Genomic DNA, 143,052 nt, shown 5'->3' with positions numbered 1-143,052 from the left:
AAGATGGTGGTCCTGGGGAGCACTTCCCCTCCTCCCAGAGCTGCCCCCCGCCAGCCTCTGGCTCTGACAGAGCTTGCAGACTCCTGAGGCACCTCCTCCCAAAGACTCCCCTGTATCTAGCAGGGTCTCCCCCTCTGCTGAGCCCCCCTGGACTACCATGGTCAGGACTTCCTGTGCTTCAGGAGGCCCTCATCTCACCCAGACACCGGAGCCCCCTTCTCTGAGGACCGACTGGCTCAGAGCTCACCCATGTCTAGTCTGGCCCAGCACATCCCTCCCCTGGGAGGTGCAGACATCGAGGGCCTCTCTGCAGGCAGCAAGGAGTCAGGGACCACCCTGCTCCCCTCGCCTCTCCCTGGGAGGCCAGGCTGCTTCTGGTCTCCATGTGCCTCTCTTCCTGAGCCTCCCACAGTCCCGGCTGAAGGACCACCTGGGGAGACAACGCGCCTTGGGAGACCCCTGCAGTGCCCTGGGCCTGGAAGCTTTTAGGCCAAACTCCCTGGGGTGAGAGGGCCAGGCTGCGGGTCACCGAGCCCTGCACTTTCACAGGCAGCCCCCCTTTTCTGGCCTGCCGAGCTCATGCCCAGTCTGTTGGGGCTTTGTCCAATTCAGAATAAAAATAAAAGACGCACAGCGCACAAACTACTGAGATGAAAGGCTTTCCCCCCTCACTGTGCGACAGGCCAGAGCGGCCGTGCACACTCAGCGGAGGGCAGGCAGGGGATCCTGCCTAGACCAGGGGGGGCCTGCGGGCGAAGGCTCAGCCTCCAGCCCCGAGTCTCTGATCCCCTGGAACCTCAGCACGGAGGGCCCACCGAGCTTTTCCACACCTTTGATTTAGGACCTTTGGAAGCTCCTAAGCACAGACTTGCCACCATAAATCAAGCCTGGGTGACTTTATGGGTGTGGGCACTTCTTCCACCATCAGTGGCCATTTTAATGAACAGTCGTGGCAGGTAGGAAGTCAGCCTTCTGGTGCCCTAAGCCAGTCTGTGCCCAGGGTGGAAGCCCAAATCGTCTTGGGGACTCCCAGACCGCTGAAACAACTTAGCTGGAGGATTCTGTGGAGAACGCCGACCTCCTGGAGGCAGCTCAGTGCTCCTCCACCACTCCTGTCCTCCATGAGCACTGGGGCGAGGAGATGCAGAGCCCAAAGGGGCAGGCAGGGATCCCGAGGATAGTGGGAAGGGCAACAGGGCGCCGCTCCCTCACCTGTCAAGCAGTCCCTGTCCGCCCCTTCCCATGAGCCAGACGTGGCAGGGCACTGTAAGCCCTGAGGGTGAGGGGAGACACCCTGACCTTGGGCACCGGAGGGAATCTTCTGGAGGAGGCCGTGGCTGGCACCGAGTGTTCCAGGATGCCCTGGGGGCTTTTGCCGCTTCCTGCTCCAGTGAGTGTGCCTGAAGCTCACCACTTCAAACTGGGCCGTCGGACTCCCGAGTTTGGGTTAGGGCTCCGAGGGGCCCCGAGACAGCCCGGCCCTGGGACAAGCGGTGCTCACGGTCCGTGCCCAGTAATTACCTAAATGTCGCTCCGGCTTTATTCTTTTCTGCTGGCTCTATACCTTACGGACTTAATGTGGCAGATGTATGTGGATCACCAACGCGGCATAGGGGAGACAAGGGGCCAGGTCTCCAGAGGGGGGCTTCCACCTTGATTTCCTGGATGCATCTACCCGCGCTAAGTCTCAGCCACAATTGGAGGCCCAAAGGTCACCGGCTGCCCTCTGAACCTTAGAGGAGGCCGGCTCTCGCCCCAGGTTGGCATTGGGGTGAATGACTCACCGCTAAGGAGAATGACGGACTTCCCGATTCTTGGGCTCTCTGGGGACTGTCCACAGGAGCTGCCGCCTAGCAGATGGCACATCTATTTTCTCCCTCTCAGAAAACAATAAAGGGAACCTTAGGGACTGGGAAGTCCTTGGGGAGGAAATTCCCTCTACCAGCGAGGTTGGCACTCCTCTACAGCATATGGCCGGGAGGGAGGGGAAGGAGGGAAGAGAACAAGCATTTATTAAGCACCTACGATATACCAGACACTGTGAGCACTTAATGGATAGGATCTTAGTCTGCTTGGGGGCACTGAGAGGTTAAATAGCATCCCCAGAGTCACCCAGCTAGAATAAGTCAGAACCTAGTCCTCCAACTCCCTATCCACTACACCACCCTGCCTTCAAAGGGGAGCTGAGGGGTCTCTTCCTCTGAACTCAGCACAATTCAAGAATCTCCGCCTCTGTTCAAACACTTCCAGGACAAATAGCTTCCTAGAATAAAAACAGCTCTTTCTATTTTCTTAATATCCCAATTGTTTAGAAATTTTACCTTCTTGTCATTTAAAAAATCTTCCTTTCATGGTTTTCTCTCTTCACATGACAGAGCCAGGAGAGGGATGACTAAGGATCGGTTCACATGGAAGGAACTGGAGGCTCTAGTTAATGCAGATTCCATATAAGCTGAGGAGGTGGGGAATTCAGCACCAGAGGAGTGACAGCTCCCTTGTACCCAACAAGAATTTACTAAGTGCTTATGATGGGTCAGGGACTTCACCTGACCCCAGAGTCACAAAGACTTGAAAACACTGAAACGTTCCTCAAGAGCCTTATGTTCTTTTATCAGAGGAGAATACATGCATCCGCCAACCAAACAGCAGGTATTCCGTAAGTCATATGCATAAGTCACTGGTACTGGTTCAAGAAATGAAAATTCAAGATACAAAATATAAAAATATAAAATATTTTTAAAAATGAGACAATCCCCTCTCTTAAAGAGTTTGTATCCAGAATTCTGTGTGTGGCTCTGGATAGCACATTTTAGGAAAGACATTGACAAACTGGAGAGCTCCAACGAATAGCAGCAAGCCCCAGATCAGACTGTACCATAATGATGGGTTTGAGACAATCGATTAAATGGATTCGACATGCAGTCTTCCAATACCCTATGGCCTATGATGTGGGAGAAAGATTAACCATGTTCCATTTGATGAGAAATGGGTGGAATCTCGGAGAGGCATATTTAGGTTTACTGTCAAAAAAAAACTCCCTGATAACTCAAGCTTTCCCCAAGTGCAGGAAGTTGCTCCTAGAGGTAATGGGTCTCCCTCATTTTAGGTCTTCAAGCAAAGTCAGGTAACATTGTTACTGGGGATAATTCTTAGGTACAGACTGGAGAAGATGGCTCTCTGGGTTCCCCCCACTCTTAAATCCTGTGATTCTGTCCAACATTTCATGATAGCACTGCTTCCCCCTCCTAAGAACTCTGTAAGCACGTCAGCATTTATTGCCCAATAAAAGTTGAATGGCTGACTCGTCCTGGGGCCAGGAGGATCAGATTCAGTCAAGGTGTCATTTGACTGCATCGTTATAAAATCTACACTTAAGATAAATATCACAGTAAAAAAAATTTGGGAACATTTTGCAGTCTGGAAAGAGGAGCAATCTGTTGGGACAATCTGTAGAGGTCAATGTTTTGGGATGGTAGCAATGGCTAATGGGATGCTTGGAAAAATGAAACCCCACTAAATAAACCTGAAATTTTGTTTAGGAGAAATGTAAAACATAATAGCAACTACAGAGATCATAGGAAGGCTGCTTAAGAGTCAGGGACTTTCACTTCCTCATTTCATACATTGGAGAAATGAGTCCCTAAGATGTTAAGTGATTTATTCAAGGTCACCCAAGTGATAAAAGGAAAAGCCAAGATGGAAAGCCAGTTCTTCAGATGCCAAAACCCAACCTCCACTAGACTACACTACAAATTATTAGGGTAATATATAGCTCAGCATAAGCAGAAAAATCGACCAGAAATCATTGCTATGCTATGAAAATGGAATCTGTAATGAAAGCTCTAAAGATATTTCACCCATATTAATTTAGAAAATAAGAAGGTCAAGAGTTTACTTTTCCTAAACCCATTTGGGGTCACCTTGACCCAAAAACATGAAGATTCCCCAAGCAGAGAGGAGGGAAGGAAAGACAAACAGAAGATGGCTGGTTGTATCTCAGTGGATGCAGAGAAAAAGAGGAAAGACATTTGTGCTGTTATTCATCAGTGATGAGTGAAGAAAATAAGAAATGGAAAAGAGAGCCCCAAATATCATGTTTTCCTGTCAACCCAGAAGAGAAGGTCAAGTGCTCATTGTCTTAAGGACCCCCTTGAAGCCCCTTCCCTACTGCTTTCCTTCTAAGTGTATAGAGACGATCTCAAACTGCCCAGCTGGGTCCTCTTGAAGACTAAACCCTGGACTTCATGAATTTTAATTCCAATGTTACTGTCAATGGATGTCGTGTCTCTTTCCTTTTTGAAGTTTCATTGATGTCTTTTGTCTTCCCTTGTAATGGAGAAAAACTTAAGTAAAAGTACCAGAGCCTATGGTTCATTTTAGTCACTATTTCCAGCATCCTTGTTAAAAAAAAAAAACCCAAATGGGGTTAGGAAGAGTCAAATGTGATTGACTGAACAGCGTTTTCATGATTCTACATGGCTTTCCAAAGCGGCTGTATCATTTTGCAGCTTCACCAACAATGTATTTGTGCACCTATCTTCCCACAACCCTCCAACATTGACGGTTTGTTGCCTTTTTCAACTTGCAGAATTTGAGATGAAGCCTCAAAATTGTTTTGATCTGTATTTCTCCTGTTGTTTAATTTTAGATCTTTGGGTTTTTTGTGGTTGTGCACACGTTGCAATTTTTCTTTGGAGAATTGTTTGTTCATATCCTTTGACCATTTAACTTTGGGGAATGACTATCTGTCCTTTAAAGTCTGTCATAACCTACTGCCCTCCCCCAACTTCCCGGTCACCCCACACCCACACCCACACTCGCTCTTTGATCCAGCGACACTGACCTCCATGCTGCTCCTTGCCCATCCTTCCCGCCCAGCACTGGCATTTTCACCGGCTGCTCCCATGCCTGGAGCTTCCTTCTCGTCTCTGCCTCCCGATTTCCCTGCCCTCTTCAAGGTTCAGCCAAGGAACCCTGATACTTGTGCCTTCCCTCAAATTCCATCTTTCTGATTTATCCTGCCTAAAGCTGTTTTACATTTCTCCCCCTGAGACTGTGAACTTGTTGGTAGCAGGAGATGTTCTTTTCTTAGCACAGTGACTGGTACACAGTAGGCACTTAAGAAATGCTTGTTGACATGAAGCCTGTCCAGTTTTATTGATCTTTCTCAAGCTTGTTCTGTGCTGCCAACACTGAGGCTCCTCAAGAGGAGACCCGAGGCTAGGGAACAATACAAAGAATCCCGATGTTATTCCTTCTGTGACCTCTGTCCCTGTGAGGTTGGGAAGGAGAAGGAGAAGGGGGGGGGGCAGATAACTGGTAATTCTGTGTTTCCATGGCCACACTGACTTCTATCTGTCGGCAGTGGTTTGTGACTCAGTTATAAAACCAAGCATCCCGTGTCCTTGTGCTTAATTAAGCCCCGGTGAATTTCCCAGTCCAGCCGGAAGTGCTGAAGGTGTGCGTCTGATCCTGCACTTCAAAGAGCATCCCCAAGGAAACAGGCGGCGCCCCCTCCTCCAGGAGCTTCTGGATCCTCTCCATTTATAGTTGACCCAATTTTATCTGTAGAAGGAAAAGGCACGCACAGGCAAGGGCACACACACACACGTGCAGACACGCACACACACATACACACATGCACACACACATGCACTCACACACACTCACTCACACACACGTGCAGACACGCACGCATACTCACACACTCACACTCACACACACACTCACTCACACATTCACACACACACTCACACACTCACACACACGCAGATGCACAGACTTTCCAACCTGTTTTTGAGTGGGTTTACTTGCTGGAACTAAAAAGACTCCGCTGCTTGGGCTGAGAGGACTGGGGCTTTGGGGCCCGGGAGAGGCTCGGATGCTTTGATCATCACTGCCCGTGCTGCACTGGAAGGAAAGCTTTCTTCCCTCAGCGGGTCATCTCACATTCATCCTTCTTAGAAAGTTACCCATCGGCTTCTCCGAAAGTCCTGGAGGCTTTTATTATTCCCCGTCTTCATTCTGATTCCGGAGTTTACAGTCGGCCCTTAATAGATGGCCGCCGGATGAATGATGGAAATAAAGATGTGGTACAAGTGGCTCGGTGTGGCCAGAGCTTGAAAGAGCCAGAAGGCCTGAGTTCAGATCCTGCCCGAGTCCCTCACCGGCTGGGCGGTCCTCTCCCTGCCTCATCCGTCTCATCTGTGAGCCAGCGTTTCCAGTGATCCAGGAGATGGCACAGAGGTCTCAGGGAGGGAGCTTGCACCTGGCTCTTGGCGAGCCCTCTGTCTGTAATTTCCCAGGAGGCGAGGGAGGGAGCCCCGCCCTCCCAGAGCGCAGCCTCAGTTTTCATCCCTGGCCTCTACCGTCCTTTCTTCCAGCTAATGACATCATCGGAGGGAGAAGCGTAATGTGTGTAAGGACAACAAACATGAGGGGCCTACTACGTGCAGGTAGTGCTCTAAGCACATATCAGGACAATAAAGAGTTTTTAAAGCACCTACTACGTGCCAGGTATTATCTCAAACCCACAACAGGACAATAAATTCCGCTTAAGCGCCTCCTGGGTGCCAGGCAGGCTGTGGAAGAAGGACGGCCCTGAGCGTCCTCCAGCCCGGGCTGAACCGGGAGACTGTTCTGGAGGCGTCCCCTTCAGGAGTCGTCAGGCCCCCAGGCTCCAAGCCCCCCCCCCCTCGTGAGATGGCCACGCCCCGCAGCAGCCGGGCCACCTCTGGCTTGGATTATTGGGCCCCCTCTCCCCCGCCTCCTGGGCTGTGCGGGGAGGGCCAAAGGGGACGGCCGAGCCAGTGCTGGGAAGGAGGAGCTGGGCGCGGACGGACCGCGGGCGGGTTGGAGGCAGCAGGGAAGGGCCGGAGCGCTGGGGGGGGTGGGGGGGGGAAAAGAATCCGGGTGGGGCAGCGCTTCCTCTGGCCTCCCGGACTGTTCCAGAGCGGAGCCGGGAGGTCGGGCCGTGGGCGCGGGGCATCCCAAGGGCGCCGGGCCTTCGAGGTCTCCGTCCGTGCTCCTGGAGGCCACGTGTTCCCCCAGTGCAGCCCCCTCCGCGGGCTCCCATGGCCCAGTACAAACGGGCCCTTTGGGCTGTGCTGACAGACCTGGCTGTGGAAGGGCTGGAGCGGGAGGGGGGTCTGGACCCACGGGGGAGGGGGGAGGGGAGTCGGCGCAGCGGGACCACGCCCTAAGCACGTGCTTCCTTCCCCCAACAGACGTGTGCACTCGCCCCCTGCAGCAGGTGGGGGCAGACCAGGGCCAAAATGGCCGCCAGGTGGGGGCGCTGCCAGGTGCTCCGTCCCTCCGCCTCTCGCCCCCCTCCCCCGGCTCAGCGCAGATATAGCCGCTGACAGGGAAATAATAACAACAATGACAACACCAATGGCTCCCCGGAATGTTCTGGGCTGAGCTCGGGGCTCTCGGGGACGTCACCAGGCCTCCGGCCCAGGGCCTCCTCTCGCTGACCGGTAAAGCCCCGACACCTTTCCCTGATGGGAGCCCCCCCCCCCAATTCCGTCGGAAGGTCGGGAGCCGGGGCGCCCTCTGCCGGAGAGGAGGCCCCACCTTTAACGGGTGGCGGATCGGCCAAAGGCCGGGCTGGCGAAGTCGGGCCCCCAGGGTCTCTCCTTTGCCTTTTACAGGGACTTTGCAGGGACCCCCCCCCAGTTCCCACTCAGAACGCAGAAGGCGCCTCCACACCCTGGATTCCACGGCGGGGAGCGGCAGAAAGGCGGGGCTCGGGCGCTCAGCCGGGTGGAATTAGGAGATGTCCCCGAAAGGCGGCAGGCTGGGAGGGACGGAGGAGCGGCCCCCACAGAACATTCTAGGCGCACGGACAATCAGGCTCTCCAGCGCGAGGCCCCGGGGCCGGGGCAGGCCCGCCTCGGGCTCTCCCGGAGCTGGGTCGGCGCCCGCTGAGGGGGGGCTCAGACCACTGGGCAAAGGCGCCCGGGGCCGGGGCTTCTCCGAATCTCCCCGGAGGTTCTTGGGGCTCCCCGGGCCGGCCCCGACACCTAAGGGCCCCTTCAGGGTCCTCTCCACGAGCCCCCGCCCCGTTCCGGGAACCGGAAGAACGTCCCACCGACCTCCTCGCTGGACTGCAGAGACTGAGGCTCCCGCCGGGGATTCACCCGCTTCTGTCTTACTCGGTGCCGGTGGAGAGTCAGGCATCTATTAAGTGCCTATTGTGTGCCGAGCCTTGTCAAGGGGGGCTAAGAAGCGAAGACGTCCCGCTGGGGAGGAGCTCCCGGCCAATGGGGAGGAGAGATCGCAGACAGCCGCGCAAACAAGCGCTGGACCACGTGGGGGGGGGCGCACAGGGAGCTGAGCTCGAGGAGAACGCGGGAGCTGGGGGGGCGGCCTGAGGCCCTTCCGGCTCCGCAGGGACTCCCGGCGCTTGGCCCCGGGTGGGAAGGGGAAGAGCCGCTTCCGCCTGGGCAGAGTTCCCCGGAGATTGGGTTAGCTTGGGGCAAACACGAGCTAGGCCTCGGCTCAGCCTGGGATAGGGTGGGGAGGGGGTGGGGCAAGTAGGGGCCGTCCTCCCCAGCATCAACTGGGGGGGGGGGGGCGGAAACTCTGCCCAGCGTGGAGAAGCCTCTCCCATCCCCCCCCCCTCCGTCCCCAAAGGCTGGCTCCAAAGGTCCAAAGTCTCCGTTTTCATAAAGCCTCAACGCCGGCCTTCCCGCCGTCCCCTGCGAGCTCATCCGGGATAGCGCTCATTATTACACTTCCACCTGCGGAAGCCCGTGCTCCCACCCGGAGTAAACAGGCAAGGAGCTCGCCACCCTCTCCCCAGGCCCGGCCGGCCAAGCCCATCCTTCCAGGGGGCCAACTAACTGACCCTCCAGGGGGCCGGCACTCCATCCCCGCGAGGGGCTGCCAGAATCCTTCCCACGCCCTCTGGGGGTGAGCTCACATGACCTCCCTGACCCTCGGAATCACATTAGCCCAAAGTAGGGGGCGGAACTGCCGCCATCTTCCCCACACTGAGCACCGCAATTCTTTTTCTTCCAGCCTCCAAACTCGCCTTTCCCCTTCCCCGTGACTTTGTGTTTGGAGTGAAATTCTTGCATCAGCATTTCCGAATCTGCTCAAATTAAATAAGAATGGACAGAAACTCCTGCGCGTCTGCGGAGGCAATGAGAATTTGTGCAGAGCCACCTACTGTGCGCCAGGCCGGCAGAAGCAGGCTGCGTCACATCACCAAGCCTTGATTTAAAAGAATTTTTGTAGAGAGGCCGTGGGAATGGAGGGTGGATCCCCACGGAGCACGGCACTCTTTTTGTTGTGGTTTGCTGGAATTTTATTTTCTTTCTCATTTTTTAAAACTTTTTGATCTGATTTTTCTTGTGCAGCAAAATAATTGCATCAATATGTGTGTCTATTTGGAATTTAACATACTTTTGCCATGTTTAACCTATATTGGACTACATGCCATCGGGGATGGGGGTGGGAAGAAGGGGGAAGTTGGAACACAAGGTTTTTCAAGGATCAATGTTGAAAAAATTATCCCTGCATATGTTTTGAAAATAAAAATTTCAATAAATAAACAAATAATTTTTAAAATTGTTTTGACATGCAGGAAGTAAATAAACATATATTAAGTGCCTACTGTGTGCCAGACACTGCATGTTAATCTTTTAAATTATAGTTCTTGATTTTAAAAAAAGTTTCATTTTTCTTATTAGAAAAAAAAAAAAAAAGGAGAAAAGAAGAACCTGGAAGTGGGCAGGGAGCAACAGAAACAGATTTATTTGGGGAGTGAATAAGCAAAAGATAAATGAAAGTAATCAAGTTCAGTCAGAGCAGCCAGGACAGAAGTCGTGGGTCCTGGCAATTCCATGAGAGCCTGAATAAAGCCTCAGTGCCGGGAGCAGAGCCCGCTGAAGGAGAAGGAAAGCTGGGCCTGGAAAGCCATCAGCCAGCCTGAAGACGCCTTCTTCCGCAAGGTAACAGAAAGGAAGTTGTCATTTGAAAAGAAAGAGGAAGTTCGCCAGGATCACCTCCCAAAGCATTTTTCAGAAGAAGTTTCAAGTGAATGAATCTTTGTACTCTTCCACTGGCCTCCTGCCTCGCAGGGTGCTCATTCACCGCGGTGTCCCAGCTTTGGAGAAAAACCCACAAAAGGCCAACAGAGTCCGCCAGCCTGAACCCCCTGCTTCCTCCTCTACTCCACCAAGAATCCCCCCTGCCCTTCCTCGGCCACATCCAGCAAGGAGATGACTCTGTGGGTCACAATCTCCATTTCTCCCCAACTCTTCTGCCTAGGCTTTAAAGCCAACATCTCATCCTCTTTGGGACAATCCCTACTCCTGGCATCTATGGCCCCTTCTCAGGGTCAGGTCTTTAAATGTGTAAAATAGATGCGATTGCATTTACAAACGTGGTCATCCAAATACATAAAAAGTTCCCAGCGTCCAGCTTATGAAGCCAAAGTTTGAGGAAATGAAAGTTTCAATGTTTGAGGAAAATCAATAGCTTTATTAGGCAAATGAAGGGGACTTTATGGACTCCTCATCAGGGAAGGCTTTGGGGCTGCTTTGTTTCCCGGGGAATATTGCCATTCATAGTTCCTGAACTGGTGCTTCTTGGGCTGACCCGTTAAGCATAATATAACTATATCTACTTACTCTCATTTCTTTGAGAGGATTCTCCATGGACAGTAAGAGGCATTTCACAAGCCCTGGCTCTTCTTGGGAAGATGGAATAAACTTGGGATGATGCAGCTCAAACTGCCATGGGGAAGAATTCAATCCTTGTTTCATCAAAGCCAGAGACCTGGTTAGAAGGGCTGCTCCTCTACGCTCAAAAAGCTATCAGACCATGCAAACCCTGTGACCCAGCAGTGCCTCTCCTGGGCTTGTGTCTCAAAGGGATCTTAAAGGAGGGAAAGGGACCCAAAAATGTTTGTGGCAGCCCTGTTTTAGGTGTCCAGAAACTGGAAACTGAGCAGATGCCCATCGGTTGGAGAATGGCTGAATAAATTGTGGTCTATGAATGCTATGGAATATTATTGTTCTGTAAGAAACAACCAGCAGGAGGATGTCAGAGAGGCCTGAGGGAAGGGAGCAAAACCAAGAGATCATCATACACAGCAACAAGATCAATGTGATGGACGTGGCCCTTTTCAACAATGAGATGATTCAAACCAGCCCCACTTATTCAGTGATGGAGAGCACATCTACACCCAGAGAGAGGCCGTGGGAACCGAGTCTGGACCACAACACAGCATTCTCACTCTCTGTTGTTATTTGCTGGCATTTTGTTTTCCTTCTCAGGTTTTTTTTTTTCTTTCTAAATCTGATTTTTCTTGTGCAGCAAGATAACTGTATAAATACATATAGATATATTGGATTTAACATATTTTAACACATTGGACTACTGCCATCTAGAGGAGGGGGTGGGAGGAAGGAGGGGATAATTTAGAACAGAAGGCTTTGCAAGGGTCAATGTTGAAAAATTACCCATGCATATGATTTGTAAATAAAAAGCTTTAATTTTTAAAAAAGGGCTGTTCCTAACACGGACCATATGTCCCTAAGAGGTCAATGACAGAAAACAATGTCAGGCAGAAAGTAAAATCTTCATGACTGTGTTATCATAAAGCTGAAGTAGGTGCTCATTGACCCAAAAAGAGCTGGCAATGGATGATCTATGCCTGTGGTGGATAATTATTGCAGCATAAGAAGGGGAGGACAGAAAGTGGAGACAAGAGCCCCATTACAATATGCTCTACCAGCATAGCCTCATAATGGGCCATTTAGTCTTGGTCATGGCAGGTGGTGAGGACATATTCCATCCTTCCCTCAGCTACACACAAATACTTAATAAATGCTTTCCCTTGACTGGATGTGGCAGGTGGCACATAGGGCATCCCCAAAATCTTAACGTAGAGTTAAGCTTTCATATTAATATTATTAAGATTTAAAGTAGTTTAATATTTGAGCCTCAATAGCTTAACCCGGCACTGAGATTTGGGGGATGCTCGATCTAGCGTCTCGGGAGGGCATGTGCTGGAGCCAGCCCTAAACCCCTCAGTGGGGCTGACTGGGAATTTCAGCCTGAGCATTTGCCCCACAGACATCAGCAAAAACACTGTTTCCAGTCTTGATTTATCGTTTTGTTGAAGGTCTCTACTTAAGAAAGTGATGGGGGACTATGGGGAATGGCTGAACGAGTTGTGGGACATGGAGGTAATGGAATATCATTGTTCTATAAAAAATGATGAACAAGCTGATTACAGAAAGGCCTGGAAAGATTTACAGGAGCTGATGCTGAAACAAGAGAACCAGGAATACATTATACACAAGAATGTGCGATGATCAATGAGGAAAGACTCGGTTCTGCTCAGTGGTTCAGAGACCCAAAGCAATCCCAATAGACTTTGGACAGAAAGCACCATCGGCATCCAGAAAGAGAGCCAAGGGGACTGAATATAAATCAGCCAGTGCCAGGTTCACTTCTTTCTTCTGTTTTTTAAAATCTCTCCCATTGTTTTTTCCCTTTTGCTCCGATTTTTCTCTCCCAACATGATTCATGAGGCAATGTGTATTATAAATAAATGAATTTGTTACAATAAAAAAGAAAACGACGGGGGAAATGAAATGAATGCAGGTTAAACTCAAATGTGGGTAGCGAGTAGGGCTGCTTATTAAACCTTTACCAGCACAACCCGTGTGTTGCTGGGTCAGTTGGCTTTGCATAAATGCTTTTTTTCCTGAGTTACAAAGCATGTACTATTAGAAGAGTTAAAGGGAAGCAATCGGTATAAAAATAAAATGTGTTACTAAAACTGAAAATATTTAAAAGAATCTTCTGTTCCCTTTTCAGCAGTTCATCTGGGGGGAAAAATCTGAGGGCGCAAGTGGACCCCAAGCACAGCACTCATCCCAATTGTGATCCAGAGCTGAGTCATGACCTAGGACTGCTGGAAAGGCGGGTGCAGGGTCAGAGAAGCCCTTCTCCAAGGGCCAGACTCCCCTGCGCCCAAAGGAGGAAGCGACGTCTGAGCTCCGGATCCAAGGGCCCAAAGGGGAGCATGGAGGGTCCCAACCCCGAGTGAGGAGAAATCAGAAAGAGACAGAGACAGAGAAACAGAGAGAGACAGAGGGAGAGAAAGAGACAGAGACAGAGAGACAGAGACAGAAAAAGAGAAAGAGAGAAAGACAGAGAGAGACAGAGACACAAGAGAAAGTGAGAGACAGACAGAAAAAGAGAAAGAGAGAAAGACAGAGACAGAGAGACACAAGAGAAAGTGACAGAGAGACAGAGACAGAAAAAGAGAAAGAGAGAAAGACAGAGAGAGACAGAGAGACACAAGAGAAAGTGAGAGACAGACAGAAAAAGAGAAAGAGAGAAAGACAGAGACAGAGAGACACAAGAGAAAGTGACAGAGAGACAGAGACAGAGACAAAGAGAGACAGAGACAGAAAAGAGAAAGAAAGACAGAGAGAGACAGAGAGACACAAGAGAAAGTGACAGAGAGACAGAGACAGAGACAGACAGAGAAACAGAGACAGACAGAGGGAGAGAAAGAGACAGAGACAGAGAGACAAAGAGAGACAGAGACAGAAAAGAGAAAGACAGAGAGAGACAGAGAGACACAAGAGAAAGTCAGAGACAGAGACAGACAGAGAAACAGAGACAGAGGGAGAGAAAGAGACAGAGACACAAAGAGAGACAGAGACAGAAAAAGAGACAGAGAAAGACAGAGACAGAGAGACAAAGAGAGACAGAGACAGAAAAAAGAAAGAGAGAGACAGAGAGACACAAGAGAAAGTGACAGAGACAGAGACAGAGAGACAGAGACAGAGAAACAGAGAGAGACAGAGGGAGAGAAAGAGACAGAGACAGAGAGACAAAGAGACAGAGACAGAAAAAGAGAAAGAAAGAGACACAAGAGAAAGTGACAGAGAGACAGAGACAGAGAGACAAAGAGAGACAGAGAGACAGAGACAGACAGAGAAACAGAGACAGACAGAGGGAGAGAAAGAGACAGAGACACAAAGAGAGACAGAGACACAAAGAGAGAGACAAAAAGAGAAAGAGACAGAGAAAGAGAGAGAGACAGAGAGACACAAGAGAAAGTGACAGAGACAGAGAGACAAAGGGAGACAGAGAGACAGAGACAGAGAAACAGAGAGAGAGAGGAGAGACAGAGAAAGAGAGACAGAGACAGAGAGACAGAGAGAGAGACAGAGAGAGAGACAGAGAGAGAGACATAGAGACACAAGAGAAAGTGACAGAGACAGAGACAGAGAGACAGAGACAGAGAAACAGAAAGAGACAGAGGGAGAGAAAGAGACAGAGACAGAGAGACAAAGAGACAGAGACAGAAAAAGAGAAAGAAAGAGACACAAGAGAAAGTGACAGAGAGACAGAGACAGAGAGACAAAGAGAGACAGAGAGACAGAGACAGACAGAGAAACAGAGACAGACAGAGGGAGAGAGAGAGACAGAGACACAAAGAGAGACAGAGACAGAAAAAGAGACAGAGAAAGACAGAGACAGAGAGACACAAGAGAAAGTGACAGAGAGACAGACAGAGACAGAGAAACAGAGAGAGACAGAGGGAGAGAAAGAGACAGAGACACAAGGAGAGAGACAAAAAGAGAAAGAGACAGAGAAAGAGACAGAGACAGAGAGACACAAGAGAAAGTGACAGAGAGACAGAGAGACAAAGGGAGACAGAGAGACAGAGACAGAGAAACAGAGAGAGAGAGGAGAGACAGAGAAAGAGAGACAGAGAGAGACAGAGACAGAGAGAGAGAGACAGACAGAGAGACAGAGAGACAGAGAGACAGAGAGAGACAGAGAGAGAGAGACAGAGAGAGAAAGACATAGAGACACAAGAGAAAGTGACAGAGAGACCTAGACAGATAAGAAGACCGAGGTATCTGCAGATCCTGAGTATTGGGTCTGACCAAGATTGTGCATCAAAGAGTATTCTAGCCCCAGGGATGGCAAGAGGGCCAGCTGTATACCAGAGCAGGAAGCACGAGGCTAGAACTCGTCCCAGAGCGAAGTATGGGGAATGCTAAGTATTTAGGATTACAAATACAGCTAGAACTTGGTGAATGCGAATAATCACTCTTGTGAAGTGCTTGCATATTTGAGTTTACAGAATTTGAAATTATAATTATATGTAAACGATGTAGTAAATTCCAGTGAATCTATTCACTGAATTTTCTCTATTGCCAGTGTTTAAACGAAGTGATCTCTTTATTAACATAACAGCAAAAACTAAGGGGAAAAATATTTCGAATCCAAGTTATTACAAAGTAATCGAATTTTTGTACAAAACATAATTTTAAAATTAAAAAAGCCACCGAATATCACACTTTAAAATGAATGCACACTGTGTAATACAATTTAAAATATTTAAGCAATTTAAGCTGAACTCTCTTCTCTTTCTTTAAATCTTCATATATTCAGAGGCAGGTGCAAAGAGCTTTATCCACATCTAAGAATTTGCATATTCTTATTCTCACATAATTAACTAGTATAGTTAGATGACCCAGGGCATTATTTAATTCAATCATTCTATAACTGGGATATTGTTGCCCTTATAACATTTTTCAACACTTTGGCTAATGAATATAAATTGAGTTAAAGTAACTTGCACGTCAGCCTTTGAGAACTGCTTTAATCACTCACACTTTCTTGTTTGACAGCCCCAGAAGCGAAGTTGACCTATGATTAAAGCCTCTTGGAGCTCAGGGATCTCAAGGCTGATAAATAAATCTCAGTTTGAATTTAAAACCTTTTCTTGGTTACCTCTCAATAAACTAGTTAGGTGATCTTTAGCCGCTTTTTCTTTCTTAGAAATCTGAATTCTGGAAGGTATTCTTTTTCAGAAGCCCAAATATACTGATCAGAATATCTTCTTTCATTATTTTCTTCACAATATCGGGACTCTTGGCTGACATGTTCTCATCTGCATCAGTCGCTGCTCCCGCAATTTTAACAGTAGGCCATTGAATGCAATTTTTAGAGCCATAAAACCAATGGGTTTGATTCTCCTTAAGGGTGGGGCTCTCTTTTACCTTTCTTTGTATCTCTGGCTCTTAGCATGGTGCCTGGCACATAGTAGGTATTTAATAAATATTTATTGACTTATTGATTGCAATTTCCCTTTTGCCCCATTTTTCTTTCATTGCCTTAAATAAATGTGAGGCAGAAGCCTTCACAGAAGAAGACTTCTGGCTGTTCTGTATTCTTTGCTGATGGTGGTCCTCTGCCCCCATAGTTTAAGGAAGCCCCATTTCTGTCACTGCTGCTATTTTAGCTGTTTGCAAACCACCTCGAGCCGCTGCCCGTCTGCTTTATCTTGAATTTTAGCTGCCATTTTTATAATATTCAGATGCGCCCCAACACCCGGCCCTCTTTTAGAGTCCCACACTCCTGCCTTCCGGTTACAACCCACTTTTGTGCTAATATAATAACAAGCTTTTTTTGCTGGCAGCATTTCCGCAGACTTTCTTAAGGAACCTTGAGAAAACATAGCCCCATTATTGGTTACTCAGTAGGGAGGAGCACCTACACCCGAACAGGGCGATCCAGCAGCTTGGTGAAAACCCTCACCGGCTCTCACGGTGGACTGGATTTTGGCTTGCATTAAACGTGACCAGGAGTCATTTTGTTTCACACGAAGTAGAATTTTATTTTATTCATACTCTCATTAATCACGACCTAAAATACAAGCAAGTGAAACAGTCCCTGCCTTATGAATCTTACATTCAAACGAGGAAGGTTTTACATATATGTATGATGTATATAGGTAGTAACTATTTATACACATACATACTTACATGTACATACATCCGTAGTATACATGGTGTATATGTGTCTGTCGGTGTGTACGCACATATGGATGGGAGCTAGAAAGACGGGTACTATAAGCTGCAGTTTTATTTGGAGTGAGTGAGCAGGAAGGTGGCGGGATCTGGGGAGGGTGTGAGGGCTCCCTTAATGAAGCTCAGGTGGCTCCAGGGTGGAGGGCAAGGCTGGGAGCTGGGCTCTGGCACCTGAGCAGGCAGCACCCGCTCCAGCTCTTCTGTGGGGAGGGGACTCAGGAGCTTCTTCCAGGAGGTTCACAGGTTATACTTCAGGGAGCCCTTTGGGAGGTGTAGACGTTCTGGAATTCATTCCAGGAGGGCACCTTTCCAGGGGGCTGTGGCTGGGCCGTCTCTTTTCAGCAGTGACGTGCAGCTCTGAGAAGGGCGGGAAGGGGAGGGTTCAGAACGAGCTCCTTGGGTGGGAGGGCCGCTCGTCCGCCTTGATGTCCACCTCGATGTCCACCTCATTCACCCAGCTGTGGCCCAAGGAGGTGCAGAGGTCACACTTGGGAGACATTATCCTCGGGTTGAGCAGGGGTTTCAAACTCTGAGTGAGTGAAGCCTTTCCCCAGCAGAAGAGAACAATGGGCCCTGAAGGCCTGAAGCAGGTGTTGTGAAGGGCTTAGAGCTCGGTCAGCCATGGAAGACGCCAAGGTCATCCACTGCATCCTGACCATGCTGCTCTTGCTCCTGTCCCTGCAGTTGGAAGACCCTGGAAGAGAGAGGGAGGGAGACCAGAGACTTGGTGTAATTCTGCCTCCTTAAGTTCAGCTTATGCAGAAATCAGGAGACTGCACCTGTACCGTTTCCCAGCCCGGCAGTGACCAGCTGTGGCCAGACAGCAGGGGACATGCACCGCCCCACAAGCAGCCCCCTGGTGTCTGAGCAGCCTTTTAGGATCACGCTCTTCACTCCAGGTAGGAGGAAGGAGCTAGAACAGGGTCTGACGCGGCAGACGGGGATCTGGTGGGACTCTGCCGGAGCACACGTTGGTCTGATGGGTCACAGTCAGAGCCCACACTACGACGTCCTCTCTGAGCATGAAGGACACAACCAAGGGCTGTGAGCGCTGGACTTGGGGAGCCACGGGAGCCACGCTTTGTGATGGTGGGGCCGGAGGAGGCTTCGAGAGAACCCTGGACAGCGCGGAGATCAGTCATGACTTCGAGGAATCAATCCAGGTTATCCACTAGAAAGTCAAATACTTTGGTCACAAAATAAGAAGATGGAAATCAGTGGAAAAGACCCTGATGCTGGGAAAGTCTGAAGACAGAGGGAACAGAGCATCTCTGACCGTGGTATTTTTGCTGCCTTGGTGGTTTGGGAGAACCAGCCACGGAGACCCAGAATCCAGCCACGAGATTGGGCCCAGATTAAGATGACAGGAAAAGATAATGATGAGTGTTGGAGAGGATGTGGGTAAACTGAGGCACTTATGCATAGTGGAATTGTGACTACATCCAGCCATTCTGGAGAGCAGTCTGGAACTATGCCCAAAAAGTTATCAAACTGTGCATACCCTTTGACCCAGCAGTGTTGCTACTGGGCTTATATCTCAAGGAAATACTAAAGAAGGAAAAAGGACCTGTATATGCCAGAATGTTTGTGGCAGCTCTTTCTGTTGTAGCTAGAAGCTGGAAGATGAATGGATGCCCATCCATTGGAGAATGGTGGGGTAAATTATGGTATATGAAGGTTATAGAATATTATTGCTCTGTAAGAAATGACCAACAGAATGATTTCAGAAAGGCCTGGAGAGACTTACATCAACTGATGCTGAGTGAAACGAGCAGAACCAGAAGGTCGTTGTACACGGCAACAACAAGACTATGGATGATCAGTTCTGACGGATGTAACTCTCTCCAACAATGAGATGAACCAAATCAGTTCCATTTGTTCATTGATGAAGAGAGACATTTACACCCAGAGAGGACCGTGGGAGCTGAGTGTGGACCACAACCACAACATAGCATTCTCACTCTCTGTTATTGTACTTGCATTTTGTTTTCTTTCACATTTTTCCTTCCTTCTTGATCTGATTTTTCTTGTGCCGAAAGATAACTGTATAAATATGTGTACATATATTGGATTTAACATATATTTTAATATATTTAACATGTATGGGACTACCTGCCATCTAGGGGAGGGAAGGGAGGAAGGAGGGGATAATTTAGAACGGAAGGCTTTGCAAGGGTCAATGCTGAAAAATTACCCATGTTTTATAAATAAAAGGCTTTAATAAATTAAAAAAAGAAAGATTGGGCTAAGAGACATCAGTGTCCCCAGAGGCATGTGAAAGGCACGGAGGATCAAGCAAGAGACTCCACCAGTCTCTCAGGACACAATATTGTCCAAGATGGAAGGTGAAGGAAGAATGATTTTCATTTATTTGTCTGAAAAGACCAGAAGAATGGCCACATCCAGCAGCTCTTTGTCAAGAGCCCTCCAAGCCCCTTGGCAGAAAGCCCAGATAAACCCCGTCAGAGAACAGAAGGTAAGCTGGCTTTAACTGGACTGCCAAGCTGCTGCGTAGGGATGGACTGGAGTGATTAATATGCATTATTTAAAAGTTAATCGGGCAGAGATTGTTTTGGTTTTGGCTCAGTTATCTGCAGCATCTGTGTCTTGCCCAGCGCAGTGCTAGTATGTAGGCCCTCAATAAATTCCTGTTATTTGATTGATAGAGTAGCAGCTTAATAAATGCATGCTATTTGATTGATTAGAATAGGAGCTCAATAATTGCACATTTGATTGATAAAGTAGGAGCTCAATAAATGCATGCTGCTTGTTTGAGAGTAGGAGCTCAATAAATGCATGCTGCTTGCTTAATTAATAGGATAAGGGGGTGGTTAGTCCTGGCTCCTTGGACCAATGACGTCATGGGGTGACGCCTTTGACTTCTCGGTGACGGGGACTTAGTGGGAAAGAGCTGGACGAAGTCTTTGGGGATGACTCAGGAGGCCGTGGGGGACCTTGCAGCCTTTGCTGTCTAACGGAGCTCTTAGGAGCGTGTACACTTGTATACCTGAGAAGTAAATGTTCCTAAAGGTCATGTGACTGAATGGTTAAATGCAACTGGGGTGCGGGGAAGCCCCTAAAATCAAGAGAACATGATTGATGGGAGCTGGAGCCAATGACAGAGGCCGAGCCCTCTCACGGGACCGAAGACCCTTTGGGGGGAGGGATGAATTCTAACCTGGCCCCCCGTGGTGGGCGAGGGTACAAAGCAGCAGTGACACGTGGGGAAAGCCCGGGCTCCGCGGATTGTTGAGGACTGAGACTTTTCCCGTTGGCTGGCCCTGGGGGAGGGGGCCGGGCGGGAGCTGGGCGTGGGGCTTTCCTCAGAAGGCGGTTCCGCGGGTTTCTCCGTGGGCCCTCCCGGGCGCTGCTTTGACACTTGCACGTTCTCTCGCTTGGCCCCTGTGAGCGCGGAGCTCGGTCTGAAGAGACGGAGAAGCCGCGGCAGAGAAGCGGGCGGGGGAGCAGGGGCCCGAGGCCGCTTTCTCCATGGAGGGGCTTTTGTGGTTCAAAGTGGGGCGGGACCGGCGGGGCTCGGGCTGAAAACTGAAAGGGACAGTTGGGGGGGTTTACTCTCGACGAGTCTCCATTCGCGGGGAGACCCCGGGGCAGCGGCTGGCCCGTGCTGCACCCCTCCCCCTCCGCTTAGTAAATGTTTATTAACTAAATAGTGTGAAAAGCGCGTGGATTTTTGAATAAGGGCAAAGCAACTCTACTTGCTGCCATTTCTGTGCACGAATGGGGGGGCGGGGGGTTGGTTGGCTGAATAATCACGTGCCCATCCCCCACCCCGCCTTGAGTCCAAGCGTGGAGGCAGAACTTGGGGGGATCCCTCTGAGAGGATGAAGAGAGGACGGATCACGAGGCGAGACTGGAGGCTGCGGCCGCTCGGCCCAGGGGCGAGAACTCAGGCTGCCGCAGAGCTCGGCCCCCCCCCCCCCCCCCCCCCCGCTGCGGAGTCTGGTGTGGACGCGTCCAGTGTGGGCCCGTGTCCTCACACCGCCCTCCCCCCACGTACTCCCTGTCCCACGGCCATTGTGTGGCCCTGGCCGCCCGCGCCCCCGAGACCCTCCCCGGCGAGGGAGGGGTCACCCCCCCCTCCCCCCCGTGATTCCCTGAAGATAACGCTAGTCATCGTGCTCGTGTAGTCCCTGCAGGCCCCGGCCCGGGAAGCCCCGCCCTCTGGGGGGTCCTCCCCTCCCCCGCCGGGTGTAAGCTGCCTGCGGGCGGGGGCTCGTGAACCGGCTCCCGAGGGGGAGAGCTCGCCCCTGACGGAATAAAGGGAAGCGCCAGGAGAAGGGCGGCCCAAGGAGCGGCGGGGGGCGGGCGGGAGGAAGAGCGAGCGAGCGACTGCACGAGGGGAGAACGCGCGGGAAGCCGCCGAGGGCAGCGCCTCTCTCCCCGCATCCAGCTTCCGGCTCGCAGCGGGGGTTCCAGACGCGCGCGCGGTCACTCACGTGCTAGCCGGCTCCCCGGGGCCCGGGGGCGGGGTGCCGTGAGGAGGGGGGCCGCGCGGAGCCAGTCTTCTTAGCCCCGCCCCGCGGCCCGTCTCGCGACGTCGGCTATTGGGCGGGGCGCGTCACGTGACTCGGGCCGTTGGCTCAGCTCTTTCGCGCCCGGGGTTAGGCAGAAGCCGGAGCGAGGCTGGCGGGCGGGCGGGGTGGGAAGTGGGGCGAGCGTTGCCTGGCGCGCGCCCTCGGAGGTGGCCCCGAGACGGGGCGGACTGGGTTCTGCTGAGGGGGGAGGGGAAGGACAAGATCTGGGGCTGCCGGACCGGGGCTCCCCGGACCGGGCTTTAAAGAATTAAAGGGATGCGGGGTGGGGGGCATCCATAAGCTGCCCGCCCCCGTGGCCCCGGAGTCTCCGAGCGTGAAGGCCCAACCTGCCTCGGGCCGCTCGGGGTCTGCCGTTGGGGGGGAGGGGCAGCGGGGCTTTCGTGCCTGGGGGGCTCCTCTCTGGTCCCACTGGCCTGGGGGCCGAGGGGCGCTCCCCGTCTGGCTCGGACCGTGCCCTTGGTCTGCCCCCACGAGACGCCTGAGGGCAGCGAGGGCGGGCAGGGGGTGGGGCAGGGGGAGAAATGGGCGGAGGGGGCCCCCATCCTCAAAGGAAGAATCCCTTCTCTAGGCTCCAAGTCTTTGCTTCTCGCCCCCTCCCAAGCTGGCTGGAAAAGAAGCCCCCCAAAGTGCTCGTGGCCCCCTCCCTGTCCAGTTCCTTGGCCGAGGCCGCTCAGGGGCATCAAGCCCTAAGGCGCTCCTCGTGCTCCCCCACTTCTGTCCTAATTTTCTCTCCTTTTTTCTGTCACTTTGGGACGGGCGGTCGGTTCTTCCTTTTCTGCCCCGAGTACCCGAGATAAAAGGGCCAGCCTGAGTCCTGGGCAGGGGAGGAGGGGGAGGAAGGAGGTGTAAGGGGGCGGGGAGAGGGAGGAAGAAAACGGCCGGGGTGGGGGGTGGGTCAGACGGTGCCAGGAGGACTCTTGGTTGAGCAGGCTTGTGCTAGCGCCCCCCCCCCCTCCCCGCTTTCTGCTTTCTTTGGGAGTTCGTTGGAAGAAAAACTCCCAGGAATCATTTCTGAGGCTTTGGACAAAGTGCGTGGAGCGCTGCCTTCCCACCTTGTCTTTTGCTGCTTTGGACCTTGGGGGCCGCCTTTCTGAGCCTGGGCTTTGTTGTCTGTCTAACTTGTCTGTGTAACTAAAGAGGTTGGGCGAGGTGATCTCAGAGTTCCTTTCTGCTCTAAATCTATGATCCTATGAAGGCTGGGAATATTTGGAAAGAAAAATTGACACTTCTTGGGTGACTGGGGTGACCCGTAGCAGTCCTGATCTTTGTTTAGCCTTTAAAGGATTTTACTGTGAACTTTTCATAGAAGCTCCTCATCTGGATAGATCCTGAGGCATTCAAATTCCCCACATCTCTATCCTTCCAAATGATTAGAAGGGATTATAGAAGTTCTTTACTTAACTCTTAATTCCACCGCCCCCCAAAAAAAAACCAACAGCCCAACAGCTCGAAGTACCTGTGGCTACGCTAGAAATAAGCTCTTTCAACTGAACTCTTACTTTTCCTTTCTTAAATGGAAAAACTCACCACTTTCTGTAGCTCTTCTTATTTCTCCCTTTGATCTCTGGAAGATAATGTTTGCACAGTAGATTATCCTTCTTATTACTGCACACAAACTCTTACAGCTCCTCAGTTATCACTTTACTATAAGGAAGTGACTTTTTTCCTCTACTCTGGGAGAAACAGACTCTGGTTGCTGGAGTTCATGCTAAACTCCCTTGGACTCATCGGCTATGTTGCTGCTGAACTCACTTTTTCTCCTGGAATACTAGATACCTTATTCTTTGTTAACTTTTTACTAGGAAATTTTGGGCCTTGGGGGAGAAATTCACAACAATGAGATATCAGAGGCTCCAGAAAGAGCAGCTCTGATTCAGCGTTTTTGGGCTAGTCCAACCTGAAGTTAGCAAGAACTATGGTTCAATACAGCTTAGAAGTGGGAGAGAAACGTAGTAGGTCTTGGGGGCTAAGTTAGGTCACGGGTGGGCTTAACCGTTCCATGTAATTGTATTCTTTGTGGGTGTCAAAAAACAGACCTTATATTGCAAGTAGCTGAGTAGAGGTTCGAGACCTAACTGTGCAGGGAGAGGGCCCAAGGGAGCGGTGGATGAAGGCCGCCAGCTCCAGTACTGGAACCTCGATGCTGTCAGAAGTGGCTGGCTCTCAGTTCCAGGGACACGCTTTTTGGGTGTTACCACTGCCCTCCTGCCTCTTCAGGGTCCTCTCCTTTGTGTTTTAGTCTCATTAGTGAAGAGAAATTACATTAAACGTTTGTATACTTGGATTTCAAAATCTAGAATGTTGGAGTTGTCTCTCAATGGCCTCCTTGTACTTTTTGCTTCATGCTGCTGAGCAGCGCTATGGTCTAGTGGGCAGAGCACAGTACTTGGAAGCAGGAAGACCTAAGGTGGAATGCAGTTGATTTAAGCCTCTTTTTCCTTGACTGTGAAATGAGGACAATAACACCAAACTCACAGGGTTGTTGAGAAAATGAGATAATAAATGTCAAATACTTGCCAAATTTTAAAACGCCCGGTGTTCGCTATTAGTTAGGATGAGGGTAGGATATTCTTTGATAAAAGTCCCACAAGATCATTGCTATAAAACCAGGAGTCATTTTAACCATTAAGAAAAATAGTCTTAGAGGGAGGGAGGGGAAAATTTGGAAAAATGAATACAAGGGATAATGTTTAAAAAAATAAAAATTTTATAATTATACAATTAATAAAAAAAGAAAAATAGTATTTAAGTCAAATTGATGTATTTCCGTATTATATTGGTCATCACTTGGAAAAATCCACTTGATATTCTTCCCTGTTGACAGGAATCTTTCTTCCCTGTTGACAGGAATCTTTTCAAAATGGACTCCGGCCATGATGTAAATGGCCAGGACAGGGGAGAGGTGTGGTCCAGTGTCTCAAGAGGCAGCAAGACTGTTTCTAAGAGAGTTATTATGAGTGTGCAAGAGTCCTTGCTCTGTTCAGATTTTTACAGGGACTTTAGACTCACTCTGTATTAGGACTTTAACGTTTTGCCCTTACCTGGTGCAACTCAGTTTCTCTCTCTCACGGCAGACCGAGGTTATAGAGGTTTGGTTTTTTGGTGCATCCTTTCTTTGTACGCCACCGTTGGTATGTTGGGCGCCCCCGGTTTTTAAGCATGTCAGAGAAGACCTCTTAATTGGGCTGAGCTGTTGTTTCTAACTCAAGCCTTCCCACCGGGACCAAGGCAGCCATTTATTCAATTGATGACTCCTCCGCTTTCTTGTTGCTCTTTATCTATTGAACTAAAGACCAGAAATGAAATTCGAGCCTCATTTCCTATACTTATGTCACAGCAATGCCAATTGGTAAGGTCTCAGCTGAGCCCAAGAAAGAAAATAGGGTTAAGTTGGGAGCAGAGCAGGGGATGGAGAGAAAACCAGAATTGATTAATCAAGATTGATAACAAAACCTACAGGATTTGCCCATGTCAGATCCCTGATGGTTGTTGCTATTGGAGGTATCATTGTTGTACTTGGGAAAGTATAGTTTGAGGATGGCAAATTCAGCCTTGTGGATGTGATCCCTTGCTTTCTCCATCTTGGAAACCTCCCTAAGTAAAAGCAGGGCCGCTGCAGCCCTCTAGGCTGCCTGGGAGATGAGCAAGACTATCGGGGAACCATTTGACCTAGTTGTCCTTGCGATTGGTGAATGGCCAGATTCCAAGGCCCAAGGGAGGCAAGCAGCCTGTCCTAGTGAATCGGCCTTTGGAGGACCTGGGTTTTAAGCAGGACTTTTTGTCTTTGTGACTTTGGCCATGTTACTTAAGCTCCTGAAAGCCTTTAGTTCAGGCCACGATAATTGGTCATCCTGCTGCCTTGCCAAGTTATTTGGAGTCAAGACTGCCAAGGTGCCTCGGAAAATGGCCAGAATGCCATTTGGTGCCCAACCAATCCCTGTTGATCTCCTCTTTCTAATTCCCGGGCTCTAATTTTCACTTATATCTACTAGTATAAAATCATTCTCTTCACGCTGTCATTCTTCATAAAGTGTCTTGTGGAGTTTTAAAGGTCAATGCACCTTTTCTTAGCCCTTAGTGACAGGCAAGCCGTTAGCTAGCCTTAGGGTGGCTCATGACTTCGGGACTCCTTTGATCCCGGGGAGCTCTTGCTTCTTGCTGCCAGAAAAAATCTCTTTCTTCCCCCCCCCCCCCATCAGCACCTTGGCTTGGCTCTGCCCATGGGGCTGTGCCAGGCCCGGCTGTATTCGCTTCCAAACCAAGATCTCCGACTGACTTTCTTTAGAAAAGTCTTTTCTCCCTGCTCTCGGTTCCCACAATCCAAAGGCCCCCTTCTTCTGGAAAGCAAAGGCTCCCCGGCCTTTCCCCAAAGCACTCTTGGTGCTCTGCTCTTTCTTTGCAAGGGTGACGGTTTCTCTTTGTCTCCCTCCTTGTGGGGCACTTGGCTCCTTTCCCAGGGGCAGGTCTCTGCTCACCTGAAGTAGCAGGTGCCGAAGGCATTGGTTGGGAGGCCCCTGTGTTTTGGGTGGTCGAGGGATCGGTGTCAAACTAGGGGAATGCAAAGCAAATGCAGGGGCGCCCGCTCCCCGGGCTCCCTCCCCATGGCTTTCTGGAGGATGAGTCATTGAAACCGGGTCTCTGGAGAGGGAAGGTCGGAGGACTCTGGGATGTCGAACTCCTCCCTTAACCGGTGCTCCCCACAGAGGCAGCAGCTCGGGCGGTTCCGGGGCTGCTTGCCCTGTGGGCGCCGTCCTGCTTCTGCAGCTCCCCGAGTGGGTGTGTCACTGGCCTGGACACCTCCAGAGGCAGCTTTGGGCCGGGACGCCCCGAGTCCAGGCTGCTGGGCCTCAGCGGCTCCCCTCTTGAACGCAGGCTCTCTTGTCGTTGCTGTCTCTCCAGTTGTCTTCAAAAATTTTTCTCATGGGGTGTCTCTGGCGCTCCCGGGGCATTGTGGGATAACTGGGTAGGCGCCCCGGAGACCCCTGGGCAGGGTGGGTGCTTCCTTCAGCACTTTCAGAAAGCCAGAGCCCCTTGGGGTCAGCCCCCACCTTTTCCCTGAAATTCTAGTTGGTTTTCATGAATGCAGGTGGGAGGTTAGAGAAACATAGCTTCTCCTTTCCTTTGATCTTTCTGGGCTCCTTGGGAGGACCCTCCTCTGACTTGTGGCCACTCCCTCGTTGGGGACACCTCCCTGCTCTGTGGTTCAGGATGCCTCACTTTTTTTGGCGTCTGGGAAAGAATTGTTGGTCAAACGTCCCCGGGCATCTCTCCCTGGGGGGGGGGGCGGATCCTTGTCTGGGCCTCTTCTTCACCCCAGGCAGACGCGGAGGGGGATTGTTTTCTTCACCAGGTGAGGCCTTTGGGCCCTGTGCCCTCACCTGCGCCAGCCGCCTCTCCCCTGTCGTGACCACGCTCTTTTAAAGCCATGGGACCGACCAACGCTTGCAATAAAAGTTTTTTCACTTTCCACTCTGTCTCCATTTTCTTTCACTGCCTTAAATAAACTTGAAGCCTTTGTCTCCCTGGCTGCCGAGCTCGCTGTGGGGATCGTCAGCCCCCACGGCTGAAGGAGGTGGGGAGGGGGGGAAGGCTTTTCTTGCTTGTAGTTGTTTGCAAACCGCAACGAGCTGCTGCAACTGCTCAGTCCCCTCCCTTTGCCTGGGCGTTTTATAATATTCCAGACTGTGGAGCCCAGCAGCGGGGTCCCTCGAGTTTTCTAATATTCCAGACTGTGGAGCCCAGCTTTGGGGTCCCTCGAGTTTTCTAACATTCCAGACTGTGGAGCCCAGCAGCGGGGTCCCTCGAGTTTTCTAATATTCCAGACTGTGGAGCCCAGCAGCGGGGTCCCTCGAGTTTTCTAACATTCCAGACTGTGGAGCCCAGCAGCGGGGTCCCTCGAGTTTTATAATATTCCAGACTGTGGAGCCCAGCAGCGGGGTCCCTCGAGTTTTCTAACATTCCAGACTGTGGAGCCCAGCAGCGGGGTCCCTCGAGTTTTCTAACATTCCAGACTGTGGAGCCCAGCAGCGGGGTCCCTCGAGTTTTCTAACATTCCAGACTGTGGAGCCCAGCAGCGGGGTCCCTCGAGTTTTCTAACATTCCAGACTGTGGAGCCCAGCAGCGGGGTCCCTCGGGTTTTCTAATATTCCAGACTGTGGAGCCCAGCAGCGGGGTCCCTCGAGTTTTCTAACATTCCAGACTGTGGAGCCCAGCAGCGGGGTCCCTCGAGTTTTCTAATATTCCAGACTGTGGAGCCCAGCAGCGGGGTCCCTCGAGTTTTCTAACATTCCAGACTGTGGAGCCCAGCAGCGGGGTCCCTCGAGTTTTCTAACATTCCAGACTGTGGAGCCCAGCAGCGGGGTCCCTCGAGTTTTCTAATATTCCAGACTGTGGAGCCCAGCTTTGGGGTCCCTCGAGTTTTCTAACATTCCAGACTGTGGAGCCCAGCAGCGGGGTCCCTCGAGTTTTCTAATATTCCAGACTGTGGAGCCCAGCAGCGGGGTCCCTCGAGTTTTCTAACATTCCAGACTGTGGAGCCCAGCAGCGGGGTCCCTCGAGTTTTCTAACATTCCACACTGTGGAGCCCAGCAGCGGGGTCCCTCGAGTTTTCTAACATTCCAGACTGTGGAGCCCAGCTTTGGGGTCCGGGTCCCTCAGAAGTTTTCTAGCATCCTTTGGGGTCCCTCTGAGTTCCTCCGTGGCCCTCCTGCCCTCACTCTTGCATCAGGTTTTTGTTCTGATGTGATGGGGAGCGTCTCGTGGGCGCCGGCAGTGTTTCCATCTGAAGCCTTCTTCCTTTTGACTACGGTAAACAAGGAGCACATAGTGGATACTGGGCGTGCAGGAGCACGCCAGACACAGTAGCACCACATGGGACGGCGCCAGCGCCGCAGGCTTCGGCTTGGGGGGGCAGGAGTTGGATTTGGGCCCGCGTGAAACCTGGCCTGGTTTTCCTTAATTCACACTAAAAGCAAATCATTCAAACTTGAGCCGTTGCAGCCTTGCCATTTTAGAGTCAATGAATTCCCTCTCTCTGAGTTACTCTCTCCTGTTTTCCTGATGAAACAGGCGTCCGGTCTGGTGACTGATGATAGAGTGCTGTCCCTTCTCCCAAGTCTCATGGGGGTGTCCGGCCAGTGGCTCGGGGAGGGAGCTGGTTCTTGGGCCCGATGACCCCCTCCCTCTCTGCAGCCCTTTCCTCCAAGCACCTCTGTGGACCGGGAGCCCCCCAGGGCTCGGGTCTGTGCTCTCCTCCCTCCATATGCTCATCGGCTTGTCCGGGGCTACTCGGCTCTGGGTGTCCAGCGTATCTGGCCCTTAGGCCCCCGTGGCCTCCGGCTGCCTTTCAGACAGCCCGTCCCTCTCTTCTGAAATGCCCTTTTGTTGCTGCCGAGAGCGCCTCAGTTGTCCCAGTCACCGGACTCAGACTCGGCCTCTGCTGCCTCCGTCTTGCCCCTTGCCAGGGTGGACTCCCTGCCTCAGCATCAGTGACCAAAGGGCAGTTCTATCTGACCCTGACCCCCCCCACAAGGTCCAGGGGCTCCCTGTCTGGGGGGAACCTTTCTCCAGCTTTCCAGGAGCCCTTCACCACCCCGCCTTGTCGAGCTGTCCCATTCCTGATTTCTTCCTGGCTCCATGGAGACTCTGCTCAGATCCAGCCTTTCCATGGCCTCCTCTCCGAGGTCTGTTGACCACTGACCCTTTGTGGGTCTTATGTGGGCCTGGGGAGCTTACAGGTCATCCTTCAACATGGGAGGGGGCTCCCTATGGACGGAGGGTATTTGGGACCGTTTGGTCGACCCTGTTCTGTGGCCCTGGTGCTCATCCCAACCGCATGGCCCATTTCTGCCTCTGTGACCATATTTGGGGTTTTCTTGGCAAAAATGCTGGAGTTGTTTGCAATTTCCTCCTCGGGTTAGTTTTACAAATAAACAAACTGAGGCAAACGGGGTGAAGGTCACACAGCTAGTAAGTGTCTCGGGTCACATTTGGATTTGGGTCTTTCTATGCTAGGCCAGATTCTAACCACTGCACCACCTGGCTGCCTCCGTGGCACACAGTAAGCACTTAATAAATGCTGGTTGACTGTTCTCTGTTCCTTAATAGCCTCTAAATGTGGTGTCTTTCTATTGAAAGAGGGGTGGTTTCTCAGTTAAGTCTTCATCAGCTAAAGAAAAGGACTTTGGGGTCCAGGGGCAGCCCAGCACCGCTCTCCCTCTGGCCCCAGAGCCTCGTTTTCCGAGTTTTTAGCGGCCGTTGGTTTGGCTGCAGCAGATGAACGAGCACCAACCTAAAAGGGCGGCCCGATGGTGTGAAAAATGAGAGTAACAACAGCGCAGGCCTCCCGGTGTGGGAGAACTCGGCAGCCCCGCCCCTGCGCTGATGGAACGCAGGCCGTTCCAGACCCACCCGACAACCCCAGGGCCGCTTCCTTCAGAATTCCATCACTGGGGGAGCAGCTCCCAGCCCGTAGTGCTCATCGGTTCTTCCCCAAAGGCCTCCCTTCCCTCTGCGTTTTGTCTCTGGCTGCCCGGGCTGCTCTTAATCTGCACTTAAACTTCTTTGAAAGCACAGAGCACAAAAAGGCTTCCATCTGTAATCAAACCTCATTTCACATGAAAGTCTAAATCACAGCGTGGTAATTGGGGGAATATATATAGAAGAATTGCATATATTTAGCATTGGATTACTTCCTGTCTGGGAAAGGGGGCGGAAGAGAGGGAGAAACATTCGGAACACAGAGGTTTTGCAGGGGCCAATGTTGAAAGCTGTGCATATTTTGAAAATAAAAAGCTTAAAAAAAAAAGTTTATACATGGTTACTTCCCAGACTTATCTACTGTGCATCCTTGTAAACTTCCAAAAAGGTTAAACTGACAGGTTTTTCCTTTCTGGTGTCATCATGGCTAACCTTCATCCTTTTAATTCCCACCTCCATTTGAAACTAAGGAAAAAAAAAAAACACTTGGAACCAAAGAGCAGAACCGAATACAGCACATGGTACCTTAGCCAAAAGCCTCCCAGGACGGGGGAGTCTCCTGGAGATGGGCTTTGTCGCTGTGTTGATCAGAGAGAAGGCTTCCCTGGGATTTTTCCTTCAGTGTTGCCGTCTTTGTCTAAATTGTTCCATCAGTTCTGCTGATTTCACTGGCAGTTCACCCCAGGATTCTCTGAAATCATCATTTTGGTTATTTCTTCCAGCACAGTAACATCCCACGCCATACACATACCGCAATTTGTTCAAGCCTTCTCCAGTTGTCAAAGAAGAATTTAGGATGTCCATCCCGAGACCATTAGGCTTGTCCCCTGGTTAGCTGTTGGGCTGGTCCCCTGGTTAGCTGTTGGGCTGGTCCCCTGGTTAGCTGTTGGGCTGGTCCCCTGGTTAGCTGTTGGGCTGGTCCCCTGGTTAGCTGTTGGGCTGGTCCCCTGGTTAGCTGTTGGGCTGGTCCCCTGGTTAGCTGTTGGGCTGGTCCCCTGGTTAGTTGTTGGGCTGGTCCCCTGGTTAGCTGTTGGGCTGGTCCCCTGGTTAGCTGTTGGGCTGGTCCCCTGGTTAGCTGTTGGGCTGGTCCCCTGGTTAGCTGTTGGGCTGGTCCCCTGGTTAGCTGTTGGGCTGGTCCCCTGGTTAGCTGTTGGGCTGGTCCCCTGGTTAGCTGTTGGGCTGGTCCCCTGGTTAGCTGTTGGGCTGGTCCCCTGGTTAGCTGTTGGGCTGGTCCCCTGGTTAGCTGTTGGGCTGGTCCCCTGGTTAGCTGTTGGGCTGGTCCCCTGGTTAGTTGTTGGGCTGGTCCCCTGGTTAGCTGTTGGGCTGGTCCCCTGGTTAGTTGTTGGGCTGGTCCCCTGGTTAGCTGTTGGGCTGGTCCCCTGGTTAGTTGTTGGGCTGGTCCCCTGGTTAGTTGTTGGGCTGGTCCCCAGCTCTTTTCAGGATCAGGATTTGCCAGTGATTCTTTCATTTCTGGGATTTTGCTGCTTCTTACCTCTCTACCCTGTCTGTTTCTGCTTGTTTCCCTGTTGGTTTGGTGTTTTTCTACACAATGTGTGTGTCTTTGTTTTCTGTTGGTGGTCAAACCTTTTCAATGTTTTTATTTACGCACCCCACCTCTTTTTCTTATCGTATTATTAAAACCCTTAGTCCAGAACCAAACAAGCTTAGAATATTTTTTCATTTGACTACCTTTGGACTTTGAAGACCTGAACATTCTGAAGGGACCCATTTCTTTTCCCTCTATTACAATGTTAGCACCTCATCATCAGACATCTTTCAAACATCTTTCAGTTGTTAACTAAATGGACTTTTCTAAGTGGTTCCCTCTTTCCCCTGGATGCTTGTGTTTGCATATAAAAGTACTACTCTTAATTCTGGACTTTTCATCATAAATGCCAGAAACTTTTTATTCAGGTAAAAAGCTACTGAACATTGCAGAGCAAGTTCTTAGTTGTAAGCTGTCGTTGAATATCCCAAGATCTCTAGGTCATAGGAAAATCAGTGAGGTCTTGTATGACCTGACTGTTCCTTTGGCACATAAACTGTTGTTTTTCTTTTCCTTCTAATCTTTCCTACCTGAATTTAGTCTTCTGAGCAGTTTTCATATATGATTTCTTGAAATGAGATGTTCAGGTCTTTTGTTATTTATGTTTTTCAGGGTCTTTAATGATTATTAAATTCTCTCTGTGACCTGTTTCAGATTTAAGTTTTCTGTTTTATCAATCATTTGATTTTGTTCTACTATTTCTTACTGTTTCTCATTTTCAGGGAATTGATTTCATGGTAAAGTTTAAGACTTTTTGAAATGATTGATTCTTCCAAAATATTCTTCTAGGCTTTTTATCTCATTAAAAACTCTTTTGTATCATTTCTCCTAGGTATTCACATAGTCCTTGTGGAAAGCCCCCCTCCCTTTTTTTTTTCTTTTTGAGTCTGTTTTTAGTTGTTGAGGAATTTCTCAATGGGGGGGGGGAGTCTCTAGATTTGTAATTTTCATAGTAGTCCATGCTTTCTTTGTCAGCTTTCCAACTTTAATTTCTGAATCAGGGCGATATAAAAGAATCTGGGCTTTTGAATATGGGTAATAAGCTGTCGTTGGTCCCTTGGCATACCAAGCCCCTTTAGGTCCCACAGTTACCACCCCCTGGGTCTTTGAGGTTGGGGTTTTACTCTCTCTCATCTCGGGCAGTTTAGTAGCTTCACAGCCCTGGGCCTCCTCTCTGGGCTTTTTTCGAATCCCTTTAGTGCTGAGCCTTCTCTCTGGATTATCTCTGTATCTCCCAGTGGTCAGTGGGGGAATTTGCATGTAAGCCCTAGACTGTGAGCTCCTTAAGAGCAGGAACTTTTCTCTTTTCTTGCCTTTGGGTCATCAGCTCTTGCCTTGACCGTCCCCTTCACATCCCGGGTCCCCTGGCAGGCGCTGCCCGTTGTTTGCAGCTGTTTCTGGGACTGCTGCGGTTCCCACCCTGGCGATTTCCTGGTTCCATGCTGGCAGGAAACCCTGCACTGCCAGCTCCCTTTGCTGTTGCCTTTGGGCTTCTGGCTGAGCCCAGGTCGGGAGGGAGGGCTGTAATTTCTTAGTGTTTTCTGTACCATTGGGCTGGTGAGAAATTGTGAGCTTTGGTAGACTGGCCAGTGAGGTGGGAGCCCCCTGAGGGCAGCCTTTTTGGTGGGAAGACTTGGTTTTCTGTGCATCCTTTAGAAAATGCTTCAATGATCCTCTTTCTTTCTTTTGGTTTCTTTCTCAGAAGGCACCAACCTGTCTGTCCACTATTATTTTGTACTGGTTTTTAGGAAGTCCAAAAGGCAGAGCTGCCTGTTTCTGATGCTTTGCCTTTGTAAGGTCCCGACCATTCTTTGGAGCCATTTTGTCACTTGTTAAATTGTCCAGTCTTTTTTCCTGCTTGGTAGGGAGTGATAGTCCATCTTTCTGGCCATCATGTGTGCTCCGTGACTTCTAAGGCTCCTGATCAGGACTCATGACCGCTTTCATGATGTTGATAATGGCCTTGAATGTTGTATAGCTGTTTACTTCTATCAAAGCTTTTATGAGCTGAGACCACTGCTGCACAAGAAGCTCCTTTCAGCTATTTCTTCCCCAGCACAGACTGCTTATGAGTTTCTGAATCTGTTTTCTTAAACCCTAAGCTGTGAGAGGCCACAGGCTCCCGTGGCTCTCCCCCAGACCAGCTCTTTAGCAAATAGGACAAGCCTGTGGCCTCCGCCCTGGTAGTTTGTATTTAGGCCCTGGAAATGGGGGGCGGTGGCTAGCGAGGTGTTTGGGCCAGGGGGTCTTCCTGCCGAGGCCCTCAGAGTCTCTGGCTCCAGCCACGTAGTAAGCCGCGACAGCTTGGCCCTGGGGTCTCTTTGGGTTCCTGGTTGGTTTGCCTCTGAGTACTGGTTGAAATAGCTGGTTGCTACTGGGTTATAGATCATGTTCTTACAATAGCCTTTCGGACTCAAAAAGGCAATATCTGAAGCTCCCGCAGCTTGGGGGGGCTTATACTCTTCAAATATGTAGCACAAGTTGGTCCCATCAGGCCCCAGCCCATGCTTGTTACATGTCTGCTGCCGCCTTGGGCCGTGCGAGGGTCTCAGGCCCAGGTGTGCGAGGGCCTCGGGCCCAGGTGTGCGAGGGTCTCGGGCCCAGGTGTGGGAGGGCCTCGGGCCCAGGTGTGCGAGGGTCTCGGGCCCAGGTGTGCAGAGCCTTCCCGGCCACAGGGTGGAGCGCACCGGGCAGCTCCGAGCGCTGATCCTGTGCGGGGTCTGGGATGGTCCAGAACAGGACCAAGCTTTGCCATTGTTTCAACAGTAAGGTTTCTTTCAGGGGCCTCCCCAGGGTTGTCGCCTTGTTGCTTATGTCGCTTTTCATATTCCTTCACCATGAAGCGTTCTCATTGCAGATGACGCCGGGACAACTGTTTGGTCCAACAAGATTCGTCTACTTTAGGGATAGCCCTTGGGGTCAAGTCTCAGATTCTCACGTGCATTTGCATTTGATTTCAAACTACTTCCCTGGATATTTCAGCCTTCATACTTTTCATGGGGGAACGATGGAGGTGGCCCCGGCCCCGGGGCACACCTTGTCCTTCCCGGCAGAGGGTCTGAGTTGGACTCGGGGGGCTCTGCATCCGCCTCTGTCAAGAAGCAGCCAGCCTGGCCCGGTCAGGGCCCGCCTTTGTACTGCTTGTCTACACTTACAATTTAGCTCGGAGCTTGTGGTCTGAGCTCGGCGGTGAGGGGAGGGAGGGGTATCTCCCTGCATCAGGCTTTCCGTTGGCGGGTGCAGCAGGTTTTTGTTGACCATCACTCTCTTGGTACTGACCTGTCACCAAGGCTTTGCACACGTCTGAGGAAGGGTTTTCCGGGCTCGGCCTCAGGCCCCCTGAGCAGAGTGCTGCGGAGGGGCCGCGGCCCACCCGGCTTTCCAAGGCCCGCTCTCATTTCTCGCCCCGGCAGTTGGGGAATGGTTTGGAAGCGTTAAGCTCCGCTGCCATCTCTTTGTCCTTTGTCTTTTGGTTCTTTCTGATCGTGTACGTTTGAGCAGGGAGAGCCCCAGCAGTCTGAGCCCCCCAGTCCTCAAACTCTTCCTTCTGCTCTTCTGTTCATGGACACAGCCAGCTAAGGAAAGCTGCTATCTTCTCTGGATTAGTGCTCACTCCTTCAGAAGTCCCCGACAGCCGCGGCCTCTCCGTCGGCTCCGGCTCGCTCACTCTTGACTCTTATTTTCCGTATTTTTCCAAAGACTGGAGATCACCCGTGTACAGCGAAGCTTCCACGTAGCTCTTGTCCCTAAGTCCGAGGGGCGGGTGCTCGGGGCTGGGAAGAGCCCGGCTGGCCTTGTCTTCTCCCATCCAGCTCCTGTGGTCCCCGCCGCACCCCCCAGGCTGAGAATGACTGACTTCCGAGCGAGCGGCTCAAGGCACCCCGAATTCCGGGGATCCCGTGGGCGGATGGATGTTCCTGGTTTTTTATTTTCATGTCTCTACTCTGAGTGACGTACAGGCCGTCAGGCGTGTGATGAGAAGTTCTTTCACATTGTTGGGGGCTTTCCCGTCTCCATGACGGCCCGCCGGAAGGTGTGGGGGCGGCCGGGGAGGCTCCCGGAGCATCTGCCACGGGCCCCTCTCCTTGCCCTTGTGATCCCTGGGGATGTGCCGGGGAGGCAGAGGCCGGGGCCTTCTGTGGACCCCTTTCTCCCCTTTGTTGTCTGCATCTACACTGGAGGAATGGTCCAGGGGTCGGCGCCAGCCCTGGAGGACGCACAGAAATGGCCATCTTGGTGTCTGGGCCCGTCCCCGTACGAGGAATACACCCTCTTTAGCAGGCTTCAGACTAGATTTGGGCGATACTTATCCCTCGGACCCTGGTCCTAAATCCCTTTTCCCTAGTGTTTCTCATAGAACACAATGGTCATTTGGGATCCACTGTCCAGTACAGCAAGTCATTTCCCACCGTCAGTCTTGTCCCAAGGCCCGAGATCAGGCAGGACTGACCCCGCCCGGCTGCCGCTGAGGTTCAGGGCCCGAGGCCGGGGGGCTGATGGTGCACTTGGCCCCGCCTCCATTGCCCCCACCCTGCGTCGTTCTCTCGGGCAGGAGCCCCTTCCCGCCCGGCCGGGCTCCCAGCCCCCTCCCCGGAGCGGCCGGGTCTCTTGTCTCCTCAGACTTGGTTTGTGTTTTTAATGGATTCTTTCCCTTGAGTCTGAGCCGCCAAAAATGGCCCCACGGGCAGGGAACTTCCCAAGGCGGCCTCCCCTCTTAGAAAGCTGCTCCGTCCAGCCCAAGCCCAGGCTTGGCAGCCACGACCGGCCCCCCCTCTGCTGCCAGGCTGCCCCGAGGACCTTCCGATGGGCGGAGACTGGCACAGGCGCCCCGAGGGCCACCCTTGTCGGGTAACTGGGCTTTGAGAAGTGCTTGCCACCGTGGGGCACCTTCTGGTGCTGCTAGAACTTCTGTGCCCTAGGCACGGCTGACCCTTCCAGGGCACCGCCCGAATCGCCATCTGTCCATTCCATTAAATGGTCGGCCGCTCGTGCACAGGGACGGTCACTTCTCGTCGTCCCTTTATTCCTTCGTTGCCGGGCCAGTCTCTGACCCAGGCAGGCCGGTTCCCCTCGGGAGCAGACTGGGCGAAGGGTTCTGACTTTTGTGCCCCCTCGTTTCTGACGTGGGCCCTGGGGGGTCCGTGTCAGGCGGTGGGCTGCTTCCAAAGCTTCGGGCTGCACCTGGCCTTGCTCCTTGGGTCGGAACCTTCTGACAAGGAGCCAAGCCCCAGACCGGTAGCTCGGGCGGCCGTGCCCGGCCATCCAGGGGCGCGCGGTGGGGATTCTGCCTCTGAGCGCTTGGCGGCCGCCGTCCTCCGGTTCTGACATAGGTGTAATATGCACAGCTGATCCATTTTCTTTGGGTCTGTTGTAAAAAAGGGAAGGGAGGAGCGATGGGACTCGGAGAAGAAGGAGCGAGAATCCTCGACGAGCAGGGCGGACCCCAGCCATTCCCGGGCCTGGCCAGAGCCGGGGGAGACGGGCTCCTGAGGGCCCGGGCAGAGGCCTGCAGACTCACTCTGGGGCCTCCAGGCCCAACCGCCTGATTCTTGATCAGTGTGAGTTTTTTTTCCTGCCTCAGTGTCAAGAGCTCTTTGCCCACATTGCCGAAAGGTAGCGCCGCGAGACGTGAAGCTGGCTTTCGTTTTTCTTTAATGCTGGCGGTGGGAGACGGAGCATTTCCCTGAGGGAAGTGACTTCTCGTGAGCACGTGGGGGGGGGCAGTTGGGGCGCAGAGCGGACCACTGGGATCTCTGCGTTCTCACCCACGCAGCCCATCAAGAGGCCCGTGTTCCAGGGCAGCGGCACTTAGTCTGGGCCACCTCTGGTTTGGAGGCGATGGGGGCCCGAGGAGACTAGCGCACTTGGCCATCTAAGTGGGGGAAATGGCCCCCCAAAAGGGAGCAGTGTGGCTATAAAAGGACAGGCCAGCTTAGAGGGATGTAGGGATCCCATCGGAGGGGAGGGGAGCCCCAGGGACGACTGCGCCCCTCAGGCAGACCCTCTGCGGCCCGTGGGCCCCTCGAAGAAGCACATGCTAGACAGCTCCTGTAGGGGGAAAAGGCCCGCTTATGATCTACAGCCCTGTTTTCCGACCTTTCCCCCGAGGCTGGAGAATCTTCCTGCTGCCGTTTAGGGGAACAGCCCCACTCGGGAGCCTTATTACCTAGGGGCCGCGCTGGGCTTCCCACGGTCTGGCCCGGCCTGTTTCAGAGTCTTGGAGAGGCTCTGCCCTAAAACTGGGCTCGTGGTTGGCGTCAGATCAGCGACTTCATAGAAAGGAGTTAGTTAAAAATATAAATACTGAGAAAGAAAAGAGCTGGTTCTCAAGGTCAAGGAGTCCCCGCTCAGCGGGTGCCGGAGCCCAGAGCTCCACCTGGACTGAAATGGGGGGGGCTTTTCCTTTAAACCGAGAGCTCAGCTCAGGCCTTAGAACTAGAACGGTGGCTCCCCGACCTTCCCATCGGCGCAGGGTCAAGCTGCTTCCTGTTTAACCAGGGGCTCCCTCGGGGCCCTCAGTGAGGAAGCCCCGGTCCAGGTGTGAGACTCCCCACTTCTAGTTATTTGGCAGCTCAGAATCCCAAGAGATGCAGCCTGCTGACTGATGGGCTCCCCTAAATCATTCACCCCCCACCCCCGCGCAGAGATTTGTCATGTAATAAAGGTACTTTATTGATAATAGCTTATATTTATATAGTACCTACTTTATGCTGAGGACTCGGCTAATGAATATGATTCCATTTTATCCTCATAGCAAATGTCACCCACGGTTACTAAGGGTGAGAGTCATGGGCACAGGAGAGTTGATTTACATCCTGGCTTGACTATCTTCCCTCTTAGAAATGGGTTCAGAGGGAGCTTGGGGACTGAAAACGGGGGCTCAGCAAGCCGGACAGGCCCTCCCAGGCGTAAGGAGAGAGGAGGACGAGCCGGGGCGTCTTTGAGCAGGGGCTGTGGGTCAGCACAGATCTAGAAGGGGCGGGAGGGGGGGTTGTTGCTCCACATCCCAAGCTACGTCTGCTGTTTGGAGTAGCCTCATTATCCCTTTTTGGGTGAGGAAACCGAGGCAGACAGACTAAGGCGAGCTCAAGCCGAACGTGAACTTTGTTCTTCCACACGGGGGGCTCTGTCCCACCTCGCTGTACTTAGGTATAGTGGCCCGAAGCCAGGGCCCCTTATTCCCCAAGCCCTGAAGCTCATTTATCTCGCTATAACTGTATGTGTATATGCTCAGTAGGAGGATATACCTTTATAGCAGGGCTTCCTGAACGTTTTTGCCTTTGTGATCCCTTTTTGCCCGAGAAATTTTTACTCGGCCCTGTGTGTAGATGTATATAAAATAAAGTATACAAATTAAAAAGTTATTGATAATAAATGACTAAGAAATGTATTTTAAAACCATTTTTGGTATACATATAGTTGAACCATTTGAGGATTCTGGGAAGATATAGGTTATAAATTTCAAACAAATAGAACAAATTTGTAACTCAGAGTGAAAATAGACTGGGGGGAAATCAAGATTTGGGGCAGGACAAGGGGTGCTCCTAATACAACCTGAGAAGGTCCAAAGAAACACTGCAGGGTGAGCTGGGTGGGGCTGGAGCCTCAGCTGGAACCAGAGACTTTCACCTCCTTTGTGGCATCGGGGTCTGAGTAGGGGAGGACAGAGGGAAGCAGCACACTGGGAGGGCAGAAGCAGCGGGCGGGGGCACGGCTGTCCGAGGGCACTCGCAGGAGCAGGGAGCTCTTGGTTGGGGTTCCTGGTCAGAGGGGGAGCCGAAGGGAAGCCAGAAGCACCCTTTCCTCTCCCCTCCCCATCATTAGAGATGCTTGCACTAATAGCTTATGTTTTTTAAAAAATGAATCAGCAAAGAAGAAACCTTCCCACACACACCATAGAAATATACTATGGAAACAGGGAAGACCAGAGTTCATCTTTACAGGACTTGGAAGCAAGAAAAGCTTCTGTCCCAAAGAGTAACATGAAATGCCCCCCTGGCCAGAGAGAATTTATAGAAGAACTCAGAACTTAAACATCAAATGTAAGATCTTGAGGAAAAACTAAAAATCTAATTAAAAACCATCCAAGAAAAGCAAGATGATGATGAAAAAAAATTAACCAACTAGAAAAGGAGATGCTGAGTCTCATGAAAATAACCTTGAAAATTAGAATTGAGCAAAGGGGAAACTAGTGAAGTTATGAGAGACCAAGAAATAACAAAACATTATAAAGAATGAAAAAATAGAATAGCATATGAAATATCTGATAAGAAAAATGACAGATCTGGGGAACAGTTCAAGAAGAGAAAATATAAGAGTAATTGGACTGCTTGAAAGTTGTGATCAAAAAAATAGAACCTTGACACAATAATCCAAGAAGATTGTCCTGGAGTGATAGAACATGAGGGAGAAGTAGAATTAGAAAAAAATCCACTGATCACCACCTCAGAGAGACCGTCTCTTTGTGGAAAACACATAGGAACATTATTGCCGTAGCAACAGTCACAATAAAAGACCACAGGTCCTGAAATCATATTTAACAATCAAAAGAATTAGGCCTGCAGTCAAAAATATCATAGCTAGCAAAATACTGAAGGAGAAAAATGAACACCTGTCAGATTGGCTAGAATGATAGGAAAGATAATGAGGAAAGATAATGAGGGGATGTGGGAAAACTGGGACACTAATACATTGCTGGTGGAGTTGTGAAAGAATCCAGCCATTCTGGAGAGCAATCTGGAATTATGCCCAAAAAGTTATCAAACTGTGCATACCCTTTGACCCAGCAGTGCTTCTACAGGGCTTATATCCCAAGGAAATACTAAAGAAGGGAAAGGGACCTGTATGTGCCAGAATGTTTGTGGCAGCCCTTGTTGTAGTGGCCAGAAACTGGAAACTACATGGATGCCCATCAGCTGGAGAATGGCTGAATAAATTGTGGTATATGAAGGTTATGGAATATTATTGTTCTGTAAGAAATGACCAGCAAGAGGATAAATACAGAGAGGCCTGGAGAGACTTACATCAACTGATGCTGAGGGAAATGAGCAGGACCAGGAGATCGTTGTACACTTCAACAACAATACTGTATGAAGATGTATTCTGATGGACGTGGCCTCTTCAACAATGAGAGGAACCAAATCAGTTCCAACAGAGCAGTGATGAACGGAACCAGCTACACCCAGCGAAAGAAGTCTGGGAGATGACTATGAACCACGCCATAGAATTCCTAATCCCTCTGTTTTTGTCCGCCTGCATTTTGGATTTCCTTCACAGGCTAATTGTACACTAAGTCTGATTCTTTTTATACAGCAAAATAACTATTTGGACATGTATACATATATTGTATTTAATTTATACTTTAACATATTTAACATGTATTGGACTACCTGCCATCTTGGGGGGGGGCGGAGGGGAAAAATTGGAACAAAAGGTTTTGCAATTTTCAATCCTGGAAAATCCCCATTTATATATCTTGTAAATAAAAAGCTATAATAAAAAAGTAAAAATAAATAAAAAATCGAATCTTTGGGAAGATTGTTTCCAATGATAAAATCATGCCTACTTGTAAACATTTCTGAAGAACCGTTTTCTACCCTATTCTTTTATATGTTTATTTCTTTTAGTAAAACTTTCAGTTTTATCTTTTGGAATATATTACAATTTCCCTTGAAAAAGCATATTAAAATTGAGTTTTTAAAAAATATTTGACAAAATAATGCTGTTCTGAAAGCCATAATTCATTATGAAAAAAATAAAAGTGGGGTTTTTGCTCAGTTGAAAAAACAATTTCTTCTTTCAATTTCAATAATCTGTTTAAACTTCCCTCTCTTAAGAGTAATCTTATATTTGCATGTAATAAGCTTTTTGTAATTGGCATTCATGTCTTTGCAAAAGTTTGAAAACAAATGTCCTGTTAAGGGCATAGCTTTTAATGAAGTTAATTTTGGGTAGTATTGAGGAGCACAAAACCTAACTGTGGTGATTTATTTTTGGCTTTGAGTGCCTCCCCATGGATCGTGCAGTGAGTAAAAGTGATATGTTCTTTGCCAACAGCTTTAATTTTTGCTACAGATCCAATATGCTAGCCTATCGTTGCTTTAGCACCATCTGTACAGATTGGAGTCTGTACATAATTTTTCCACCATAAACCTTTCGTCTGTGAAAAATTCATCTACTTTAAGATATATATCTTCTTCTCTTATCTGTTCTTCCAAAGGGAGAAACAATTCCTCAAGTATGCTTCCTTTATACATTTATCTTACATAAAGTAACCACTATGCCATGTTTGAAATATCGGTTGTTTCCTCTCACTGAATTGCAAATTGTGAGCCGCCCTTCACCTTGGGAATAAGCTGCTGGAATTAGTCATTCCTCTTTTCAGAAATTCTTTTGGAAACAGTATTATTTGATAAAGGACTTTTACAAATTTCATCCCCATACTTTTCCCTATTTCTGACATTTTAATAGCAGCAGATGTAATATAAGATCTTCTCTGGCATAGGGCTCTTTAGTTTTTGCAATTAAACATGTTTTATTAGATGTAAGCAAGTATTTTTTCATTGATAGTAACAACTTTCCCAACCCATTGTTTTTCTTTATTCGAAGATTTTAAAAGTCGTTCAAAATGATTCCTCTGTTTATTGCAGTACACTGCATACTTGGTAATAAGAGGTCATTGTAGTTTGGCTGGTTTTCTACTCCCTACAGCCAAAACTTCATTACAGATTAAGTGGAGATTTTTTTTTCACACCATCATTATTGCTGGAAATAAATCCAGATTGCAAAAATGATTTGATAGTTTCTTTTTCTTGTCAATTTAGGTATAACGCAAGCGAGTAGCAAAAGCTCATTATCATCAGTATTTTTACCTCTTCTGTTTAAATTTAGCCACTCATCCTTAGCCAAAAAAAATATTTTTGTCTTAAAATATACATAAATATTGTGATCTCTCAAATAAATACTAGCTTTAGTTTATGAAATTACATTTGTTTGTGCTTAATTTAAAAAACAGACATTCCCATTTATATACAGCAATGATAATAGAAAAATACTATTAAGGGATTTTGTCTTTACTTGCTGCAACTAAGCACTTGTTTGTGTATAAGAAGCAGTTATTGCAATCAAACATTCTAAACAATCTGATCCAAAAATATGTTAATTTGATACTTACATGATGAGGAGACATGATAGGAAAATATTAAAAGTCTTTATTTTCTATAATCAAATTATTGTTTCCCTAAGAGCAAAAAATTGCAGATGTCCAGTAAAAATGCTGGAATTTATAACACAAGTTTCATATGTGAGCGGAGGCATTTCTAGCAGCGTTTGCTGCCTGGCAGGACAGCAAGGCCGCATGGGCCCCCTTGGACTTACGGTGCATTTGGCTTGGACCAAAAACCCTTCCCTGCTGGCACATTTCACAAGCCCCCCAGCAGCTGCGGGCCCATCGTGGGGCTCTCACGGACACGGTTCTAGCAGCTCGGGCCCTCCCCAGCACTAGCTAAGTAGGCAGCCCGGCCTAGCCAGAGCAGCCAGGACCTGGCCTGTGGCGGGGCCCCCCAAATGCAGCTCCAGAGCTGCTGACGACCCTGAGAAGAAGGAGGAGGCGAAGGCGGCAGCTTTTCCGTGAAGCGTTTTTGTCATAGGCCGCCCTTGTCCGGTAACTCATCCTTGGGAAATCTCACTGTCGTGGAAGATGGACACTAAGCGAGCCTGTGGTGGGTAACACGCCAGGCCTGGAGTCAGGAAGATGCAGCCCCGAGACCCGGGCAAGCCCCTTAGCCCAGGGAAAGGGAAGGGCAGACTCGGGCAGCGTCTTTGCCAGGGCCACCGAGTCGGATGTCCTGGACCAGCTCATGGCTTCCTGTTAATTGGAGCTTCCATTTCAAGAAGGGCGAAAGAAGGGAGAGCTCCTCGTTTTCTCTTCCCCACACTCATTTCAAGGGTCTGACTTGTCCACCCTCAGCCCCCTTGCAGCTTTTTTGTGGGTCTTCTCCCCTAAATAAGAAGGCCTGGAGGGCAAGAACCATATTTTTCTTTCTTTCTTTTTTTTTTTTTTTCACATTTGTATCTCTAGCATTTAGTACATAGTAGTAAGTGCTTGATAAATATTTTTATTGAGTTCCTGAGTGGGGGAAGGACAGGAAAGTGTAAGAGATTTAAAAGTTTTGAAAGAGCAGCTGAGGAAAATGAGGAGGCTGATGAATCATTCATGGTGGTAGAAAACTGGCTTTGGAAACAGAATTAAACATTTACTTTAGTATGAAGGCTTTGGTCTACTCTGAAAGAGAAACCTTAGTGATTTCTTTTGAAAGCTCTTAAATCTGAACGTGTCATCGCAGGAAACTTATTCTAAGGTCAAAGTCTGGGGAAGAATTCTGGTTTAAGTCAAGATAGAGTCAGAGAAGGAAGATTTTAAGTTCCAGTGAACAACTATCTCTTGAATCTCTTTTTGTTTTTATAATCATGTAAAATATATTTTTACCTTAACAATTTTACAAAAAGGGAAAGAAAGTGAAAAAATGTGCTTTAAACTGCACTGAGTTCATCGCTCCTCTATGATCATTTTTTTCATCTTTAATCCTCTGGAATCATTTTAGATCATTTTCTCCATCAGAATAACTTTGGCTTTGACAGTTGGTCTTAGCTACTCTATTGCGGAGCATGTACAATGTTCACTTTAGTTTGCATCAATTCATTTAAGTCTTAACCGAAAGCAACCTGCTTGTCCTTTCTTACAGCACAAAATTACAGTTCTATCCCACAGCTTGTTCAGTCATTCCTGAATTAATGGGCATCCCCTCAATCCATTTTTTTTTTGCTACCACAAAAAAAGCTGCTATAAATATATTTGCATGTGTGAATTCTTTTAATTTTCTTTGACCTTTCTGCACAACATATATTGTATCTAGGATATACTATAACACATTTAACATGTATGGGACTGCCTGCCATTTTGGGGAGGGGGTGGAGGGAAGGAGGGGAAAATTTGGAACAGAAGTGAGTGCAAGGGATAATGTAAAAAATTACCCAGGCATATGTACTGTCAAAAAAAAAGTTATATTTATAAAATTAATTTAAAAATGTAATTTTTTTTCTTTTACCTCTTTGGGAGATACTTAGTAGGGCTATTGCTGCCTCAAAGGGTATGCAGAGTTTATAATTCTTTGGGCACAATTCCAGATTGTTTTTCACAACGGCTGGATCAGTTCCCAGCTTCACCAGTGTAGTGTCCCTCATTTCCCATATTCCTTCCAGCATGCATCATTCTACTTTTCTGTCATGTCAGCCAAACTGATGGTACTTCAGAGTTATCTTAATTTGCATTTCTTTACTAGTGATTTAAAGTATTTTTATGACTATGGATAACTTTGATTCTTCTTCTGAAAACTGCCTGTTTGTATCTTTTGACCACTTTATCAATTGGGAAATGGTTCTTATTTTTTATAAAATTAGCTCAGTTTCTTGTATATTTAAGAAAAACTTTCTGTAAAAATGTTTACCCGGTTCTCTGCTTGCCTTCCAGTTATGGCTACCTTGGTTTTGGTTTTGTTGTTATATTAATTTCATATAATAAAATTTGTTAATTTTGTTTCCCATGACCCTCTCTGTCATAAATTCTTCCTTTCACATAGGCTAATTTCCCCCATCTTTCCTTAATTTGCTTATAATAATCAGCCTTTATGCCTAAATCATAAACGTATTTTGAGTTTATCTTAGAAAAAGGTGTGAGATATACGACCTAGTTTCTGCCAAACTACTTTCCATTTTTTGCCAGAATTTGTTGTTCAGAGTTAGTCCTTGTCCCCGAGTCGGATCTTTGGTTTTACAAGACAATAGATTACTATGGAAACGTAGATTACTATGGTTGTTTCCTACTGTGCCTGGTGCCCTTACTCTGTCCACTGATCAGTCACTGCATTTCTTAGCCAGTATATTGTTTTGATATGACTTTATAGAATAGTTTGAGATGTGGATATTTCTAGGCGACTTCCTTTGATTGAAAAGCTTTTATTATTATTATTATTATTCCTTTATATTTTTGACTTTTTGAGGCTTTGGATGAATTTTGTTATTAATTCTTCTAGCTCTATAAATAACTGGTCATGTATTGGTGTGGCACTGAATAAGTAAATTATTTTAGTAGAATTGTCATTTTTATGGTATTGACTCGGCCTACTCGGGAGTAATTCTGTATTTAGATCATTCTTCTTTGTGCAAACAATGTCATTGTGTTTATAATGTTGCCATGTATGACTTGACGGGTAAATTGCCATGTATTTTATGTTGTCTGCAGGGATTTAAAATAGAATTTCTCTCTCCATCTCTCTCTGATTTCGCTGCTAATGTTTGTTGTTGAGTCACATCCGAGTCTTCGTGATTTCATTTGGACCTGTAGCGATTTTCCATTAACTTCTCCAGCTCATTTTAAAGATAAAGAACTGAAGTAAACAGAGTTAGGGGACTTGCTCAGTGTCATAGCCACGAAGTGTCTGGGGCAGGATTTGAATTCATGAAGACGAGTTTTCCTGACTCGGCCCCACAATCTGGCCGCTGAACACAACTGCTCTCCAAAAAGGTTGGATCCTTTATTGTAACGGCTGCCGTCTCTCAGTGGTAATCCTTCTCTGGGAGGAGGTTTCTTTTCTGTGAATCCTTTCCTCTGGGAGCAGGTTTCTTGGGAAGCTTCTGGAGCCTCCAGCCAGAGCGAAGGTAGAATCTCGAATCCTCTTCTTCCTGAATCCTGGCTCTGAATCTCCTCGAGCTTCCCTGAAGTTCCCTCGGGAAGTCTTGTCCTTCCTTAATCCAGACTGCTCTCCAGGCTCAATGTTGCCTCTTTTTATCCTCCCAGAGAATGGGCTTGTGGGTACTCCCAGGGGCTTGTGGGAATTACTTACAACCAATGAACTTGCTGCTTTTAAAGGTGTGAATTCTGAGCTAGAGAATTGTTAACTACCAATTTAGCACTCAGTAAGAACCTAACACTTTTACTACTCTAACAATGCGTTAGTGCCGAGTTTTCCCACTTTCCCTCTCCATTATCATTTTCTATTCTTGTCTCCCTAGCCCTTCTGATAGGCGGTAACCTCAGAATTGTTTTAGTTTGCATTTAATCAACAATGATTTAGAGCACAAATTCTAATTGTTTAAGGGATTATTTTCTTCACTGAGGTTTTGTAAATTTTTTGCCATTTGGCCAATTTTGTAAGTTTTTCTTTTCTTCTTTTACTAAACTGTTAATTCTCTTCCCCCCCAAAAAAAAATAAAATTGGGTGTCAGTCTCATTTCTTTTCCCATTTTTTCCTCTATCGCTCTTGTTTTATTTACATATATTTGCTTTTTCTTTATCCCTCCCAGGATTCTTTTCGGGGCTTGTGCCCAGTTCTCACTTGACTTTTTTTCTCTTTGACACTTTGCTTGTAGCTATTTTCTCATAATTTTGTTTTCTGAATTTGTTTCTTGATCTTCTTCATCATCATAACAGACTTTTATAAAAGGTCAGCTTCTTGTTGTTTGCTCCTGTTTCCACTGCTGATTTTGATCTTAATGTGAAAGTTGGACTCTGATTCACTGAGGAGACGTGGGACAAGGGACAAGTAAGGGTGCGAAGTAGTGGGGGCTGTCCCCCAGCATGAGGCTTTTGCACTGTTGTGGGGGTCTGTCTGTTCTCTGGCTCCCAAGGGTGTGATTCAGGGAGACGTGGTCACTGCTCTTCTGGACCATGCTGGGTCCTTAGTCCGGCTGTGGCTCCTGACCTGGGCCCGAGGGGTGGGCAGTCCAGCTGTAGGGCAGCGGACCCCTGGAGCCTCTGGGACCAGGTTTCTCTGGGGGTGGTGAGAGCTCCTGCTGCTGTTGGGGGCCTCCAGCCCAGCGTTGCCGCCCTGTCCCTCTGGTGGTCCTGGGCTGGAACAATGCCCCAACCCACCTCACTGTTGGCTGGGAGCTCTAGAATTGGTGAGACACTATTTTAGTTCTTAGGAGAGCTCAAGTTTCCTCCCTTGGCTCCCGGAGGAAGGAGGCCCGAGGGTGGTTCTGGGGGCACAGTATGGAAAGCTTTGCCTGAGCAAACGTCACCACAAAGGGGCATTGTGAGTTTGGGCCGTGAAACGGGCCATCAGAGGCAGCACCCGGCTTCGGGGGAGCGCCCCGACTTCCTGTTTCATGGACCTGCCAGTCTCATCTATGACCCAGAGGAGCTCTGAAACACGAAAGACTGATGGTCTGTCTCCTCAGCTCACGTTGGCCCAACCCCCACAGCAGGACCCCTGCTGCCCCCTCCCCAGAGGTGTTGGGACTAGGGGGACAGAGTGAACTCTAAAGCGGTGGTTAGTTTTGTGGGTAATTTGTCTGGGGGAGAGGGGTTCGGGGTGTCCCTGGGAGCGAGAGCTCGGTTTTAGAAAAGCATCTGGCAGGATTCTGGGAGGGCAGCGGGGGAGCTGGTGAATTCGAGGCTCTCCCCATTTCCCCCATAAACAGAACAAACTTGAGCCTCTGGGCCAACATCAACTAGTGAAAAATCTGGGAGACTCGGGGCAGAACAGGGGCCGCTGGATACCGCCCGAGAAGATCGGAAGACCGGCTCGGCCGGGATGAACCTGTCTGCAGTGCAGAAACCCCGGGCTCGCTCCACAGAAACACCCAGTGGGGGCCGGGGCGAGCGGGGGGTGGCTGGAGCCTGGGTCCGGACCACAGGCCTTCACCTCCTGCACTGTTTGTGGAGTCGGGCACCGAGTCCGGGGGGACCCAGGGAACCCAGGGTGATCAGGAACGCCAGGTCCGGCTGTGCTGCTGAGAGGCGATCCGGGGGAATTGCACAGGACCCATCAGCAGCCACAGTAAAAGACGGCAGGTCCTGGAATCCCATCTACCGACAAAAGGACGAGGCCTGTGGCCAAAAATGGATCCAGCAAAATTATCTAAAATTGGATGAGAAAAAATGGACACGCAACACACTTGCGGATTTTCAGGCCTTTCCATCAACCAAACCTGAACTTAATAGATCATCAAAGATCCATTTTAAGGCACTCAACATGGATACGTTTTTTTTTATCATGGGAAATGAATAGTATGTAAGACTGACGTCAACAGTGGGGCAGCTCAAAAGTTAAGGTAAAAATCGTAATCGTATAAATGAGGTGCAGAGGAAGAACGGAGACAGGCATTGGAGGGGGAGAGGAGGGCTCATAGTTCTCACTTCACACAACGTCTGTACTATGAGGGGTACAGCATCCTCCGAAATCTGTAGAGAAATAAGGGGGGTGGGAGGGCGGGGAAGCAAAGGGTGAGGGAAGAAGAGAGGGATCCATGGGTGGGGGAAGATCAAGTAATAGCAGGACAAGTTAGGAGCAGAATTAAAGCAAAGGGTCAGCAGGGATAAGAAAGATGTATGTGTGTATATCTGCATGTATATAAATCTGTCCTTACTAAAGCTTGCTTGGCAGTGGGGAAGGATGAAAGGGGGAAAAAGAATGAAGTAAAAAAAATCAGTATAAATGACTAGAGAATAGTTTTCAGATGGAGAAATTAAAGCCCTCTATGCTCTGTCATTGATTAAAGAAACACAAATTAAAAACTCTTGAGTTACCACCTTATGAAAAATGATAAATGTTGGTGGGAATGTGGGAAATGGGGACACTGATGCATTGTTGGTGGAATTGTGAACTGATCCAACCGTTCTGGAGAGCAATCTGGAACTCTGCCCAAAGGGCTGTCCAAGTGCGCACCCTTTGACGCAGCAGTGCTTCTACTGGGCCTGTATCCCAAAGGAAGGAGAGAGAAAAGGACCCATGTGGTGCAACAATATTTGTGGCCGCTCCTTTTGTGGTGGCAAAGAACTGGGAAAATGAATGGCTGCCCCATCAAAAGGGCCGAGTAAGTGATGGTATAGGAAAGGAATGAAATGCTATTGTTCTATACGAAATGGACAGGCTGACTGTAGATTTACATGCGCTGATGCCGAGTGATTCGAGCAGAGCCAGGAAAACACGGAACACAGCAACAGCAAGAGGACAAACTGTAATAGTCCTGGCTCTTCTCAGCAGTTCAGATCTAAAGCAATCCAAAATGCCGTCCACATCCAGAGAGAACTATGGAGGCTGAATCCAGACCGACTCCTCCCTGACCCCCCTTTTTGTTCCTTTTCCTTGCTCATGATTTTTTACTTTTCTCTCCCAATATGGCTCATGGGAATATGTAAAAAATTAATGTATAATCCAACAAAAAATCAAGAAAACAAAGAAATGAAATTGACTAACTCTCAGCATATTCAGTCTCCCAGGATGTTTGTAAACAAGGAGAAAGATGTAGATCTTCTTCCTAATGAAATGCTATGCGTCAAAATTGGAACCGGCTCAATCAGATAAGTGCTTTGTATGAGGAACTCAAAATTTGTCAACCGCTATGACTCATGCATCTTAGTCAAGCAGAAGATTTATCCATGTGAGAAAGATAAATAACATTAAGATTCGCAGTCAGGAGAGGATGCATTCATATACTGATGGAAGCTCAGGATGTGCCTTCCAGGACCAAGCTCCAGGAAGACAGGGCAAGACATTCCCACCGGACCTGGCTTTCTAGTGTTGAGAGAGATTTTATTCCCTTTGATACAGAAGTCTCAAATAAGAAAAGTGAACAAGGGAACCCCTCTCTAAGAGAGGAAAAAAGGGAAGTCTTTAAGCAGAGTGAATGAATGTATTAAACACTTAATACTGCTGGGGATAACAAAAGCACAGCCTCTGTTCTCAAGGGCTCACTCTCCATTTGATAGAGAAAATAGAAATAATAAAGCCCTGCAGCTGGATAGCAAGGTCCAGGGTCTGCAGCAGTGAGGCCCTTGTTAAGTCCTGAGGATTTGAGAAGCAGGAGCAGATGGTCCTCCTGGGGCTGGTCACTCTACACTTATCAGTTCATACAAGTTAAGAGGATTTTTTTGGACTGGTCTCTAACCTGGAAATGGCCAGTTAGAGACAGAAGTATCCGGAATCAGGGGAGGAGCTTAATTCATTTCAGAGAGAGGGATATGGCTTCCACTTTTTTGAAGGTCTGAGGAAGAGCTCCTTTTCCTGCCCTGAAAGCAGAAGTTCTATACAGAGATCCCAAGGAGGAAGGTGGATTACCACAGTCATTTCTTAGACTATGAGTGGTTTCCCACAATTTTGGAACAATCTAGGTGATTGTTCTGGTGATTGTTTCAAGTCATGTTGGGGGTTGTTCCTTGTGATAAGAAACCAAAGAGAGAGGGGAGGAATCATTTTCTGCATCTTTTAAAGCCTCCCCAGAGATTTTATTTATTGAAGGATTTCCACAAACCTTTGGTTCCCTTTGTGACATATAAAAATCTCTTCCCCTCAATCCTTTGTGTGAGTGATGTAGAAGACCCTTACCCAAAATGACTACTCAGAGATCACTCAGAAAGCAGAAAGGTTGTTTATTAAACCTTCGAAGGATGAACCATCCCATCACAAGATGAGAAAGAAAGCTCGTGGTAGGAGGCTAAAGAAGTAGTAAAGATACACGGCTTTTATACAAGAGATTACATCACAAATAGAGCATTGAGAAGGGGGGGAGGGGGGAGGCATCTAATTGATTGTTGCTATCCTGAGAGATTGAAATGGAAGGTTTCTGTTTCCCCAAAATCACCTGATTTCTAGGAAACAGAAAATCAGGCCTTCAGGCTTTTAGATAATTAAACAGACAGTGGTCAAGCTAATAGACTAAATATTGATAAATGTCAAATACTGATAAATGTCATCAGCTCAGATTAAGTAAATGTGGTTATAGCTGGCCAAGGCTCAAGTAAATATGGGCCTGCACATATTATACAGGTCATAGGGGATACACATAATGAAAATAAAATGCAGAAAAAGAATTCATTCATTCCTGTAAGTTCTTCACTTTATCTCTCTCCCACACATTTGTGACTTCTTTAAAGTGTTAGCCTGATAGCTTCATAAATACAGGCTTTTGCAAACTTGGCATTTAAATCTATAATTAGTCTGTTTACTAATTTGTTTTAATTTAGTTCAAGTTTAGCTGAAGAAAGTATGAGATTAAAAATGTCTGATTAGACCTGTGTGACCGTTAAGTCTGACTGATGAAACCATAATACTTAGTATATATTTTATTTCTGTTTTAAATTCTTAAATATTTTTACTTCTTCCCTATCTTCTCCCTCTCTTAGAGAATGAGCAATCAGATATGTTATACATGTGCAATCGTGTAAAACATTTCCATGTTAGTCATTTTGTACAAGATTTGAATAAAAGAAAAAAGAAAATGAAAAATAGTATATTTCAGGGTATATTCAATCAACATTGCTTTTTCTGGAAATGGATATTATACTTCATCATGAGCACTTTGGGATTGTCTTGCAGCTAAGTCATTTACAATTCTTTGTGGAAATACTGCTGTTACATGTAAAACCTTTCTTTGGTTGGTTCCCTGAGCCTCATGTAAGTATTTCCAGGTTTTTCTGAAACCACCCTACTTGTCATTTCTCTTAGCACAGTAGTTGACAATCATACACCACAACTTATTCAGCTGTTCTCCAATTGGACATCCCTTTGATTTCCAATTCTTAGCCACCAAAAAAAGAGCTGTTATAAACATTTTGTATGGTTAACTCCTTTTCTTTTTTTTGGGGGGGGTATCTTTGGAATATAGATTTCGCAGTGGTATTACTGGATCAAAGGTATGCAGTTTTTATAGCTCTTGGTGCATAGTCCCACATTGCTCTCCAGAATGATTGGGTCAGTTCACGATCCCACCAATAATGCATTAGTTTTCCTACATAATCTCCAAATTCAGTGCTTTCCCTTTTTTGTCATATTAGCCTGTCTGATAGGTGGTTGAGGTGATACCTCAGTTGATTCAATTTATTTCATACCTCAGAGTTGATTCAATCTACTTGCCTGATTATTAGTGAATTTAGAGCATTTTTTCTTTTTAAAAATTCATTTTTAAGGATATTTATTTTTTCTAAATACATGCAAAAATAGTTTTCAACATTTACCTAAACAAAACCTTGTGTTCCAAATTTTTGTCCCTCTCCTCCTTCCCTCCCTAAGAGAGCAAGCAATCTGATATAGATTAAATATGTGCACTTCTAAACATTTCCATATTTGTCATGCTGAACAAGGAAAAAATCAGATCAAAAGAGAAAAAAAAACATGAGAAAAGGGGGAAAAAAGCAAGAAAGTATAACAAAAAGATGAAAATACTATGCTTTGGTCCACATTCGGTTTTCACAGTTCTCTCTCTGGATGTGAATGGTACTTTTCATCACAAGTCTATTGGAATTACCTGAATCACCTCATTGTTGAAAACAGTCACCTTCCATCCTAGTGGAATATTACATAATCTTGTAACTGTGTATAATGTTCTCTTGGTTCTGCAACTTATTCAACCATTCCCGATTGAGGCAGTTCTGTTCTCCAGTTTTTTGACACTACAAAAAGTCAGCTACATTTTTGCACACGTGAGTCCTTTTCTCTCTTTTATGATCTCTCTGGATCGCAAGTGTGCACCGTTTTATGCCCTTTGGACGAAGTTCTAAATTAGAGCATTTTTCCCCCATCACTATAGATGGCTTTGATTTCTTTGTCTGAAAACTGCCCGTTCATATCTTTTGAACATTTGTCAATGGGAGAATGACTTGTATTTTTATAATTTTTTCTCAGTTCTTTATATATTCGAGAAATGAGGTCTTTATCAGATAATGGTTGCAAAAAATTCCCCCCAGATTTCTGCTTTCTTTATCATTTTGTTTGCATTGTTTTTATTTGTGCAAAATATCACCTTTTAAATTTATCATCAAAAGTATTTTATATTATTATATTCTCAATATCTTCTTGAGTCCTAAATTCTTCCCTTAAATATAAATCTGACAGGTGAACTATTCCATGCTGTCTTAATTTGCTTGTGATTATCACCCTTTATGTGTAAGTCATGTGCCCATTTTGACCTTTTATCTTAATATAAGGTGTGAGATATAGGTTTATACCTAGTTTCTGCCATACTGTTTTTCACTTTTTCCAGCAGTTTTTGTCAAATAATGAAATTTTGTTTCAAAGGCTTGAATCTCTTTATCATTTGCTAGTTTATTATGGTCATTTACTCTAATTTGTGCCTAATTTATTCCCTTGATCACCACTTTTTTCTTAAGCAGTACCAGATTGTTTTGATATTTACCACTTTATAATCTAATTTGAAATCTGCTATGACTAGACTACTTTGTTTCAAAAATTTTTCCCATTTATTCCTTTGATATCCTTAAGTTTTTGTTCTTCCAGATGAGTTTTATTATTTTTCTTAGCACCATAAAATGATTTTTTATCCTTTGATTAGGTAGAATTGTAATTTTTATTTGGTTCAGTGCACCCATAATCAATATTTTTTTCCAGTTATGTAGATCTGGCATTGTGTGAAAAGCTTTGTATTTGTGTTCATATAGTACCTAAGTTTGCCTTGGCAGGTAGACTAAGTATTTTACATTATTTAATTATTTTAAATGAAATTTCTCTATCTCTTGCTGTTGGACTTTGTTGACAATATATAGAAATGCTGATGGTGTATGTGGCTTTATTGTGTATTATGCAACTTTGCTGAAAATTTTAATTTTTTCAAAGAATGCCATCATATCCGCAAAGAGTGGCGTTTTTTGCTTCTATATTCATTAGTGCTTTTTAATAGAAATGGGTGCTGCATTTTTCAAAGACTTTTTCTGCAGCTATTGAGATAATGAGAATTTGTTTTATTGATATGATTATGCTGAAAATGTTCTTAATACTGAACCCACCCTTAATTCCTGGTATAAATCCCATCCAGGCGTGGCATGTAATCCTTGTAATATATTACTGTGATCCCTTTGCTGGTATTTTCTTTAAAAATTTTACCTCGGTTTTCATTAGGGAAATTGATCTAAAATTTTCCTTCTCTTTTTTGGCTCTTGGTTTGAGTATCAGCACCATATCTGGGTCATAAAAGGAATTTGGTAGGATTGTTTATGTTATGTTGGGATTAACTGTTCGTTAAGAAATGTGCCATCCGTTTCATTTAAATTGTTCAACTTTATTGGTAAAATTAGGCAAAATATTTTCTCTTCATTGGTGGCGAGTCTGCCCTTGTCATTTTTTTACTTTTAAAAATCAAATTAACCAGTTGTCTCTTTTTATTTTTTAGTTGTAAAACCAGCTTCTAGTTTTATTTGTTCAACTGTTTTCTTGCTTTCCATTTGATTAATATTTTGATTTTCAGGATTTGCTGTTTTTCCAATAAGAAATTTCATTTTTTTTCTTTTTAAAAATTTGTGTTTTTTTTTTTTTTTTTTTTTTTTTGCTGCCTCGTGGAATCATTATTCCATCATTGTTCAGATGTCATTTTTAAGGAGTTATTTTGCTCAGTAAATTTTTGTTCTTCCTTTTCCATTTGGCCAGTTCTATTTTTTGGAAGTTATTTTCCTTATTAAACTTTGTGTTGGTTATTTCCCAAGCTACTGACTCTTTTTTCATGATTCTCTTGCATGACTCATTTCTTTCCCATTTAGTTCAAATGGATTCGTTCCGGCAGCAGGTGCGGGGCCCAAACCGAGCGTCGGGCCGGCGCATCAGCCAGGTTTGGGGGCGAGGCTTGGGTGGGGGAAGGCCCGGGCCTCCAGCGGCGGCGGACGGCTTCCTGCGGGGGGGTGGGGGGTGGGGGGGACCAGGACAGTTTGCTTGTTGAAAAATCGGTATCACGTCTGACCCAAAAGTGAGACCCCCCCAAAAGGGGCGTCTGGTGACGTCCCCCCCAGTCTGGACCGAAGCGGCCCGCGGGGAGTCCCGGGTCCGGGAGGCTGAAGCCGGGCTCACGTCGGGGCCCACGAGGCTGCGGGAGGCGGCCCGGCGGCGCGGGGGCTCAGGAACTCGCTGTCCGCAGCTTCCCCTTTCTCCCAGGCCGCTGGGCTTGGCCTCCGGCCAGGACTGGCGCCCAGGGAGGGAGCCCTCGGCCGCGCGGCTGCGAAATGAGGGACTGCGAGTAGGGGAGGGTCCCACCGGCCCGGAGCCCGCGCTGCGTCCGCCCGTACCGGCAGCCAGGGTGAGTGCGGGGGAGGGGGGCGGGAATCACCCGGCGCCGCTCGGGAAGGCTCCCACGGGGGCTCGGAGCCAGGGCTCAGAAGGGGAAGCTTCGAGGCCGGCCGCCTCCCAGTCACGTCTGAGGAATAAAGGGCGGAGGGGCCACCCGCGTCCGGGAAGTCCTCTCCCCCTTGTTGGGGTTGGAAAGGATGTGTGAGTGTGTGAGTGTGTGACTCTGTGTGTGTGTGTGAGTGAGTGTGTGTGTGTATGAGTGTGTGTGTCTGTGACTGTGTGTGTGAATGTGTGTTTGTGTGTGTGTGTGTCTGTGACTCTGTGTGTATGAGTGTATGTGTGTGTGAGTGTGTTGTGTGTCTGTGTGTGTGTATGAGTGTGTGTTTGTGTGTGTGTGTATGAGTGTGTGTGTGTGAGTGTGTCTGTGACTGTGTGTGTGTGTGTGTCTGTGACTGTGTGTGTATGAGTGTGTGTGTGAGTGTGTGTGTATGAGTGTCTGTGTGTGTATGAGTGTCTGTGTGTGTATGAGTGTGTTGTGTGTCTGTGTGTGTGTGTGTGTGTATGAGTGAGTGTGTCTGTGACTGTGTGTGTGTGTGTATGAGTGAGTGTGTCTGTGACTGTGTGTGTGTGTGTGTGTGTGTGTATGAGTGAGTGTGTGTGAGTGTCTGTGACTCTGTGTGTGTGTGTGTATGAGTGAGTGTCTGTGACTGTGTGTGTGTTGTGTGTGAGTGTGTGTATGAGTGAGTGTGTGTGAGTGTGTGTATGAGTGAGTGTGTGTGAGTGTGTCTGTGACTGTGTGTGTGTGTGTGTGTGTGTGTGAGAGTGAGCGTGTGTGTGTTTGTGTGTAGAGGCAAGTTTATATTCCAGGGCAGACTTGCTAAAAATTGGGCTTCTCCAGAGGTTTGATGGACTGGAGGTAGCGGGTTCCCCCTAATCAAACTGTTAACGATTACCCCTTACTTGGGACTGTTGTTGACAATTATTCTAAGCTGCTTAAAAAAATTTTTTTTTTATTAAAAAGTCTGCCTTTGCCCCCTTATCCTCTCCTTATCCTCCCAATTCCAAATTAAGGGAAGAAAAGCAGCACTTCTTTTAACAAATATGCATCATTAAGAAAATTTCCTGAAGTGACCACAGCTCGGCTCGGCTCTCAGCCCCTGTTCTCCTTCCTTCCCGTTCTCTGTCTCTGTCTGTCTGTCTCTCTTGGGCAACTCTCTGCGCTTTCTGTCTGTCTCTGTCTCTTTCTCTCTCGCTTGCCTCCCCCTCTCCACGTGGACAGCAAGTTTTATCATCAATCCTCTGGAATTCTGGGTGGCCATTGTCCTAATCAGAAATTCTGAACTCTTTCACGATTTCTTGTTTTTATATTGTTGTCAAAACAGTTCTCTTGCTTCTGCTCATTTAATCCTGCCTCGGTTCATTGAAGTCTCAGGTTTTGTCTCAAAGCCGGCCTCACTCATCATTTCTTTCTTTTTTTTTTTTTAATTAATTTTATAATTATACTTTTTTTTGACAGTACATATGCATGAGTAATTTTTTTTAATAATATTATCCCTTGTATTCATTTTTCCAAATTATCCCCTCCCTCTCTCTACTCCCTCCCCCCGATGACAGGCAATCCCATACATTTTACATGTGTTACAGTATAACCTAGATACAATATATGTGTGTAAATACCATTTTCTTGTTGCACGTTAAGTATTAGATTCCGAAGGTATAAGTACCTGGGTAGATAGACAGTAGTGCTAACAATTTACATTCGCTTCCCAGTGTTCCTTCTCTGGGTGTAGTTGTTTCTGTCCATCATTGATCAGCTGGAAGTGAGTTGGATCTTCTTTATGTTGAAGATTTCCACTTCCATCAGAATACATCCTCATACAGTATTGTTGTTGAAGTGTACAGTGATCTTCTGGTTCTGCTCATTTCACTCAACATCAGTTGATTTAAGTCTCTCCAGGCCTCTCTGTATTCCTCCTGCTGGTCATTTCTTACAGAACAATAATATTCCATAACCTTCATATACCACAATTTATCCAACCATTCTCCGATTAATGGACATCCATTCATCTTCCAGTTTCTAGCTACTACAAAAAGAGCTGCCACATTTTGGCACATACAGGTCCCTTCCCCCTCCTCTATATTTCTTTGGGATATAAGCCCAGGAGTAGCACTGCTGGGTCAAAGGGGATGCACAGTTTGATAACTTTTTGGGCCTAGTTCCAGATTGCTCTCCAGAATGGCTGGATTCTTTCACAACTCCACCAACAATGTATCAGTGTCCCAGTTTTCCCACATCCCCTCCAACATTCATCATTATTTGTTCCTGACATCTTAGCCAATCTGACAGGTGTGTAGTGGTATCTCAGAGTTGTCTTAATTTGCATCTCTCTGATCAGTAGTGATTTGGAACACTCTTTCATATGAGTGGATATAGTTTCAATTTCATCATCTGAAAATTGTCTGTTCATATTCTTTGACCATTTATCAATTGGAGAATGGTTTGATTTCTTATAAATTAGGATCAATTCTCTATATATTTTGGAAATGAGGCCTTTATCAGAACCTTTAACTGTAAAAATATTTTCCCAACTTGTTACTTCCCTTCTAATCTTGTTTGCATTCGTATTGTTTGTACAGAAACTTTTTAGTTTGATGTAATCAAACTCTTCTATTTTGTGATCAATAATGATCTCTAGTTTTCCTCTGGACATAAATTCCTTCCTCCTTCACAGGTCTGAGAGGTAGACTATTCTCTGTTCCTCTAATCTATTTATGATCTCATTCTTTATGCCTAAATCATGGACCCATTTTGATCTTATCTTGGTATATGGTGTTAAGTGTGGATCCATATTGAATTTCTGCCATCTCACTCATTTCTTAATAGCAACAGTTTTGCGTCATAGTTGTAACCCACAACTTGTTCCGCCATTCCCCAACTAATGAGCCTTTCCCTGGTTTGCATTTCTTTGCTACCTCAGGAATATCTGCTATAAACATTTTTAAATCCACAGTTTGTCTTGCTGGGGCCTAATCTCCCGTAACCTACCCTCTCTCTAATTTCTCCTTTCCCTTCCTGTTTACTTATTGAGTGAAATGTATTTCTGTACACAGTTCTGGGGGGTGGGGACGTGTATTCTTTCCTTTGATCCAATCACATGATTCATGTGTTACCCACTTCTTCCACCTTCCTCCTTCTTTATATAAAACTTGTACTTGCTTGGGGAAGATAATTTTCCTCATGCTTCTCCCTTCCCCCATCCCTCACCAAATGTATTCTTTTCCTCCCTTTCCTTCTTTCAAGATCATAATAATGTCCTAATAACAACAAAGAGACATTAGAGTAAAAACAGTTCATCCCCATTTATTTCCTTATGACCATAAACTCGCATTTACCTGCTTATGGCTCTGGGATCCTTCACTTCCCTGAGCCTCAGTTTGCTCATCTGTCAAATGGGTTTCTTTTCATCAGCCAACACTTTGCTTTGCAGCTGTTAATTACCTCATGGCCCCAAGTCACTGCTGACTAATTTATGAATTTCTGCTTAGAGGAGTAAGTCTAAGTGATCCTGGATCAAGCTGGTGTTATGGTTGTCTGCTAAGCTCTGGGGGAGAGGTCTTTTCCCGAGCAGTATAAAATTGTACTGAGTGTGATTATTTTCATCCTTTTTGCTTTCTCTGGGTTTATCATTTTCTTTGAAATGTACCCACACAGAACTTGGAAATTTGCCAAGTGCAGGGTCTTTTACCTTCTTCTACAAAAGGACTTCCCCTTGTTCCATTAGAATATGTTTGTAAACGGAAAATGATAAATGTTGAAATGGATGTGGGAAAACTGGAACACTAATACACTGTTGGTGGAGTTGTGAACTGATCCAACCATTTTGGAGACCAATCTGGAACGATGCCCAAAGGCTATCAGACTGTGTGCACTCTTTGGTCCAGCAAACGGTACTGCTAGGTCTATCTCAGAGATTAAAGCAAAAAGAGGGGGAAAGCCTTAGTTGTACAAAGATATTTATAGCAGTTTTTTTTTTTTTGGTGGTAGCTCAAAATTGGACATTGAGGGGATGCCCATCATTCGGGAAACCGTTAAGTTGTGGCCATGATTGTAATGGGAAATTATTGTGCTATAAAAATTGACAAACACGATGATTTCAGAAAAACCTTGGAAAGACAAACAGATGCAAAGTGAAATAAGCAGAACCAGGAGCACGTTGTACTTAGCAGAATTGTTCCATGAAGAAGTATGGATGGTTTAGCTATTCTCAGCAATACAGCAATCCAAAACAGTCCCAAAGGGACCATAATGAAAAATGCTATTCACCTCCAGAAAAAGAACTTGTATCTAAATACAGGCTAAAGCATGCTAATTTTCACTTTTTTCTTTCATTCTTTGTTGTTGTTATTATCTGAGTTTTTTGGCACAAAATCATGATATGGAGATGTTATACATGATTGCACATGTGGTTACCAGACAGGGGAGTGCAGGGAGGGAGGGTGGGAAAGAGTTTGGAACTCAAAACTTAAAAAAAATTATCTTAAAAATTGTTTTTATACGTAATTAAGGGAAAGTAAAACATTTTTAAAAGTTAATGTTCCTTAAAAATAAATGCATTAAAAAAAAAAGAATATGTTTGCTGCACAGAGAAATTGTTTCATTCTGTTTTTATATACTATGCTTGTCCATTTTATCTATTCTGTCTTATTTTTACTGGGCAGAATGTACATTTTGGCCTCAATTTCATTTCTTCTTTGAGGTCCTTAGAGCAGCGTGTTGTGGTTTCAGGTTCACGCATCTTCAGTCCTCTGCCTTATCAAGGATTAAATCTCATTGTTTTTTTTTTAATTTAAAAAAATTTATTTAAAAAAATTAAGAAAAAAGGAAAAACAGAAAAGGAATAAAAACAAAACAAAACAAAACAAAACAAAACCTTGTAATGTGCCCAGCAGAATAACAGGGAAAATTCAAAATATATGACACTAAATTACCAGGTCGAGTGTCCACCTTTTCTTTACTTCCTTGTAAATTGCTCATTTGCTCTCTACCACTCAGCTTTTTACTTTATTCTTTTTCTCCCCCTTTTATCTTCAAGCAGACTATAGTTAAGAAGGATGTGCGCGCGTGCGCGCGCGCACACACACAAAACACACACACACACACACACACACACACACACACACACACACACTCACTCTTCCTATCCCTGCTGACTCTGCTTTAATTCTGCTCCTTAGTTGCCTTCCTTGCTTCTTCCCTCCCCTCTTATTTCTCTATACATTTTGGAGGCTGCTGTACCCCTCATGGGATATACGTAGTGCTGCCCATTCAATCCATTCTCAAAGTGAGGTTTTAAGAAGTACCAGCCCTCCCCCTCCAAAGCTTTTCCTGCACTTCGTTTATATAACATAATTACGATTTTTACCTTTACTCTGCCCCAATCCTTCTTTTGAGCTGCCCTATTGTTGATGTCAGTCTTAAATATATGATATTCATTTACCATGTTAACAAAAACAAAAATCAATTTGTCCCTGTTAAGTTCCTTGAAACTGAGCTTTGATACTGGCTCTTATATGTTACATGTTCTGTGAAGTTTGGGTTGGGTTTATGCAAAGTCCTGAAAATCTGCAAGTTTACTCAAAGTCCATTTTTTCTCATTCAGTGTTACAGATAATTTTGCTAGATATGATATTTTTTTTTGGCCATCGGCCTAATTCTTTTGACTGTCAGTAAATGAGTCCAGTCGTGCCGCCCTGTGCTATTCCAATTGTAGCTCCAGAATAGTTGAGTTTTTTCTTGTTTCTGCAGAACTTTCTCTTTGCTCTGAGGGTTTTGAAATTTGGCAGTAATGTCCCTAGGTATTTTCTACAGAGGGTCTCTGAGGGGGTGAAAGGTGGACTTTGTCTATTTCTACTTTCCCTCATGGTCCAGGACAATTTTCTTGGATTATTACGTCAAGGTCCTTGTCAGTCAGCCCTTTCAGGCAGTCCAGTTGTTCTGTTCCCGAACTGGCCTCCAGTCTGTTGCTTTTCTCCTCAGGCGCTTCCCCCTGTTTTATTTCGTTCTTTGGGATGATGTTATTTCTCAGTCTCTCTCACCTTCGCGGGCTTTCCTTTGCCCAGTTCTGATTTTGAAAACATTATTCCCCCTGTGAGGCCCCGTATGTTCTTTTCCAGTAGAGCTGGCTATTTTTTTCATAAGCGTCTTGTTTTTCTTAGATGGGTTTTACATTTATTTATCTTTAGTTTTTCTTCAGTGTCTCTTGGTTCATTTTTAAGTCTTTTTCTGAGTCTTCCGCGAGTTATCTCTGGATAAGGAGCCCCCTCGCTGTTCTCTTTGGGGTAGAGGCTTTTTTTAACTCACAAAGTGCCTCAGAAGGTGCGCCCTGGGCTTCCCTGTTCCCATAGTAAGTCTCTATAGCGGGTCCTTTTCCACCATTTTAGCGAGCGCTATTAGTGTAAACGGGTGGGGGATGGTGCCTCTGGCTCTCCCCTTTCTCCGGGCACCCCCAACCAGGAACCCCAGCTCCTGCAAGTGCCCTGGGCCGGAGGCGCCTCCCCCCCATGCTGGCCCCCTCCCCCGGGGCCGGGCCTCGGGCACAGGCGGCCTGGGCGGGTTCCCTCAGCCTGCCCGTGTCTGGGAGGCGCGTGTCTGTGCTGGGGCTCGCCGCCCCGCCCCCCCGCCCCCCCGCCCCCCCCCATGCTGGCCCCCTCCCCCGGGGCCGGGCCTCGGGCACAGGCGGCCTGGGCCGGTTCCCTCAGCTTGCCGGTGTCTGGGAGGCACCGGTCTGCGCTGGGGCTCGCCGCCCCGCCCCCCCCACCGGGGCCCCGGGAGGTCTCCCGTAGCACAGTTAATAAGGCCGGGCCCCCTGCAGACCTTCTCCGTCTGGTTCCGCCCAAGTCCTGGATCTAGAGGTCGGTTATCTCCGCCCCGGCGCGAACTTGTTCCATCCGTGGGAAATCTTGGCCGTCTTCCAGACCCCCCTTGGCGCCTCCTCTGTTCTGCTCCTTCGTCTTCCCAAGTAAAGGCTTCTAGAGGCGCAGGGACCGAGGCCCGTTCACTTGCACTTGGATTCTCAGGATTTAGTAGTGCCCGGCACACAGTAGGTGCTTAATAAGTGCCCCGGAGTGAGCGCCCTCTCCGGACCGTCGCCTGCCCTTCTCCACACCCGCGCGCCGCCCTGGGCAGGTGTTGGGCCCGGGCTAAGCGCCGCCCCCTCCGCTCTGGAAACGCCGCCCGGGAGGGCCTGGGAGGCGGCTGCTGGGCTCCGCCGCGGCCCGCCCACGGTCGTGGAAGGAGCACTGGGGAGCGCGCGGGGGAGGAAGCCCGCCGGGTCCTTTCTGCCCTGGGAGGCTCCCGGGAGGCCGTCTGCGGAGTGTGACGTAAGTGACACTTAACCAGAGTGACAGCTGTCACTGTCAATCACTCAGCTCTGCGGGCCTGGACCACAAGGGCCAAGGGCGCCGGGCTTGGAGCAGTGAGCTCCCCCACGTTCTGAGCAGGGCAGTAGACGCCGAGGGGCACTGGGCGGACCTGGACGGCCGTGGGGCTGCTTACCGCCGGGACTGGCCAGACGAGGGGGAAAGGGAGGGACCGCAGCAGCGGGTGTCAGCAGCAGCCCGGAAAGTTACGGGGCGGCCTTCGGGCTTTTAATTTCTCCAAATGCAGGCCAAGGTCGTTTTCCACATTCACCCCCAAAAGCTTGTGCTCCAGAGTTTTCTCCCTCCTTCCCTCCCCTTCCCCTAGACAGCAGCCAATCTAATACAGATTAAACACCTGCAGTTTTCCCAAACGTGTTTGCACAAGAAAAGTCAGATCAAAAGGGGAAATTGGTTTTGTTGGTAAAAAAAACTTTTCAATTTAATATAATCAAAATGATCCATTTCGCACTTCCTAAAGTCCTCCAGTTCTTCGGCCACAAATTGCTCCCATTTCCATGGGCCCGAGAGGCGGACTAGCCCCTGTCTCTAATTTGCTTATCCTTCCTTCCTCTGTCTGGATCATGGGCTGAGTTTGGCTGCACTCTGGTCTGTCCCTTAGGTGTGGGCAGCGTCCACCCGCTGCCTTCCTGACGCAGCCAAATGGAGAGTTCTCACCCCAGAGCTGGAGCCTGGGCTTACAAACACGGAGAACCCAACCTCCTCCACTGAGGGGCGCCCTCTCTCAGCCAGCACCAACGGTGTGATGACTGAGGGGTGCCCTCTCTCAGCCAGCACCAATGGTGTGATGACTGGCACATTTTAATATAGTTACTTAGGTCTGGCACAGCTAGGCCGCCTTCCTTTGCTTTCTTTTTCTTTAATTCCCTTGAAATTTCTGACCTTTTGTTCTTCCAGATGCATTTTGTTATTTTTCTAGCTCCATAAAGTAATTTTGGCAGGTAGACTCCCCAAATATTTTATATTATCTACAGTTATTTTAAATGGATTTCTGTCTATCTCTTGCTGCTGGTAACATAGAAATGCCAGTGATTTATTTATGTGGGTTTATTTCATATCCACAACTCTGCTAAACTAATTAATTATTTCTAGGAGTTTTTGAGTTGATTCTCTAGGATTTTTTAGCATATCATCTGCAAAGAGTGACACTTTTGTTTCCTCGTTACTTGTTCTAATTTCTTCAATTTCTTTTTCTTTTCTTGTTGCTAAAGCTAACATCTCTAGTACAATTGAATAGTGATGGTGATGAGAGACTATCCCTGCTTCACCCCTGATCTTACTGGCAGGGTTTCTAGTTTATTCTCATTACATATAATGCTTGCTGATGGTTTTAGACAGATGCTCTTTATCACTTGAGGAAAACTAATATTTATTCCTATGCTCTCTAGTGGTTTTTTAATAGGAATGGATGGTGTATTTTGTCAAATGTTTTTTCTGCATCTGTTGATATAATCATACGATTTCTCTTAGTTTGCTTTTGATATGGTCAGTTGTGCTGCTCATTTTCCTTATATTGAACCAATCCTGCATTCCTGGGATAAATCCTACTTGGTCATAGTGTACTATGCTGGTGATGAGTTGCCGTAATCATTTTGCTAATGTTTTATTTACATTTTTTTTGCATCAGAATTCATTGAAGAAATTGGTCTATACATTTCTTTTTCTGGTTCTTCTTGGTTTAGGTAACAGCACCATATCTGTGTCATAAAAGGAATTTGATAGGACCCCTTTCCTTATTTTTCCAATAGTTTATATAATATTGATTCCAATATTTTAAAATTTTGGTAGAATTCAGTTGTAATTCATATAAGATATGTAGATACTTTCTTAGAGAATTCATTAAAACAAGACTATTTAAGCAACTTATTTCCTCATCTGTTAGTCTGGGCAATTTATACTTTTATGAGTATTCATCCATTTTATTTAGATTTTCAATGTTATTGGCATAAGATTGAGAAAATTATCTCCTAATTATTGCTCTAATTTCCTCTTCATTGCTGAAAAGTTCACCTTTTTTCATTTTTGATACTAGAAATTTGATCTTATTTCCTTTTTATAATCAAAGTTTTATCTATTTTATTGTTTTGTTTTTTTCATAAAACTGAAAGCTCTTACTTTTCAATTTTATTAATGTCCCTTTATTTTCAGAATTTCAAATTTGGTATTTAATCGAGGGCTTTTAGTTTGTTATTTTTCTAGGTTTTTTTTTTTCTTAGCATTGATTTTTCTCTTTTTATTCAAGTAAGTATCAAGAGATATGAATTTTCCCCAAGAACTGCTTTGGTTGTATTCCATAAATTTTGGCATGTTGTCATTCTCTTGTATGAAGTTATCAATTGTGTCTATAATTTGTTGTTTCATCCACTTATTATTATTATTATATTATTTAGTTTCCAGTGAATTTCTTTTTCTTCAGTTAGCTTTTTTTACCTCCTTTTGTGTTTGGCCAATTGTACTTTTATTTTTTCATATTTTATTTATTTTTTAAAGTAATTTTATAAATATAACTTTTTTTTCACAGTACATATGCATAGGTAATTTTTTACAACATTATCCCTTGCACTCACATCTATTCCGAATTTTCCCTCCTTCCCTCCACCCCCTCCCTAGATGGCAGGCAGTCTCATACATGTTAAATGTGTTATAATATATCCTAGATACAATACATGTGTGCAGAACCGAATTTCTTGTTGCACAGAAAGAATTGGATTCAGAAGGTAAAAATAACCTGGGAAGAAAAACAAAAGTGCAAACAGTTTGCACTCATTTCCCAATGTTCCTTCTCTGGGTGTAGCTGAATCTGTCCATCACCAATTGTATTTCTAAAGGAGTTGTTTTGTTCAGTATATTTTCCCCCCATTTGGCCAATTCTATTTTTAAAAGAGTCACTCTCTTTTTCCATTTCACCAAATCTATTTTTCAAGTTGTTTTTTGTTTCCATTTCACCAAATTTATTTTTTGAAAAGTTGTTTTCTTCTGAGTGGCTGCCCATCAGTTGGGGAATGGCTGAATAAATAATGGCATATGGATGTTATGGAATATTATTGTTCCATTTTTCTTCTTTCTCTCTTTTAAGATTCTTTTTGAACTCTTCTAAGAGCCTTTTGAGCTGGGGACCATTCTTACCCCCTTTTGAGGCTCTTGGAAATCATTTTTGCCTTTGGTGACCTCTTCTGCATTTGTGTTCCAATCTTCCTTGCCTCCATAGTAGCTTTTTTTAGCCAGAGCTCTTTTTGCCTTTTTTGCTCATTTTTAAAAGTTGATCTCTGCTCCTCAGACACGGGGGAGATGGTCCTGAGCTCTTTTTTCAGGGAGATGGGGGCCTCTCACTGACTGTGCTGAGCTGGGGCTGATGGGGTTTTGGGTGGTCCTGGCCATGTCCCTGCGGTTTTGCTGGGGTTGCCTGAGATGTCTCATAGCTGGCCTGAACAAGGACATGACCCAACCCTGCCTCCTGCTTTGGAGAAGCAGCCTCCTGCCCTGCCTTAGTTCCACCTCCAGGAGCTTCCTGGAAGCAGGTGAGGAGAGGTAGCCAAAAAAACATTTTTGCCCTTGGGAAAGCTGTAATGTAAGGGTCAGAGTGGAGGAAAAAATAGGGCAGAAATTAGGGCATAAGTGTCAATTGGAGCACATGTGTGCTCAGCCTGGACTGGATGAACCCCCCCAGTGGTAGATGAGGCCCCAAAAATTCACCAGGTGACCCCAACTGCCATGACTTCCCCAAACACTTGGAGCTCGTCCTCAAGGGACAATCCTGGATTCAGTAGGATTTCCATGAACTTGTGGCCTCCATCCTATGGGGAGACATCCGAGAAGAGCTAAGGTGGCGATATCCTCCAGGGGCCACTGGAAGGTACCTTGGGGGCTGTGCAGACCAGTCCACACCTTTTCAAGAGAACCCATGGAGATCTCCCTGATGGCCTGTGCATTGTCCAAGCACTGACCTGGCCAAATTCAAGGACCTTGACCTTGAGGAATTTACAAAGGATGTAACAGGACACAGATCCCTGCCCCAAAAGGAGCAAATCGGCCCCAGAAGGTTGGTCCTCATGGTACGGTGGAGGAAAGGCTGGCTTTGAAGCCCTTTCCTTCCATGGCTCCCAGCTCCTCATTTGTAAATAAGGCGGGGTGAATGAGATGACCCCTTAGATTGGGCCAGAGGGTCGGGATGAGGTCAGGAGCCAGCAGGTTTTCTGAAGAAGGGGATTTTACAGCAAGGGCTAAAGGGTATCTGGGGGGCTTACTGTCAGTGGGAAGGTATCCAGGAGGTTGGAAACTGGAAGTTTCTCTGGCAAGTAGGCCCTCTGGTTTGGAGAAAAGAGCAAGGTGAGGGGGAACAGATAAAAGGTGGAAAGGGAAACTGAGGCCAGAAAACAAAGTGTCTCAACTGCCATGTCAGGGAGTTTGTGATTTGCCCAAAGAAAGCCTTCATTACAGCTGCTGGGACTGACTGAGACTTATTGGCCAATTAATCAACAAGTATGTATTAAGCGCCTAGTAAGTAAACTCAACAGATCAAAATCCTCAACCTATGCTGAGTGATCCTGAGCCCATCCCTGGAGCTCTGAGCCTCCCCTGCAGAAAAAGGGAGAGGAGTTCCCCACAATTGTGCTGAGCTTCCAGGAAACATCATCTGCTGCTCCAGCAAGCTTAGAAGTCTGGGATTGACTTCCTGGACAGGCCCGGGGCAGCTAACCTATGTCCTAAAGGAAGAGCCAAACACATTTATGGAGAGGGGGTGTGCAGGGCGGGTTTTTTTAGCCCCCACCCAGCCATGGTCTGACAGCTTATCTCCCGATCCAAAAGGCTCTTCCACTTGGTCTGAATCTCTTTGTTAAGTACTTCCTCTGAAGGTGAGAGGAAGAGGAAGGGAAGGAGGAGGTGTTAACAGAAATTTTGATTCAGTCTCCCTTAAAAGGTGTCTGTTTATCACATCAAGACATTTGTGGTTGGGGCTAGAAAAAGGAACTTTACTTTTAAATCCAGATGCTGTGAGATAAGGAATTGAGCCACTGAAGAACGTGTTCAAAATGTTTGAAAATTATTGAATGTCTAATTGGGCAGTTAGGTGGATAGAATGGCAGACCTAGAGGCAGGAATTCTGCTCTTCCTGAGTTCACATCCAGTCTTAGACTAACTGTGTGATCCTGCATAAGTCACTTACCCGTTTCCCTCAGTTTCCTCAGTTGTAAAATAAGCTGGAATGGCAAACTACTCCAACATCTTTGCCAAGAAAAGCCCAAATGGGGTCATGAAAATTTGGACACAACTAAACAACAATATTTGGGTCTGTTTTTCTAATGATAGAATTGCAATGCTTTCTATCATTTTTTCAAATTACTGGCATTTTGGATACAGTGATTTCCCAAAATTCACCAGAAATTAAATGGTTTGCAGTTTGTTCTTTTTCTAATCTTTATTTATTAAAAAAAAATTTTTTTTGGTCATTCATTCTCAAAGAAGATCAATGACATTGGGCAGGAAGGGCTAAGAAATAATAACGTACACAGAATGTGATATTTAAAACATGAAACAAAACAGGCCAGTCAGATGACAGTGCAATTGGTGCATTTCCAATTCATTTGATCACTTTTGCTGTTCCCTGCCGATCGCATTCAAGACTAATCAATAATTTTGATCCAGATGTGCCTTTAAAAAAAAACCCTAATTTTTCAAATTCTGAACATGTTGCCATAATGTCTAATATTTAGTGTCTTTTGTATTAAGGCCTGATTTCCTTACATAATTCCATACTGCAGATATATTTATGCCTTTTCTTGGGTTGGCTTGTAACTGGAGACTAGACCGGCCCCTGGGAGGGACCTAAGAGGCCTGTCACCATCCCCCATCCTGAGTTGAGCCTTCCCCCCTTCTCTTGGCTGCCTCTTGGGTCCCGGCTCCGACTCCCATGGAGCTCTTGGTTACCACCCCTCCTTTAGACAAACTGCTTCCCAGCTATTCGTCTGCTAACTTGAATTTATAAAATTCTTCATCAGAGACCCTCTGAGCTCCCCAGAATAACAACGCTGGCTAACATTTATGTTAGGTAGCCCTTGCTATGGGTCAGGCTCTGTACCAGTATCATTTGATGCTCACAACACCTGGGAGGCAGAGGCCATTATTGTTCCCACTTTACAGATTAAAAAACTGAGTCAGACAGGTTAAGTGACTTGACCAGGGTCACATAGCTAGTAATTGTTTGAGGCTGGATTTGAACTCAAGCTTTCTGTCTCTAGGTCCATACACTGTGGTACCCCTTTGCTGCTCCTGTCTATATCTATGCTTATTAAATTTCATCTTGCTAGATTTTTTCCTTATGTTCCAGTTCATAAAGGCCCTTTTGGGGATCTGCAGATGCCAGTGTACATTACTGCTTTTTTCCCCCATCATAATTTGGGTCAGTTTCAGTTCAATTCAGCATGCATTAAGTACCAGCTCTGTGCCAGGCCCTGAGAGTACGAGGACAAACAGTCCTGCCCTCATGGAGCTTCCATTTGGTTGGGGTAGACAGCAGTTATCCGGAGGAGGGAGAGCACATGCAGGTTTGTCCAGTTGAATGGACAGCAGCCGCTGGGCAGGAGCAAGCTTGCCTTTACCCCGAGGTCCTTTGCTCTTGGTGTGGTAGGTGCCTATCTGGGGAAAACCACTTTTAATTGAAACGTTTTCATTGGCAAGCATTTCTTCTCTCCCTCTCCCTCCCCGGGTCCTTATATTGAAGCAGTCTAGGCCACTTGGGGAGCGTTCAATGTTAGCAACAGTTTCTCATGCAGTAGGAGCACGTTATCCTTTCCCCAAATTTCTGTCCGTTCCTTTGACCCCGGAGGCCAACCAGGGTTGTGTCGGCTTGTGTTGGGTGGGTTATTCATGATCTTCCCCCTCTCCTCTTCCCCAGGGTAGAGATCCTGCAGTTACCTCATGGCATAGGCTCTTCGTCAGCCTGGTTTGGTTTCTCTCCGCTAGGAGCTTAGCTTAGCAGTATCTTCCAGGTGTTCTCGAAGGGAGATGTTTGCTTCTTTGATGAGTGAGTGGTGGTGCATCCGACAGAGCTGGGCCTGGGAGCAGGAAGACCTGACTTCAGATTTGGCCTCAGACACTTTCTAGCGAGCGGTGTGACCCTTGAGCAGCTTAACCCCTTTCTGCCTCAGTTTCTCCAGCTGTAAAATGGATATTATAAAAGCGTCTTCCAGGATTGTTATGAGGATGAACAAAATATTTGTAAAATGTTTAGCAGGGTACCCACTAAATATGTATTCCCTTCCCCCTTCTCCCTCCCTGGGTCTTTGTTGATTGACCCATGATTAGCAAACCGAGGCGGAGAACCTTGGAAGAGATGAGGGGAGGGTTAGCAGACAGTGCATCAGCACAGATGAGCAGCCTCCTGAACCAGTTCTCTCCAGTCTCCCCCCGTCTTGGCAGGAACCTGTTGGGGGCTGCTTGTGGAGATGGGTACCTTTGCCCTGCTGCTGCTGGCTGGAGCTGGAGGTGTTTGTGGGAGATTGTCTATCAGAAGGGGAGAGTAGAAAAGATGGAGCGCTGAGGCTGCCTTTCTCCCCAGAGGGAAACAAGCTAGGAGAGTCTTTGGTCTCAGGAGCCCCCCCGAGGGTTCCCTTCTTCTCTTGTGTCGAAACATGCCTTTGGAGAGAGCCTGGAACACTGAGATCTTGGAAGGAAGGATGTCCTTTTTTGGAGGAGGACAAGGAACCTCCCAATCTTAACGACCTCTTCTGCTTGATTAGAAAACACAAGATGTTTGAGGGGAAAGACAGGTTCCTTTTTGTGTCTGCATCCTTCACACCTAGGTGCGTGCCTGGTATACAGCAGGTGTTTAATGAATGCTTGGTGATTGACTGGCTGAAGGATCTCAGCTAGTGATGGGGAAAGGATGCGAGAGATGGTTAAGCAAGTGCATAATAACTGCGTGGCGGGCAGAAGGGATTTTTGCTAAATAAACCGGAGACGACAGATGGGGGCTTGATTGTGGAGGCCTGGAAGGCCAGGCTAAAGGTCCTTACGACCTTCCCAAAGACACGCATTTGGGCAGAGGAGATTCTGTTCAGGTAAGGGATCTCCAATATTTGAATGGCAATCCCACGGAATGTAATGTCCCTGACAATTTAGTGGTGGGGAATGAGTCATTGAGGACTGACCATATCTTCAGAGGAGGAAAGGGGGCACGAGGGCCGTCTCCGGCCAGCAGAGTGCCGACCACCTGAGCAGGCTGCCACCTCCCCTAGTCCCATGCTTATGGTGGTACTGCCACCCTTGTGTGGTGGTACGATGGTAGGGGAGAATACCCTGGGACCACTGGCACACCAGCAGCAGGGGCCCGGACCAGCTGCCCTCCCCTTCCCAGGGCGCATTCAGAGCGGGCCCTCCCTCTGCCCGCCCTTCTCCTCCAGTCCCCTTTAGCCAGGAACCATCATCCCCGTGCCTGCTGACTACCTTCCTGTCCAAGAGTCTGGCTCCTCAAAGTCCCAGCCTGAGAAAGACTTTCTTCCAGAGAGGACGGTGGTGCAGGAGGGAGCCGGGCTCGGCTCTTGGCCCTGATATTCCCTCCGTGACCGGGGCACCGCCCCCCGGCCTTTCCAAGCCTCCGTTTCCTCATCGGAAGCTGCCTGGGTCCATGCTTCTATTTCCTCACTTTCAGGGGGAGGTGAGACTCACAGGAAGCCAAGTATAGGAAGGCTCTTTTCAAGGATGGACTGTCCTGTCACTCCCCTGAATACAGGGACAGTATCTTCCCCATCAGAAAAAACCCTGAACCCCACGGAGGGGGAGGAGCGGACGGACTCCACGTTCTCCCACCCCTCCTTTTGGATGTGTGAAGGCTGAGACCCCGGAGAAGGGCCTTGGTGGTCAAGCAGGAAGTGCCGGAAGCAGGTGACTGGAAGCCCGGGGCACCCTTGACAGAACTAGAAAAGTTCAAAGGCTTTGGGGAAGGGGGAGCTCGTTCTGCAGCCACTAGTCCGAAATGGGCCCCACAGTTGCAGACGTCCAGCCGACCCTGGGGGGGTGAGGAGCCGAGCTCGGTCCCGAGTTCTCCCCCGCCCCGGATCTGGGGCCCTTGACAGAGTGGGTGCTTTCTCTCCCCCAGGTGGTCCGGAACATGACGGCCCAGAACAGCTCCCAGCCCAGCCTCTGCGACCCCTTCTGGGCCCGGCCCTTGGCCGGCCTTTACGGCGCCGTGTTCGTCGGGGGAGTGGCCGGCGTCCTCTGCGTCCTGTCCGCGCTGGCCAAGATGAACTCGCGCTCGGTGACCACGGCGGCCGTCATCAACCTGGTGCTGGTGCACGGGCTCTTCCTGCTCACCGTGCCCTTCCGCCTGGTCTACCTGGTGCGGCACAAGTGGTACTTCGGGCTGCCCTTCTGCAAGCTGGCCAGCGCCATGCTGCACCTGCACATGTACCTCACCTTCGTGCTCTACGCGGGCGTCCTGCTCGCCAGGTACCTGGTCTTCTTCGGCTTCCGGGACAAGGTGGAGTTCTACCGCAAGCTGCACGCCGCGGCGGCCAGCGCCGCGCTCTGGGCGCTCGTGCTGCTGGCCGTGGTCCCGCCGCTGCTCACCCAGTACGGCTCCCTCGGCGACTACGACCGCTCCCGCTGCTTCGAGTTCCAGGGGGAGCTGCGGGCCGCCTGGGTGCGGGCCGTCAACTACGCGGCGGCCGTGGCCGTCCTGGCGGCGGGCCTCGGGCTCCTGGCGGTCCAGGGCGTGGTGCTGGCGGCCACGGGCAGGAGGCTGCCCCGCGCGCGCCTGGCGCACCAGGAGTTCTGGGCGCAGCTGAAGAGCCTGGTCTTCGTGGGCGTCATCTTCGTCTGCTTCCTGCCCTACCAGTGCTTCCGGCTGTACTACCTCGGGGCGCCGGCGGCCCCCGACCCGTGCGGCCCGGCCGCGCTCTACAACGAGATCCTCCTGGGCGTCACCGCCCTCAGCTGCCTCGACCTGCTGCTCTTCGGCCTCTGGGGCAGCCGCTGGTTCAAGAGCAGCGTCCGGGAGCTCCCGAGCTGTCTCTCCCGCTGAGAGTCCGCCCTGGGGGGAGGGGAAGAGGGTGGGCCCTGGGGGGAGGGTCGGTGGGAAGGGCTGGTGGGGGTGGGGGAGGGCGGGCTCACATGGGGGGTGAGAACGTGCAGAACCTGGTCAGGAGACCTGGGGCTCTGGACTCGCCCTCCGCCCTCTGGGAAATATCACTTGGGGCCCCGCTCTGGAGGGTCATGGAGAGGGTCCCAGGACCCAAGTCCAAGCACGTGGCCAAGTAGTACGCGTGCCCGCCCGCCCTTGGGGGTGCGATTGTGCATCTGGGAGAGCCGGTGGAAGGCTCTGCCCGGCGCCCAGTAGGTGCTACATAAATTCTGGCTGTTTCGTTGCTGTGGAAGTTTGTTTTGAGAACAAGGAGAATCAGGTCGAAGGTCTTTCGCTTTTTAAGATGACAATAAATGGAACATAGAGCGTATCTTGTCTGCCTTTTCATTCTGGACATGGGGCGCAGTGACGGTGGCCTCCTCAGAGAGGTTCTAGAACAATGGCACGCCAGCAGGGTGACCTCTAACCCCAGCGGTCTCCATCTTTGGGACTAGATTCAGGAGCACCTGAATTCAAATCCTGCTCGAGCTCCTCTTCCTTAGCTGGGTCACTGGACAAGTCCCTCAGCCCCCCCTCCACCCGTGAAATCAGGAGGACAGCGGCTCCTTCGTCCCTGGCCCCCAGCGGCTCCTTCTCCCCGGCCCCCGGGTGGCTGCCAGAGAGGGGGAGGATGACAGGCCGTAACTGCCACTGCGGGTCGCCGTGACCGTCGGGGTCACGTTCTCTTCCTGGGTGGGCGGGGCTGTTCACTCAAGTCCCAGGGCCAGGCCTGAGACCAAAAGGAGCCCAACGTTCCCGGATTGATTGATGGGGACCAAGTGTGGGGAGAGGCGACGAGGGGCGGAGCCGAGATCCCGGCTTCCTCACTCCTAGTTCTGCAGAAAGGGGGGAGGGAGGGAGGTGTGCAGGTGGTGTGGACGGCAGGATGTGTGGGAGCGGGTGTGCACGTGTTTAAGAACCTCAGGGCCCCCTAGCTCGGCTCCTCCCAGGAAGGAACAGGAAAAGGAGCATCTGCAAGCAGGCCGGGATTACAGCAAGAAGCCCGCTCCCCAGCCCCCGCCCGTCCGAACCTCCGCCCCTCTTTTGAAATCCCCGGCGGTGGTTGTGTGTTCTCCTCTGGCCCCGGGAGGTCTAGGGGAGCTTCGGCCCGAGGCGGCCGGAGCGGGCTCCTCCCCAGCTCCTCCTCCCCCACGGAGGCAGCCTGGGGCCATGAGCCGGGAGGGGGGCGCGAATCCTGTCCGAGTTCCATCAGGTGGCCCTGAACCCCGGCCACTCCCAGCTGTACTGGCAGAGAGGCGGTCGGGCAGCATTTATTGACATCTGCTGCGTGCCAGGCCCCGGACAGAGACAGACCCGGGCCTCTAATGGGGGCTCCAGTCGCGACACCTCCAGACCAGCCAGTCCGGGACATCTTGGTACTCGTCCCGAGCGGGGATCGGGGACCCTGAGCTCTGGCGGCCAAAGTGAGGGCGGTGGCCCCCAGCCTCCCCAGCCAGGCCAGCTCGCTGGCAGGGCCTGCTCCTCTGGAGGACGAAGGACAAGCTACAGCTTCAGTCCTCGTCCTGGCCTTTCTCCTCCCCGCGGGAAACAAAGGCTTCGCGGCTCTGCCTCCTGGGGGCCGTTTGTCAGTGCGCCAGACCCTTGGAGGGCAACTGCGCCCCGGGTGCCTAGAGATGTAACCGGGGCGTTTCCTGCCTGCGGCTCCCCACTACATCCAAAGGCGGAAGTCAGAGACCGGCACTCTCCCGTCAGAGGCACGAGGGCACTTCCGGTGTGCTCTCACTCTGGGAGAGGAAAAAGGCGCCAAGTGTAGCAATGAATTCTGGGAATTGTTGGAGGGAGAGACAGAGATAGACTCACAGAGACAGAGCGAAAGACACACAGAGACAGAGAGACAGAGATAGAGAGACAGAGACAGGAAAAAAGAGAAAGAAACCGAGGCAGAGACAGAGAGACAGAGACAGGAAAAAAGAGAGAGATAGAAAGAAACCGAGGCAGAGACAGAGAGACAGAAACAGACAGACAGAAAAAGACAGAAAGGGGGGGCATAGACGTAGGGAAACGCAGAGGGGGAGGAGCAGAGGATTCTCCTGCTTTGACAGACAAGACCAGGGTGAGCGAGCAGGAGCTCGGACTTGGGCCTCTGGGACAGGGAGGGAGCTGACCGGGGCCCTGCCTGCAGATGGATTCTGGGTGACCGCGCAGACAGTAGCTTTACATAGGGATCTCCCCCCATTTCCTTGCAGCTTCCTGTGGCTTCCCTGTAAGAGCACCGTCTCTAGTCACTGCCGGGGAGGAGGCCTGCAGCTTCACCAGGCAGGACCCCACAGCCGGGAGTCCTCCTCCCCAGGGGCTGGGACAGAACTTTTATTCGTGACTTTCTCGGTGTGGAGGACAGCAGGGGGAGGAGCCGGGAATCAGGAGTAGACGGGGGGGGGGGGGGGGGCGGGGAGAAGGGGGGGGGGGCTAAACCCACGGATTCGGCCGCTCTGAGGGCGGGCTCCCAGGGAAGCTTGTAACAACCCGCACCCCCATTCCTCACCCAAGTTTCAAACTCCGCCCCCCAAAACCTCACCAGACAGTGACACCTGCTGGTGACGCTCGAAATAGCTTCCAAAGACCCCGGAGCAGTGAGACTTCCATCCCGGCCCACCCACATCAGGTAGCAGCATCCCCTCCCTCCCTGATCTCAGCCCGCAGCTTCCACCAGCATCCCTCTACACAACGAACCCAGAACCGAAGCCCCGTGTCACCGGGATCCCATTCTCCCCCTCCTCAGGGTTCACTGTGAGTTCACGGCCCCTCCCCCGCCTCCGCGTTCTCCAAATCCCCTCCACCTCTAGGCGGCGAGCCCCTCCCCCACGCGCCTCCCGGCAGAGCAGCGGGGGGACTGACCAGAAGGGCCACACGTTCGGCCCAAGCCGGACCCAAATGTAATAGGAAAGTGTTTGACAAAAGAAATAACAACGCCACAAAATATTCCGTGCCTGAGTCTTCAGGATCCCATTTGGAGTTTTCTTGGCAGATTTTGGGTCTGCCACCTTCTCCAGCCCATTTTACAGACGAGGAAACTGAGGCAGACAGGGTGCACGGGCCTGCCCGGGGTCACCCAGCTAAGAAGTGTCCCAGGCCAATTTGGAGCGCGTCTGCCCGGTGCCAGGCCTGGCCCTCTGCCCTCTGGCAACCAGCCGCCCTCACCATCCAACAGAAAGGATGGGAATTTGTGGTTTTCTGAGTCAGTATGTGGCTCCCAGAGCCGTCGTCTGCCGCCATCGTCGGACGTTTAAAACTCGGCATAGAACTCATCTCTTCCTCCACCGTCCCCCCACTTCCCACAGGCTCTCCACTTGGGGTCACCCTCCTCCTCCCCTCCCCCCCACACCCAATCTTTTCCTCGGGCCACCCCTTCTCCGCGCCCGCCCTCGCCCGGGGCAGATGTCCCCTCCCGCCCGGCTGCTGCCACGGACACGGGGCCTCCGCCTGTCTCTGGGGCTCCCTAGCCCCCCCTTCAGCATCAAAGTGATTTCCCTTTAGTGTGGTCTGGCCACGTTCCCCTCCACACTCCCCAGCAGCGAGCGAGGTTTGGCGTTCAGAGCCGCTGCTCCCCTGTCTCCCGCACCCCCCATGACGTCTACCCCGCCACCTTCTTGTCTTGCGCCCAATTGCTTCCCGAGAGCCCTGGAGCCTCCAGCAAGGAGTGGGCGCTGCCTGCCGAGCCCTGGCGGAGGGGCAAGCCCCCACCCGTGTCCCCGAGACAGGGGCCCTTCGGCTGACACGGACTACGGGCCTGGGCTGGGGCTTAAGTCCCCTGCGCCGTGGGGCTGAGGGGAGGCGCGGGAGCCGGCTCCCAGGCCCGCTTGTCCCTGCTGCATGACCCAGCAGAGGCCTGGCCAAGGGCTCTGCAGAGGGTGGGAGGGCTCCCTGACGCTGCAGCTCTGGGGCAGGGCCTGGGGAGTCTGCCTCTCCGGCCTTCCTCGGCCTCCTCTTGGGCACAGGCCCCGCCCGACCAGCTGCCGCCCCCCCCCCCCCCATCACCGCCTTCTGCCCTGGGCTGCCTGAGGCTTTGGGGACTTGGAGGGGAGGGGCTCCCAGAGCCGCCAGAGGGACGTCTCTGCGCCGCAGAAAGGGGTGATGGCGCTACAGTCTGCCTGGGACAGCGGGGCCCGCCCTCCGGTGCAGGAGAAGGGACGCTCCCCTGGGAGGGCAGCCTTAGGACACCTCGGGAGAGTTGGGTTGATTGCTCTGCCCCCTGGCGGGGGACCAGGGGCCAACACGTCTGGCGGGGACACAGCAAGAGGACCGGTAGATGGCTGATGAAAAGCAGAGGATTCAGAGCCAGGCTTTTGCTCCAGGTCGGGCGGTTTAGTGGGTGCTTGGCTTTCCCTGCCCCACCGCAGTCTGCTTTCCTCGAGCCACGGGCCGGCGTCCAGCCGGTGGCGCCCCCTCCCCCCCAGACAGCCAGGGTCGGCAGGGTGGCCCAGAGCCACCGCGGCAGGCCCTGAGGGCAGGGCCGGGAGCTCCGAGACCAGTTGTTCCCGTGAGCCGCGTTACTGTTCTCGGGGATGAGCCGAGGCCACAGGAAGAGGGAAATCAGAGCTTCCGGGCAGGAGGCTGCCATCCCACTGTCCATGGTCCTGGCCACGCCTTAGGTTCTCTGCTCCACGCTGGACGCCGCCATTGGGAGGGGCCTGACCGAGGCGGGGAGTCAGGAGGGGCTCCTAAAGGAAAAACCCAGTTTACCCTGGAGAGGAGACTCCAGGCCTGGGGAGGACTGCCACGTACAAAGGGGGTGAGCTTCCTCTCCTTGGGCCCAGAGGGGGGAGGGGGGACGCTCAAGGAGGAGCTCCCAGGAGCAGACTTTGACCGGTGGTCGGGGGAAACTTCCTGACAAGGAGGCCGTCCCTGACTGATGCCTCAGTGCGTTGGCTTCCCTCTTTGGGGGTCCGCCCATGGCTGGCCCCCTGTCAAACCTGAAACATTCTCACCAGGCCTTCTTGTTCATGTGCAAGGTAATGGACGGCTTCTGGGATGGTCGTGGTCATCTATGTCTCTGGTCAGGGACCCATGGCCATGAGCCAAAGGTCACCAGATCTCCATGGCCGGAGTGCTCATTTACCGGCACATCAGCCCACTGGAGAAACGAAAAGGTGTCCTGATGGATCACGGACTGGACAGGACCCCCACGGCGAGGTCGTTCAGTCCTGACGTTTACAGGTGAGGAAACAGCAGGAAGGGAAGCCATGGGCCAAGATGGGGCCCGGAAGCCCTGGAACCCAAGCCTTCTCCCTCCAGATTCGGAGCTCTTCCCCTGTGGCAAGGCTGCCTCCCTAGAGGAAGGGGAGAAGGGTGGGAGATGGAAGAGGGGACTCCCAAGTCCCTGACTTTGTTCTTGCTTTGAGTCCTGGCTGTGTCTCCATTTGCAAGTGGCCAAACAATTAGTGTGCTTTTGAGAACTTGGTTTTTTCCCTTTGCCATTCCTGGCGAGAGTGGGCTGTACCCCTCGGGAGCCCCCACCATGGCAACCCCTGTGACAGGTGGGGCAGACAGCAGACAGCATTCCCTGCTGGGCTGCAGACTTTGCTTTTCCCCTGTTAAAAATGTCATTTTCTTTTTTGAGGGCTAAATGAAATGCGATTAACTAAATGACTCTTGGAGCCATTTCTGCAGGGAATGTGAAAGGTAATCATTTTCCTACTCCGCTCCTAGGGAGCGCCACATCACTTTGATAGAGTGTGATCTCCCACGTGGAACAAGTAAATTATAGTCAGAAATCCCTGGCAGGTAATTGTATGGCTTCAGCTTCTGAATTGGGGGAAATGCTTCCCCCATATGCTGAGAGATGTTTTTCCCTGATAAGAATTGAAGCTGGAACCAGACGGGGGTGTGTGGGAGAGTGGTGAGGGGCAGGGAAGGAGTGAATACCGTGCTGCTCCCTCCCTCCTTCCACCCCAGCTCTTATAACGGGTCTTAGGCAAGAGAAAAACCTGAAGAAGTCTGAATACAGATCAAAGCACACTATTTTCCCTTTTTGTATTTTTTTTCTTTTGGTCTGTTTCTTCTTTCATAATATGACTGATATGGAAATGTATTTTCCATGATTGCACATATATAACCCATGCCATCTTAGGGAGGGAGGAGGTGAAGGAGGGAAGAAGGGAGAAAATTTGAAACTTTAAATTAAAAAAAAATGCTTTAAATTGTCTTTATATAACTGGGAAAATACTCTTTTAAAACTCTTTCCTTGGAGAAAGGGACAGCCCCACCATTGACCTTCAGATTGGCCGTGTGGGGGATGTCAAAGGTGAGAGATAATTGCCATAACTCTTGGGGAAGAAGTGAGTTTGGATGTCACTTGACTTGGCTTCTGAACAAGGTCTTTATCTCTTCCCTTCTCATCAGTCTCAGGCCTCTTGTCTTTACTCCCACTCTTGTTATGGACTTTGTATCCCAAAGACCAGCGGTTTGGGATTCTTTCTCTTGGTCCTGTTTCCCTTCCAGTGAAAAAAGAAAAAGAGACTTGGTTTTGCTTGACTTTTCCTTCCTTCCTTGCTGTCTGGGACTTTCCTCAACTCTCCTCCTATCCTCTTCTCACCCCCTACAGCTGATTGCCCGGTGGTCCCCACAGAGCTAAGGGCAGGGGTCAGTTTATCCATTTCAGTCTTCACTTAAGGAATCACTCTTGGCTCTACATACAAGTCATTTTTGTGGTCGGTTATGTTAGTACTGAAAAAGGAATTTTTCTTGGGAGCCTGTGAAATTAATATCTCCATTTATATTGAGTCTAAAGGTCCTCGTTGAAACAAAGGAGTTCTTCTATAGTTCCTGTAACCTACTTCTTCTCATTTTCACCCTCTTTACTCCCCTCTCAAAATGATGCCTTTAGTTGGTGGGGTTTCAATGCCAGGCTTCCTGATGGCCAGCATATATCTTTCCTCTGATGGATCAGGGGCTTGGTGGGAGATGACGATAGATAAGGAAGAGGGTTTATTCAAAATTCTTCTTTTGTATGCCCAAAGGGCAAGCAAACTGTGCAACCCTATGATCCAGAGACTGGATCTGTGTCCCAGAGACCATAAAGGAGGGGAAGGGACCCACATGTGCAAAAATGTTTGTAGCAGCTCTTTGCGTGGTGGCAAAGAACTGGGAACTGAATGGATGCCCCATCAGATGGCCAAGTAAGTGATGGTTTATGAAAGTAATGGATTATTATTGTTTTATAAAAAATGATGAACAGGCTGATTGTAGAAAAGCCCATAAAGATTTACATGGACTGATGCTGAGTGATTCAAGTGGAACCAGGAAAACGGAGGAACATGGGGACAGCGAGATTAGGTGATGATCAGCTGTGATAAACGTAGTTCTCAGCTTCCAGTAATCCAAGACAATCCCAATAGACTTGGGATGGGAAATGCGCCAGCATCCAGAGACTGAACATGGTGGGATGGGGAGGTGGTAAAGGCCAGGATGTCCAACTGGAGGAGGGCTTAAATGGATGGGGCAGTAGGTGTGTGGACAAGGACTGACGAGGTCAGCCTCCTACTGGGATTGTCCACAAACCCTGGAGCCTGAGGACCAGGCCGCAGACTATATCACGAGCCAGGAGCTGAAATCTTTGGAAAAGTCTGCAGATGCCGTGGAAGTCAGGACTTACTGGGAGAAGGCGACCATAGCTTGATTTCATAGATTTTAGTAGGAAATGCAGTAGAAGGTTACAGACAAAGAATCGGTATGGAAGTATGTGATGAAGCTAGGGGTCTGCAAGATCTGCAGGACACTCCGTGCTTTATTTATCATAGTATCCTCTGGTTCCCCAGTTTTAATCATATTACACAACCCAGATGAGAAGGCTGCTTCTGCTTTAGATTGATTTAGTATGAGAAAGTAGAGGAGAAATATCCTTGGGGAGTCATGGATAGCAGAAGCTCTCATTTCCCCCTCCTTACAATCTCTAGAAACATTGGCTCTCCATCCAGAGATGGATTCATTTTCAGACAGGTGACTAGACCCCTCTAGAACAAGAACTAAATTCTTGTTCCTTTCAGTTTCCAGCCCTTTGGCAGAATGCAGATGAGTGCTCCGCCCTTGGCCCAGGAGGTGCCCCATTGATAGCCATCACAAGAGGCTCTCACCAATCTTAGATGCCACATAGAAATGGGGAGACTGCTTTTGTAGAGTTTCAGAAAGAAACACTTTTCTTTTCTCCCAGGAAATCAAGCTCAATTTTCCTAAGTAATTTAAGGGATGCTACCCCACTTCCTCCAATGTTCACATCTATGTCCTTCTTTCAGCCCCTGTCATGAACAAAACATCCAGGTACTCTGGAGCTCAGGTTTTAACGTGTGGCCGCCTTGGCAATTTCTGAGATTCCTTGTTGATGCAATTTTGAATTTTGATGAAAATATTTCTGGTAAGTTACAATCCAGACTTGTCTTTTTTGGCCCCCTGTCAGCTCTTTCCATCTGCAGGCTTGCACTTGTTTCCAAACCTTGGCAAAAAATCTCATCTAATTTCCTGAAATCTGAAGAATTTCTTTTCCCCCCTCTTTGGATTTTTCTGGGAGACCACTGATAATCAATGGCTTTATCTAGTTTGGAAACCTTTGTCAAGTTCTTGATTATCCTTCCAGTTGTGGCTGTTTTATTTTGCATGGGTCTTTCTGTTCGTTTTACGACTTTATTTTCCATCAGAATGATTTTAATCCTCAGTGAATCCAAGGTTTTATTCATCTTCACTTGGAGTTAGCAGTCCGGGGGGGGGGGCAGATCTTGGGTCTGTGCCTCACCTCGTGTATCACTTGGAGCTAATTGGCCCTACTCTGCTTCATTTTTCTTATTCTTGAAATCAGGGCATCGAGCTCAGTGACCCCAAATGGATCTTCCAACTCTATAATCTTAGGACAGGAGCTCTTGAACCTAAGAAAACCTAGGACATTTCAGAGAGGTCATGAACTTGGTTGTATAGAGAATGCATCTTCAGGGTAAATGTTGGAAACTATGCATGTATTTGGAAACATAAAAAGCTATTATTTTTTTAAGTCTCAAAAGAAAAAAAGCATCTTCAAATTGTACATTTGTGTCGGGTGCTTGCTGTCTTGGGGAGGGGAAGGAGAGGGAGAGGAAGAAAAATTTGGAACCCAAGGTTCTGCAAAGATGAATGTTGAAAACTCTATTTGCATGTCTTTGGAAAAATAAAAAGCTATTTTTAAAAAAGAACAAAAAATCATCTTCACTTTCTTTCATCTCTAACTGAAATTTAACACTTCCTTCCAGGATTTCCAAACATTGAGGACTCCCTGGGGTGCCAGACTGCCACCAAAAGGGTCCGGGACCTGAGAAGTGACAAAGCTCCCGTGGGCACCTGAGGCCTCTGGGCCTCTGGGAGGAGCATAGGTGTGGGGGGGTAGGGGGTATGAGGGTGGGGGGTGCATCTTTGCAACAGAAGAGGCCCTTGGATGCTCCTCCCTCGGAAGCAGAGGAGTCCCGTTCTAGGAGCCCAGGCAAGGCATCTCCCAGTAGGCCGACAGCTTCGGGGCAGCCAGGAGATGGGAGCTTTAGCTAATACCTTTTATAAACTGGAAACCGGACTTAAGAAAGTCCAAACAGGAAGGAAGGCCTGGAAAAGGGGAAGCATCCCGAGCCTTCCCGGTCAGAGAGGTGAGACCAGGGGAAGAAGCCACCCCAGTGGGAGCCCTGCGCCCTGGCCTGAGCCCTGCTGACCTCCTGAGGGCCTCCATCCTCACCCCCGGCCTCTCCCCGCTTCGGAGACTTCCATTTGGTTTCCTGTCAGAGCCCATTCCAGAAGGGGCCAGCTGTGCAAACCCCGCTTGGAGATCGCTTCTCGGAGAGAAGATACTGGAGGGAAGGGTGGCGGGAGGAGGCTGAGACCGAAGCTAGCGTTTAGTGGAGATGTAGTGTGGGGGTCAGGTGCAAAGCCGGGCCGGGGTGAGGGGATAGATGGGCCACCCCCAGACCTCACCCCGCCATGCAAGTCGCCCCTTCCTGACACCCACAAGCCCCCCTTCTTCCTGACACACGAGACCCTTTCCTTCCTTACACTTCCACAGCTTCCCCTTGGGTTTAATACCGCTCAAAACACACATGTCTTGCCCCTTTACTCACACAGATGCATATAGTGTTCCCTTTCATGCACTGATGCACACACAGGCCCCCTTACACACCTGACCCCCATGCTCACACATGGACATAGTGCTCCCCCTCATACTCACACACGTACTCAAGTATACATACTAGGACACACGCATGCCCCTTACACACCTCCACACACGTGCTCACACTCACATACGTACTCACCCCTTACACTCACAAACACACGTGCCCCCTCACACACACATCCAGCCACATACACATGCTCCCCTTATGCACACACACACACACACACACACACACACACACACACACACACCCCATGGAAAAGAAACTACTGGAGGAGGCAAAAAAGCAGTCAAGAGTTTGTAGTAGCTTCTCCATGGCCCAGGGGATAACCCCTCACTTTTCAGTCCTACCTTCCCCCACTGCCATAAATATTTTGTACACGTAGGTCCTTTTCCTATTTTTTTTTTGTAATCTCTTTGGAATACAGACCTTGTAGTAGTATTTGCTAAGGTCAAAGAGGTTTACACACTTTTATAGCCCTTTGGGCATAGTTCCAAATTGCTCTCCAGAGTGGTTGAATCAGTATTCAATTTACAATGGTCCATTAGTGTTTTAATTTTCCCATATTCCTCCCAACATGTCATCTTTTTCTGTTATATAAGCCTAACAGGTATGAGGTAACAGCTCAGAATTCTTTAAATTTGCATTTCTCTCATCAATAAGATTTAAAATATTTTTAATATGACTGTAAAAAACTGATTTTGTCTGAAAAACTGCCTGTTCGTATTGTTTGACCATTTATCCACTGAGAAATGGTTCTTATCTCTATAAATTTGACTTGGTTTTCTTCGTGATTGAGAAAGGAAGTCTTTATTACCCACTGTAGAACTTTTTTTTTTTTTTTTTTCTTACAGTGATGATTACCAACTTTTTTTCCCCACAGTAACGATTACCAATGATTGTCCTTCCATTCTGGGTTCCCCCTGTTTATCACACTCTCTCTTCTTTTACTTTGTCCATCCTCAGAAGGATTTTGCTTCTGACCCCAAACTTACCTCCCTTATATCAGTTACACTCCACCCCTTCTTTGATGCTTTTTTCCTCCTGTTTTCCTGTATGGTAATATTGATTTCTGTAGCCAACTAAGTATGTATGTTATTCTTTCTTTGAGCCAATTCTGAAGAGAACAAGGTTCATGTGTACCCCTCCCAGCTTCCCCCATTTCCTTCCAACATTATAAAATCTTTCAGGCTTCTTTTGTGTCGGATAATTTATCCCATTATACCTTTTTCTCCTTCTCCCAGTGAACTTTTTTTATTCCTTAATTTTATTTTATTTTATTTTTTTGATAATCATACCATCAAATTCAACTCACACTTCTGCTTTCTGTCTATGTATATTTTTCTAATTTCCCTAACAATTAGACAGTTTTTAGGGCTTATAAATGTCATTTTTCCATGGAGAAATGTCAACAATTAACCTTATCAAGTTCCTTATGGTTTTCTTTTTTACCTTTCTATGCCTCTTTTCATCTTGCATCTGAATTTTCTATTCAGCTCTGTTCTTTTAATTAGGAATGCTTAAATGTCCTCTTTTTCATTGAATATACATTTTTCTCCCTGCAAGATTATACTCAGTTTTGCTGGTTAGGTGATTATTGGTTTTAATCCTAGTTCCTTTAACCTGTGGATTATCATATTCTAAGCCCTCTTATACTTTAATGTAGAAACTGCTGAATCTTATATTACCCTGAATGACCACAGTGTTTGAATTGTTTGTGGGTGCTTGCAGTATTCTTTCCTGGGAGCTCTGGAATTTGGTACACTATTCCTGGAACTTTTCATTTTGGGGTCTTTTTCAGGAGGTCACTGATGGATTCTTTTAATTCCCATTTTACCCTCTGGTTTCAAGTTTCCTTGAAAAAAAAATTAAATCTAGGCTTTTTTTTATCATGACTTTTAGGTAGTCCAATTTTCAGAATTGTCTCTCCTGGATCTATTTTTCAGGTCCGTTGTTTTTCTTCATGAGATATTTAAGATTTTCTTCTATGTTTCATTCTTTTGTTTTGTTTGTTTCTTGATGTATCAAAGTTGTTAGCTTCCGCTTGTCCAATTCTAACTTTTAAGAAATTTTTAGTGAGCTTTTGTACTTTCCATTTGGCCAATTTTACTCTATAGGGAATTCTTTTCTTTGGTGAATTTTTGTGCTCCTTTTTCTTATTTGGCCAATTGTGATTTTCAAGGCATTTGTCTCTTAATTGGATTTTTGTGCCCTTTTTACCATTGAGTCTATTTTGTTTTCTTCAGAATTTTTGTGCCTGATTTACTAAGCTGAAGACGCCTTTTTTTGCTTGTACCAAATTCATTTCTCTTCACAATTTTTCTTCTCTCTTACTTGATTTTAAAAATCCCTTTTGAACTCTCCCATGGCCTAAGAGCAATTCATATTTTTCTTTGAGGCTTTGGATATAAGCATTTTGACTTAGTTGTCATTTTCAGAATATATATTTTGATCTTGTCACCATAGTAACCTTTTTAAGCTTTTTATTTAAAAAAATTATGCATAGTTTTCAACATTTACCTTGCAAAACCTTGTTCCAAATTTTTTCTCCCTCCTTTCTCCCACCTCCTTCCTTAAAAAGCAAATAACCCAACATGTGTTAAACATATGCAATTCTTTCATACACATTTCCACAATTATCATGCTGCACAAGAAAAATCAGATCAAAAAGGAAAAAAATGAGAAAAAAAAACTCAGTTTCCAGTTCCTCCTCACTACAAGAAAGGCTGCTATAAGCTCTTTTGTGGTAGCAAAGAATTGGAAAATGAGTAGATGCCCATCAATTGGGGTATATAAATGTTATGGAATATGAACAAGCTGATTTTACAAAGGCATGGAAAGATTTACATGAACTGATGCTGAACCAAACAAACAGAACCATGAATACATTGTACACAATAATGACAAGAATGTGAGATGATCAACTCTAAGGAGATTCCTCCTTGACCTTGGTCCTGCGGGGGCTGCAACCACAGGCCTGAAGATAGCCAGGAAAATGGGGTGGCCACCATCAATTACTGCGTGATTGGCATCCTCTTGGCCATGGTCTCGGCGCTCTCCCCGCTTCAGCTGCTACTGCTTGGACCCCACGCTCTCGCACCCCAGGAGCTTTGGGCTCACGGCAGCCGCCTCTTCTTCCCACTGGTGATCGGAATTATCTGGGACCAGAACCGGAGCTGATTCTGTACGGTGAGATCTGTGGGGAGCTCCCAGCCATCCTAAGTAGTAAAACTACTTCCTAGTAGTAGGTTCCTAAACCCTTTTAAACAATGTTCTGATTCTTTTTGCCCCTCTTTGATGCCCCAGATCAATAGTCCTGCTCCTAGCCCAGCCCACTCACCAGCATCCCAGGCCCTTTCCAGTGGTTCCACTTCAGGAAATTATCAGGGATTTTGTCAATGGAAATGTTATTGGAGAAGAGACAAGCTGCCTCTTATCACAAAGCATTCCGTGGGGGGGTTGGGGGTTGGGGGTGGGGTGAGAAGAGAATTGTATAACTGTATAAATGTTGGATTCAGCATATTTTAATATGTATACCATATATTGGATTATTTGCCATCTAGGGGAAGGGGGTGGGAGGAGGGAGAATAATATCTGAAATACAAGGCTATGCAAGGATCAGTGTTGAAAAATTATCCATCCATATGTTTTGAAAATAAAAAGCTTTAATAAAACAAAACAAAGTGTTGCTAAAACATTTTGGAGTATATGGGGGACTTTTATCGGAAAAAGCTTCCTTTGGGCACAAACTTAGTAATGGATCTCTGCTTCAAAGAGTGCAGACATTTTAGACACTTTATTCACAATATTCTAGATCCCAGAATGGTTGTCTTATTTCACACTTCCACCAACAATGCATTAGTGTGCAATCATTCCACCACCCCTTCAACACTGTTGACATTTTTTTCCTTTTTTTGCCAATGTGAAAGGTAGGAGGCAAAACCCCAGGTGATGGTAATTTGCATTTTTTATTAGTGATTTGGAGCATTTTTTTTTCATGTGGTTGTGAATATTTTTTGATTTTTCTTTTGAGAACTGTTTAAATCCTTTGACTCTTTTATGCATTGGGAAATGGCTATTAGTAATACATATGCATATAGTGTATATACACACACATATGTACTCACATTTATTTATCTAGCTATTTGTTGTTTATATATCTCAGATATCTAAGCTTCCTTCTTCCACTATATCTGTGGATATGTATAAATCTGTGATTTATCCTTTGCTACAGGAAATACCGACCACCTTTTGCAGTTCTGTTTGCTGAGACTGACAGGCTAATTCTTGTCATATCTTGAATATCCTACCACCTTTTTCTACCCCTTCTCCCATGACATGACATTACTCCCTTCACTGACCAATCCAAAAGCAGCTCTAGATTAATTTTGGCAAAAGTTGATTTGTGAGGTGATTATTTGCTGTTCAGTAGGCTGTCTCCCATAGAAGTAATGGGATTAGTAGTGCTTTCCTTCTCAGCCTTGGGTACTAATAATTTTATATTAGTCATTTCAAATACCTTTGGGGAAAGAAAAGGAAGGAAGGAAGGAAGGAAGGAAGGAAGGAAGGAAGGAAGGAAGGAAGGAAGGAAGGAAGGAAGGAAGGAAGGAAGGAAGGAAGGAAGGAAGGAAGGAAGGAAGGAAGGAAGGAAAGAAGGAAGGAAGGAAGGAAGGAAGGAAGGAAGGAAGGAAGGAAGGAAGGAAGGAAGGAAGGAAGGAAGGAAGGAAGGAAGGGGAAGGGAAAGGAAGGAGGGAGGGAGGGAGGAAGGAAGGAAGGAAGGCAGTATCTGGGGCTAATGGAGGGATGGGGAGGGATTGGAGGAGGCCTAAGGGTGGTTCAGTTGTGGAAGGCCCATTTGAGGAAGGACAAGGATGAGTGTCGAGCAGGGCAGCCGGCATGGAGAGGGGCTCAGGGTCCACACCCCAGGGTGTTGGTTGCTACTGGGGATACAAGAGCAAGGAATGAACCAGGTCCAATTGCAAGGAATTACCATTTCCATTTTTCTGGCAATTCTTTTCCATGTTGCAGGGAATGGCGTGGCCCTGAGGTCCCTCGCAGCTCTGAGAGCCGCACTCTGGGCCTCCTGTCCACATCTTCACCTCTGTCCGACTGTGTGCCCAGTGCCCCTCACCCTTGGGCACTGCAGAAGCCCAAGTGTATTAAGGTACTCGGTGACTCCATGTTGGCGGCATAATGGGGCATCTGGCTCACCGCAGCGGGGAGGTAACCCGCCTTCTACAGCGCCAGCAGGGCCCAACGCCTGGGTGACCCCTGCCAGCCCCCTGGGTCTGGGGGAGCGGGGACTGTGCACACGGCCTCGCACTTCGGTCCCTTTGCTGCACCAGCGGCGCTGGGCTGTGCTTCTTACACTGGCCGGTGAATGGACGTGCTTTTGAAACTAAATGGACGTTAGGCAGCAGACGTCACTGGCGTGAGTGTTTGTTTCGCACCTGGGAGCCCAGGTGATGCGCACGTGGCCCAATTTCCGCGAGGGAGGGCCGGGCGAGGGCTCGGGCCCCTTCTCCTCCACTGGCTCGGTGTAGACCAGACACAAGGGGGGAAACGGTGACTGATGCTGGCAGGAAGGGGAGAGAAAACTGGGCCCATCTCGGCCCACGATCTCCCCTCGTGAGTTCCGGGGGATCCGCTCGTGGCCAGGCGCAGGATGGGCAGTGAGGGGCGTTTTCTTTCCCTAACCTAAAGGTCAGGCAGACCGGAAGGAGTCCAAGCTGAGCGGGATCCCCGCCGCTGAAGAGACGGGCTGGCACAAAGGGCCTGGGCTGGCCCGAACCAGAGCAAGTCTGTGGCGAGGGGGCACGGGGCCGCCCGGCAGCTGCAGTACGGGAAAGGACCGGTAGGTGACAGCGCTGGGCAGAGAACCGGCCCTCGTCATCCCGATGGATTCTCGCAGCCCGAAGGAGATGGAGCAAAGTAAGGAGCCGGAGCCAAAGAAGACGGAGCCGCGTTCTATGCGCCGGCAGTCAGCACTCCCGCCATCACCAGCCCCCCGTAGAAGCTCCCCCAGCAGCAGCAGCCCCCCCAGCAGCAACCCTCCCAGCAGCAGCCCCCCCCAGCAGCAACCCCCCCAGCAGCAGCCCCCCCAGCAGCCCTCCAAGTAGCAGCCCCCCCAGCAGCAACCCCCCCAGCAGCAGCCCCCCCAACAGCAGCCCCCCCAGCAGCAGCCCCCCCAGCAGCCCTCCAAGTAGCAGCCCCCCCAGCAGCAGCCCCCCCAGCAGCAGCCCCCCCAGCAGCCCTCCAAGTAGCAGCCCCCCCAGCAGCAGCCCCCCCAGCAGCCTTCCAAGTAGCAACCCCCCCAGCAGCAGCCCCCCCAGCAGCAGCCCCCCCAGCAGCCCTCCAAGTAGCAGCCCCCCTAGCTGGTTTCCACTGCCTGGGCAACCTGGCATTTAGGAGCGAATCAGGGCCCGGATCCTCCCGAAGGGAGAGATGCTGGAATCCTCTAACTCGAAGCCGGGGAACTTGAATAAAAAGCATCCCATTAAAGAGATGAGCCGAGAACGTTTAGAAAGAGAACCGTAGAGCCTGCGGACGGATAAGTGTTTCCTTCAGACTAATCCTTTCCTTTTTAAGGAAGGAGCCTGGCCTTTCAGGGGGGTTCTGTGTGCGCAGGGAGCCTGGGACTGGGGCAAACCCGCGATCAGTTCTCCCACGTCATCCCTGGGGACTGGTCCGGTGGATGGGTCCAGGACTACTTGAGTTACTAGCCCCAAAAGTAGTCCGGAAGGGGTGGATAGTACTTCTCTAGCGAAGTGCCCCGGCCATCTGCTGCTTAACGTTATTGATCACTACAGGCTGATTTCAGAGAGGCCCAGAGAGACTTAACAGTGAAGCGAGTAGAACCGGGAGAACCTTGTACACGGCAACAAGAAGTTTGTGTGATCATCAGTTCTGCTAAACGGAGCCCTTTTTAACCATGAGGTGATTCAGGCCAATTTTAATAGACTTGTGATGGAGAGAGCCATCTGCATCCAGGGAGAGGACTATGGGGACTGAGTGGGAATTACAACAGAGCAGTTTCACCTTTTTCTTGTTTGCTTTTTGTTTTCTTTCTCACTTTTCGCCCTTTTTGATCTTATTTTTCTTGTGCGGCAGATAAATGTGGAAATATGTTTCGAAGAATTGCACATATTTAACATATATTGAATTACCTGCTGTCTAGGAGAGGGGGTGGGTGGAGGAAGGGAAGGAGAAAAATTTGGAACACAAGGTTTTGCAAGGATGGATGTTGAAAGCTATCTTTGCATAGATTTTGAAAATAAAAAATTATTATTAAAAAAAGTATTGATCAACAACTTAGATGAAAGCCTAAACGTCAAAACTTCTTAAATTGCAGGAAGACAGGACTGTCAGGATGGGCTGCCATGTTCTGTGAAAAAAGAGTCAAGATCCAAAAAATATATGGACAGGTTAGAATGTTGGTCCACAACCAATAAGGCAAATTTAACAAGATGAGTCTAAAGTCCTATATCTGAATCCAAAAAGTCAAATTTCAAAGTGCAAGATCAAGACTACTCTAAAGAATTTGTGATGAAAAATGCTTTCCAAATCCAGAGAAAGAACTGATTATGTCTGAATCCAGATTGAAGCATATCTTCTTGCCTTCCTTTTTTATACTTTATTTTTCTTGAGGATTTTTTGGGGGGATTTTATGTTTTTAAAGTCAAAGTTCAAAGTGCAAGATCAAGACTACTCTAAAGAATTTGTGATGAAAAATGCTTTCCAAATCCAGAGAAAGAACTGATTATGTCTGAATCCAGATTGAAGCATATCTTCTTTCCTTCCTTTTTTATATACTTTATTTTTCTTGAGGATTTTTTGGGGGGATTTTATGTTTTCTTTCACAATATGACTCTTATGGAAATAATTTGTATTATTTCACATGTGGTTTCTTAATAGGGACTATGGGGTGCCTTCTCAGGGTAATTCATTATTATGGAAATTTGAAGGAGTATATATAGACCAAGGACATGAACATGAAGAGATAATATCTAAAAGTTGATGAATTAAGAGACGAAAGAGGAATGTACTGGGAGAAAGGGAATGGTATAAATCATCTTCCTTAAAAAAGTCTAGAAAAAACTTTATTCGGTGGAAGAGGAGAAGAGAGGGTGAGTGAGTGAATCTCAAAGAAGAAATATGTTATTTCCTTACTTATTCCATATGGGAATAGAAATCAATCTTACCTTGCAGGAAAATAGAGGAATGGGATTCAGGAAGGAGGAGAGTGATAAAAGAGAGAGCATATTGGGGAAGGGAGTAGTCAGTAGCAAAACACTTTTGAGGATGGACAGGGTGAAAGGCTACAGAAAATAGAATAAATGGTAATAATAAATACAATTAATAATAAATATAAAAAAAGCATTTTGAAGCAAGTTTATCTGATAAGGCTTTATCTCTCAAACATAGAGGAACCTGAGTCATATTTATAAAAAAAAAAAAAAAAGAGCCCTGATCCATACCCAAAGGTTTATAAATTCATGCATATTCTTTGACCTAACAATACCACTACTAGGCATGAATCTCAAAAGAGATTTTTTAAAGTAAAAAAAGACATATATGTTCAAAAATATTTTAGCAGCTTTCTTCTCAGAGGAAAAAAATAGAAACAGAGGGGATGCCCATCAATTAAGGAATGGCTAAATAAATTGTGATATGTGATTATTATAGAATATTATTCTTCTATGGGAAATGATGAGCAGGATGCTTTCAGAAAAAGAATCTGGAAATCCCTCCATGTATTCAAGAAAAGTAAAATATACACAAAGGAATAACAATGGAATGACAGCTGTAAATGGCTTGGCTATTCTCAGCAATAATCATCCAAGACTACTCTGGAGGACCTATCATGAAAAATCCTATCCATGCCCAGAGAAGGAACTGGTTGTACCTGAATACATATTGATACAGTCTCCATCTTTGTTTCTTTGTTTCTGTCTCTGTTTTTTTGAAGGTTTTTTTTTTTTAAATCAGAGTGGGAGATGTATGTTTTTCCCAATATGGCTATTATGGAAATGTTTTGCATAACTTCACATGTGGTTTCTTAGTGGGGATTAGGAATGAGGATAAGGAAGAAAATCTGAACCTCAAAAGTTTTTTTTTAATTGTAAAAAGAATTGTTTTAATATAATGGGAAACATTAAATAAATAAATTTTAATTAAGTTAAAATATAGACAAATGTAAGAAACTCGTTTTTAATATAACTGGAGGAAAATAAAACATTAAACTAAACAGTAAAAAAAATACGGAATCAGGGAGATGTATCTCGTAAACAAAGAGTTGATTTGAAATAGCTCTGGTGACTCTCGTGGACTCCAGGATCTGTGTTGGATTAATTGCACAAAATGAGAACCACAAAAGTGAGTCTGCCTTAGGCTGCACTCTGAGAAATACAGTATTAATCTCAGGAGGTAACCATTCTTCTGTCATGATTGGACCTAGTTGAAATGCAGTGACCAGTCCTGGGTGACATGGTTTGATGACATGAGGGGGGCAAGTTGCAAAGCATGCCGAAGAATAGTCCAGGATGCTGAAAGATCCTCACACAATGTGGAAGTTGAGTTGAGTAACTGGGAGAAGATGTACAGCACACTGTATTAGATATCTCCCAGGACTTGGAAAGATGTCATATTGTAGAAAAGGATTAGATGTGGTCTGCTTGGCCCCAGAGAGTTTCCCTCTGTACCGTGCTGTTGTCTCCAGAAGCTCTCTGGGAGGAGATCTGCTGTGTCAACTCAAATCTCTCGGACAGATTCTTCTTCCTGTAGAGAGCTGACTTCCCTTTCTGCAGAGAGCAGCCTCAAGTCTCGTCCAGACAAAACTCTTTCCTCCAGAGCTGCCCTCTTTTATCCTCCCAGAGAAAGGGCATGGGATAATCCAAGGGCTTCTGGGAAAAATTACTTCAACCAATGAACTTGCCCCTCCTAAGCATGCAAGCTCTTCCCCAGGAATTCACAAGTAAAACTCCCAATAAAGGCCGGAACTAGAGAATTGTCAAGTACCAACTTAGCACTTAATAAGAACCTAATATCTCATCATCTCATTAGCACTTAGTAAGAACCTAACTTCCCTCCAATTTTTTTATTTCCAATTTCTCTCGTCTAGGGCTTGCTTTACATATATTTGCATGTCTCCCCCATTATAATGATTGTAAGCTCTGGGAAGACAGGGACTGTCTTTTGCCTCCCCAGAGCTTAGCATAATGCCTGGAATGAAGTAGGCACTTAGGTTTATTGAATGAAAAAATTAAAACTAGGCACTGGGAAGTGGCAGAGAGACAGGCCCATATTTGAGGTACACAAAAACTTCATTGACACTCAGGGCTACATACAAATGAAATGAAGGGTCCCCATCATTGTAGATCTTAGAGGAAAGACTGGCTGACCACTGGAGGGGAACGAGAGAGAGATTTGGATTCTCGTTTAGGTTCAGCTGCTAGAAATGTGGTCTTAGTTTACTGCCAACTCTTAAATTCTGTGAATAATTCTGTGAATCTTAGGTTGTAAGTTAAGAGCAGCTGGAGTCTTTAAAATATCTAAAACCCACCAGTGTGGGATTTGGGAAAGAGGAAAGGAGTAATTGTGGGCCTGAAGCTGAGATGAGATCATGTAAGTTTGATTTTAATAAATTAGAATTCTTTCCATTTTTGACTCTGAGGTTATTTCTGGGATAATTGAATAAAGGTGCTGGATTGGGAATCAGAGGATCTGGTTCAAGTTCAGGGGCATTTTAAACTTTTATTCTAGGAACTTATCACTGACAACTCCCCCAGGATCAACTATTTGTCTTAGTTGTCACTATAGACACCTTAGAGAAATTGACAAAATGTCTTTTTATGGCATTTTATCCTGTAGATGCTCAGCAGAAATCTGTTTGATAAATGAATATGGCGCTTTCAGTCGAGACCATCTTTGTAGTCACAACTGGGGCCAGGTGGGAATTCCCATGATGCTTCATGTTGCTTGTAGATGTGAAATAAAACAAACTCTACCAATTGTGAAGTTTTTCTCTCCCAGGGGAACTTGCAGACTGAGGGACATCTTTCTTTCTGGTGTTCTCCTATAGTGAGAAGCAGTGTGGCTGCTTGTGGTCTGTCATTGGATATGGCCTCACCCTGGGAGCAGAACCAGATTGGGGGGTGGGGAGAGCAGGCTGGACCGCTTTTGAGAAATCAAGAGCTTTTTTCCAAATTGTGTCACGAGTCACCACGAGGTCAGAAAGACCGAAATCGATCTCCAGAAGGGCAGGAGGATGTGTGGTGGGTGTGAGCAACTCTAATGTGGTTCAGATGAGCAATGATAGCGGGGAAATTCTGTAAAGAACATCAGCAAATGTTCTGAGTCAAGAAGAAGGACGAGTCCTGGATCCAAAGCTGCATTAGGATCCTTCTAACCCCAAGGGGATGTGAGGAAGGTCCAGTGCATGGGAGGCAGGAGATCTTATAAGACAGACATGGACAAGAGACAGAGTGGACGAGCCCCATCTGCATTGTGGGTCAGAACACTAGCCTGATGAATCCCCAAGCCCTGAATGTTTGCAGCAAAATGCACTTAGGAAGTCTGGACTTGGATTATGGTTATCTGTGTTCCTGGCTAACCCCAAAAGTCTATGGGTCAAGGGCCATTTACTTTTTTTCTTTGCATTGTGGTGTCCAGTGAAGCCCAAAGAAGGGGCTGTGTAACCTTGATATCTTCCTCTTCCAATGGGCTCCATTGTTGGAAAGCCCCTCATGCCTTGCGTTGGTAGAGAAGCACTCTTCATGGAGAGCAGTTGCTCATTATCTCCTCACAATGACCAGAAACTGAGGGCTCTCTCCTCTTAACTTCCCATCCCAATTCCCGCCCATAGAAAGATTGGACTTGGGGGCCCAGATGAGTGACCTGCCACGAGCCCAGGGCCTGCTCAGCTTGCCAGCTCGACCAAGCTGAGCTCCTCCTCTATGATTGTCCATCCTGCAGATGCCCGTCAGGGAGAGACTGTTCCACAATCCTGCCACCCCTAAGAATCTGAAGATTTCTGCTCTGGGCGGAGAAGAGCTGCTCTCACAGAAGGTCCAGCTGAGAAGTTGAGTCAGAAAAAAGTCAAGAGTTAGAAAAGGAGTGGCTTTCTTAGGAAGAAAAATGAATTCTGAAGGTGGAGCTCTGTCAGGTCTCAGGAGGGATACTGAGGAAAAGGAGCAAGGCTTCAATGGGAAACCCTGAGGTCTGAGGTCTGGAGCAGGAAAGCAGGGACCTTGGAGACCAACTGGACACTGGGATGAGCCAGAAGCTCCTCCTCCTCCTCCTTAAGGGGCCTTCTCCCTGTCCCTTCCACTGACATCTATTTTGTGAGAATCCCATTGTTTTCATGGGGTCTCCCTCACCACAGTGTGAGCTTGTGTTGTTTTGAGTTTTTCTCTTCAGGGTATCCTCACGACTTAAGCTCTGTGCCCACATGATCAATAATCATTTATTAAATGCCGATTATTTGTCAGGAACTAAACATGAAGAAAAAGCAGCCTTGAAGAGCTCACAAGCTAATGGGGGACACAGGCTGCAAACAATTTGGTGCGCAGGACCACTGGGTAATGATCAATAAAGGTACTAGAATTAGAAGGAATTATGGAAGACTTTTTTTTTCTGGAGACTTGAGGGAAGATGGGGAAGTCAAGAGGTGGAGATGAGAAAAGAGCATCCCTGCATGGGGGACTAAAAGCCAGAGAAAACGCCTGCAGCTGAGATGGAGGGTCTTGTGGGCACTCACCAAGTCCTTGTTGAAGCTGGGTAGAGACTTGGGCAAGCCCTTAACTTTCCTTCTTTGTACATGGAATCAACAGGAAATTTGGGAGATCTCTCTGAATTGGTACAGAAAAGAGTGGGTAGTACCAGGAAAACAAGTTATACAATGACAACATTATACAGAAAAATAACTTTGAAAGACTTGAGGATTCTGGTGAATTCAATGATTAACCAAGATTCCTGAGGACCAAAGCTGAAGCAGGCTTCTGAGAGAGAGGGGTTGCCCCCCCAAATGCTCAAAGAGACACCAGAACAAAAAAAGGCATTTGCCTTTGATTCATTATATTAATTTGTTATGAGGATTTTCTTTCTTTTTTTTTGTGCTCCATCATGGGAGGAAATGAGTAGGAGATAAAATAAATTTTTGTCATCTGGAAAAAAGAAAGTAATATGTTGAATTTGTTATTTGATCTTTAAATAGCAAGTTTACTTAATAAAGTCTCATTCTTTCATGTACATTACTTTTTTTCTATTTTACATGTGGAAATATTTTCCATTTTTGCATTTGTCAAATCAGAACAATTAAATAAAAAATTTTAAATATGAGAAAAATGCTCATCAAATTGAAAACAAAGAATTGTGGATGTGCTGAAGTAGACAAATGGAGGTTTGCTCTTTCTTCCTGTGAAGATTTCATAGCCCACAAAACCCAAGGCGGTTTATTTCCCTACTTACCTACCTAGTTACTTAATGACTTACTTGCATTTGCGCTCCAGCATCTGAGGGGTTTATTTCTGGTTCATCTGTCTTCATAGCTTTTACTTATTTCAAATTAAAGTTTCTTAACATTTTCACTCAACATCGGAGCCCCCCTCAGGAGACGCCGACTTGTCCAAGGAGAGAAGCTTTTCCACTGCTGCTGACCAGCAAAAGCTCCTTGCCTTGGCTCCCTGAGGGACTTCACAATGGAGGTGATTTGAGTCTCTTGCATGAGGTAAGCCATGAAGGAAGGTTACTGAGAAGCACGAGGGCCAAAAAGTTCTGGATGGCATCCGGGCTCGCAGATTCTGAGCACTTTACAAAGTCAAGCAGTAAATAAGCTGTTATTAAGTGCCTACTATGTGCTGTGTGCAAAAACAAACCCTGCCCTTGTGGAGCTTACATTCTAAGGAGATCATCAATAGGCAAATGATCCTGGATATTCAGATGGGAGGTAGTACCACCTGTGGGACACTGAGAAAGGCATCCTGCAGGAGGTGGGATGTAAGAGATTTGTGAAGGAAATCAAGGACTGATTCATGATCTTTGGAAAAAGATTTAGAAAAACCTTTGGCATTGGGAGATGAAGGGGGATGGGAGGTGAGATTTATTAAGGGAAGCAGTGCATGAAGAAACATTTGTTCAAAGCTTTTCTGTGAAAAATCTGAGAGCAGATTGAAGTGTGCTATTTTTCATTTTATTTTTTCATGATTTTTAAAAAATTGTTTTCTTCTATAACATGACTAATATGGAAATACATTTTGTTTAATTGCACATATATAATCTATATTAAATTGCTTACTGTCTGGGGGAGGATGGAGAGAAGAATTTGCAACTCAAAATTTTAAAAAAAGAGAGAAATTTAAGGTTTTTGCATGTAACAGAAAAAATAAGGAATTATTCATAAAAAAAAAAAACAACAGAAAACAAAAAACAAAACCCTTCTCTGTGCCTAACATTGGGATACAAAAGAAAGCCAAGAATGGAACCTGCCTTCATAGAGCTTACACCCTACTAGGGGTGATCACAAGCAAACAAACACGTACAAACAAGCTCTTTACAGGAAACATAGGAAATTGATAAGAGAGGGAAGGTGCTAGAATTAAGTTTGGAAAGGCTTCCTATACAAGGTAAATTTTTATCTGTGACTGAAAGAAAGCCGGGAAGGTGTGATCAGGAAGGAATAGTGGGGGGGAGGGAGGGATAGTCAGAAAAACTCTCCAGAGCAGAGAGATGACAGGTATCCCTTGTGGGATGTCAAAGGGACCAGCATCACTGCCCGGGAAGGTATGAGCCAGTAAGGTAGGAGAAGAATGGAAAAGGTAGTGGGGACTTTATGAAGAGCTTTGAATGCTAAACACAGGATTGTGTATTTGATCCTAGAGGTGATTGGGAGTCACCAGAGTTAACTGAGTAAGGGTATGACACTGTAAAAGTTAAGTGATAATGGAGAAAGGAAAAAGGACCCTTCCCCACTTTCTACCTCCTGAGAGAACTGACTCAACTCTGTTCTATGGTATGTCCTGAGGGCCATAATTTTCATTTTTAATTTTTTAAAAACATTTATTATTTTAAAAATAGATAGACCTTTTAGCAACATTGAAATATGATGAGACAATTTGGCCATTTCATGGAATTTACAATCAGCACATTGTACTCATTGTCATTTTCTCTGCCTTGTGAATTTTATAGCAATTTGGATATGGAAGAGACCTTAGAAATCACTGAATCCAAGCCCTTTATTTCATAGATGAAAGCACATGAAAAGTAAATGACAATATTGGGACTTGGTGGGGAGACTAGAGAGAGGATGCTTTCTCCTAGACATTTGAAGGAATTGCTTAACATACGTTAGTGAATTATTAAGTATCACTTTGTAGAATTTATTTTAAAGAAAAATAAGAATTAAGTTCTGTAAAAATTTTAGAGGTAGATTTAACTTAGATCGCTTTTCCCCTGAAGAGTGATAGAGGTGTTATTTGAATGTAATGAAGGAAGGCAGCTAGTTTGTATGTTATCACAGAAGGAAGGGGGAAAACTGGTATTCAGTTAGTAATTTAAATTTATCTGAATCTTAAATAGCTCTTCTTATTAACCCTTTCTCAATCATGAAAAGTGAAAATCTTATTTAAATCAAAGAGCAACTTTAAAATGAGTAAAATTTAATTAAGGAATGAGAAGAAGGAGGCGACCAGGAATAGGAACATCTTTGGGGAAGCTGAAGTAGAATTTTCAAAGCTTTAAATTACAAATTAATTATTTAGGTCAACTTGAAGTAAAGTCATCAAAGAAAATCAAAGAAACCATGCATTTATAAGCTCATAGTAACATCAACGATAGCAGTCTTACAATTAATCGAAATTGTGTAAAATTCTGTGCTAAAATGCAAAGGAGAAATAAAATGAGTGAAGATTAATTTTATAGTTAATTTAGGATATGATTAGGAAGCATAGTACCCTGCCTCAAAGACCATCCATTCCATTTCCCTTTAGAATCTGGTGAACTATAAGCAAGCCTTCACCCTATCTTTTCCCTGGGTGTGTGTGGGGGGGATGAAACTGAAAAGGCTCAAGGAAAGAAACGCTGGGACTAGGTTAGGGACACAAAAAGGAATTGACTTGATTCTTTGGGTGATTTTTGAAAAAAATTAAAAATTTATGGAAAAGTGAAAATGCTTCTATCGATCTTTGTTAACTCTGGGCTCTGAATTTTAATGAGTAGGTGTTTAATAGCCCTGGGACAATGATGGGTTTTGATCTTGTGATGATAAATCCAGATTTGATTTCATTGAGAGTTTTCCTGTAATTAAAGTATAATGTAGTGAAATGTCTTCTTCTATGCAAAAGAAAAAACGCAGGAAAATCTGAGTTACACTCTAGTCTCAGAAATTGATTGACTGTGTGATCTTTTTAAAATTTTCCCTAGAAAGAACACATTTTTTTTTTTTTTGTAAATAGTACTTTTTTTTTTTTGTTATGGAATATTATTGTTCTGTAAGAAATGACCAGCAGGATGAATACAGAGAGGTTTGGAGAGACTTACATCAATTGATGCTGAGTGAAATGAATAGAACCAGAAGATCTCTGTACACTTCAATGCTGTATGAGGACGTATTCTGATGGAAGTGGAAATCTTCAACATAAAGAAGATCCAACTCACTTCCAGTTGATCAATGATGGACAGAAACAACTACACCCAGAGAAGGAACACTGGGAAGCGAATGTAAACTGTTAGCACTACTGTCTATCTACCCAGGTTACTTATACCTTCGGAATCTAATACTTAACGTGCAACAAGAAAACTGGATTTACACACATATATTGTATCTAGTTATACTGTAACACATGTAAAATGTATGGGATTGCCTGTCATCAGGGGAGGGAGTAGAAGGAGGGAGGGGAAATTTTGGAAAAATGAATACAAGGAATAATGTTATTAAAAAATCACTCATGCAAAATAAATCAATAAAAATAGTAATTTTTCTAATTATATGTAAATACAGTCTTCAAAATTCATTTTTATAAGACTTTGAGTTTCAAGGTTTTGTCCCTCCCATATTTCTTTCCCAATATGACAAGCCATCTGATATAGATTATACATGTACAATTTGATCGTGTTGTAAAAGAAGAAACTAACCTGGATTATAAGTAAGTTATCTCTGTTTACTTCAGCTTCCTGGTCTATAAAGAGGAAAATAATAATGGAACGTACGTTTCTGGGTTGCTGTGAGGAGCAAAATGATACAATGTTTGTGAAGTGTTTGACCTAGTATCTAGCATACGGTAAGCACCATATAAATGTTGGCACTTGCTATTATTTCTATAACTGGATGGAATTGGTCTGTACATAATAACTATATTTCAGGTTTAAGATGTGATTAATATAAATTACCAAAGGTGGTGAAACAAATGATTTTTTGGGATAGGATAATTTGGCACTCTGATAACTTGGCTGAATTGATATCATTTGATTGGTGTAATAAGTTTTATTTCATGTTTTAAATACATGGTATTGTGTATATTATTATTGTTTCTAATTTTTTTCTTACATGGTGAAATATGAGAAACCATTGTATCAGAAATACTGATTAGAAAAATAACTTCTTTTTTAATCTGGAAGCTGTTATAGTATGATTTGAGCAGTTAAAATGTGATAAAATAGATATTAAAAACTTGAAAATTTAATATTTTATTCTAAAATATAATGATTTCATGTTTGGGGAGGAAAGCAGTATAAAGCCTTTAAGATATTTTTCTTGTGAGGTCCTTTGAGAATCTATATTTAGGGTCAGAAGACCTTATCAGTCCTACTTACTGACTACATCACGTACTGCAAAAGAGAAAATACTGAAGTTGAGAACTTACCGCCAAGAAAACATAATCCTGTCTTCCCTATTCCTTCTCAAAGGGAGTGAAAAGATTCACAAATTTACTATAATAAAGAGTAAGTTTTTATCTTTTTTGGCTTTCACTTATAAAAATGATGAAAATGTGTATGGTAGTTTAAAGTTGTAACTTCAATACATTAATATTAGGTAATTGTCAGATATTTATGGCATGTCTGAAACCCTTGAATATAGTTAGTGTCAATTTAGAAAGAAAGAATAAATAGATTTGTGATGCAAAGTGCCATTTGTATACACAGGGAAGACTATGGAGACTAAATATGGATCATAGCATAGTATTTTCATCTTTTTTGTTGTTGTTTGCTTGCTTTTTTTCCTTTCTCTTTTTTCCCCCTTTTTGATCTATTTTTTTCTAGTGCAGCATTAACAGATATGGAAATGAGTTTAGAAGAATTGGATATGTTAAACCTCTACTGGATTACTTGCTGTTTTAGGAAGGGAAAGAGGGAGAAAAATTTAAGAACACGATGTTTTGCAAAAGTGAATGTTGAAAACTATCTTTGCATGTATTTGGAAAAATAAAATACTACTAAAAAAGAGAGATAAAGGATAAAAGAAATTAACCATTAGAGAAACCTGAGAAAATAATAATATCAAAGCACTAAGTTATGATTAGTAAAATGTTACTATTTGAGGTAAAAATTCTTGGGATTATAATATGTTTTGAGTTTGGGTTACACTGCCAGTTGTCTGAATTGTCATCACCAACAATAAAAAATGGTACGTGCTATAATTTGAGAACCGCTACAGATGGGTATCTGTCTCTGAGAAAAGTTAAGGAAATGGCCTTAGCAAAGATAAGATCCTCTCAGCTTAGTTTTTCAATTTTGCTGCTGTTGTTTGCCCTTTGTTCTCAGAGTACCATGACATCGGGGAAGTGACTCCATGACATACAAGTGAATTGGATCTGAGTGAGAGAACGCTGTACAAAGTCACCAACTTCCCTTTCCCTTCCAGAATGGTCTGGGTCCAGGAGAAAGATCCAGGTCAAGACAATCGGAGGTGGCCCTGGATGCAGTCAGAGACCTTGACTTTTTTAAGTTAAAGGCTTTCCCATTTCTCACTTTGATTGAGGCAATTCCCATTTAGTGATTAGGGCTAAGTGAAAAAAAAAAAAAAGAAGAAGAAGCAGCAGCAGCAGCAAAGAAGGGCCTCTTTTATCTAGTTAAAAAAATTCATCTGAAAGGGGAAGATCCCTTTGAACAGGCCATTTCTCAAGCTGGCTAATCCTTTCTTTTAATACCCTGTGAATAATATGGAGCTCTTCTACTTGATTGACTGTAAGATATATATTGTACTTAGAATCAAATAGAATTAATTTATCTAACATACCCTTTGATAGCATATGTTAGGTCAGCTGTGCCCTTGAAGGGACAAGCCTTGACAGTGTTATATCTCTTCCTTTTTTCTCTTCATCTTAAAATTCTATGATCAGAGCAGGTGAGCAGTAGTTTTTTCAGCATAATATTAAATCTTTTCTTTGATAGATGACTTTCTACAAGACTATATGAACAATTTTACAATTTTCTTCTATATTAAATTATAATTATCCTCTAAGGGGAGGATTAGACAAAATAATAAGTAAAAGATATAATTTAAAGTTTTTCTAATTAAATGGAATAGTAAAATTTGAGAAAGCAACAGAATTGGACTGTTTTCTTTAAAAACTATCTACATATGCATATGATTGACATTCAAATGTATCAAATATCGAAATTCAGGCTTTGATTAGATTTTAGTAAGGAGGTCTCAAAATTGGATTAAAGATGTCACATATAAAATTGCATTAATAATGGCAAAGAGTGAAATGATTTTCCCATTTTAATGTATCTGATAATTTTAAAGAAAAAGAGTTCATTTTACATATTAGCACTTAAAAAAAGATTCTTATATCAGGTAAAGGGTTTCAATAGAGACAAAAAGAAGTGATATGTCTTTTGAAAAGCATGTATTTGGATCAATTTTCCCATTTTCAAAGAAATATGACGGTCAACAATTTCAGTTCAGTTTATTAAAAAAAATCTCTGACCTTTCAGATTTGGAAAACCAAATTTAAGAGATCATACTAAGTTATAGTAAGTCTTGTTACTGACAACTTCTAACAGAATTATCAGTGACTCTGAACCAAAGAAGAAAAACCTTTTTCACAGATACCCTAAGGATGAGACCAATTCCATAATGTCTAAGAGAAGCTGTTTTCACGGACCAGTCATGAGACATTCAGGACTCCAGACAAAATGGGAATGGGTTACTAGATGGAGCCTTGATATTTAAAATTGATGATCTTCGAGGTATTTCTGTGGCTTTGTGTTTCATGGTGTTTGTTTGTTGGAGATTTTTTTGGTAAATCTCCCCTCTCAAAATTAGTCCATTAGGAGACGTCTAAGTAGTTTGTAGAGGTGCGTAGCCTGACTTAGTTTACCTGTACAGTCTATTTAACAAGGTTTGCTTATCTTTATTATTGTTTTTAGACTCTGTGTTAGCTGCTGTATGTGAGAAGATGCTTTCCAGTAGTCTTTTCTTAGTATATAATGTCGATGGTGAGAAGGAGCACATTAAAAACCTTCTAAATTTGGCTTATGGATAAGTGATATATGGAGGAGTGAGCTGGTGTTTTCCCAGAAATCAAAGGCAGAATTAAGGGAATTGAATAAACCATATTGACTCTTATTCCTTCAGTTATTAGATTTCAATAATCATTTCTATGTTGAAGAAGAGATCACTAGGCCACATAATTCATTATTTACTTTTCAATCTAGAATATTATTTTCCTATATTAGATATTGTATACATGATATAATTTTAATAACAATTACATGGGGAAGGGGTAGCTTGACATGGCCCTGAATCAGGAAACCAGGTTCAACTGCAGGAATTTCCTTATCAGTACGTCTCTATATTGATGAAATCAGAGTTTGGGGCTAGAAAAAGAAGTAGAAAAAACAATCAATGTAATTTAAATAGTATTTTAAAAATATGAACTATTCACCAACAGTGAGACTAAACAAATTATGTGGGAGTAGGAGGTTGACTTAGAAATGCAGTTAAAAATTCCATTCCGATATCCAAAAGACAGGCCCATTTCATACTCAGAAAAAAAATAATCTTTGAAGAATCCATTGTCTGTATTATTAATCTTTGATCCCATCAAATATTTTAGAAAATTAGGAACTGCCTGCAACCAAATTTGTCCTAGGATTATTTAATTTAAAACTTGTATACACTTTCCCCCCCAAAAAAACTGGATACTTAATATTATTATTATTATTATTATTATAGATTTTTATTTACAAGATATATGCATAGGTAATTTTTCAACAATGACCCTTTGCAAAAACTTCTGTTTCAACTTTTCCCCTGCTTCCCTCCACTTCCTCCCCTAGATGGCAGGTAGTCCCATACATGTTAAATATGTTCAAGTATATGTTAAATACAAGATATGTATACATATTTCTACAGTTATCTTGTTGCACAAAAAAGACCAGATTTAGAAAGAAGGTAAAAATAACCTGAGAAGAAAAAACAAAAATGCAAGCAAACAGTAACAGAAAGATTGGAAATGTTATGTTGTGGTCCATACCCAATTCCTGGTATTCTCTCTCTGGGTGTAGCTGGTTCTGTTCATTACAGATCAATTGGAACTGATTTGGATCCTCTCATTGTTGAAGAGAGCTACTTTCATCAGAATTGATCCTCATATAGTACTGTTGTTGAATTGTATAATGATCTCCTGGTTCTGCTCATTTCACTCAGCATCAGTTCATGCAAGTCTCTCCAGGCCTTTCTGAAATCATCCTGCTTGTCATTTCTTACAGAACATTAATATTCCATAATATTCATATACCACAACTTATTCAGCTATTCTCCAATTGATGAGCATCCATTCATTTTCCAGTTTCTAGCCACTACAAAAAGGGCTGCCACAAACATTTTTGCACACATGGGTCCCTTTCCCTCCTTTAAGATCTCTTTGGGATATAAGCCTAATAGTAACACTGCTGGATCAAAGGGTATGCAAAGTTTGATAACTTTTTGAGCATAGTTCCAAATTGCTCTCCAGAATGGCTGGATCCATTCACAACTCCACTAACAATGAATCAGTGTCCTAGTTTTCCCAATCCCTTCCAACATTCATCATTATCTTTTCTTGTCATCCTAGCCAATTTGACAAGTGTGTAGTGGTATCTCAGAATTATCTTAATTTGCATTTCTCTGATCAACAATGATTTGGAGCACCTTTCACATGACTAAAAATAGTTTCAATCTCTTCATCTGAAAATTGTCCGTTCATATCCTTTGACTAGTTATCAATTGGAGAATGGCTTGATTTCTTATAAATTCTCCATATATTTTGGAAATGAGGCCTTTATCAGAACTTTTATCTGTAAAAATGTTTTCACAGTTTGTTGCTTCCCTTCTAATCCTGTCCTCACTAGTTTTATTTGTATAAAAGCTTTTTAATTTAATTTAATTGAAAATTTCTATTTTGTGATCAGTAATGATCTCTAGTTCTTCTTTGGTCACAAATTCCTTCTTTCTCCACAGGTCTGAAAGGTATCCTATGTTCTTCTAATTTACTTATAATCTCATTCTCTATACCTAAATCTTAAACCCATTTTGACCTTATCTTGGTGCATGGTGTTAAGTGTGGGTCAATGCCTAGTTTCTGCCATACTAATTTCCAATTTTCCCAGCAGTTTTTGTCAAATAGTGAATTCTTGTCCCCAAAGCTGGGTTCTTTGGCTTTGTCAAACACTAGCTTATTAAAATTATTGACTATTTTATCCTGTGAACCTAACCTATTCCTGATCAACTAGTCTATTTCTTAGCCAATACTGAATGGTTTTGGTGACTGCTGCTTTATAATAATAATATTTAGACCAGGTACAGCTAGGCCAACTTCATTTGATTTTTTTTCATTAGTTCCCTTGAAATTCTTGACCTTTTGTTCTTCCAGATGAATTTTGTTATTTTTTTCTAGGTCATTAAAATAGTTTTTTGAGAGTCTGATTGGTGTAGCACTAAATAAATAGATTAGTTTAGGGAGTATTGCCATCTTTATTATATTCGCTTGGCCTCTTCAAGCTCACTTAATTTTTCCCCATTTGGTTAGATCTGACTTTAATTGTGTGGAAAGTGTTTTGTAATTTTGCTCATATAGTTTCTGACTTTCCTTTGGTAGATCGATTCCCAAATATTTGATACTATCGACAGTTATATTAAATAGAATTTTCCTTTGTATCTCTTGCTGTTGGATTTTGTTGGTGATATATAAGAATGCGGATGATTTATGTGGATTTATTTTTTATCCTGCAACTTTGCTAAAGTTATGGATTTTTTCTGATAGCTTTTTAGTAGAATCTCTGGGTTTTCTAATTATACCATCATATCATTTGCAAAGAGCGATAATTTAGTTTCCTCATTACCTAATCCAGTTCCTTGAATCTCTTTCTCGGCTCTTATTGCCGAGGCTAGCGTTTCTAATACGATATTGAATAGTAATGCTGATAGTGGGCAACTTTGTTTCACTCCTGATCTTACTGGGAATGGTTCCAGTTGGATACTTAAGATTTTAAAACACTTCTTTTGGTATTCCCTTAGGAGAAAACATGGAGGTAACCCTCCAGCAAAACTTCTCCAACGGAAGCTCGGCTATTTGCAACGAGCACTGCAGGAAGGTGCTGGCCACACTCTACGGTGTGGTCCTGTTCGGGGGCACGGCCAGCTCCGTTATGATGGCCCACGTGTTGTCCTGCAGGAGTTCCCGGTCCGCCATCACCATCATCGTCTCCAACCTCACTGCGCTGCACGCCATCTTCCTGGCCAGCCTCCCCTTCCGCCTCAGCTACTACTTTCTGAGGCAGTGGAAGTTCGGGTGGTTCGCTTGCCGGCTCGTCAGCAGCGCGGTCCATTTCCACATGTACCTCAGCTTTCTCTTCTACGTGGCCATCGTGGCCATTCGCCTGCTCCCTCACTTCCAGAGGCTCCCCCCGCGGGAGGCGCAGAAGTGCCGGGCCGTGGCCCTGAGCGTCTCCATCTGGCTGCTGGGAACGCTTCTCTTCGCCCTGGTTTTCTGCTTCCACTACGGCGCCCACACGGATGCCTCCCACGGTCACTGTTTTGAGTTCCACCAAGAACTCGGCCTCCCGTCGGTGGCCGCCATCAATTACTGCGCGATCGGCGTCCTCTTGGCCACGGTCTCGGCGCTGTCCGCGCTTCAGCTGCTGGTGCTCAGACGCCTGAGCGGAGCGCTCGGACCCCGCGCTCGCACACCAGGAGCTCCGGGCGCACGGGAGCAGCCTCTTCTTCCTGCTGGTGATCATCGTCTGTTTCCTGCCGCATCACGTCTTTCGGGCTTTTTTCATTCACAATTATTCCCGGGACCAGAACCCGGAGCTGATTCTGTACGGTGAGATCTGCAAGGCGCTCACGGCCGTCTGCAGCCTGGACATGCTGTGCTTCCTGGGGAGCCTGGCCCACTGAGCGCTCATAGGACCGACCTGCATTTTTTATTTCTTGGGAGCTTTTTTGGAGAGAAGTTCTAGGTTGAGAAATCTCTTCCCCCTCCCCCCTCCCCTAGCAGCAGTCTCTGTTCCCACTTCCATCTTCATGGAGCAGACCCAGGTGATTGCTATCATTTGCTCAGCCATTGAAGGATGGTGGAAGACATGCTGAAGTCCCAGGGTACCAAAAAGAGCAAAAATAGTGCCCACCGTTCAAGCCAAGTAAGAAACGGGGCACACATGGCTTAGGAAGGAGAAGATTTAGAAGGAAATCTCAGCCGCTGTTCAGGGACCGACAGAGAGGAGACACGACAAATCCAAGACTGACCCTTGCCATAATCCCCTCCTGCTGAGCTTTGGCCGGTTTCCTTCAGAATGCTCGGATGGGTCTGGGCCTCCTAGTTTGGAAGCCCTTCTGGGTGACTCTCATCCAGGCCCTTCCATGGGTTCACCCCAAGAGGCCCATCCGATGTGCAGGAGGCCTTCCTTACTTCCTCATGACACCAGGAGAATAACAGTCCTTGACTGTCATCCATCTGACGCTCTTGGCACAAGAACAGTCCATCACTGGGGAACTTAGAAGATAAAACGATTTCCTAACAGACTTTGTTCTTAATCCTCCTGCTTGATGTTCTTTCCTTTTCCTCTTCTCTCCAAACACACTTCCTCTCTCCTGGTTTTCCTCCTCCCTCTCTGACCACTCTTTGTCTCCTTTGCTGAAAACCCCTTCCATCGTCCTCTGACCACGGATGTCCCTTGGGGCTCTGCAAATTCCAGCTAAAATCTCATCTGAGAAACTTGGGTTTTCTTCTAAATGATGTCTCTATTTTGCCAAGGTTTGGGTTTCCTCAGAATTTCCTTCTATCTCCAACCCTCATAGAAGGGCATGGAGTGGGGTTGAATTTCTGTACAGACTAAACAAGAATGCAGTTATTTAATGTCATTTTCCTTTAGAGAAGATACAAAGGAGATGAAGAGGAAATACATGAGATAGGAATTATGTTTGTAGCATAAAGGGGTGGCCCTACTCTCCATTCCTTAGTCTGATTGTGGATGGTGGGAAAAGACTTCAGGGTCTCAGAATGGTAGAACAGACAATGTTCCCATACAAAAACACTCAGCTGGGCCCGGGAAGTGCCAAGAAGACTGGATGGCAAGAGTTAAGATTTCAGACCTAATTAGCAGCAAAAGCATGCTTCTGCTAGGAAGGTTTAATGTTGTTAATGTTCATTTCCTATTCATGACAATAAAGAACCTGAAGGACTGACATATTATGTTCTGGTTTTCTAACCTTAAGGTTTGTTCATTTCTATTCTACTTTAATAAAATGCCCTCTAATCTCAAAAAAAGTAAAGTAAAATCTCATTTGAGAAAAGACTTTCTAATCCCTTGTTTTTGTTAGTGTCTTATTTAATTTCTTGTTTCTATCTTGTTTGAACACAGTAAGTTTACATATTGTCTCCCCCATTAGAATATAAGGTCATTGAGAACCCTTTTCTCTTCCCTTTGTATCCCCAGCACTTAACACAGTGCCTGGCTCTTAGTAGGCACTTAATAAATGTTTGTTGACTTCACCTGACCATCCCCCCACTCCCCAGAATAACCTTGTTTCTTGTTTGTGACTCATAGCAGTATTGACTTTGTGGGGGGAGCTTTCTCTCCTCAAGGTTTGACTTTCTATATTAGTCACCAATTGTAATTTTAAAGGGAGGAATTTATGGCCAAAAAAGAACTAGAGAGCATTATGAAATACAGAATCGACAGCTTTGATTATATTAAGTTTTTGGACAAAAAAGCTCAACAGAAACAAGATTAAAAGAGGAAGTGCAAACATGAGAAAACATTTATAGGCAATGTTTCTAATAAAGGCCTCATTTCTAAATATATAAAGAACTGTGTCAAACTTATATGAATACAAGTCATTCCCTAATAAGTGGTCAAAGGATATGAATAGACAATTTTCAGATGATGAAATAAAGCCAGCTATAGTCATATGAAAAAATACTCTAAACCACTCTTGATCAGAGAAATGCAAATTAGAACACCTCTGAGATCCCACCTCACACTTCTCAAATTGGCTAAGATGAAAGGAAAAGATAATGATAAATGTTGGAGGGGATGTAGAAAAACTGGGATGCTAATGCATTGTTAGTGGAGTTGTGAACTGATCCAACCATTCTGGAGAGCCATTTGAAATTATGCCCAGGACATAGTTTGATCCAGCAATATTTCTACTGGGCTTATATGCCAAAGAGATCTTAAAGGAGGGAAAGAGACCCACATGTGCAAAAGTGTTGTGGCAGCCCTCTTTGTAGTGTCAAAGAATTGGAAAATGAATAGATTCCCATCAATTGGAGAATGGTTGAATAAGTTGTGTCATATGAAAGTAAGGAAATATTATTGTCCTATTATAAATGATGAAAAGGCTGATTTTAGAAAAGCCCCATAAAGATTTACATGACTTGATGCTGAGCGAAACAAGCAGAATCAGGAATACATTGGAGATAAACACAGCGAGAATGTGCAATAATCAACTAGGAAAGACTTGGTGGTTCTTAGTGATTCGGTGATCGAAGACAATCCCAAGAAACGTTCAATAGAAAACACCAAAAACTAAAACAAAATTGTAACTTTAGTCTTCAGCTTCTTTCCTTATTTTCTGGCAGATTTTCCCATCAGGAGATAGGAGCTGTGAAGCTTTAACCTTCTTTTGAGCTTCCCTAAGGCACCATCCCAGGTTAGGAAGAACCAAACATTCTGCTCTCAAGTTTGTGCTGCCATGAGAGAGACAGGAGAAAGCAATATTTCTCTCTTACTACGGTGATTCCCAACAGAACACTGGAAACTACTTCTGTTACTTCAGTGGCATTTGTAAAAATCCTAAGCTTTGTCTTACTTGGGGCAGCTAGTGGTCTAGTGGATAGAGTACCGGGTCTGGAGTTAGGAGTTCAGCCAGCTATAGTCAGATGAAAAAATAATCTAAACCACTCTTGATCAGAGAAATGTAAATTAGTTCAAATAACTCTGAGTTACCCAGCCTGTGCATCAGAATAGGACAGAGCTTCTTGCCTGAGCTCAAACCTGACCAGACATTTACTGGCTGTGTGACTCTGGACAAGTCACCCAGTTTCCTCATTTGCAAAATGATCTGGGGAAGGAAGAGGCAAACCACTCCAGTATCTTTGTCAAGAAAACTCCAAAGGGAGTCACAGACAAGACTAAAAATGATACGATAACAAAAATATCTTACTTTCATTTCAAGACAGAAGTTGCATATGAAGCCAGCAATTGCCATGTTTCTCAGAGGAATAAAATGGATTAATTAACTTTAAAATAATTTCTAACAAGCTAATTTGGCGCTGTCTGGCTTCCCTTACTGAATTTTGCAACTGGCTCAATAATAGGTTGGAGGCCTTCCGAGCTTCGAGCTTTTCTGATTCTTAGTTTCTTATCCTTTCATAGGTACACTGTTGGGCTTGGGATTCATTTTGCAGTGGATGGTGTTTAACAACCTTTTCCTCTCTTAAGCATCTTTCACCTTTTAGCCTCAGCCCTGAGTTCTGGCTTGTCTTGGACAATTGGAGCGGGCAGATGAGTCTCTAATTACTGGGTCACAAGGGGTTTGGTTTTTCTGTTCAAGAGGAAGCCACAGACTGACTTCCTGTCTGCCTGAGAAACACAGAACAAAACCATCTCACTATGTTCTTGGGTGCCTCGGCTGTGCCCTGGGGACCTTGCTGTTGTAACTTCCCAGAATCTCTGGAAGGATCTGGGGCACAGTGTGGTGAGAGGTCACTCTCTCTATGGTTCACGTCTGCTCCCCATTTCCTCCCCCGACTCAGCAGCTTTTGGGGCAGCTAGGCAGGAAGCCCCAAGAAGGAAGCCAGCAGCGTTCTTGGCAAGCTTTAAGAGGCCTCTGAATCCAGTCCCTCTTGCTGGGTCTCAGACATGATGCTTGGCTTCTGACTCATCTCCTAAGTTTGGTTTCTTGGGAGCCTTAATGAGGCACCAGTGACTGGGAGGTAGGAGAGAAAGTAGGATCAAGAGGGATGGAAAACCTTCAAGAATTCAATCCTGAAGACACAAATAGAAACAACTTTGTTGAGGGGAAGGAGGGAGTTTGCTAAAGAGAGGGCTGCGGGGATGTGGCTGCACAGGGATCTCTCCGCCTGACTTAGATTTTAAAAAGCTGTGCATAGCCCGTGGCCCCGAGGCAAAGTTAAGAGTGGGAGAGTGTAATGTTTTTGACAGTTTTCTGGAGGTCTTGGAGCAGCCTTCCTTTTAATGAGGGAAAGGAAAGGGGGAACCCCATTTCTCGGCGCATAGATAATCCCATGAGGTGCAGTGTCCCATGTAAAATGAATTTACAGGCCCGAAAACCTAGATTGATAAATAAATAAAAGGTTTATTGTAGAAATTTGGAAGTAAAGTTAAGTTAGAAAGATGCTAGGGCCAAAGGTGGCAGCTGGGCAGGCAGGAACCCCTACATAGCTGGAAGGATACCATGTGTTGGCTGGGAGGGCTCCTGCCAAGAGGGCATTCCGGCTCACCTCTTTTATACCCAAAAGATGATGGGCGGTACCCGTAAGTTCTTGGTGGGCTTTTCAGTTAGCTCAGATCAGGTGAGGGCTGGGGGAAGCTGAGCTGAGGGTGGGGGCTGGGCCCGGGTATTCAAAGGGTGCCTTTGACCAGGATTTGTGAATCAAGGTCAGCCTGGGTCGGGCAATTAGAAAGGAATCTCAGCCCCCATCAGTTCCCCCCTTAAACAGTTGAGACTTAAATTCATTTAAGAAAAAAAGGAAAATATGGAACAGTGTCCTTCATTTAAGGAAAGGTTGAAGATTTTCTCCAAAGATCTTCAGAGTAGCGGGGTCCCCTTGTCTTGTTCCCCCCTCAAACCATCACCTCCAGATGCATGTGGGAAAAGGGGCATCGATCTCCTCTTTAACTGCTTCGAGCTGACAAGGGTCGAAGAGATTTGGGGTTCCATGCCAGGAGGTGAGGCGTGAGGAGTGGGGGATTGCAGCAGGGCATCGAGGAGGTGTCCCGGTCAGTTGTCCCCAGTCAATGTTCTCCAGGCTGAAAGGCCAGCTGAGAATCCAAAGTGTGAAGCCTAGAGATCTCAGGGACATATTAAAAGTGGGGTGTCATCCAGGATGGAGATGGTGACATTCAGGAGAATGGGGCCTTTGGCAAGAAATGCATCAGGTCCCTTCTGTGGGCCACTTGTCTGATGGCCCATCTAATTGTCAAAGAGAAATAGGAGAAAATGCTGAGAAAAGATTATTTGTAGCCTAGCTCTTTCACCCTTAATTTCCAGGAAAGCTAATTTCTCCTGGGGTTGGGATTAACGGGTGTGACTCTTCTGAGTCTTCAGGGGAGGCAAGAGGCCTTGATACCTAGTAGATTTAATGAACCACTGCTCTTTTGTGAGGCAGGGTCTAGTGATGGGTATATCCCCAGTTGACAGAGCTGCAGTTTAAGAATAAATAAGAATGCAGGTTAAGCTCTTGGAAATGTTGGAAAAACTTCTGTTTTTCTTGAAGAGAGTTAGTTATTCAATAAGCAAAGATCCTGAATCTTTTCCTTCCTAGTTTCTCCACTCTTTATGGAGGAGGGGTGAAAAGTATCAGCATAGCCTACCCAGCTTACCAGCCCCTGGGGTGTTTGGGCTGTCCTGAGATAAAAGGGAAACAGGGCCAGACTTCAAATTCCTACCAGGGGGCAGGACGCTGGGGGGGCCAGGTGAATCCTGACTTAAGGGAGCTTTTGAAAAGATATTTAATGGAGCTACTGATGAGTGATTTAAGGAAACTCTGGAAGAGTCACTTAAGGAAGCTCCTGAGAAATGACTTCATGAAGTTCTTAAAGAGTGACTTAATGGAGCTTTTGAAGTGAGTTAATGGAGCTCTTAAAAGTGACTTAAAGGAGCTCCTGAAGAGAGACTTAAGGGAGCTCCTGAGAAGTGACTTAAGGGAGTTCTTGAAGAGTGACTTAAGGGAGCTTTTGAGAAGTGATTTAAGGGAACTCCTGAAGAGTGATTTAATGGAGCTTTTGAAGTGACTTAATGGAGCTCTTGAAAAGTGACTTAAAGGAGCTCCTGAAGAGAGACTTAAGGGAGCTCCTGAAGAGAGACTTAAGGGAGCTCCTGAGAAGTGACTTAAGGGAGCTTTCAAAAAGTGACATAAGGGAGTTCCTGAAGAGTGACTTAATTGAGCTCCTGAGAAGTGACTTAAGGGAGCTCTGGAAGAGTGAGTTAAGGGAGCTCCTGAGAAGTGACTTCTTAGAGTTCTTGAAGAGGGATTTAATGGAGCTTTTGAAGTGAGTTAATGGAGCTCTTGGAGTGACTTAAGGGAGCTCCTGAGAAGTGACTTCATGGAGTTCTTAAAGAGTGACTTAATGGAGCTTTTGAAGTGAGTTAATGGAGCTCTTGAAGAGTGACTTAAGGGAGCTCCTGAAGAGAGAGTTAAGGGGGCTCTGGAAGAGTGAGTTAAGGGAGCTCCTGAAGAGAGACTTAAGGGAACTCTGGAAGGGTGACTTAAGGGAGCTTCTGAGCAGTGATTTAAGGGAGCCCCAGAAGGGTGACTATGGGAGCTTTTGAAGATTTAAGGAAGGTCCTGAAGAGAGACTTAAGGATTAGGGTTAGGGTTAGGGTTGGAGCCCCTCAAGAGATGAGAGCCTGTACCCTCACAGGGGCCTTTCTACTTGAATGGAAGCCAATGCTAGGAGTTCCTTTTGCCTCTAACATTCCAAAGCAGAAAGAATGAAAGGAATTCTATAGCCTCCAGAAGGAAAAGTGAATTTTCTGTAACTTTGCTGGGGCTAGAACATCTCAGCATGGCAATCTCTCAGGGCACAGAGCCCGGGGTCTCCAAGGTAGAGAATGTTGAAATCAGATTTGTTGTGAGCCCATTTGCTTTTTTTTTATGTCTTTGTTATGCCATCTATTTTTATTTCACTGCTTTAGAAAATTTTTATTTTGATTTTTAAAATATTTTTAAAATTTTATTCATCTGAACCTAAGAAATGACAACAAATTATATTTCAATATGTGCAAAGAACAGAAAATGAAGATTAGATATGAAACGATGAATCTCTCATATATAGTTTCTTTAAAATATATACATAGATATATAATTAACTAAAATATTCATTTCTTCTTTGTTTTTGTCTTTTCTTCAACTTCCTGTTTTCTTCTATGCATTTTGAAAATTGCTTCAATGAAATTCTTTGCTTTTTTCTTTTTAACACCATCATTGCTATCATCTTCCTGCAAATACACATATAGCTGTACATATATGTATGCACACATATATATTTCATTTTTCAGTCATGTCCAATTCTTTGTGACTCCATTTGGGGTTTTCTTGGTAAAGGTACTGGAATGGTTTGTCATTTCATTCTCCTGTGTGTCTCCATATTTACGTAGGAGGAACTGAGGCAAATTGATGCTGTGGACAGAGTTCAAATCCCCCATTAGACACTTATTATCTGTGTTGTTGGGACAAGTCACTTAATCCCTATTTGTCAATTGATGGATACTGTTGGGTTCTTACTAAGTGCTGAGTCGGTACTTAACAATTCTCTAGTTCACACCTTTGGTTCCCGCCTTTTAGGAGAGTTTACCCCCTTTGAATTTCTGAGGAGGAGTTTACATAGGAAAAGGAGTTTACACAACTTTTAAAAGGAGCAAGTTCATTGGTTGAAGTAATTTTCCCACAAGCCCTTGAGTTCTCACACGCCCATTCTCTGGGAGGATAAAAGAAGACAACATTGAGCAAGGAGTGAGTCTACGCTCTCTAGAGGAAGAAGAGTCTAGTCTGGGATTGAGTTGGGACAGTAGATCTCCTCCCCGAGAGCGATGGGCAGTTTCTGGAGACGCCAGAATATTAGAGGATACTACCTTATTTCCCAGGTTTTTGTTACCACAAAAAAAAAAAAGACAGCATGTTTTGTAGATAATGGGCATCTCCCTCTTTTTTGCCCCCTTACATTATCTGGCTAATAGTGATGTTATTGGAGCCCATTTGCTTTTAAGGCCAGAAAATAAATCCTGCTTTTTGTGATGTAATGAAGGAGACTCCCCCCACCCCCCACCCCAGAATCCGAGGGTCAGCAAAGCCTCTGGTCCCTGCTGGATTTTAAGACACAGAATTATCAGGCATGGCCTCAGTGCAGACTTTCCCATCTGTGGGACCCGGCATGTTCTTATCTGTAAAATAGAGATAATGGCCCCTGAGGCCTCTGAGGAGAACGGATGGAATGTGGTGCATGGAGGGCTCTGCAGACGAAGCTCCGAGGCCAGTGGTCGGACTTTGTAATGATGCCCTTGGTGCCATCAGCTCCCCACAGAGCCTGGCACTCCTAAAGTCCTTCCAGGGGATGACGAACACTTCCCAGGCGTCCTCACTTCGGACACAGCAACAGGCAGGGATGACCGTGCCCTTTGAGGGGGGAAGGTCAGAATGTGCTGCCCCCTCACAGACTCAGCCCTGAGGTAAAGGGGCCCTGTATGGGCTGATGGAGCTCTAACCCCCAAAGATGGAGGGGGACAGTCCGTCCATGATGACCCAGGTCTCAGGAGAGCCCCATGGTCACCACTGCCCCCTGGTGGCAGCTCACACTCACTGCCATTGGATGCAAGAATCCAGCCAGAGAGCCACAGGCAGCTGTAGTGTACCATTCCCCTTGGTGAAGAGTTCCTTTTGGGGAAATCTTTAAAAGTCCCGTTTACCCTCATTTGCCATGTGAAGGTTCCAGATGCTCTCTCAGCAAATGCTGAGGGCAGATTTTCAGGGCTGTGGAGTTCCGGGCTAGCTCCTCTGAAGGGCTCAGAATCAGCCCTAGTCCTTGCCCCGCGTTGTGGGCCCCGCGTTGTGGGCCCCGCGTTGTGGGCGCCGCGTTGTAGCGTCCGGTCGTCGCTCAGTTGTAACCCTTCTCTGAGAGGAGGTTTCTTTTGTAAAATCCTTTCCTCTGTGAGCCGGTTTCTTGGGAGGCTTCTGGAGCCTTCCCCTCCCAAAGTGTGGGACTGCTGGACTTGCCAATCCACAGGACGTCTTCTCTGTGACTCAATCCAGACTGCCGTCCCAACTCAATGTCCCAGTCCAGACTGCTCTTCAGACTCAGTGCTGCCTCTTTTTATCCCCCCAGAGAATGGGCTTGTGGGAAATACCTACAACCAATGAATTTGCTTGTTTGAACTAAAGGTGTGAACTCTGAGCCAGAGAATTGTTAAGTACCAACTTAGCCCTTAGTAAGAACCTAACACAGGGCAGTCTGCAAACTTAGGGGAGAGAGAACCACACTTTATTCCACCATGTAATCTTGTGCACTTTCTTTTATATATTTAAAGAGAAGGAGCCCACAGACTCTGCCAGATAGCCTGTCCATGAAACAAAGAGGTGCAGAAGAGCTGATCTCGAGACAGCGGGCAAGACTCTAAGTCAAAGATAAATGCTCAGAAAGGCTCCTTGAACTTGGGAAAGGAACAAGCCAAGTGATAAAGAGCAGAAAGGAACAGTGGGTGAGGAAGGAGGACAGCGAGGGGAATAGTCCAGGGGGCCTGGAGCCGGCTCAGACCAGCTCTGAAGAACCAGGAGCTAAACTCTCACTGGGAACATGTAGTGCTCAAAAATCTGCAACCTCCACCAACTGGGGCTCGGTTTACTGATGTATGCACTCGTACGCACAAACTCATCACAAACATCCACATCCACACACTCACTCACACACACAAACACACACAAACTCATTACACACACACACTCTCATACACACAAACTCATCACAAACATCCACATCCACACACTCACTCACACACACAAACACACACAAACTCATTACACACACACACTCTCATACACACAAACTCATCACAAACATCCACATCCACACACTCACTCACACACACAAACACACACAAACTCATTACACACACACACACACACACTCTCTCACACACACACACACACTCACTCTCATACACACAAACTCATCACAAACATCCACATCCACACACTCACTCACACACACAAACACACACACTCTCTCACACACACACACACTCACTCATACACACAAACTCATCACAAACATCCACATCCACACACACATCCACACTCACACACACAAACACACACACTCTCTCACATACACATAAACATTCACACACTCTCACACACACACACACTCACTCTCATACACACAAACTCATCACAAACATCCACATCCACACATTCACTCACACACACAAACACACACAAACTCATTACACACACACACACACACACTCTCTCACACACACACACACACTCACTCTCATACACACAAACTCATCACAAACATCCACATCCACACACTCACTCACACACACAAACACACACACTCTCTCACACACACACACACACTCACTCATACACACAAACTCATCACAAACATCCACATCCACACACACATCCACACTCACACACACAAACACACACACTCTCTCACATACACATAAACATTCACACACTCTCACACACACACACACTCACTCTCATACACACAAACTCATCACAAACATCCACATCCACACATTCACTCACACACACAAACACACACAAACTCATTTTACACACACACACACACACACACACACTCACTCTCATACACACAAACTCATCACAAACATCCACATCCACACACACATCCACACACACACACACACACACACACACACACACACACAAACTCATTACACACACACACACACACTCTCTCTCACACATGCTCTGCTGACCAGTCAGCCTGCCTCCTTCCTGCTGCTGGAGGACCGCTCCACCTTCCGAAGCCGTCCCTTGTGGCTGCAACGCCCCCTCCTTGGCTCCACAGCTGAAGCCCCCGCTCACAGGGGCCTGTCCCTGCCCTCAGTGCCCCCTCCCCTTGCTGCCGTGGGGATGTCTCCGGGGCAGGTGCGGGGTGTTGCCATTACCCTGTGAGCGCTTTGAAGGCAGGACTCTCCTCCCTCCTTTGCGTCTGGGGCACTGGGCAGAGTGTAGACAGTGAGCGTGAGGGACCGACTGGCCGATCTAAAACGAAGCTGCCTCCTCCAGCACCCTCTTGGCGCCTCATGGTTCAGGGGCCTGACACCCCCCTGCTGTTTTCCGTCTTCCCCGGATCCCTGCTCCTTACAGGTTAACGTGCACAGTTCTTGCTCGGCATTTCGTAGCCTGAATTCCAGCCACTTTCCCCACTTCTGTCCCACTAACGGTATGGGCTGGACTAGATGTTCTCTGGTGGCCTTTTAGCCTTTCAGTTCCGGCCTCCTGGATTCCTGGTCCTCCCCGGCTGGCCTCCATTCCAGCCCCTCCGGTCCGCTGGCTGCCCTCCGGGCACACCTTCCGCGTTCCTGCCCGGGTTGCCACCATTTGCCCGTGGGGAAAGCTCTGCTCTATCCTTACCTTCATCTGAATTCTTTCCATCCTTCAAATCCCATCTCCTCCAGAAAATGTGGGACCTCTTGGGCGTAGTGGAGCCCCAGACGCGGAGTCAGGAAGACCTGGCCTCCCAGTCCTCGCACTCTCCTTGATCCAGGTCCTGGCAGGGCCACAAGGCGGGGGCGGGGAGGGTTCCAGAAAAGGAAGTTAAGGAGTCTGTTCCTTGAGGGACTTGTTGCTGCTCCCCGGGGTCTTCTGTCAAGATCAGAAGATTGATTCCCATCCTTAAGGTGCTGATGACTTGGGGTAAGGGGTTGGGTTGGACAGACCCAATGGCCACAGACTTTCCCATCTACAAAATGTGGGAGGGAGCTAGGACGAGCTTTGAAGTTTGGGTGGCTGGGATTCTGGGCGTAAGGCCCTCGTTTTGTCCTGCTCTCCCCGAGGCCCTGAAGACAGAGCACGGGCTAAGACTGTGTGTGTGGTGGGCTGCAGACACCGACATTACAGCACAAACTATTCTCCGCCGTCCTGTACGCCCCCAGTGCTGAGCTCAGGGTCTGTATGACTTCTTCGGCACGCCACGTGTGCTGTACCTTTAGGACTGTCATTCCCAGTTCTGTTACAAAAGGGTTGTGAGATCCTTAGAGATGCCCCAGTGCCCCTGGTGCCCACTGGCAATGCAAGGACGAGCCACGTGGGCATTTCCTTCAGGGCTCAGGGTGACCTGCAAGCATCTTCCCATTCACAGGGCATCATTCAGCAGACACTTATTAAGCACCTACTGTTTGCCGGGGGTGTGCTAAATGCTGGGGTACAAATACAAAAAGCCAGTGCTAATCTTAAAGTTTACAGTCATGAGGGGAGACAACGCACAAGAAGACCCTGATGAGAGATGAGGAGCTGGGGTGCCTTCCTTGCTGGAGTTGGGGGAGGAGCTCTTTGCTCCCCCTGCCATTAGAGGGCAGAGGGTGAAGCCTAAGAGCTGAAGCTGGAGGCCACACCAAAGACAAATAGGAGGAGGTCCCTCCCAGGACCTTAATGGAAGCCTCGTAAAAGGGGCCCTGCCGCTGCCAGATGTGCCCTTAATCCCCTGAAAACCCTTCTGCATTTGGAAAAAGCCCAGACGATGGGGGTGGATCATGACTAGCACGCTGCTCTCCCTACCCAGGGCCTTTCCCTGCTAGCAGAGACCTTCAGCCTTAGGGACAGACTCTGTGTGGACAGCTCGGTTACTATAAAAAAATCATGTCTCCCAAGCAGTCACACGGACCCAAAATCTCTGACTCCAAAGTCAGCTCTTACTCCTGTATGAGATCACGTAAGAACAGAACCATACAGGGGGTCAGAGATGGTGGGGTTAATTAGAGGCAGGCGGGGGTACAGTGGACAGATGTGGCCCCAGATACTGTCTATGAACCATAGACACCTCTATTTCCCAATCTGTACAATGGGGATAACAATAGTATCCACTTACTACGGTGACTGTGTTGCTCCAGAAATCCAGGACAACTTTCCTGGATTCTTATAAGGTCAAAGATGTGAATTTTCTTCCTTTAAAAGAGAAAATGCCAAAGGCAGAGAGGGCTAGGCCTGAGACCCCTTCACAGGGATGGAGGAGAAGAAACACAAAGAAAACCTTTTCAGGTGCCCAAAGCACTGGAAACATCGTGATTGGAGGGGACCAGATGGAAGCCACGTTGCCACAAGGCCCACACCTGACCCGGGACCCATCTTGTCCATCCATGACCCAGCCTCCTCACTGCCCTAGTGTTTGTAAATAGCCCCGACATCCTCAGCCCTGGAAAAATGCACTGTTGGTTCCCCTCCTTTTGCCTCCACTCCAGATCCCTCTTGCTTGAAGGGGCACTGTCGTTCCTGACCGCCACACCTGGCTTCCTCCACTTAGGATATTCCCCAAATCCTACTCTTTAAGCCCCAGTCCACGAAGCCTCCTCTGCTGGCCCTTTCTGGGAGAGCCCTCACCAGTTCTACTTCTGTGCACCCTTCCTGCAGCCCGGACCCCACTCTGTGTTGCATCAGACCCTCTCCTGGACAACCCCTTTTGCTCCAAGCTCAGCCCCCAAGCACTTCAAAGTCTGGCCAAGTCCATCGCCTTGCTCCCCATGGCCTCATGCTCTTAGGAACCAAGGCGACCCAGAAAAGCAGAGGATTCCTTTCCCCAAGTGGACAACTCTGGCCCGAGTGGTGCTTCAGCGACTGGTGAAGAACAAAGCTCAGACGGCTGGAGCAAGTTTGGCTCCAAGTGGCTCCGTCCCGCTGCAGCTCCTGCCTGCTCCAGGGCCACCGGTCATCACCTGCCCTGGCTCTGAAAACCCCGAGGAGGCCCTGCCTAGCCTTTATCCCCAGGCGCCCCTGAAGTGGGATTCCCAGCGAGTGGACACTGACGCCCTGTAGGACGTTCCATAAGTCTGATTTCAACCCTTCCGTGCCAGAATCCTCAATCCCGTTCATGGGGTTGGGAGTCCAAGAGTCCAAGAGATGGGCCCTTGTCGCGATTAACAGTGACCTGTGGTCCAAACTCTGCAGAGATAATGATTCCCTCCTCTTCCGATTGGCCCAGCAGTCAGCATCTCCACTCTCCCAATCACTTTGTCTGTGCTTTATCTAGTTTGAAATGACTTTTTGTAAGTAAACATGCTGTCGCCTCCCAGTAGAATGAAGCTCCGGACTGTTTCATTTTTGTCTTTATATTCCCATATATATTTACACATGTCTTTATATGATATTTTGCCTTTATATATTTTTTGTCTTTATATTGTCTTCAGCTAATTCCTGGTCATGTGACCCCAACACACCCAACTTCCAGAAGAACCAATGCCATTGGGCCACAAGCCATGGGCTCTTCTCCATCCCTGTGAAGACAATATTTATATGGTCTTTTTATTTATATATTTACATTTTGCTCATTGACAGAAGTGGAAGAACATTGTACACAGTAATAGGAAAGTTGTACAATGATCAACAGTATAGACTTAGCTCTTCCAAGCAATACAATGATCCAAGACAATCCCAGTAGACATTGATGGAAAACGCCATCTGCATCCAGGGAGAGAACTCTGGAGACTGAATGTGGATGGGACACAGTGTTCTCTCTCTCTCTTTTTTTCTTTTGATTTTTCCCCTTTGTTCTGATTTTTCTTTCACAAGTGGACTAAAGTGGAAATGTATTTAATATGATTGTACATGTAAAACCTATGTAAAACCTTGATATTTTGGGGAGGGAGAAGGGAAGGAGGGAGAAAAATTTGGAACTTAAAAATCTTACAAAAATAAAAAATAAAGATGTGCTACAAAAACTAAAAAAAACTGCTTGTTGACTTGATTGGCGCATAGAATTTCTGTGTCTTGTGGTTGATTCAGCTGAATGAGCAGAGGCTGCAGCTGTGGGCTTCTCTCTATCCCTAATTAAAGGAAGAAAAGTACCTTGAATTCAGAATCTAGGTCTTTGCCTTGGTTGGGATAGCGTTTATCCAGGGGGTGGGAGAGATTGTCTGATTTATACATGAAAATCAACCCTTGTCACTCCAAATTGTGCGGAAGGAAGTCTGTAAACATGGTAGTCAGCGCCTTAGTCGAAGGATGATCAAAGGATCAGCTTCCCCTCTCATCTTCCTTTTCTTGCTTGAGTCCTTTAGTGGATGATCGGTGAATGGCCCAGGGATAGGTGGAGGCAAAGCAAAGAGAAGGAGGGATCAAGAGAAGCTGAAGGCTTCCAGAGGCCGCCCTGTAGGACTGATATTTGGCCAGCTGTCACTACCCGGAGGGTCTGGGACTTGTCGGAAATTCCACCTTGAGCAAACAGAAGGTAAGAACCAGTCCGGTTTAACTCATTCTCTCTCTCTTTTTCTCTCTCTCTTTTTCTCCATCTCTTTCTGTCTCTTTGTCTCTGTGTCTCTGTCTCTTTTTCTTTGTCTCTGTCTCTTTCTATCTCTCTCCCTTCACTCTCTTAAAAAGCAATATTTTTTTATTAGAAATCACAGAATTAGGGTTGTAGGAGTCAGTCTTAGAAGTCATCTGATCCACTTCTATCTCGTTTTATAAAAATGGAAGGTTCAGTGACTTGCTAAAGGGCCTGTAACTCTCTCCTGAGAGAGCCAGGAGCGTTCATTCATTCAACAAGTATGTATTACTTACCTCTCCCGTGGGACTTGAATTGGAAACTTTCAGAGATGAAGTGACTCAACTCTTAGGCCCCGGAGAGAGAATTCTGTCGCTGCTGCTCTGGTCGGGCAGGCCCTGCTGCTCTGAGCTAAGTCCTGTTGGGTAATAAACCAGAAGAGCTGGTCTCTCGGTGGGTGTTGAAAGGGGATGGTCTCCCCTGAACAATTCTCTTCCTTTTTGGTTTCAGATCCTATCGAGACTTTGAAGAGTGGAGGAGGGACCCCATCTTACACATGAAGCCCCAAGCACAAGGCCCGAAGGACTGCCCCTTTTTTATTTCTTCCTGGAGCTTAGGAGGATGAATGTCTCTACAACAAGGGGTGTAGCCAGGCTTAGAGTGAACCCTGTGAATTCCAGAGGCCTTCAAGAATCCCTTCTGTTAGGGTGGGAGAGGAGAAACAAGTCCCCAGTGACCACTGCAGTGTCCTTGGAGGAAATGTCCACCGCCAAGAAGACGGGCCTACGCTGGGCCAGTTTTACCAGAAGCCGTGGACAAGAACTGTTAGGACGGCAAGAGCCACAGTGAAATGGGAATGTCCGCCCTGCAGCCCCGTACACAGCTCGATGTTCAATGAAGTTCCTGAAGGAAGCCGTCAGGAACTTTACGTTTAGTTACCGAATCCCAAAGTTTTCCGTCAATGTGTCCTGTAAGTCTTTGGGGTCCATTAGCTTTCTTTGTGTGTAGGAGAAAAAATCCCACCTGTCCTAAGTCTGACAATAACTGATGATGATGATGTCAAGAATGATGGTTTTGGTGATGATGGTGATGATGGGAACAGCATTAGTGTGCAAAGTATGGCCACAACCTCAGCATCCAGACCCCCCCCCCATTCATGCAGTGCACAGTACACTCACAGGCACATGCACAGACACCCCCAAAAAGGAGCGACTGCACCCCGTCATTGTTCCTGGAGAAATCATGGCCCCTCTGAACCCAGACCAGCTTGTGCACCATTTGTGATGTTTAGAAGCTAAACGACGGGACTCATCAGTTTTGTCGTGGAACACGCTGGTCTTCTCTCCCTTAACTTAAGCGAAGGAGCGGAGAATAGACGCATGGGAGGGGGATGGACCCCGAGTCACAGCGTGGAGGCCCTAGCCGAGTCACCTCAGCGTCAGTATGCTCACCTGGACAACGGGGATAAGAGCAGTGTCCCCTCCTGCGGCCGCTGGGAGGACCCGTGAGATCATCTCTGCAAAGTGTTTCACAAACCTGAAGCGATCCAGAAATGCGCCATCCTAAGGACTTTCCACTCCTTCCCCCTCGCACAATGCTCGCCTCTGAGAACCAAATAGGCCTGGAGATTGTCTGGAAACCTGCGGCCTTCCCCCCCCCCCCTGTCTCTCTCCATTTTGCATCGCGTTTCCATTCTTCCGATGATGTACCAGTTTATCAGTTTAAAGACAAAGGTGTCACTTGGGTATAGACATGAAATAAAATGTTTCTGGGTGGTCTCAAGCTGTGGGAAGGAAAAGAAAGAGAGTACAAAGGAAAGGCCCGTAAGCAGCGGGGTTCTGGGACGTGGGTCTTCCCGGCCCAGCTCCAGGGAGCTACTGAAACACAAGAAATTGTGGCCCAGTGTGTTTTATTTCGTGCATCCAAAAACATGATTCTGAGTGAGGGGCTGCAGCCTCACCAGCATGCGTGAAACCCCCGGACTCAGGACTCCGTCAATGGAAGGGTTCCTAAATCATGCTTGCGCTTTCCCAGCATTAGAGCCAGTCCTTTAATAATTCTGCCGATGGGAAGATGCCGGTGGCACTGCCACCAGGTGGTGCACGAGCTCTAAATGGCTCTTCCTCGGGCCAGCTTCTTTTAAGGTCAAGTTGGTCATGAATATGTAGGAGGCAGGACACGTGAGGAGGGAAGAGTTTCTTCAAACAATCACCCAACTTTTTCCTCCAATGAATAACTATGTTTTTCTTTCTTGTTCCTCTCGCTTCTGGCAATTAAGAGAAAAGAGAGAGGAAAAAGTCCTTGGAACAAATGGACACCACCACCAGAGCTGCCCAGCAGGGGGGCTCCCTTAGGGCCAGGGGCTGCCGTCCCTGGCCATCTTCCCAGCCTGCTTGGAGGAAGGGGAAAGGCTGGACCCTGAGTGCCCGCCCCCCTGCCCCCTCTTTGATGATCTTCCACTCTCTTTCTTCTTCATTTATAAGTAGAATTCTCTGTTTCCTCTGACTCATGTTGGCGTGTCAGTGACCCCGCGGCTGAGGAGACAAGGCTGGCTCTGACAAGCCTCTCCACAGGGAAGGTTTTCAGTCTTATCCCCCTTGTAAGGACCAGCCCAAGGAAGCTGTGGCCATGGCTGGGAGGGGGGGGGGATTCTTTGGCTTTGGCCAACTGGAAACAAAGAAAACCTCCAAAATGGTGACCGGTGGACTTTAAAACGATAGAGATACCGATATCGATATTATGTCTCTCTATATAATATAGATATTATGGGTATATTCTGATGCCTGGTTTTTAATCTAAGCAGTTTCCTTTGTGAGCCAATGTATTTGACTTTATGCATGATTCGGAGTAAGGGTCTCCCGGTTCCACCAGAGTGCCATAATACAGAAAAGACCCTCGGGCTTAAAGGAGGCCCCCAGAATTCTGGAAGGGTTTTAGGAGGATATAATCAAGAGTGGCCCAGGATGGGTAGCAATCTGCCCCCGGAGGGTCTGCTCACCTCAGGGAGATAACATATCCATGGAAACCTTAAAATAAAGGGTTTAGATAATTGGTGGTGGGTCTTAAGGACAGAAATGAAAGACAGCTCAAACTCTCTGAAGCCCTGGAGTTTACAGAGCAGAAGCCTGACCTCCTCCCTCATGCCCATGGAATTCCCAACATATCCCCAAGCGCCTGTGGTCACAGACTCAAAGGCAGCTCCGGTTTTGCCAGGATGGCAGTTAAGATAAGCTAATTAGGAGCCGAAAGGTTCCCAGCTTTCCAGAGATGGTCTGGAAGATACTCCCAGAGCTTCCTGGGAGCCCCCTCCACCAGGTGGGAAGCCTTCTGCTGCAGAGCAAGCCGTGCAGCCCGCAGCCAGAGTCCTTATTCCAGCTACTGGAACAGATCTAGCCGGGAGACACCTCGGGGACATGGAGAACCGGCCAGCAGCAGCCCAGGGAGTAATAACTACTTAGAGGAAAAAGTCCTCACCTTTGCAGATCCCATGGTCCCCCTCCCCCAACTGCCATAATTAGCAGCTCTGTAATTAATACGGTGAATAAGGACTTTTAATGACATCTTAATAAGCACCTTGGTTCTGAGGGAGAGGGAGCAGAGGCCGGCCAGCTCTCCGGGACGTTGCTAGCTTGGGGAGTTCCCATGGGACACCTTGCTCTCCTCCCAAGGCTCTTCTGCCAGTGGAGCTCTCCCATGGAGGCTGGACACCGCAGGGCAGACTTCACTTCAGAGGGCAGGGGCTCTCAGGAGGGCCCAAGGAAAACCCTGCCCGCCCACGTTGGGAGGAGCCAAAATGAGCCAACTGTGGCCCCTTCTCCCCCCAAGCCATAGAACAGTCCCTCTTCTCCTACATAAAAAACAGGACTGAGGAAATCAAGATTCCCCATTGAATGCTCAGATGAGGTGGACGACCACGTGACCTTCAGGGACATGAGTGGACATCCAACCACATCCAGCCTCTAGTTACTAGGAAGGGCTACTCTTTATATTAGTGGGCTGGAGACCTTGGAAATGGGGACAGAGGATGCCCAAATGACCAGATTCTAGCCCACTCCCAAATGCCCATTCTTCATTGGGAGCTTGATGGCACAATCTTGGTTGAACATGACTCGAGATCTTGAGCTAGAAGGGACCCTCAAGGCTCACTCCCTTGCCAAAGTTACTGATGAGGGAGGTCCCATGATAAGTATCAGAAGGAGACTGGAGTCCATCCAGCTCTCTCTGAGGCAGAATTTCTGCTTATGGGGTCAAACTTGCCTCTGCAGGGGTTCCAGTCCTAAGAAGTGTCCCTCTTGGGAAAGCTTCTGCAACTACCTTTTGCTTTGCAAATCTCAAAAGTTTGGAGCTAGGATGAATGGGGAGCAAGTCTTGGCCATCCTAACAAAGTACAGATGAGAGATTGGCGCACCTACAGGGGGTGGGGGGTCCCCAAGAAACTCTTTCATGAGCCACATTTGAGCACGCCTGGGGCCTTGATCCTGGGACCAAGCCATACTCCTTCTCTGGCTTAACCTCATTCTGAGCATTTCTTTTTAAAAAGCCATCTGGGAGAGGGGGGAAAGAAGGGGAAAAGTTGGAACAGAAGGTTTTGCAAGGATCAATGCTGAAAAATTACCCAGGCATATGTTATGTCAATAAAAAGCTATAAAAAAGATAGCTGAAGCAACTATTTAGCTTACAGGAAGATTTCCGTTGCAAATAAATACTGCAAAATGGATGAGCAAAATAAAATAAAAGGACACAGGTAGAATCGGGCAAGGAATAGCCAGTGAAGTTGTAAGATCAAGAAATAATAAAACAGCATATAATGAAAAACTATAAGACAATCTGAGACATAAGAAAAATAACAGATTCTGGAGAACAGATCAAAAAGAAAAAAGAATAATTGGACTCTCTGAAAGCTATGGACAAAAAAAAACAAAAAAAGACCCTTGACACAATGATACAAGAAATAATGAAAGAAAATTGTCCTGGAGGAATAGAACAAGAGGATAAAGTAGAAAAAGCAAAAAGAAATCTACCTCTCGCCACCTATAAGGAAAGCATAAAAGAGCATCACTGCTAGATTTCAAAATCCCCAGATCAAAGAGCAAATTTTACAAGCAACAACAATGACAAGAATTCAAATGTGCTGGAGCTACAATTAGAATTTCATAAGATCTATCAGCAGCTACAATAAAAGATGGCAGGACCTGGAATACGATATATCAGCAATCAAAAGAATTAGACTTGTGCCAAAAATGTTATACCTAGCAAAATTAAGTAATGGAGTATAATACTGAATTTTTAAATGGACAATGAATGGTCAGATTTTCAGGATTTTTGTTGCAAACAAACCTGAACTCAATAGAACATTTGGTATATACTTGCCACTATCAAAAACTACTTTCAAGGGACTCAGTAAGGACAAATTGTATGTTTTTGCACATAGAATTGTAAACCATATGTCTTAGAGTGTCAGTAGTGATTGAGTAGCAATAGTCCAATAGAAAGATCGGGGTCCAGCTGAGTATGAGACTCTAAAAAGCAAAACTATGTAGAAAAGGGTAAAAAAACAATAATTATGTTATATGAATGAGCTTCAAGAGCAAATACTAAAACAGAAGAATTAGATGGGAGAGGAGGGCTGGTAGTTCTGAAATCCTACTCACATTGGGAATGACTTAAATACATATATACATACACACACACACACACACACACACACACGCACATATATATAACAAGAAGGATATAGAATTAAGTAATAGCACGGCAAGTTAGAGGGTAGAAGTAAACCAGAAGGGTTGGTAGGGAAAGAAAACTGGAGATAGACACAAACACAATAATAACAATCTGGAGTAGAATTTATTCGAAAAGAACAGGGATATTAACCATTGATCTCAGACAAAGTCAAAGTTGAAAAGGATTTAATCAAGAGACAAATCTATGTTCTATGTCAACCATATTGGTATTGCTTAAAATATATGTGTATAAGTATGTATACATATATGTATGTTTGCAGGTTCAGATGTGTAGATGTGTGTGTTTATGTATGTAGACATAAACATGTCTATGTTTAATTGCAGTCTCCTTGGGGAAAGGGGGAAAAGAATAAAGTACAGAATGCACGGAAGAGAACAAAAGAAAACCTACAAGGAAGCAAAGAAAAGATAGACAGTTCTGAATACAGTGGCTTCTGTTTTATATACATTTTCTTAAAATGGAAATTTATTGTTACATCTTTTGAATCCTCCCTGACGTTCTGCTGGGCACATGAATGTTTCTTTTTCTTTTTCTGTCCTTTTTTCATTTTCTATTTTGTTATTTTCTATTTAAGTTTTCAATAAATGAGAGGACACATGAGGGGAAAACCTTTTAAAACATCACAGAATGTATCCTGGATGAGGAAGAGCCAGAAACATGTTCTTCAAACTTCCTGGAGCTTTCACCCTGTGATGGGTCCTGCTGCCAATTTGAACAAAGGCTTTTCTCAAGGATATTTCTACTGTATTAAGAAGACAATTGTTCCTATTTCTTCTAGCTAGATGGTGAAATGAAAAGAGTGCTGCATCTGGTTCAAATTCTGCCTCAGACACTTACTAGCAGTTTTCTCAGCTGTAAAATGAGATGGAAAAGGAAATGACCAACCACTCCAGTCTCTCTTCCAAAGAAAACCCCAAATGGAGTCATGAAGAGTTTGGATGGGACTTAAAAACAATCGAACAGCAAGATACATCTTTCCATTTTGTCCATACTGTTCAGAAACTCCCATGTTTGGAAATGGAAATGCCACCTTCCTTTTATAATGACTCCCAGCCTCCAGGTGCTGACCAAACCTTGTGTCCCCAGGTTCCATCCCTGGGTCTCCCTCATTTTCCATTCCACAAGCCCTGGCCTCTGACAGCATCTTCATGTATTGATAACTCATTAATGTTTAAATGGGAAGGAGGCAAGGTTCCCCACGGAGCTCTGTAACCTTAGAGTCTTCAGGAAGGGAAGGGAACCGAGCCCCTCCTGGGCTCCGGGAGAGGCTGGAGACAGAAAAGATAGAAATACAACATGGTTCTCCCCATTCTACTGGCAAATATGAAAATATATGAAAATGGGAATGTTGGGGGGGGGGGGCTGTGGGAAAAGTCACCCTGATGTATTGTTGGTGGAGCTGTAAATGGGATCAACCATTCAGGAAAGCAATTTGGAATTATGCACAGCACAATATGTACCTCCCGACCCAACTATACCGCTGGAAAGCCAGAAACCAAAAGAGGTCTATCAATCATCAATCTATCAAATATATATCAACCCTTTAAAAGCCCATCAGTGGGGAAACATAAATGACAGCATATGAATGTGATGGCATATGATTGTGCTTCAAGAAATGAGGAAATGAATGGTATCAAAGTCTTAGATGAAATGATGCAGAGAAGTCAACCCAGAAAAACAAGGGATTATTACATTAATATAATAAATAAAATAATAAAAACATATATACAAAATTAATATAAACATAAAATTTTGAGAAATGTGAGAAATTGAATATTGTAAGGATGCGGTTCCCGCAAAACAAGAGAAGGGAATTGTAAGGGTCTTTTAAATGGGCGGCGCCACAGCGCTCCAGGAGATTGAGTGGCCCAGAAGTAATCTCTGTGGATATAGGACTGCCCTGTGGGTGGGGTCCTGTCCATATTGAGATAGCTTTGTAATGGGTGACTCTCTCGCTGGTTGGCTGCAGACAGCAGTCGCTCTCTTTAACCTGGCTCCCTAACCTGGGGTAGCTGAGCCAAGCTTATGGATAGCCAAGAGGTAAGGAGTTTGGTAGTGAACATGTGGGTTTTCAGACCAGGTGTTCACTAGGTAGCTGACAAGTCAGGGCACTATGTGAGTAGGTATAATAAAGGCTTTTAAGATTACTCGTGGCTGTTCTTGAGCGCGCTACTGGTTATTAAACTATAGATTCAAGAAATCATGGCCAGAGACCTTTGAAGGCCTCAGAGGAGGCGAGCCAGGTAGAGTTCACACTGCAAAGGTCAGTGGTCAAAGGTACTCTGTTGAGCCTAGGACAGACTAGTAATTCTAACTGCCAGGAGTGCACGCTACAGAATATCAACTTCAAGCTTGCGTGTCTCTTTGGGGGTCCCCCCATTAATCACTTTCAGTCGAGCACTAAGCCGGCCACACCGATCCCAATCTTTTCCCCAACAGATCCTCATTGCTCCTCCCAGAGCTGGTGCTTTGTATCCATAGGACAATACATTCACCTGCATCCAACAGCCCTATGGCTTAGCCTGTTAAGAGTTCTGATTCCCAACTCTACCAAAGTCATCATCTTTCCCCCAGTTCCTTTCTCCTTATACTTTCCCCTATTACTGGAGAGAGCAATACCATCCTCCCATATCCAAGACAGTGCCTCGGCCAGTCACCTTCGCATCATCTCCCTAATCCCCCCTTCTCTCCTCTGACGGTCCCCCATCCTGGAGAAGCCCCTCATCGCCTGGGAAGCTGGTGAGTCGGCCTGCCTCAGTCTCTCCCACTCCAATACATCCTTCATTCAGCCACCAAAGTGATTTTCCTAAAGCTGGGCTCTGACCATGTCACCCTCACTCAATAGACTCCAGGGGCTCCCTGTGTCCTCCAGCAGCAAGCACAAGATGTCTCCTTGGCCTTCAGAGTCTTTCATAATCAACCCCTACTCCCTCTCCAGGCTTCTCCCCAACACCAGCCACCCTGACCTTCTGGCTGTTCCCCAAACAAGACATTTCATCTCTAAATTCCAGGCATTTTCTCTGGCCCTCCCGCAGGCCTGGAATGCTGACCTCCCAGTATTTCTTAAGTCCCAACTAAAATCCTCCCTTTTCTAGGAAGCTCCCCCATCTCCTCTTACTCCTAGTGCCTTCTCTCCTAATTATTTCCTCTTTATCCCGTCTTTCTCTTGTTTATGGATGCTTGTTGTCTCCCTCATGAGAGTATAAGTCTCTGAAGGCAAGGGCTCTCTAATTTGTCTCTTTCTGGGTCCCTGAGGCAGCACATAGTTGATACTTAATAAATGTCCATATGGCTAAGTTGGGGAGTCATTCTTCCCAGGCTTGAGCTACCTGCAAATTCAATAATGTCACCTCTAAGCCACTTGCTTACCAGTCAGCCGCCTCTCCATCCCCACCTTTCTTTCGCTGCAGCTTGGGAGTTTTGGACCAGTTCCTTGGCACAAAAGGGATGAACAAGTTAGAGAGCACCCAGCTGCTTTGGTCTTCCTGGCAGACGTCCAGCTGGTCGTGGGCCCCCCTCCTCAGCCTCAGGAGGGCCATAAGCCTTCCCGGGAGAGCTTAGGCTAGCTGCCTGCCCTGTCCAGGGGACCCTGCGGATGGGAGCGCTTCCTGGGCAACTGAGTGTTCTCATGCTTCAGCCACCAGGCACATTACTTTGTCAAAGGTTTTTAAAATTTCTCTTATTACTAGCACCTCTCAGGGTTCTTTTAAAAGATATCTGTGGTGGGTTTTGTGTTTCTAAATCTATTTGTTGGCTACTACTTAGAAACCTTTCCCCTGAACTAGAGAGGAAACGAGAAACATGAATGACTCTATTTTTCATTTCTATTTTAATCTTTCAGTTTGAAAGGTCAAATTTTTCATCGATGAAATAAAATTATAAACCTGTTTTCCACTTTTAAAAAGTCTGGAAAGGCTAAAAAGGTTTTTTTGTGTTTTTGTTTTTTCCCCCAAATGACCCCCAAGGGCTTTTGTTGATGTTGCTGCTGGTGGTTTGGCAAAGGGAGCACCACAAGCTACTGGAAAGGTCGCCTTTGTCTGGGTGACTCTGGACCATGGAGGGACTAGTGGCAGGACAATGGCCTAGAGACATGTTTGCATATCTCACCTTCTGCTCCACAGAGTGGAGAGAAAGAATACTCCATCTGCTTTGGAGAGTTTGTCTCTTGAAATGTGGGAACCCTCAGGTACCTATCAGCTTAGCCTGAAACATACATTCTGGAAAGAGCTTGGCAATGTCAACAATTCAGCTCACTTCCTCCCCCCAATTTTTAAAAATTCAGTTTTCTTTTATTTTCAGTTCCAAATTCTTTCCCACTCCTTCCCCCTCCCCAGTCTATTGAAAAAGCAAGAAAAACAAAATTCATTACAAAAGTGGATAGCCTAGTTGTGCAAAATAAAATTTCTGCATTAACCATTAAAAAAAAAGAAAAGAAAAGGAGAGAGAGGACGGGAAGGATGGAAAGAAGGAAGGAAGGAAGGAAGGAAGGAAGGAAGGAAGGAAGGAAGGAAGGAAGGAAGGAAGGAAGGAAGGAAGGAAGGAAGGAAGGAAGGAAGGAAGAGAAGGAAGGAAGGAAGAGAAGGAAGGAAGGAAGGAAGGAGGGAAGGAAGAAAGGAAGGAAGGAAGGAAGTAAGGAAGGAAGGAAGGAAGGAAGGAAGGAAGGAAAAGAAGGAAGGAAAAGAAGGAAGGAAGGAAGGAAGGAAGGAAGGAAGGAAGGAAGGAAAGAAGGAAGGAAGGAAGGAAGGAAGAGAAGGAAGGAAGGAAGGAAGAGAAGGAAGGAAGGAAGGAAGGAAGGAAGGAAGGAAGGAAGGAAGGAAGGAAGGAAGGAAGGAAGGAAGGAAGGAAGGAAGGAAGAGAAGGAAGGAAGGAAGGAAGAGAAGGAAGGAAGGAAGGAAGGAAGGAAGGAAGGAAGGAAGGAAGGAAGGAAGGAAGGAAGGAAGGAAGAGAAGGAGGGAGGGAGGGAAGAAGGAAGCTGATGTTCTTTCTGTTCCCAATTTTATGTCAATACAAAAGGAGCTGCTACAAATATTTTTCCACCTGTAGTCCTTTTCTTTTCTTTCTTTGGAGTTCAGCACTAGTAGTGATGCTGCTTCCTCAAAAGGTACACACAGTTTGATGGCCCTTTGGACAGAGTTTCAAATTGTTCTCCAGAATGGTCGGACCACTTCACAACTCCACCAACAATACATCAGTGTTCCTATTTTCCCACACCCCCTCAGTATTTGTCATTTTTCTTTTTTGTCATATTAGTCGATCTGATAGGTTGTGTGGTTGTTGTTTTAATCTGTAGTTCTCTAATTATTGATGATTTTGAACATTTTTTTATGCAGCTATGGGATTTAACAGGAATTAATTAAGCTCTCTCTATGGGCTGAGCACTGTTGCGGGAGCTGGGCTACAATACCAAAAATGAAACCATGTCTGCCTTTAAGGAACCTACACTTCACTTGGATGTACTAGCCTGATCACAGATCAATACAGATAAAACCCATAAAAATTAATAGAAAGTCAATTCAGGGGAAAAGCCCAAACAAGAGCACAGATGGGAGATAAAAGCCTGTGTGTGGGGATCAGCAAGGAGACTAGAGAGGAGGAGGTGAGGAGTCCTATGAAATCTTCCCAGAAAGGTAGATTAGAGGAAGTCTTGAAGAGCTTGGAAATCAAACTAAGAAATTCGTATTTGATCTAAGAAGGGAACCATAGGAATTTCCTGAGCTGGGGAATGACCAGTTCTTCAGATCCGTGGAGGATGCCCTGGAGGGAGGGGTCATAATCTGATCTTTGCCCAGAGGGAGTCTGGAGCCTGAGGGTCTTAATATTTTTGTTGATTGTCTGGACTTTAGAAAGTGAAGGAGATTCAAACCGTTCTCCAGGGATAAATGGTCAAAGGATGTGAGCAGACAACATTCAGATGAAGAAATTGGAACCATTTCTAGTCATATGAAAGAGTGTTCCAAATCACTATTGATCAAGAAATGCAAGTTAAAAGAACTCTGAGGTATCACCTCCCACCTCTCAGATTGCTAAAGTGACGGGAAAAGATAATGACTCCATGTTGGAGGGGAGCTGGGGGAACTGGGACATTGTCCTTGGAGTTGTGGCCTGATCCACACATTCTGGAGAGCAGTTTGGAACTAAGCTCAAAAAGTTGTGCATCCTGTTTTGTTTTGTTTTGTTTTTCTTCCCAGATTATTTTTAGCTTCCGAATACAATCCTTCCTTTGCAACAACAATAACAACAACAACAAAATTCGGTTCTGCACATATATATTGTACCTAGGATAGACTATCAGATATTTAATATGTATGGGAATGCCCGCCATCTAGGGGAGGCGGTGGAGGGAAGGAGGGGAAAAACTCGGAACAGAAGGGAGTACAAGGGATAATGTAAAAAAAAAAAATTACCTATTCATATGTACTGTCAAAAAATGTTATAATTATAAAAATTAATTTTAAAAATTAAAATAAATAAATAAAAAGAATAAATCATCTGACAAAATGGAAAAAAAAAAAAAGTTGTGCATCCCCTTTGATCCAGCAGTTTTTCTACTAAAGAGATCTTAAAGAAGGGAAAGGGACCCGTATGTGCAAGAATGCCTGTGGCAGCCCTTGTTGTAGTGGCCAGAAACTGGGAACTGAGTGGATGCCCAGCAATGGGAGAATGGCTGAGTGAGTGATGGGATATGAAGGTTATGGAATATTATTGCTCTGTAAGAAAGGACCAGCAGGAGGAATACAGAGAGGCCTGGAGAGACTTACATCAACTGATGCTGAGTGAAATGAGCAGAAGCAGGAGATCACTGTACACTTCAACAACAATACCGTATGAGGATGGATTCGGAGGGACGAGGCTCTTCTCAAAAATGAGACGATTCAGATGGCTTCCAATGATCTTGTGATGGAGAGAGCCATTTACACCCAAGGAGAGGACTGGGGGACTGTGGGTGGATCACCACAGAGCGTTCTCGCTCTTTTTCTTCTTGTTCTCTTGCATTTTGTTTTCTTCCTCTTTCCCCCCTTTTTAATCTGAGGCTCCTTGTGCAGCATGATAATTGTGCAAATATGTGAGGGAGTGGGGGGGAAGGAAGGAGAACAGCGGACCCGAGGCTTTTCAAGGGTCAATGGTGAAAAATTGTCCTTGCATATGTTTTGAAAATAAAAAGCTTTAATAAAAAATAAAATAATAATTTAAAAAGGGCAGGAGGAATGTGAATAATGAAGATTTTCCTGGCATGCCCTGAGTGAGCACACACATACACCATCCCCGCCACCGTGAGAGCTGGTAGTTAAACATTTACAAGCACACCTCTGTTTAAGGAAGCTCACTGGGGGGGAGGGGAGCAGAGGGGCCTGGGGCCAGGAGGCTGCGGTTCCGCCCGGCGCTTTCTCGGCCTTCCTCCTGGAGGCGGGCCCTTTGGTCCCCGAGGTCTGGGTTTGAGCTGGCGAGCTCTGCAGCCTCGTCTGTTTCCGAGGTGCGATGACAAGTAGGTGGCGCCCTGGATCCCAGCCGGGGCGTGGGAGCCGGGTCCCGGGTGTCAGCCCCCCCTCACTTCCCCCCTGCCCCCCGCCCCCCCCTCCCCGTACGCTTTGCCCCGGTGCAGACTCCCCGCCTCCGGCGCAGTGAGTCCGATCCTCGCGAGCGCGTCCCGGGGCGGGCTCCGCGCCCTCGGCTCCCTCGGAGGGCGGGATGTCGGCTGCCCGAGGGCCCGGGGGGCGCACCCCGGCCCTCCCCTGGGCTCCCGCGGCCCCTCCCGCCCCCCCCCTCCCCCCCCCCCGCGGATGAGAGAGCCCAGCCTGGAACCTCAAAGACCCCGGGCCCGCGGCCTCCCACGCGATCAGGGTCTCCTGGGTGCTGGCCCAGACCGGGCGCCCCAGTGAGGAGCGCCGCAGCCCTGAAGCGCAGCGGGACAGCTGCCGCCCTCGGGGAGCGCCCGGCGAGGGGTAAATGCAAATAAAACGGTGCAGAAAGTGGGGGGAGGGGCGCGAGCCGCCGGCGCTCGGCTTCGGACGGAGGAGAACTGGGAAAGCTTCGGTGGGGAAGGGAGGGCATTCCTGGCGGGGGAGACGGCCGCTACAAAGGCCTGGGGGCCGGAGACGAGCTTGACGCCGCCGGGAAGAGCAGGGTTGCTTTTGTTTGTTTTTTTTTAGAAATAACCGAATTCTCCTGGCTGCCTCTCCTCCACGCTCCTGCCTCCAGGGCCCGAGCGGAACCGGCCGTCACCTCCCCCCGGGCCGCAGCGTCAGCTGGGGACTCCGCCCCCTCCCCCGGGGCCCAGGAGCCCCCGGGCCACTTCCGAGCCCGGCCTCGGGGTTTACGGGCCGCCGCTCAGGGGCCGCGGCCCCGCTTGGGAACAGGCTCCCGGCCTGCCCCGGCTGGCTCCTCGGCCCTGGGCCCGCCAGAAAAACCGGTCGGGCCGGCCCCCCTTCTGCGGCTGGACGTCTGGCGCGTGAAGTGGGACCCTCGGCCCTCGGGGACCCCTCTCTTTGCTTTGTCCGAGCTTTCTTCCTACCTTCACTCTTGTGGAACCAGCCCCGGGAATTCTGGGGCTTTGGGGGGTGAAGGCACCACAGCTAGTGCCCCAGGCAGCTCTTCCGCAGGGCCCGGGCCCTGTCCACACTTCCCCACTTTGCTAGACCGTTACTGCCCGATGGATGTTTGTGTTCACCCAACACACGTATACACTCCTCTACACACTCACGGCCACTCATACACACTTATACACACATGCACATACTCGGATGCACACTTACACACTCACACGCATTCTTACCCGTGCAGTCCCATTCCTGTGCACACACATACACATATTCTTACACATTCACAAAAACACACTCATGCACACTCACATGCATGCGCACCCTTATACACGCATTCTTATGTGCACATGCACACTCAGATTCATATATACATGCACACTCATTCTTACACACTCACATTCATGAACACACACACTCACATTCTTACACATACACATACATTCCTATACATACACTCATACATATTCTTACACACTCACATGCATGCGCACCCTTATATACACATGCACACTCAGATTCATATATACATGCACACTCATATTCTTACACACTCACATTCTTACACATACACATACATTCCTATACATACACTCATGCATATTCTTACACACTCACATGCATGCGCACCCTTATACACGCATTCTTATATACACATGCACACTCAGATTCATATATACATGCACACTCATATTCTTACACACTCACATGCATGCGCACCCTTATATACACATGCACACTCAGATTCATATATACATGCACACTCATTCTTACACACTCACATTCTTACACATACACATACATTCCTATACATACACTCATGCATATTCTTACGCACTCACACACTAATGCCCACACATACATTCTTATATGCACAATGCATGCTCACACTCATATACACCAGCACACTCATTCACATATTCTTACACATTTATTACACACACAACCTCACATACACAAAGCTCCATGCTTTATCAGCAGGAGCCTTTCTGTTTTGATGCATTTCAAGTTTTGGGGGCCAGCCCCGCCATCTCGGTGGGCCCGGGAGCTCTTGCAGCCTTCTCAGTGTGGGATTCATGCTCGTCAAGAGCTCAAGGGGGCATGGAGGAGTTCGGGGACTTACTTGGGCCAGGGTATACCATCAGAACCCAGCTTCTTCTGAAGCTGAAATCGGTTCATTTTTGATCCCACTGCTGAGCCTCTGATCTTATACACCACAGACTAGAATGTTTAAAAATGAACCAAAATCCTTCTCTAGGAAAAAGTAGCTTTCAGTCTGTTTCATGATCAGTAAAGAACTATATCCCAAAAAGTCCAAATAGTCTCTCTTGGGTCATAAGTGAATTAAACCCAGTTTTCTTTTTCTTTACTTCTTGAAAGTTAGGAAGCATTTAGGAAATACCGTGTACCAGTCACTGTTAAGTACTTTCTTAGCACAAGAGCCTCCACTCTTACAATTTATTGAAGGTAACAACATACACAAACCATCTACAAAGGAGATATATAAAGAATAACTTGGAAATAATCCACCGAGGGATGATTTCTTGAAGAAGGTGGGATCCTGTTTGCGACTTCAAGGACAACAAGAAGAGGACAAGTGGAGGGAGAACATCCCGGGCATGAGAAACAGCCATGGAAATGACAGCGGGGAGTTGGGAGACAGGAGTGGCTCCGTCCAGGACCAACAAGGAAGCCAGTATCCTATTTAATTCGCCAAATAAGAATTCTCCTTAGTATACAAATGAGAAAACTAGAAGTTTTGTCCTCTCTTGTGGGTATATGATAGAGAATCAGCCTCGGAGTCCAGAAGACCTAGATTGAAAATTCCACTTTTGTGTGACCTTGGTCAAGTCACCTAATGTCTTAGTGCCCCACGTAAGAGTATAAATTATAGATGAGTTACATATCTACTTGCATTGATAGAGGGAGTTTCCACACCAGAGCTTCCCTACATCGATATGACTCAGCTTGAATCCAAAAACTGTGCGTGTGTGCATCCTTCCATTCAAGTCCTTCTCTTGGGCCTTTATTTGCCCTTTAAGCCCGGCTATTCTTCCGGGAGAATTTCTCCCTTTGCCTTTCCCAGATAAACCTTCTGATTTTCACTTCAGGAAAGAGATAGCTTCGAGATGGGAACGTCCTGGCTAGGGGACTTAGTTTTTGCATCTGGGAAATGGCCCAACAGAGTGAGTGTGAGAACAGCAGCACTCTCTTTGTCGCAACGTTCCCTGCTCAGGCAGCTCCGATGATTTGCCCGCTGTCACACAGCCAGGAAATGTCTGAGCTGGAGCCTGCACCTCGGTGCTCCTGCCTGGCCGCACCATTCATTGACCGAGCCTTGGGGCTCTTGGGCCACAGCCCGCTTCGGGGTCTCCGGAGGCCTTGGAGGAAGGCTGCCCCCCCGCATTTCCAGCAGGCCGTTTTCCTGCGGGGGGTTCCGGTACTCGTTCCCCTTCTCAGCGGTGGGTGAGTTGAGGTTTCCAGCCTTTCTGTTCCCAGAGGCCTTTCTGTTCCCAGAGGCCTTTCTGTTCCCAGAGACCTTTCCGTCGGGGCCAGCCAAGAGCCCGGAACTTGAAAAGCCCTGTGGGGGGGAAGCCGAGAGCTGCCAGGCGAGGGACGCCCGGCCAGGGATGAGGTCATTCCTTCGGCAGTCGGAAGGCCCCTGGAGCGGGCCGGCTCTTAACTAAACACCGAGCCGGACGGGCAGCCAAGGGAAAGGAGGGGAAAGAGGGCGACCTTGGGAACAGGAGGCGGCCGATTAGCTCCGCGGGTCCCCGGGGCGTGGCCGGGGGGCTCCAGATCCCCTGAGGGGTGAGGCGCCCCGCGGCAGAGCCCTCCATTCGCCCCCTCCCTCCCTCGTCCTCGGAGGCGCTCCTGCCCGCAGACACGCCCCAGATCGGGAGCCGCCCCCCCGCTGGGGGACCAGTGCGTCCCGCTGCTCAGCTTTGGGGAGCGTGCCCGTGGGTCCCGCGGCCCCCCCGCTGCCCCATCCGGTTAAGCTCGTGGGCAAGCATCGGCTGTGGAGCTAGCGCGCCCGCCCCCCGGCTGGAAAAGTCCGTGCGACCCCGGGCAGGCAGCTACTGGGTGAATTCCCTGACCTGAGAGGCCGGGGAGTGGCCCGGGGGCCCGGCTGGATTAAGTGTCCTCGGCGCGTTCCCCTCCCCCCCCCCGGCTGCCTTCCTTCTCGAGTTCCCCCGAGCAAACAAAGCCAAGCCCCGGCTGCCCAAACTGAGGCCCTCGGACGAGCCCTCGGCTGGCAGCTGCTGCTGGCACCGCAGACTCCTCTCTGAATAATCCGTCCCGGCCTCCCCCGGCCTCCCCGGCCTCCCCGGCCTCCGGCCGCCCCGGGCAGGAGGCGGCTCCATAGAAAGTCCTTCAGAGGGAATCTCTTCCCGGGCTCCCGGGGCCACGCTGGCTTCCAGCTGCATCAGCCCCGCCTCCTTTCCCAGTCCCTTTCTTCTCCTGGCTGAAGGCCAACTTCTCAAAACTAGGAACACTTAATCCGGAGGGATCATTCAGCCCCAGAGCCTTTGTCCGGGAGTGAACCGGGAACGCGGCCCAGCTTCCCCCGGGGCACTGGGCTGGTCCTTCCTTCCTCCACCAGAGTGGAAACGGGGCAAGGTGCAGGCTGGCAGCCTGTTTATTGTGGCTCCGACGCTCCCCAAGCCAAAGACCTGTGTTCAGACGGTAGCTGTGTGACCCCATTCAAGTCCATAACTGGCATGTAGGCATGACCTCTGTTCATATAAAAAGACAAGGAAAAAGGTGCTAATAGTAGCAAGTAACCATAACTGCCATGTATGTAACGCGTTCTAGTCTCCAAAGCACTTTATCTCACTGGAATCTCAGAACAGCCCTGAGATATCCAGAAACTCTTGATCAGAGAGAGGAACTGAGGCTCAGAGAGGATGGGAATTTTCTGGAGGCAAGATTTGAAGGTGGGACTTCCCTACTCTAAATCCTGTGCTCTCTCCACCAGGGTAGGCTGGGTTGGCCCGAAGGGCTTGCTAATACAGTAGAATTCTTGTCTCTTCATGAAGGCGCCATTTTTATGCCTTCTTTTGGCCTGCCTAAGTATAAGATGATGAAGTGAAAGACAGAGGCCTCAGACTGCACTTTCCTTGCCTTGTCTTCCAGACTCAGCTTCCCTTCTTGGAGGCAGTGTGTAGAACAGAAGACATGGGTCTGAGTCTCAGTTCTACTGTCTAAGACCTATATAGTCTTGAGAAAATTATTTAAACTCTCCTGGCCTAGGTTCTGCCATCTTTGGGGATGAACTTAATGACTTGTAAAACTCTTCCTGGTTCTAAATCTAAAATCTTATGATTCTAAGCAAGAACTTAGGAGAGGACCTTCCTAGTCAAGTATGAGAAAACCCCATTAGGACTCTCCAAGGATTCTTACTCCTGGCTGATAACAATGTCCCATTTCTATGACCCACTCACCATGGCATAGCCCTGCAGAAGGCCTGTCTCCTCCCTTTATCCCATTGGTGAATTCCTCTGGAAGCTCCTTGAGGACATGAAGTTTTTGCTTGTATTTGTATCCTCAGCATTTAGTGCAATGCCTACCATACATTAAGCACTTAATAAAGGCTTATTTCCCTGCTTTAATCAAGAAGCATTATTGACCATTCTCCAAAGGATAAATGGTCAAAGGATATGAACGATTTTCAGATGAGGAAATTCAAACCATTTCTAGTCATATGAAAAAATGTTCTAAATCACTATTGATCAGAAAAATACAAATTAAGACAACGCTGAGCTACCGCTACATACCTCTCAGATTGGCTAAGATGACAGGAAAAGATAATGATGAATGCTGTCCACCCTGGGACACTGTATGGAATTAACTGAGTGAACATACTCTCCTGGGAATATAATCTTAAACTATACCATAATTGTGACTTGAGCTTTTATAATAACAAGTAGAGCTAGAGCTTAAAAAGTTGCAGGTGTTTCTCCCCTCCTGTTTCCCACCATCTCTTAATTAGTATTTAAGTACTTCTTTTTAATTCTCTTATTTCTGGGTAGGATTTCCTCGATTAAAATATAAGCCCAGACTCCCCCAAACAATGGAAGAAAGGGGGGTTATGCATTCTGGCTATTTAATCTTCTGTTTTGTAGTTTTTACTTTATACTCCTTTTACTGACAAACTACTTGTCAGATGAGAGATGCCCTTTCTTTCAAGATTGTAATAAACTTCTTTTTTGCTTTTTCCTTCTCTGAGAGTCTCTGATTTTGTGGTCCATAATGTCCCATACAACACTAATTCTTTTTTTGGGAGAATTATGAACTGATCCAGCCATTCTGGAGAACAATATGGAACTATGCCCAAAGGGCTATCAAACTGTGCATACCCTTTGACCCACCAGTGTCTCTACTGAATGTTATGGAATAGTATTCTTCTATAAGAAACTATCCTCTGGATGATTTCATGAACTGATGCTAAGTGAAGTGAATAGAACCAAGAGAACATTGTACATAGCAACAACAAGATTTTACAATGATCAATTCTGATGGTAAAAGAACCATCTCTTTTCAACAAGGAGATGATTCAGGTCAGTTCCAATGGTCTTGTGATGGAGAGAGTCATCTGCATCCAGAGAGAGGATTGTAGGGACTGAATGTGGCTCAGAACATAGTATTTCCACTTTTGTTGTTGTTTGCTTGAATTTAATTTTCTTTTTCATTTTTTTCTTTTTGATCTGATTTTTCTTGTGCAGCATGATAATTGTGGAAATATGTATAGAAGAACTGCACATGTTTAATATATATTGGATTACTTGTCATCTAGGGGAGGGATGGAGGGAAGGGAGGGAGAAAAACATTTAGAATACAAGGTTTTGCAAGGGTGAATGGTGAAAATTATCTATGCATATGTTTTGAAAATAAAAA

At 46.7% G+C, this 143,052-nt stretch overlaps 2 protein-coding genes and 3 long non-coding RNA genes across 6 annotated transcripts in view; 4 read left to right on the top strand and 1 right to left on the bottom strand.

Annotated features, from left to right (window-relative positions):
- Positions 1-16,705: 16,705 nt before the first annotated feature.
- Positions 16,706-21,407, bottom strand: LOC141555960 (uncharacterized). The gene is made up of 3 exons (XR_012486396.1): positions 21,323-21,407; positions 20,044-20,411; positions 16,706-18,036 (listed from the first exon to the last, which is right to left on the bottom strand). It is a non-coding gene; the product is annotated as an uncharacterized LOC141555960 (long non-coding RNA).
- Positions 21,408-55,388: 33,981 nt separating this feature from the next.
- Positions 55,389-72,973, top strand: LOC141555949 (putative G-protein coupled receptor 141). Of its 2 annotated transcripts, none has more exons than XM_074289311.1 (2): positions 55,389-55,520; positions 72,042-72,973. In XM_074289311.1, the coding sequence occupies exon 2, from the start codon at positions 72,054-72,056 to the stop codon at positions 72,963-72,965; it is 912 nt and encodes a 303-aa protein (XP_074145412.1). In that variant the 5' UTR covers positions 55,389-55,520; positions 72,042-72,053; the 3' UTR covers positions 72,966-72,973. The 2 variants fall into 2 exon arrangements, with proteins under 2 accessions (XP_074145412.1, XP_074145420.1); XM_074289319.1 differs by lacking the exon at positions 55,389-55,520 and adding an exon at positions 71,464-71,827.
- Positions 72,974-88,417: 15,444 nt separating this feature from the next.
- On the top strand, positions 88,418-90,238 carry LOC141555944 (uncharacterized). The gene is made up of 2 exons (XR_012486395.1): positions 88,418-88,628; positions 88,901-90,238. It is a non-coding gene; the product is annotated as an uncharacterized LOC141555944 (long non-coding RNA).
- Positions 90,239-100,986: 10,748 nt separating this feature from the next.
- On the top strand, positions 100,987-108,865 carry LOC141552093 (putative G-protein coupled receptor 141). The gene is given in 3 exon segments (XM_074284520.1): positions 100,987-101,131; positions 106,695-107,352; positions 107,354-108,865. Coding segments are annotated over 2 exon segments (873 nt in total). The 5' UTR covers positions 100,987-101,131; positions 106,695-106,702; the 3' UTR covers positions 107,577-108,865.
- A 29,439-nt stretch (positions 108,866-138,304) lies between these two features.
- The window catches only part of LOC141552091 (uncharacterized), an 18,793-nt gene continuing 14,045 nt past the window's right edge, over positions 138,305-143,052 (top strand). The window contains exon 1 of the long non-coding RNA XR_012485055.1: positions 138,305-139,620. This is a non-coding gene — a long non-coding RNA (uncharacterized LOC141552091). The remainder of the gene's footprint in view (positions 139,621-143,052) is intronic.

This window comes from Sminthopsis crassicaudata, chromosome 1, assembly GCF_048593235.1.
Source record: "Sminthopsis crassicaudata isolate SCR6 chromosome 1, ASM4859323v1, whole genome shotgun sequence".
NCBI classification, from domain to species: Eukaryota; Metazoa; Chordata; class Mammalia; order Dasyuromorphia; family Dasyuridae; genus Sminthopsis; species Sminthopsis crassicaudata.
This window is presented reverse-complemented; position numbering and strand designations above follow the sequence as displayed.

Coding starts and splice junctions, on each gene's coding strand:
- LOC141555949 (XM_074289311.1), top strand. CDS start 72,054: ATGACGGCCCAGAACAGCTCCCAGCCCAGCCTCTGCGACCCCTTCTGG.